The sequence below is a fragment of the Podarcis filfolensis genome (genome assembly GCF_964270895.1).
Source record: "Podarcis filfolensis genome assembly, chromosome: 6".
NCBI classification, from domain to species: Eukaryota; Metazoa; Chordata; class Lepidosauria; order Squamata; family Lacertidae; genus Podarcis; species Podarcis filfolensis.
The window spans coordinates 71875473-71978492 of NC_139609.1; the positions used below are offsets into that span (position 1 = coordinate 71875473).

Below are 103020 nucleotides of genomic sequence, written 5' to 3' on the forward strand. Positions count from 1 at the left end.
CTGGGTACTCTTTATTTTCATTGCTGCAGAAATCAATTTTGGGAGGGGGCATCTCACCAGAATAGGGCCTTTGTCCCTTTAAGTCTGCAGCTCTACAGCCCTGTGACACACCATGATGTCTGGTTGTGATGGGGAAACTACACCTCAAAGCTCTGAAAGGGCTGGAAGACCCGATCCGTTTAAAATGTGGACATCACCTCTTACTAGTCTCACAAGCTGTAGGTGAAATTATTCCCACCATCTATGCTTCATTGTCAGTGAATCATGATTTACATGGTAATTGAACTTTTGCAAAGAAAGAGAGACTTCTGAAAACACCTGTATTCCAAACAGCGGCTTCAAAGGGTAGATGAGTTTGGAGCCTCTTCTTCCTTCTTTCCCCATGTCCTTAAGAATTCAAACTGTTTCATCTCTCCAAAGGAACGTTAGAAAGTCCATTTTTCTAAGTAAAAATGGGATTAGGTCACTTATTTACCTTTTCCTCCAATGCCACTTTCTGTTCCCACCTCTGCAACATGCCCAAGAGGTTCTGACACTTTAACACAGAGATGGGGAACCAGTGTTGTTGGACTGTAGCTCTCATAATCCCTGAACACTGGCTATGTTGGCTAGAGTTGATGGAAGTTTGAGTCTTACAACATCTGGAGGGCCACAGTTTCCCCATCCCTGCCTAAAACCAACACACTTAGAAAAAATTATATTGACTTCAATGGGATATTCTTGCAGGTGTTCTCGGGGAAGGGGGGCAGTCCCAGTGTTAGATTCCTTCTAGAGATGTTGCCCTCCTATGGGGGTCAAAAATTATGGCAGTGTTTCACTCTGAGCAAAGGGGCCTGGCTTCTTACTTCGCGCCCCATTAAAATTAGCATTGTATCTTTAACTACAACCTTAAACATGCTACAGTAAGTTGCGTGATACCGTCCTCTGGTGATACCGTATAACTGGGTGACTTTATTATGTGAGCACTTGCACCTTTCGATTGTTTCTGCTGGTTTGGTGCCTTAGCAGTGCACACAAAGAAATGCAGACAGCGGTTAACAGGAAAAAGAAGTATTGTACTGGCACAATTTTGCAGGTCTTCCCACCATTTTTCAATTATACTTGAGCACTTGGCCTTCGAAAAGGCTCCCAGGGTAGTGGCATTCCTTTCACAATGAGTGTAAAATGATGATGATGATGATGATGATGATGATGATGATGATGATGATAAATACTTTAACAGCTCACAAGTTGTTGCCCTTTAATGATACTCCAAATCAGCTGCTTGAAGCAGCCGCCTCACTCTGCCTAATGGCAGTGTCAGCCCTAACAACAAGTACTTATCCCATAATATTATTGCTTCCACTCTGAAGACTATTGCGAGCTCAGCCTGAGCTCAAAATATGCCCTGTGTAGTTTATGTTGACCAGATTCGTGACACCATCCATGCCCCAGGCTTAGTTTTAAAAAATGCTAGAACAGGTTTTTAATGTTTTTAATAAGCTGACAAGTGGAGCACTAGAGTTTCATCATGTTCCTGTGATGCTAAAGGCAAACGGGGCTATTGCATCATGTCCTGCCAGTGAGCTTCCCTGAGGGATTTTCCTGGCTAACATCAGAGACAGATCGGTGGGTTAGAAGGACTCTTGGTTTGATCCAGCAAGACAGTTCTTACAATGCAGGAGAAGGGAAAAAAAGGCATTATGAGGCAACAATGCTACCTAGAAAAATAAATAGCTTTGCTGAAGGGTGAAGAAACAGCTGGATGACATCACCTGTCACCCTTTCAAAACTTGATCAGTTTCATAACAAAAACCATTCAACCATGTTTTCTCCTTCGGATGCTGGCCATGATCCAACATCACTTCAAAGCCAAGGGGGTAATCTCTCAAAGGTGCAGAAATGTAACCAATTTCTTAAGCTCGTATAACAGTGGGAAGGAGAAAAGGTGCAATGGTTGAGTGTGCGATAGCTGAATTCAGAAAACAGAAATTCAAGCTATTTTCTCTCTCTCAGATCACCTGGATCTAGTTCCCATCTGTGAAACAGGAGCCTCATAGCCATGTTCTGAGAATAAAACAGGATCTAGAGTTCTTATGGTAAACACAAAAACCTCCTAACTGCAGAGCGAATTCCAATGATAAAATGTTAACCTGCTCTTTGTCTACATCCTATAAACACTGTAATTTAAAACACCTGTATAATGTCTGCATTGTTTTTGCTGTCACTAGCAGTTCAGGAAAGCCATCTTAACATTCTCATCCTGGCAAGTCAGTGATCAGTCCCAAGAACGGTGTTCAAAAATACCAACTACATAGTGCTCTCCTGTGTTAAGCCGAAGGAAAGGTGCTTAAAATAGTAACTTCTGTGTGTGTTTGTGTATGTGGGTGTCCATTCACATTTGTAAATATGTTACAACAATGAGAGGATGCAAGCATTTTTTTTAAAACTTCAACCATTTAAAAGTTGTGACTAGCTGTAATGCTCCTGAATGAATGGCTGGGAGAGTGTTGCAATGGCATTGTTTATGGGATAGGCCAGGGGCAGCCAATGTAGTGCTCTCCAGATGTTGCAGGGTTGCAACTCCCATGATTCCTGTCCATTGGCCATACTGACTCCAGTTCATGGGAGTGGTGGGCCAAAACATCTGGAAAGCACTGTGTTGTCTTGGCTACCCCCTGGGATCAGTTGAGTTCTAACTTCTTTTTTATTTGTATAAGGAAAATTTACAGCATGGACTCAGGGACAAAACAAACAATGTTGTTACCTTAAAAACACATGTTTTAGAGCTGTTTGATTTGGATGGGTATTTTGTCGTTGTATGTATGAGTCTGTTGATACAAATTTGCATGTCCTAAAGAAATTTACGAACTTGATAGAACTGCTGTTTTGTTTTTCTTAAAAAAGAAAGAAAGATATACCTTAGCATAATTTGTGAATCATACTCTGCAACTAGCTGCTGCCTTTTGGTCAAGGAAAAAGGACTCGGTTGCCACTGACTTGGCTGTGTAACAGAATTAAAGGCAGTCTTTGGGATGTGACCGTTTTTAACAATGGCACAGCCGTATTGCGGTACTCCTGCACGGCACGGTGTGGATGACAAGTTGGGAAAGCGAGAGTGGCCATTTGTAACTCACTTCCTCTTTTAGACCTGTTCTCTTGTAAATACTGTTACATACGTACAATTATATAATATAAATATATTTAAGCAATATTTTTTGTCGAAGTCCCCAAGTGTTTTGAGGGGCACTGAGGAGGCAAAGTGAGCCAAGGCCTGTGCTCTGGAGAAAACCATAGCCAAGCCTATCACTGAGCTACAAACCATGAGGGAGCTCTTGCCCACCACTGGAAGTCAATGGGAATGAGGTAGAATTTCACTGGCAGAGAATACTCTGGGATATTTGCAATAAATGGCATAGGAAAGGGACACCTCAACATTCATTTGATTTGTTTAGTAATAATGTAATTAGCCAGTTGCACTTAAAAGCAAAAAGAAAAGCAAGGAAGGCTAAAGCGCTCGATGGCAATCATACATCATGACAGAGATTTATTTTCCCAGTCACATTTAAATGAGTTTTGTTTTTGTGTACTGCTAGCAGCTGTAGACCCTTCCTGACTAAGGCAGTAAAGAAGAAACTGAAGTCAGATGCCTAAACATACTAACTAGAAAATAAGTCTCATTTAACTGAGAGAAACTTGTTTCTGTTTGGAATGGATGGTCAAGGCCATCTCAAACATTAAAGGGGGGAAAATAGGTCTCCACAGTGTTTCATTGATGTCTTTGCTGTACGATTTCAGAGACATGAGTAAGCCCCAATTTAAATAATAGGAAGAAAAGTTTAGTTTGATAGGCCAAACTACATATAATGGAAACCTCAGTTCTATTGACACAGTAAGCGGCCATCTTTACTGTGAGGAAACACAGTAGGATAACTAAATTTAAATATGTGGTTTTGTTATATCCATACATCTTAATTTCAAAATAAACAATTGGTGATACCTTTTAATAATCCAACGGAGTTCAAAGTTCCTACCTCAGAAAACCTTTTCTGTATTGATTTGTTTGATGCAGAACACGTGAGTGTTGCAGAAGATTCTGGAACACATTCTAGGGCCCACAATGGATGCCAGAGAAGCCTGTTGGGCCAGTCAACCTATGCAAACTAAGAGTAAATTCTAGACTATATCCAATAATCCCCACCTGTAGTTATACATTGCAGAGAAAGTTTGGTAACCTTGTCACAGAGCTCATAAGAAGCCTTCTGAAAAGAACAATCTTTATTTGACCATAATGTCACATAAACCATGACAACTGCTCTGTATGGTCATTTGTTTCATCCCCCACCCCTTTAGAAACAAAATCATGTTAATTTGCAGCCAGATGCACTAAATGGAAAAATGTAGTTTCCCCTTTCACTCTTATTTTCTGGCAGTTCCTAAATTCTTACAGAAGGGTGAATCTTACGTACTGCGGGCAGCCAGCCAATATCCAATTGCTGATTTCAGCACTGATTTGTAGGACACAAAAAAGCTAGAGCAGGTGGCTAGGGATACCATTCTTTTGATTACTTAAAGCTTAATACCCATTCATTTCAGGACAGATCCAAGAGAAGTGGATTGTGCTCATTTCAGCTCATGCATAGCTCAGGAGCAAATTGATAGAATACAAAGTAAAGCCAGAGCAATAAAACACACACACAGCCCTTTCCCATTTGCTGGAATCATTGGCTGGTTTTTGCTAGTGACATGATGCATGCTTCCATCTTGTTTTTCAGTCCTCTTTCCTTTGTTTTTAAGAGAAGGTGATTTATTTTATTTTATTTTAGTTCTTTACATTATCCAGGCCTCCATTTTGAACTGAAGTTATCCTCAAAATTGGTCATGGTCATTTTATATATATATATAAAATTATTATCCACATAATTTTCCATATCGCCCCTTTTACTATTTAAAGTGACATCTCACTGAAACTAAGAAATAAATCTTAATGTAAATAATAGACTAGAGATGGGAAATGTGGCGCGTTGGACATTGTTGGACAACAACACCCATCATCCCTAGCAACTGGTCATGCTGATTGCAGGATGATGGGAATCAGAGTTCAAAAATATCTGGTTCCTTATCCATGTAACAGTCTAAGGTGGATTGCACATGGCAAATCTCCAGCTACTAATTTTTGCAGGGAAATCTTACACACCTGATTGAAACGGTTATGCTAGAGGAATGTGCACAGAGTGTCCATAGTGTTGACATTACAGCACCTTTTGTGATATGTGATTATCATCACAATTGCTGTACCATGTGTAAACATGTAGCTGCATGTAACATGCTTTTGGATAAAGCATTCAGAGATTCACAACCACCACTGCCATTAAAAACAACAGCCCTAGCCCAGCTCCCTCATAACTTTGTGTCCTGTATGGTGAGGACAGGAAACCTATGGCCTCCGAGATGCTGTTGGACTCCAACTCTCATTATTTCTATTCATTGGCCATGCTCTCTGAGGGTGGTGGGAGTTGGGAACCCAACAGTTGCAGAGCCACAAGTTTCCTATCCTTGCTGTATGGACGTCCACATCAAAACACATTTTCATACTTCCTCTCTAATCTGGAACTAACAGCACACACTTCTGACACTGCATATGTCTTTGACAGTGTTGGGGATGCACACTTCCATCCTGAAGTGCAAGGAAACAAACTTGCTTAGTGATATACTGCATTTCTGATGCCAGTTGGAATGGATGTTTCAGATTCATGAATGTTAACAGGGGTAGAGGGGATGACTAACTTGGAGGCAAGGCCAAAGAAAGGTGGGGAAGGTACCCAGAGGACTCAAAAAGGGTATTCTAGTCTAGGCCCTTTTCCTGAATTTACTAGGGAAATGTTAAGGCAGAGATGAGAGGCACTACTTTCCACATTTGGATTGTGGCTCCAAGTCTCCCAACTGCATTTTAACTCTTTCCTCAGTTGTTCTTCCTTATGATGAAAATATAGTTTATTCACCTAACAACCACATTCCTAGTCTTTTTCTATTATAGCCTAATTTGACCTGTCAAGTAGCATTTGAGTGGTACAATATTTCCTTATAATCAGCCCTGCTTTCTACTCGTATTGCTTCACTTCTGCATTATACATCTTCACACTGTATTTCTTATAGATTTGTGCATCTGTCTTTCATACGCCCCTCGCCCACTTTCCCATGATTTGGCTTCACTATTCTCTAAGGAACATATACATCAAAGAAATGACACAAATTGATTCAGGCCACCATAGTTAATGTCCTACTACACAAAGATGGCTGCAGATTAAATGCTACAAATATATGTATGGTGGTTTTAAAATTGCAGGCTTTTTTTTAAAGCATACTAAGGGCTTGATTTGATAAATACTGTATTTTACCAAGCTAAGGGCCTTTGGGCAAGTTGCAGTTTTGTTCCTTTGTTCTCAGCATAAGTAATTTTCAGGATGAGAGTCACAAACATGAAATACAACACAACACAACAATACAATACAATACACGGCCAACCTTTCAACATGAGGCCATCTATATCTTTAGCAAGTACATAGGTGGGGATTTCAACAAGCGCAGGTTTTTAGACCCCTTCAGCACTGTGACATGACAATAAACTATACCTGCTGGAATTCCACTTCTACACAACCATGGAACATACATAAACCCAGATGCTGAAAGGTTAGGCCTCCTCCATTTGTACCCATGTTTTAATCATGCTTCCAGACAAAAGCACACTGTGAAACCAGGAAACTCCTGCATAAGTCTCAGAAGAACATTGTGATTTTGGTTACAAAAACGAGTCATTTGACTGCTTAAAAAAAACCACAAAATGTAGAAAGCAGCCACCACTGATTTCCGCAACCTGTCAATGGAGCTAGGGACATTTCTGCAGCATAGAACCATAAAGAATATGGATCCAGCCACCTTTCCCATGGAAAATCTTTGCTACATTCTCAAATTCTCACATTCTTACACCAAGCCAGGCCGTTGGGTCCACCTTGCTCAGTATAGTTTACACTGACGGCTCTCTGGGATTTCAGGTGGGGGTCTCTCCCAGCCCTATCAGGAGCTGCTGGGGAGTAACAGAGGGTCTTCTGTGTGCAAAGCAGAGGCTGTACCACTGAGCTACAGCCCTTTCCCTACCACCAGCTTTTTGTCAAAATCATATTAGGGTAGCTACCTTTTGTTTCTTTTCTGAAGGCTTTTCGAACCAAAAAGTGCTGTTTTGGTTTTAGTCTTAAAAATCCATTAAAATGTATTAAAATGTATTAAAGCATTTATTTTATTTTAGACACACAAACACACTTACCCCCTTCTCTGCTGTTATAATGCCACTTCCAAAGGTGGGAGGGGGAACCTTTGCATTTCGAATGCACATGCTAGAGAGGCAAATTCATTTCTGGTTATTCTCTCTGTTTTGTTCTGCTGACGGGGAAGTGGGGACATGGTTTTTAAGCAATGATCCTTATTGTATGCCTTACAATAAAGGGGTTGACTAGATGGAAGTCTGCCCACCAACCTTTTCCGCATCACTTATACGATAGAACAAATACCTTGTTTAAACAAAATGTGTCCTTATGTGTTTGTTACCTGCTGAAGAAGTATATGGAAGGAGGAAGCCCATTGCTTGTAGGGTACTGTTCAGGCATTTGCAAGGAGTTGACAGAGCAAAGGACACAACTGCCTCAAAGTGTTCTGTGGTGTGCCTGTGTGTATGTAATATGGTTTTGATTGTTAGACTGTAATGGTGTCCTCTTTTTGGGGGGTAGGGGTGGGACAAGAAATAAAAAATATATTTAAACCATAACCAATGTGTTTACTGGACTTCTTAAAATACATGAGACAGTGATATAAGGCTTCTAATTAGTCAAATGCCCCACTTAAGAAAATTTGTTTAATAAAGCCTCCATTCTATCAGTGCTTATAGCAAACTCTCAAGATATCTGATACCCTGCATGAATGAGACATTATGTGGTTTTATAAATGGGATAAACTTGAGGAAACACTTTGAAACAAGCCAATTTAGTCCTAGTGGCTACAGCTGGAATAAACCAGCTGACATTTCTCTTGTTTGTTTGGCAATTGGGCCATTTGGCAATTGAGACTCAGGATGAGAAAGCAGATACATACTGGTTAATTTGCGCAGAATTTCACATGCCAACCAAATAAGAGATCAAAATGAAACGAACCTTTCTGAATGGGTGGGCTACGGATCTAAAAATAATGGAACCTGAGCTAAAGCTTTGTCTGCACATTTACATGGCCACGTCCTTGCACACCATTCTACTTCCACATTGCCTCCATGCCCCTTCCATTTGCATATGGGCCTCTGTTGCTTTGCTATCTTTTCCCATGTGTTGTGAGCTGCCTTGCCACAGAACAAAGAGTACTTTACCATGTGCCAAGCATGAAAATATTCATGAACGTTCCTTGATAGTAGCAGATATATGCTAAGATTTCACTTTTTCCTTTTTAAAGACACTTCTATTCACAGTTTTAAGAATGCTTTGGGTGGGGAAGAGAGACTTTTTAACTAGCAATGATCACTGCTCATTGCAGATGCTCACAACGACCGCACACCTGAGTAGTACACATTTACATTTCAAAAATGCTAGTTCTACTTCAGGGAATTTATTTCAGTTACCCCTAGGAATTGCTTGAAGCACTACAAAATCCAGCAAAATGGCATTTGACCCAACTGGGACAAGAGACAGGCAAAATTTATGTGACCGTGATAATCTACAATTCTGTTTCCAACTCTTGCAGAAGATATTATTTGTATAGAGTAAAGGAGTAAAGCATAACACGTCTACTGTGAGAGTTTAATTTTGTTACATGCATGAGGATAGGAAGATCAGTGAGAGGAGCAGAGGCACATAGTCCTAAAGTGTACTTTTAAGGCATGGTGAGCTAATGCGATGCCCTCTAGACTTTGTTGCACTACAACTCCCATCATTTCTGACTACTGACAATGGTGGCTGAGAATGATGGGTATTGTAGTCCAACAACATGTGGAGAGTTCCACATTGGTTACCACTGCTTTAAATGTTCCCAGAAAGAAAGGATTCCTGAGAAGCAGCCTCCACTCTCAAAACACAGGATATAGCTCAGCTAGTGTTCCAACATTCAACAACCAACAGAAAACGGTCACGTATACAGTATTACTCCGAAGACCACTGGTCTTGCTAGCTAGGGATGATGGGAGCTGTAGTCCAAAAACAACTGGAGACCCAAGTTTGGGAAACATTGCTCTAGAACTACATCCTTGGTTCCACACATCACAAACCTGGTTGGAAGTGAATCAAGTAAAGGAAGGAGTAACAAAGACAGTGAAGTGAAGGATGAGAGATTTGAATAGATCTGCCCTATGATACCAAGGAGTTCGGCTGCTTCATATTTTTTAAAAACATGGCTTAACAAGTTATTGAGGTTGCAGATCTAGAAAGCACTTCTCTTACTGATGTTGTCCCTGAACTCCCCAATAACCCACACCCAATGTAAAAGGATGCTGGTGTTAAATAACATACAATACAAATTATAGATCGATGACATTTATTTAGAGCACTAGGTAATCCACATTTCACAAACTCTCTCATTTTTTTCCACTGGTCCTTTTCTACAACAAATACATCAAGCCTACTATATAATAAAACTATTTACATTTCCAAGATTGGGCCATATATAACCCTTTTAACTGCTATTCACATACAGTACTTGACCAACAGCACAATACATCATTTTTATATCTAAAAAAACATGACAACCCTGTACTCTAGTTTCTCCTATGAAAAGTGAAAACGTAGATAAAAATTTACAATTATCTCCTCAGATTCTTTACAACACGCTAAATCTAGTGTGCTATGTATAGACTTTATAAAACCAGAGAATTTAACAAATAACCTGATTCCCCCAACTCATCATTTAGTCTTCAGAAAAAAAGGAACTTTGCATTTACTGGGAACAGGATCATAGTAAAATTAATTACTGTACAGAATTTTAGAGTTTTTGTTTAGTTTTTGTTTTTTGTTTTGTTTTTATATATAGTGAGAAATCACAGCTCAGAACTGCTATCGGTAAAAAAATTCACACATTTACAAGCCTTGCATATCCACTCAGTACTTCATTTGGATTTTCTTCTTTTTGACTGCATAACACTTGCATTTGTTTCTGTTGGGGGATGAAAGCAGTTTGGAAGATTATTAATTAAACAAATAAAAAATAAACTAGAGGGAGAAGGGGATCATGCTGTATTAACCATACTAATATTTTCTGTTTTAAGGTTTGTCCAGTCAGTCTACTAAGTTCTCAGAAAATGGTCTTACACCTTGCCTCACAGGTGGACCGGCCCTGTCTGGAGGGCAACAGGTTGGGGAACACCTGATGCAACAGCACAGTTTGCTTTCATATATACTGATGTCTACAGACAAGCATGAACAGTATAAGTAAATTCATTCATCTGCAAAACCAATTTTGCAGAGAGAGGCAAGGTTCTGTCTTCTGCCTTTCATATTTTAGAATTAAAATATCTTCTAATCCTTAAATATTCTATCTATTTAAGATTTGCAAAGTGACTTTTCAAGCTATTTGCTGTGTTAATAGGCACTGCATATAATATTTTAGAAGACCTTCAGAATGGAGAAGGTAAAAAACCAATAAAACTGGATGCAATAAAATTGTTTCCTTTTCATTCCTAGTTCTATAATTTTGACACCTCATTAAATTAACTCTAAGCCAAAGGGAACATACTGGGTGAAAACAACTGAGCATCTTACCTTTTGCAGTGCTGGATGCCGATGCTGGTCTGGAGGACCTCTTGCGCTGCCCATTCTCTACAGTCTCCTGCACTGCTGAAGATTCCTCCGTCCTTGAATTTCTTCTGCTCGGAGTTTTAGCCTTTTCGCAGCTCTCCTTCGGCTCATTTCTGATAAAAGTGATACAAGAGCTGTGTATTAACATACAATTCATGCTACAAGAAAAACAGGAAGATAGCCTTGCAACATCAGCACTAAGGTTTCTTGCTTTGTATGCTTCGAGAAATATTAGTAGGTGACAATACAAGGAACCAAGAACGGAGCTACTTTTATAAATAAAAACATAGGTCCGGTCATTTGAACATATGGAACACAGTGCTAGGACTGGTGTCCAGAAACTACATTCCTCTTTAAAATGAAGGGATGTCAAGTATCATTATTTGGAAGCAAAATACCCTTGCCACAGAAAAGCCACAGAAAAGCCAGGCAAGATGCATTTTGGTCTTTTGAGAAAAGAACCAAAGGGGGAACGTTCAGCCCTTAGTCCTAGATGGTTTGGTCCAGTCTAGGGGAAGACTGTATAGTTCAGTACATTTGACTGAAAGGTATAATTGTGAGTGTTAGGCTATTTAACAGAATGGGTTCTATCTAGCTAAATTTTACTCGTAGACCTACTGAAATTAATGAACCTAAAAAAGGAATGCTTATTAACTTGAATGGATCTGCTCTGCGTAGGACTAACGTTGGATACAATTAGCACACCCTGGGAAGATGCATTCATAGGAGCCCTAACCTATGTCACTAACTGAAATAAATGCAGGATGCTAAATTAGGTTCACATGCAAGTCTTTGCAGGAATCAGCCACCAGTTTGCGCTTTTCCTCTGTGTTAGGCAGATTTCTACAAGGCCAAGGAGAGAGAAATTACATAACACTTTAAAGTTATGTAATACACATTTCTACATAAACCAAGAACAGAAATTACTTCTCTTTTACTATCATTCCATAGTGAATTACTTACGTAACCAGGCCAGAAATAATTGCAGAATTTGCTTCCAGTTCTGAAACAGATAAATGGAGGGGTTACTCTACTGCTGAAGCATATAGAAAAGAAAAGAAAATGGGTATCATTAAGAAATCTAACTGCTACTCTGAGAATAAGTGATAGGTATAATACTAGCAATATTTCATCATGACAAATCTAAGTAGATATTAGTAGCCTCATCATGTATCACATAAGTCTTGATCTAAGGAAATGGAGGTCATTTCAGACTTTAATGGGCCTGATATGCACAATTCACCAGATCATCTTTGCAACACTTCTGCCCCTACCAACTCCCATTCCCTGTCTAAGTAAGTGCTATAAACTAAGCAGAGATCAGATGAAGTGCAACCCTGTCAACTTTTAATCAGTAAGCCTGCAACTTATGCAGGGGTTACGTTCCAGGGATCATACCTAAAGCCAAAATCATGTATAGTATAGTCAAAACCCATTGGGTTCCAGGGGAGGTGGGACTGCCAAAGTCATTTTTCCTGAAACCCCACCCCCTTCCTGATTTTTTTAATTTTTATTTTTGCCCCGCACTTAAAGCTGAATGTGCACTAGTTAAATGTGTGTTAAGCTGACGGTTCACTAGAATACATTTACCTACTTTTAAAGAAAGCATGCTTTCAACTTGTAATGTTTTATCACTGTTACATTTAGCTTTGAATTTTGAGTATAACTGCAATGTCCATATTGCTAGATGCTGCCAGTTTTATTATGGAGCTTGATCACTTGAGATGAGATCAGATAGTGTTCCCCAGATCATCCTCTGAAAAACAGAATGCCTATCGCTCCTCACCCCAAACAGCAGACATAACCAACTTAATTCAGGTTTTTCTTTACCTTGTGATAAACTGCTTCTAATCTCATCCCTATAACTCCTAAATTTATTGCTCATTTTAAAATAATTTGTGCATAAACAATCCAAAACTAATACAGCTGCAAACTATTGCAGTACACTCCCTTTGCTCTGACCAGTGTCAAAACAGTTTGCTCTGACCAGTGTCAAAACAGTGTCCATGTGATATATTATTTTTGAACTCTTCCGTGTAATACTGTGACTACATACAGTATTTCTTTCAATATAAATTAAAACTCCATCTTGCAGGTAACATAAAATACAGGGAAGAGTTTTATGCACATATATATTTCCCTATAAACATATATGCTATTTAGTCTAAGGGAAAACATACCTGTTCTTTGAACACTACTTTCTGGTGTTGCAATTGGAGTCTGGGATAAAGAGGCTGAAACAAGATAGATAAGAAGCTACCAATGCACTTTTCAGTCTTAAGAAATACAAACAAGGAATACAAATATCCGTAAAATACAGACTGCTCTGTATCACACTGCAAGATATGAATGTCCCCAAAGTGGAAAACCCTATGCTAAGCAGAAAACTAAAGGTATATCATTGATAGCCCCAAGTTATGCCGTAAGTCAAGGAGACAAAAGTATCTGAAAACAATGAAACAAAATCCCCCCCCCAAAGCATTTAAGGCCTTCTTAGTATCTTGTTTAAGCAATGGGGGGGGGGGAACTATTGTATAAACATGGATGCTATGGAATGCCAATTCTATGTAGTGATTTCACTTTGATCCATTATTATAGTGTTTGGTTTATTTACAAAATTTAGTATAAAAGCAGACATTTCCAATATCCCCAGTATCTATGGAACATTTGGATTAGCTTTCTTCATACGTTACTTTGTTCATCAGAGGTATGTATTTTCAAATACTCATCACATTATTTTACTTGTTACAGAGGACAAATGAACCTGAGACAAGTGGGAAACCAGAGGAGTCAGAGGCATTATATAAAGATCTTTCCACTATGCTGCAGAAGCAATAAATTTGGAAGGCTCTCAGATTACACTCTAGAACAGAATTCATCATTTGAATAGTGTTGTTCAATACGTTATTCAAATGCTATTGCACTGCTATCATTACTAACGCTCAATCTTTGATCAGAGGGATTTGCAATACTTTGACTAAAATGCTTTTTAAAGCAATGTTTAAATATTGTATTGTTACATTAACTTGAGAAACAAAGCTTATTGTAAGAGATTCCTTCTTCCAGTTGTTCCAGTTCTACTGTTCTAGGCCTCAACACACACACACATGCCCCCACACAACTCCCTCCTCGTCACCATGACCCATCCTTAATTCATATTTGCAGAAGCATAACATCATATGTATTTCAGATGAACTGGATTCTTGGCGACAGAGTGAATGGAATAACAGCTCAATATGTTTATGAGTACATACCCTTATTCTGTGGCGATTCATGATGGTCTTCTGTTTTCTCATCTTCTGGTCCAATCCCAACCTGCTCCGCAGGTAAACTGCAGGTGTTACCATTAGTGCTTGGAATTGTGGTTAGGATGTCAGAGATCACTGGAGTGGTTACAACTGAAAGAACATTAGTGGAAGGGGTGCTACCTGGTAAGCTTAGAGATACAGAGGCAGAAACAGCGGCAGTAGTACTAGCACTTAAATGGCCAGTTCCGGAAGTGCTTTGTTTCAAAAGAGTGGGACCCGGAGAGGCCACCATATTGTCTTTTAGTTCTACTGGTAACTGTTCCATTTCCAGACTGTTGATGATTGAAATGTCTTGTCCTTGACCTTCCACTTCTCCTTCCACACCGTATTGATCATCCCCTTTGTCAACTGAGTCTGTGACTTTCTTGCATGCTTTGGTCAGCAAAAACTGACCAATTCTGTCCAGCTTCCCTTTTCCCTTTGTAGATGAAACTGGACTTCGTCTGTTGACGGAAGATCCAGGGCTCTGATCACCAGATGGGGAGACCACAGCTCCAGGCTGTGAGGTTGTTTCAGCATTTGAGTCAGATGTTGACGTCTGAGAACTTAACTCCTCTGGGTTGAAATCTTTGACTTGCTGAATGGAAGGATGTGGAGAAGTGCTTGAAGGAGCCATTAATGAGGGAGAAGGAAGCTGAATAGGAGATGGCAATGAATTAATAACCACTGGCCGACTTGTTGGTATACTTGAGATTGGAGTATTAGAAGACGAGCAAGGAGGAGCAGGCCCTGATGAGAATTTTATATTCTGGGACAAATGCAAAGGGCCAACAACTGCAACAGACTGTGGTATTAAATTAGAATTAGAAGTCATTGGGGTTGCAGGAATTGTACTTGGCTGGGATCCTTTCATAACCTGAATTATTGAGGATGAATTTATAAAAACTGGCGTAATGAACTGAGGCCGAGCATTGGACTGAACTGTGGTTTGTCCTTCAGAAGCAATAACTTTATTGCCAACACTAGGCATGGTGACGACAGCAGGCATTAATGTAGACTGTAGATGAGAGGGCAATGATGCAGGCGTGTTAGATGATGATGTAATAGGGTTGGAAGTTACAAATACTGTTATCTGATTGGGTGGGAGTGATGTAGAAATAGAAGCAGAGCTAACAGGCCTCTGTATTACTGGAGAAATATTCTGGGAAACACTTGAATTTATGTCACCCAGCTCTTGTTGCACTTGAGTTGAACAGGCTTCAGTATTTGCAGGTAAACTTAGGGAACAGACAGAGTCTTTACTAGAAGGAGGATCCTGTTGGGGAGGAGGAATGGCAGCAATCTTTTTGAATTCATCTGCATAAGTCACTGGTGGAGGCACTTCAAGGCTAGGGAGACCAGGAGGTTTAATGGTAACATTAGGAGCCCCAGAATTGTCAAGAAGTTGACTTAAGGATGTTGGTGCCTCCCGCATAGCTGGAGAGATAAGATTCTTGTTTTCTTCCAGACTGGGAAGCTTGTTGGATTCTATAGGAGGGACCTCCCTCTTCTGTTGCTCTTCATGGACCAGTATTTTAATTTCTTGGCTGGGAACGCCTTTCAGCTCAATGTTGCGCTGATCTTTGTTCACTGGGGCAACCTGCATATTCTGGCACACACTCTCTTGGGGGGCGCTAAAGCCATCTTTATTATCCTCAGGAATACCACTCATGACTGATACAGGGATTGCAGGATTCTGGGCAGCTATCATACCATTATTCTGAAAACTTCCAGGCGTAGGCATTTGCAAAGAGGCTGGACCGACCATCATACTTCTTTGTAAATCTATGTTTTGCATGAGCCCTGGATTCTGCTGAGAAGTCAAACCTAACTTGGTTGCTTTTGAGTTCTGCCTCCCAGGGCTTGGTGTTGTTTTCCTACTGGATCCAGGACTGGACCTTCTGCTGTTACTTGGACTGGCTCGCTTTGCCCCACAAGCATTGGTTTGCTTTCCTGAATTAATAGCCATGGAGTCCAACTTATGTGCTTGTGGTGAAACAAAACTTGATTGGCTATTCATTGCAAGATTTGAGGGTGCTTGCCCAATAGCCTTCAAAGTGGTTGGATTAAGACCCTGCTGATCAAATCCTCTATTAAGATGGGGCCTGGGAGGCAAAGGAATATTAATCTGAGGAGGAAAAAGGCCTGCAATAGAAGCATTGAGCCTCTCTGGAGACAAACTTATTTCTGATGGCTCTGTGCTTGGTGGACGGTTATTGGGAGTCTGTGGATAGTATGGTCTCGGACTTGCCCTGTTTGGAGTTTTGGGTCTCGATGTTTGTGATGTGGTAGGAACATTCTGAAAATGATGCGGGTGAGGGCCAGTAAGAGAATTAGACTGCTGCTGAGGGCTTGTACCTTGGGGAGCTGACATTGGAGAAGGTCCAGGTTTTGGCCCTGCCATCATTAACTGGTTTTGTGAAACTACTAAGTGGGGTGCTATATTATTTTGAGGCCCAGATGCTAAAGGGACTTCAGGCCCATTTCCTTCTGAAACAGAGGGCACTGATGAAACTTCTCCCAGTGGAGAGCTGGTTGGATTCTGTGCATTATCTGGGTAAACCATCTTTCGTGCACTGTTCACAAGAGGCTGGTTGTTTGGCATTGGGATCCTTTGCTTGTCAGGAGATTGAGGCACTGAACCAGGACCTTGAAGATTAACCATCACCGACATGTTGCCCCCCTGCTGCATTGACATTCTTTGTGAGTCTACATTCAGAGGGCCTCTAGGTTGATGGACACCTTGGGAAACAGGAAGCCTGACAGATTTAGGGTCTTGCTGCATCATGAGCATCATCATCATCTGTTGCTGCTGAGACTGTGTCTGTTGAGGTGTGGGTGGCTGCTGCTGCTGCTGCTGCTGCTGCTGCTGTCCATGCTGCAAAAGCTGAGGAGGTATTTGCTGAAGAGCTCTTTGTTCCATTGGCTGGGCTGGGTAGCCTATAGAGATAAATAGAAACATTCTTTTATCAAAAATCTGCAAGATGTCACTAAAACTGGCCTCTTTTGTATTGTCTAGTTATGGCAAATATGGAATGCAAGTTGTGATACTGGATAACAATGTAATGTTTGTTTTGTTGAAAAAAAAACAATAAAATAAGTTTGAAGTGGGTGAAGGTATGCTACATGGACCCGATTAACTAACATGTGATGCAGTCCCTGTCAGTGTACCTACAAGTAGTAGGAATACCAAATTTAGGTTCAGTCTTAATAAGCAATGAGTGAAGCACAGTAAATGATAATATTGTATATAAAGAGTACATTAAAAATAATGAAAACATGTTCATCACCTGGTGGCCTGTTTGTGAAGTCCGAAAGCTTATGTCCAGTGTTATCCAAATTTATACCTTGCTCTCCTGGTAATGGTGGCTGATCTGACTCTTCAAGGCCTGCCGGGCGTGGTTCTGAAGCACTAAAGACAGAAATGTGTATGACTAATGCAGTTTGAGTTCTTTTTTAAAGAAAAGAAAGCAAGCTGAAATTCATTACATTATACAATGGGGGAAGTATAGCACATTCATGGCATTTCTCTTATATCATACTTTTGATATTATAGCCAGCTGTGTGTAACCAGGGGCAGACTTTGGCTGAATATTTATTTGGTGCCTTCCCCACTCTTTCCTTCCATTCTGTGCATGTTCTCAAGCGCACTACACATAGTGGGAACTCAAGTGCCGCCTCGCCTCAGTGCCCTGTGTAGAGGAGTCACCTGCAGCGCCCTAAATATGTTGCTGGTGTAACATACAACCACCTCTGGACACAAGTAGTATTAACAGCCAAGGTCACTGCTTATTTTGTTCATTAGTTTAAGGCAGAGTTATTTTTCAGCCCTAGATCTCAAAATACTTATATCAGGTAAGAAGCAAAAAGGACTCTTTATCTACCTTGTTGCAACCTTTGCTCAGGATTCCCCTCAAGCCTCAACTGTGTCTCCCATTTTTAGGCCAAAGCACAAAAAATGTAATGCAGAATATGGCAAAAGCCTGCTCAAGTTTATTCAGAAGCAACTTCCAACATGTTCAATGGTGCTTACGCCCTGGTAAATGTGTTTAGGATTGCAGCCATAGTCGCTCAGGTGAAGCAGGGAGGCTGATATCACTTCAAATTAGAATTACTGAAAGCTGGTTATCTTTAAGAACCTTCCATCATGAGACAAATGACAATGATAAAAATATTTGGTTATCAAATATGACTGAAACAGACTCTGGGCTAGAATCACCAAGTTTAGTCAGTCTTGAATCAGAAAATGGTCCATCTCGGCTAATATTGCCTATGAAGCCAGCAGCTGTCCAGTTTCAGGCAGAAATGTTTGGTGTTTTCCAGTTCTGCAACCCATGAGCATTTAAGATAGCTTTAAGCAATCCTTGGGTCCCTAGATGATGTTGGGACTACCATTCTGATCGTCTCTGCCCCTTGGCAACACTGACTGGATTTGACAGGCATTTAGTTAAACATATGGGGACTCAAGGTTAGAGAAAGCTGCTTTTAAGAGATGTCAGATAAAGATAATAGACCTGGCACCTTGAAAAAACACAAGCTCTATCCACTGAGCTGTGGATCTTCCCTTTGAAGGCCATTCTTCACATATGAAGCTGTTATTTTTAGATTTGGGAGTGAAGTAACAATACACACAACAGAATCACTGTAAGCCAGCCATCTCCTGCCTTGTACGCTACAGCAATACAGTTTCCGACCCAGTGTGATATGGCCTGCATAGGACATGATTAGTTTTTCCCAATTAGACTTTAAAAGCCAGTGAGACAGAACCACTGATATAGCCTTTGATCCAGGGGAAGGGTGAGGCCTGAGAATTCCCTACCTCTCACCACCAAATTTCCTGTTCACTCTAATCACTGCCTATTTCTCTGCAATAGCTGCTGTTGAGCCCTGCCTCTCCGCAAACTGATCACAAGCCCTTTGATGTGGCAACAGGGATGTTGACTTGCATGTCAATGTTACACGTTACAAGCTTTCTGTAAATTTCACTTTTAGCGCGTCTATTAAGAGAGCTAGCTCATGTATCCCCAACTTTCTACATCCTTTGTAGCTCTGCTTTAGAACTAGGAAATTGGATAAAGAAGTTACCCAGGGAAGTTACAATTGAGAAGTCTTATCTCTATGGACAACTTCCCTCCTCATTTCATGCAAAATACAAAAAAGGTGGGGGGGAAACCAGGAAATTTGTTATAGCAAGAAAAATGCTGAGCATTTCTAGGGTAAACACAATTACTGAGAGTGGCATATATTCTATGTCTTTTATACTCCTGCAACCTTGGAAATCAGTGGTAGAGATTAGCACTGAAATCCCTACTTGATACTAGCCCCAAAATTCCACATAAATGACTACCCCAAGGCATGTGGAGGGACCAAGAGGAAGTGGTTTCAAAAGGAAAACCAGCTGAACCCCACTGAGAATGAACAGAGTTATCAGACACTCTGTGACATACAAACACAATTGCACAGAAATCTGCCCCATTTCCATATCCACCACGGATTCTTCCAGAGTGCCACTATTTTCAATCACATACTGACTAGGAAATTTAGGTTGCACAATTAAAATGGATATGTTGTTCTTGCACAACAAACCTGCTTTCTCACCCCCAAAACTGAACTTTTTGCAATAAGGAAAGTGATGGGGAAATGCACTGGGAATTGCGCGATAAGATTTGCTTGACATAACAGTATCTAACCTCCCTACCTGGGCTGGCCCAGGATGTTTTGCTCCTTGAGGCAAAACTGAATATGCCACCTGGCTCTTCCTCCTCCTCTGCCACCCCCTACGCTGAATGCAGTGGGGGAGTAAAAGGAGGCTGGAGAGGAATAGGTGGTGGCACACTGCAGTGGCACGCTCCTTGGAGGTCAGAACTGCTGCCTGAGGCAACTGCTTCACCTCATCTCATGGGTGGGTCGACCCTGCTCCCTGCAAACAAATCAGAATGAATGCTCAGTAGACAATTCTGAAACATGGGATAATCCAGGGCTAGAAAATGCAGTGACCACTAGATGTTGTGGGCTAAAACACCTATCAGCCTTAGCCAATTGTTGCAGTCCAAAATGAGTACCATGTAGGCTATCCATGCATTAATAAATGTAACAGAAATGTACTGCCAGTTCTACATGAATTTATTGGATATAGTATCCAATAAAGTTTGAAAAGTTTAAACCTGAACAAAATAAAGTATTTGTCTCAAAGGAAGGTTCCAGGAGACTAACCATATTAGTCTGCTGTAGCAGAGATTATAAACAGCCTCACTACACCAAAAGAGAGGCTCTTATATTGCATCACCACAATATTTTATAAGCTATTGGGAGCAAGTGTTTCTTCATCAAGCCTCTGATGAAGTAATACTCTTGCTTGCGAAAACTCCTGCTGCAATCTATTAGTTTTTTAGAATGCTTATTCACATATCATTCCCAGAAGCAAACAAAGCACAATACAAACATGAGATGTTTTAAGGTGTTGTTAGATTTAAAAGCAAGCAATGGGTGCCAATCTCTCAGCACAAGAGACTTGCACTTGTGCAACAGGACTTTTTTGCTCTCCTGCCTCTCGCACTTGGCACCACGCTCCCCCAATATTTATTTGAGGATTGAGAGACCTTCCAGAACACATGGTAATGCAGAGCCATGGGGAAGCAGACATGCTGTCATGTGAGTAATGTTAGATGTCACCCAATGGATATTTTGTTTTGTCTTCCCCAAATTCCCTGCCCTAACATTAACTGCAGTGCTCACCTGTCCAAATTCCACATGGATGTCAAGCATGTGCCCTCTGAAAACTGAGTCTCAGTACTCTTTGCAACTTTGCATCACACTGGGGCTGGCATTCACTCACGTTTATGCAGAGTTTGACATTAATACACCTAATTTAGTCATGGTTTAGTTTCAATGAGTCAACTCTGAATGAAAAAAAATATTTGAGTATCACCCCATATCTTTAAGGCTACTGTGCTGGACAATGTTCCTTGCTTTTTCACATTTAATCTGCCCTAATCCTTATGGGTTGTGTCTAACAATGCTCAAGAAATTTTTTTGCTCACACAATGGGACTTCTCCTTCCTTTCCCCACATGCACATCCTAAATCTGCTCCACAGGGTCCCCTAACCCATTGAATCAGATTTTGAGGGTGTACAAGGGGCTGCAGGAAAGCAAGGGGAAGTTCTGCTGAACACACGGAAGTCTGTTTCATGAATGGCTAGAACCCTATACCTTTAATGAACTCTAGGTTTTTTACCCATGGATTTCTATACTCTGTCAGAGTCCTAAAATCACACACTTGCAAAATTCCAGTTAAGTGTTTTCAACTTATTTGTGGTTAAAACTGGACATCAAACCTGCTCTACTGTTCTATCTCTTACCATCTCCATTCATTGTTTTACTCAGTAAATGCATTCTCCTTTCATTATTAGTGGGCTATACATCGAACATTTTTGGTCATGGCTTAGGATTTGCTTAAAAAACGAAAGAAGACATGCCTAATCAGTACATAGCCATGTGATCTTACTGAAACTTAACCTTGCTGGGTTTGAGGTTGCTTTAAAAAAAAAAGTGGCAGAAAGTCCTTTGATTCTATGGATTGCCAAAAGGACAGGGATAGAAAAGGTCTAGAAGACAGGGTATGTCCATAATTTTCTCTTCCGAAGTCAGGAGGGAGGAAGAGTTAGCAAAAAGTTAGTGCCTCCATAAAACTCTTCGGCTAACATTTTTTTTGCTGAAGAAATCCTAAGCAGGCTGAAAAGGGAGAAGGGTGCAGAATTAGAAGTGGGTGTGCTGTATTTGCTAGTAAAATTAGTTTCTTCACATGCACACCATCCTATATCAACTGTCATCATACACTGAAACATACTGGTTGAGATATTCTCTCTCTTACTCTTTCACTTTCCTCTAGTGATATTTTTTCACTTCTGCCATACTCACCAAACAGAAAGTTGGCCAGCGGGGTGGGGATAGGGCACTTTCACTTTACATTTACCTATGTATATATCTGCACCATGTTTCCCGTAGTAGAAATCGCAGCCAGGTTTCTGACCAAATGGAAAAGTTTTGTTCTGGTAGTTTTCCTCCACAATCTAAAACACACTATTGACTTCTTAGGAAACATTAAACAAATAAAATCAAAAAAGGGATCATATGCTTCAAAATAGGTTTTTTAACTTTAAAACTAATTTAATCTCAATTCTGTGTATGGTAAGAACTCCAGTGAATGTGCTATCTTCTGTTCAGGTAAATTTAAGTGTGGAAAGTATTAGGAACTGGAAATTGTCAACAGCTTTATACAAATGCTCTGGCTTTCACCTGTATCCACACAATCTTTTTTTTCTGCCACCACCAAAATCATTGCCAATGAATTCCAGAGGTTTTTTTGGGGGGAGGGGATCAAATTAAATTCAGAACAAAGTGTGAAAATTTAACTTTATTCAAGTTTATGACCTCTTCTTTCGTTGCTCAGATCTTGTTGGGGTCACTCTCCGATTCTCTGTTGTCTCCCTCTCAGCCATTGTTCCCAGAAGCAGTAGAACCAATTCTGGACTGAAACCCATTAGGAGAGTAGGTGTAAGCTGCATGGCTGGAAGTAGAGGCTGTGTGTGCCTATATAAATGTGTGGTAATAGAATGTGGAGCAACTTGCTTGCTTATTTTTTTCAGTAATGTTTTACTTCACTTCAAGTGTGAGTGTTATATTTATTTATTTTATAGTATTTCATCTGAAGCAGGTACAGTGGTGGTGGGAGAAATTTCTTTCCCCAAACAGCTATATTTTTTTGCCACTAATAGCCACTGTGCTACCCTCTCCAATCCAGAATACATGAAGGCTCCTTTTAGGGGAAGAACAGGATATATATTTAATAAACAAACAAACATGCTTATCTTAAAAACTCGGAAAAGAGACCTCTGACTGTTTTCTCATTCTGATTATGCTTATGTTGAAAGGGCAGCATACAACCTCTGAGATAATTGTTCAAATGTTGTCAAACTTGCTTATTTCAGGGAAACATTTGTGCATCTACAAAAGCAAACCTATCCAATAAGCTTTAGCAAGCAATGTCATCTACTGTTGCCATTACCAGTTTGCAGAGAGAGGCACAAAGCACTGCAGCTGTTAACACCCACAAATATATGTTCTAATGCTCTCATGATATATCAAAAATTCCAGTGTACCAGTGAAATAAGAAAGCAGAATCAGGAGACCCAGAATGTTAACAATCAGTTATAAGGGGATGGGTTTCTTGGTTTAATGCATATTAATCAATAAATGAACTGCACAGAAGTCTCAACTGAAAGGAGAAATCACTCTGGAAGTTTCTTACTCCATCAACTGTACTTCTTTACCTCTAACATCATATCTCTGATGCCTGCCACAGATTATTGCTCTTTATCAAGTTATTTTAATAATCTCAATTACTTGTACCAGATTTTCCTTTTGTCTCAGAATCTACAAACTGCTAATCAATTCCCTCCAGATAACTGTTTTGCTATGTTCTGCTTCAAACAAGTTTCCTAAAGGAGTGAAAAAGCTTGATAAGCTACTTTTGTATTTCCACCCAGAGAGAAAGAACTTACACGACTGTTACATATATGCTATGCTAATTTCATTAGCACAGCGTATTAGCAATTAGCAACAGGATATTAAAACTACACAATTTTCATATTGTTTACTATAAGCTTGATCCAGTGCTTTCACATTGGCACTCACCTACGCTAGACTGCTACATGAAATAGGAGTCCTATGCATACCTTTCATATCTTTAGTGACTAAAAAACCTGCTTTTGCAGCTCATCTGTGACTGGGGTTTTTCTTGAGTGCAGTGATACCCATAAAATACTGAGATTGGCCTGTGGACTGAAGGTTCCTCACCCCTGCCTTAAGTATATTCTTCTGCTGTGCTCCTATTCAGTCAAGGAACATGAGCTGCAAGTTTGCATTCTGTGATTAAGCAGAAGGGACTGGTAGGGGATATGGGAAAAGCATACAGAGGTCTCTGAGTGATATCTTAACACAGCTATGTAAGAAGTGCAACTTATATTGTTCTTGTGATGTCATTCTTGAGAAAGCAATGATTCCTTCCAGTGCTATAAGGTTTAGAAAGGCCTACTACTATCTAAACCATACTATACAATACAATACAAGCCACTAAGTTTAACACATCACTGACTTTAGACTCTCTTTTCAAAAGCTACAGAGAATAAATGTCAGGAACGTCATTAGTTGCATAAGGAAACTTTACAAAATCAAGCTCTTTGCACAACAAAGACAGCTCTCCCCTCCATGTTCTTCAGCTTATTCCCTTTCTTGACCCCCAACTAAACACAACCTACACTAGAGGCTAACTTGAAAAATATTTGTAATCTATTTGGAAGTTTAAGTTGTACTGACATCACATAGCTGGGGACCCGTCTTGGTCAAGTACCTAATTTCTCATTGTTTGCCCCACAGTTTGCACAGTAAGAGCAATAATACTAGTGTATCTTACAAGTGCTCCAAGGTTTAGCAATACACAAAGCACTTCAAACACTGGAAGTTGCTGAGTGTTAGGGTGTTTTTGAAGGAGTCTGAAGGCGACAGAAGTTTGTAAAAGCCACAGTCAACTTAAAAGTCAGACAGCAGACAACAGTGTTATAATCACATGAACAGCTGTATTCATTGCCTGTATTGCAACAGACTAAGCTAGCCTACCCCAAACAAGTCCCTTTCGACTGTTTTGGCTTACAGACTATGCCGGCTTGGACTAATGGCAGCTGTAGTCCAAAACAGTTGTAGAGTACAAAGTTGGGGAAGGCTTGACTGTTTGACTATGGTCAAAATCTCAGAGGTCCATGTGGCCTTGTGGACTTAAAAGATACATTTAAAGATTGATGCTGTGCATTTCTCTGCCACCCATGAAAAAGCCATGTGACCATCACCCATTTATAAAAACAGGCAACCTTTGCTTCCCCCCCCCAAGTCATAACAACAACAGAATTCAGAAAATAGTATCTTTTCTTATAATTGTGTCTTTTCCTATTAATGTGTTATAATGAAAAGCCATACACTGCAATCTATTATTATATTCTGAAAATCTAAATGTACGTTCTCAATTTTTAATGACTGATACTTTCTATCACAACATTTTTCATTACATGTAATAAGGTAGAAAAGTGAACTATGGAACTGTGGCCTACTAAACACTGCACGCAGGAAATCATGTGACTAGGGCATCCACAGATACAGACATAAACTTGATCCCCACTTTCTCCTGCTCCTTTTAGGAGGAAAAATGCTGTTGAAATTAGGAAATTTGTGAAAATCCTGACTCACAAATTCACTCCTTTGTGCAGAGGCAGGTAGCACAATCCTGAGACCCACTTAAATGCCCTATGGCCTACTGTAAGTAGAATATTTCTGGGACAGCTACCATACAATTCAACACATTGTATGGAATGAGCATTTTGTTGTAGGAATTACTCTAATACTGGAATACTGTCTCCACTGAACAAATCCACTCATGAACATGTTAGTGTTATGTAACCAATTGTGAAAATGAGGTTTTATTATTTGTGTTACAGTCTAGACACTTTGTTTTTATATAGTTCTACCTATTGTAGTAACAGGACAACAGTCATTTGTCCCATCAATGATCCAGCAAGTGTCATCAAGTGGTAGGCAAGGCTCAAGGCCTCCTTCCCATTAGAACTGTGGCTTTCATGTGGCCTGGTCTTCTGGCAATTTTTTCCCAGGTCAAATAGACAAGGAAATAGTATATTTATCTATTTATCAATGCAAGCATATTTTCTGGCCTGCAAAAATGGTGTGAAACACCATGGTAAGTGACAGGGAAAGGAGAGCTGGTATGTGCACTTAAGGAGTGGGAGCAAAGTTAAGAGAGAGTACTAGCTGGCTGTGCTCCAATTGTGTCTGGGGCATTTTGGCAGCAATGTCCATAGGCACAGCCCCATACAAAAAACTCCTCTTCCTATAGCCAGCCCTGATTTCTCATCATTCTGTAGACAGCACTGAAAGCCTCAGCAGTGACTATGTAGTAGCATGTCTGAAAGTGCTCTTCAATCATTTATTGTGCCTATAATTCAACTAAAAACCTGTCGCTGAGATTTCTTTCTGGTGCTGCTTTTCTGAGTTACTTCTACATCAGTCCTATTTTTTTAAAAAAGAGTTTTCACCTGAAGAGTGACAATACTTGGGGTTCTAACTTAACAACTAACACAAACACAGAATGAATTGTTGGTAAAGTTACTTCTTTAATTATCTTCTCTTTATTTCTGCATGTGATGGAGGTGTAAATTGCAAATCTGGCATTGCTTTGTGAATTAAAAATATTTACTTAAAAGAACTGCTAGCAAATGCAAACCTTATGTTCAACTGAAATAGAAACAAACTTGGTTCGGTTGTGTAGGAAACAAAAATGTTAAACCTACTTAATTTGTTCTACTTGCTGATTATTTTTCTTCTTCCTTGGAGGTTTCTTCTTCTTGGGTTTATTGGCATTTTGATTGTTCGGTTTGCTGTTCACACCAAAATGTCCTGCAGATATATCACTTTGCAGCAAGTTTACCAACAAAGGGCTTGTTATTGTGACATCCTTGTTGACAGGAAAACCTGGGTTTTGTCCACAGGAAATCTGATTCCCATTTTGAGGTCCACTAAAAGGAGTACTAAAAGGCATTCCATGCCCAGCAAAATGGCTCCCTGGTGTATTGTTGTTTCCCTGCATCCCTTGCAAGTGGGGAGGCACCATGTTTCCTTGTTGCATAGAAACATCAGGTAGCATTTGTGTCAAGTTCACATCACTGTTTGTAGTAGTGGTGGTATCACCCAGTTGCTGAGACATGTGAGGGTTAGTTCCTGTGGGTCTCAGAACTTGTCCTTGAATCCCCATAACCTGAGAAGGATTGCTGTTTACAGGGCCTTGCTGGGCCATCATCTGTCCTGTGAATTGCACCATGTTTCCCTGCATATTGGGGGTTGGTCCTCTCATTATTTGAGCTGGCCCCGTCATAACATTGGACTGGCTTTGAGCACCGAACGACTGCTTATTTCCTTGCATCTGATTGGTCATCATCTGCTCCATCATTGAATTTTGCTGCAGCAACACCTGGCCTTGCGGTCCCATCATCTGATTATGTGCAGCCATCATCTGTTGGCCTTGCTGGGGAATCATCTGCTTGGGTGGTGTCATCCTTTGTTGTGATGGACCAAGATTTTGGTTCTGAGATGCTACCATCATCTGGCCCTGTGGCATGAGCTGAGCTCGAGAAAGTATCATCTGGTTTTGAGGATTTAGAGATCCCTGAGGCTGAATGTTCACCATCTGTCCTTGGGAGGACACTATTTGTTGGTGCATCCCCATTAGCTGAGATTGTGGTCCTTGTGGAGGCTGTCCCTGCATGTTGCCCATATTAACTTGTGGAACTCCACTGGTACCTGTCTGCTGGTTGCTCATATTTCCATGAAGACCCATTAAGTTGGTCTGCATCATATTTGATGGGCCATGTTGAACTTGCATCTGATTCTGAGGAGGACCATTTCCTTGACCACCTTAAAAATTTTAATAGTTCAGGTTAGACAATTGTAAACTGAATTGGTATAAGAGCATGTAAATTAATAAACTAGTCCAGAAAATTTTCTCTGTGTTTAACATTTACAATACTGTACTATCAAAATTCCAATATTTGAAACATGGTCTGAAAGTATTTGTGAATGTTGGAAATCCTAAGAATTATTCTCTAACAGCATTTCTGCCAATCATACATGATCAGAACATGCAAAAGAAAGAGGTAACAGATCAGTGGTGGACTAGAACAGGGGGGCAAAGCAAATAGAAGTTAACAGCATAATATATTATTCAGCAGAGTCATATTTAGAATCTTTTACTGAAAGGCAAATAGGGTTTTATAATGTTTCCAGGCCATTGTCTATGAACAAAATATTTTTTCCAAAAGGGTGAAAGGCTCTAATTGGTCTTCCCAGTGTTTCTCTCTCTAAACCTAAGGCCTCTATTGCACCTACTTTACCTAAGACAGCTGTTTACTGTCTCCACAACAGCAAACAGAAGAAGGCAATTTTTCAGAATGGCACTAAATTCATTGCACTATCCTTTCAGATAAACTTAACTTTTGATGTTGACAGTTCTGTGTCATTTAACACAGCAGTCACGTTTCTACACATACAAAAATTACTACTATTGAAAATACAACATCATTTGCCAAGTAATGTGGATTGTCTCTAATGATGGCTTTGTGCTTGCACAAGGTAAGGCACCAGATTTTCACCAATCCCTCCTATGTTCCCCACTACCACGTCCCCAAAAGATTCCCTTGAAGGTTAGGGGCCACTCAAGATTGGATATGGCATAAAGTGCTATAATTAGTATGGGGGATTGGCAAAAACTGAGTGTGGCATCTTGTACTAGGGGAAGCAGTTCAGCTACTCCTAAACCACCACTGGATACAACACTGTATTGTCATTTAGAGTGAGCTTCCATAAATGAGAAAAGCAGACCAATAATCTATTAAAATTCAGCTACCAGACCTGTGTGCTGCACACTCTGACTTGTTTGCAATTGGGGTGTTCCACTATTTGCAGGTGTCCCTGGTGCTGTAGAAGGCACCTGACTTTGCATGAAGTTCTGATTTGCCTGTCCTGCAGGAAAGCCAGGTGGGAGACGCTTGGGCATTCCTGGACAGAAAAATAACTTTGTTTATTAATTGCATTGTATATTAACATTGATTAATATATTCTTATCATGATACAGTTAAGAGGATAATAAAGCAGGAAAAATGGGGGGGGGGGCTATGTTCCACCCTCCATCCCCAGTAGCCTTAATAAGTGAGCAGCAGCCAGAAGAAATGGAGTGGGGCGGTCTTGTCTTTTGACTCTATGTATGCAAAGGTTTTTTTTGGATAAGGGTGTTAATAGTTACTACTATTACAGTGGAACCTCGACTTGCGGATGTAATCCGTCCCGGAGGCACATCTGCAACTCGAAGCGTTTGTATCCAGAAGCGTGCAATTTAGCGCTTCTGCGCATGCGTGAGTGGCGAAACTTGGAAGTAACCATTCCGGTACTTCCGGGTTGCCACGGGACGCAACTTGAAAAGACATAACCTGAAGCGGACGCAACATGAGGTATGACTGTATTAGCTTTAGAGATTCTATGGAATATTATTTAGTCTGCTAGTAAACTTTGTGCTAATTTAATTTGATAAATTTTAATAAATTAACTGTTGAAATGCAATAGGAATATTGTAATTTTAGTTATATATTGTAATTATTGTATTATTGCATTCGGACTGATTTTCGGCAAACCACTCTAAGCACAAATCTGTGAAAATTGTGATGTATAAAGAAACTGTCTATGGACTCAATGACTATGTCAAGTCATGAGAGGCTTGTTTGCCCAACCTAGGGAAAAAAAAGATTAGAAATGCTAATAATGTTTTTCACTATCAGAGAAAGAATAACCCTGTCTGAACAATCGTATCACTGCTTAATAACAAGCTTTTTAACTACACGTGCACCCTAAGGCATGAGCAAGAAAATAAACCAGGAAGACTTCAACAGACTATTTTTCAATTTTGTCCAAATTGGGAAATTATGGTTAACAACTTTAGAACAAGCTAGGATATAGTGTCAAAATTAAGCCCAGGGCTAAATATCCTGGCTTGTTCATTTGAAACAGAAAACTAGTTAACAAAAAAAAAGTCCTGGTTTGTTTGCTCTCAGTATGAAGGGAGGAGTAAAGTGGCTGCATACACAGCCAAAATGCTACATCTCAGCTTATTAACCCAGAAATGATAATCAAACTCTTCTACTGATTAATTATTATTAATTATTAACTGAGGATACATGAGCAATAGATTTACATTACAGGGAAAGTTCCCATTTATAAAATTATTTCAGCAACTGTACAATTGGCTTTATAATGTTGCGGTATCTCCTCCCTTGGAAGATTTCAAGCAAAACATGGCCTGTTAGGAAAGCAATAGAGATTTACAGTATTTTGTCTCAAAGCACTTGTTTGGGCAAGGTGATATTTCTTCCAATTCTTATGCTTTTATAGTAATAGCAAGGCAGCATACAAAACATATAAACATGTGCAACCTGTCCAGGAAAAACAATGACAAACATTATTCAGCAGTTCAATTCTTTAATATATCAACAGGAAATTCACGTGGTGTTGCATATTAATTCAGTGTTCATAGGTAACTTATTAATTTGCTATAAAGTCTAGGAACAAATATTTTACAATAAAATGATTACTTACCTCCTAGCCCGGGATGTAAGCCCTGTGGACCCTGGTTTTGCTGTTGCATTACCATGAAGTTTGGAGGTACATTCCCCTGCTGTACCATAGGATTACGGCTAGGAGAATTAATAGGCTGTTGGAACCCCTGGGGGAGAGTATTATTCTGGGGAGGCCTTGGTCCCATCTGCTGCTGTGCTTGGTTAACTGTTGGGGAAGATGCAGGAGATCCTTGCTGAAAAGAGGAGGGAGAGGAGGCAGGAGATTTGTTGGTCAGGTGGGGTTGTTGTAGTGGTGTAGGGACCCGTGAAGGCCCTCCCTGAAGATTCTTCATCTGAGGAGCAGTAAATTGGCCAGAGTTGTTCATCTGAGGAAAGTTTGTGTGTGCCTGAGAAGCTTGTTGGCTTCCAAAAGGGTATGGGGGTGGAGGATGGGAGGGTGTTTGTACCGTTGCCAAAGATGGTCTGACTTGGAGTTGCTGCTGCATTTGTCCAGGCAAAGGGCCCTTTTTCCAGCCCTGGTTAACTGTCAATGTGCCCATTGTGCCTTGCGACGGAGGAGGCTGAACTATTCCAGAAGGCACCTGGTTCCAACCAGGAGAAACTGGAACCTGAGTTGGGGTTGTGAACGAAGGACGAATACCCTGTTGTGGTTGCTGGTGCTGTTGAGGAGGGCGTGGCTGCAATTGCTGCTGTGGTTGCATCTGTTGAAAGTTGGCTGGGTTTATTTGCCTATTAACAGAAACTGGCTGTACTGAATGGAGCTGAGGCACTACAGATCCAGATGGATGATTTTGCTGTTGGATAGCTAGCCCTGACAAAAGTGGATCCACTGAATCTATAAAAAGAAATGGAGAAGAAAAAGAAATATCGTCTGTAGTTAGTCTAGTAATATTCAGAGAAACAAGCGTTCTCTTTCTGTCCCTCACAAGCAAGCGCGCACACACATGCGCACACACACAGCTCAGGATATTTCTCAATAATTTTTTACCACACTTCACATATTTTTGTGAAAATTGTTTTGCGAGAGATGGGGACTAGGCAACGACAACATGAAATCCGCAATAATATTTGAATATTTTAAAAGTGCAGCTCATTCCATGCAAAGAACTAGTTAAGAGCTTGGGTAAATACTTTAGAATGCGTTTCCAGATTAATAAGCAGAAGCCAGGGGAAATAAAACACAAATTCACATTTCTCCAGATATATTTATCAAAGTAAGATCTAAGCTGGTTACCTGACTGAGATGTTGGACAAGGTGTTCTAGGTTGCAACTCTGTGTTAGCTGCACTCGTCATCATAGATGATGATACATTCCCACTTTGCTGCATCATCACAGTTGCAGGATTGTTTATTCTTATTAACCCTAGAAACATAACCATATTTTTCATTGTGCAAAGATGCAAATTGTCAAACTGCAAAGTACAGCATTGCACAGAATGCGAAAAGCTTCAAATCCTGCACTGAAATTTTGAAGTTGTTTGTGTGTGGTATATTTATTTATTCGATTTTTGAATATATATACCAGAAAGCAAAAATTCTAACAAAACTGTTGTCTCTGTGGCAAAAGCCACTCCAATGTGGATCAATAAAGGAGAATGAATTGCTAAAGGAAACCATATTGTAGATATCTCGTGTGTTGTAGGGGCCAGAGGCTTGGAACAGAAGCTGGGAGACCAGTGTTCTAATCCCTATGCTGCCATGTAGCTCGATAGGTAACCTTGGTCCAATCACTATCTCAAAGGGTTGTTGCGAGAATAATATGGGGGTGGGGGAACAATGTATGCCACACTGAACTCCTTGGAAGGGCGTGATAGAAATGTAATGATAAAAAAATAAAATATAAATGCTAGATCATACAAATAGGAACACATTACAAATAAGAGTATCAAATACATATGTTAAGATATATATGGCCTTCATTGTTCTCTAAAAAGGGAGTATGGCCAACCTTGTTCCAGAACACCAATAAGCAATTTAAGAACCAAACCAAAAACAGCAACAAATCCACGGTTACTGACCCTTTGTCTTCTTCCATTTCTCTTCATGGCTTGTTAAGTTATATCATAAAAAATTCTCCTAACAAGTGTTTCTTTGTCTATATTATCTGCTTTGTCTTCCTGACTCTACTTTTAATTTTTCCATTGAATTTTACATATTATTTAGCTTTCTTTTTGTGTTTGTCATTATCACTATTATCAGAGGCAAAACAAAACCAATTTATTTACTTTTTTAACTGAGTCCAATGGGTTTGCACATTGTGCAAACAGATTTCTTCTCAAGCAATGGGACATTCTCTTTCCCTATTTAAAAACATTCCTGTTTTTAAATAAAAATCAGGACCCTCAAGAAAGACACTTACACAGGCTTCTAAACACTGATTACAAAACTTCCTCATTACAAGTTAAATTATGTATTATCTCTGAATGGTTATAAGAACAGCAACTATCCTTGAAGGGAACTTTGGAAAATCTGCCATGCAGAATCTTAGAGCAGGCTTCCTCAACCTTGGCCTTCCAAATGTTTTTGGCCTACAACTCTCATGATCTCTAACTAGCAGGACCAGTGGTCAGGGATGATGGGAATTGTAGTCTCAAAACATCTGGAGGGCCAAGGTTGAGGAAGCCTGTCTTAAAGGATAAAACATTAAAACAGGCTTAAAAAACCATTCTTCTATACTTAGTTATAGTAAGAAAATTTGCACATGGCAATAAATTGTTAGCAGCCTATAAATGTTCCAAACCCCCCCCCCAAACATGCCACAAACATGAAAAATCAGGAAGTGAAAAGTCTTTGGAGTTGTATGAAAGAACAGTTGCATATTTCACAAAGTAACGTATTTAAAAAGCTGAACTTGCCTTGGTTTCCTGGTATGGGAAAGCCTGTCTCCATTCGTACTGAGTTGTTTTGTCCAATAGGCCCATTAATCCTCACATCTTGGCCTCTGTTTTGAGCCAATGACAAATTGATGGCACCTTCACCTGAAAGCAATCAAGTCAGAGCATAAATATTGCTTCAATGTGGCAGGGCTGGAAACTACAAAGTAGCATTTAAAAAGGGCTGTTGAAAAGTGGTATTCAGATCAACAAAATGCATTTAAAACAAACAAGAGCTTGCACACTTCTTGGCTTTCCTTAAAAAGTCACTTGAAAGCTTAATATTGAGAGTTCATCTGCCACCCTCGGCTCCTTTGGGAAGAAGTGTTGGATAAAAATTTAATAAATTAAAAACAAACAAATAAGGTTGTTTCTTCTAGTTGCTCCAATCCAGCAATTTTTGTGGGTGTAGATGCTATGATATGTATGTTGAGTTTTCCTATTCATTTTAAATGGAGAAAACAATGCATGCATGTATTTCTTCTGTGCAAGGATTTTCTTTCCTTGCAGCCAAGAATAAGAGAGCTAGAAAGCAGAAATATTCTTATATTACCAAAGCAAAGCAGCTGTTATTCAAGTACAGCTTCATCTTATCATTCTTATCAATGAAGCAGTGGGAAAATATGCAAAATGTAAGCAATAATAATTTGGATCTGCCAGCAGACTGGCATTTTCAAGCGCATGTGAAAATGAGAAGCAGTATGTAAAAAGTTATAGGCTGCCATCATTTAATACCATTTATCAGACGAATTCTGGTTATTATATAGCAGGTTTTACCCACTCTCTCTAGCAGCCACAGATGACATGGAGCAGGGGCACGGAAGCTGGCTATTTGATGGCCAGAATTCACGAGGCATGTGCTGCTAAAGCAAACAGCTGGGAGAAGGGTACACACATGAAGGGTACACATACAAAAGTGTAACATGTATTCTATCCCTGAGGCAGAATATCAGGATGCCAGTGAGGTATACTATTATTTAGTACTCAAAAAGCTAATGGAATTATTTATTTTTCAAACACTGTGTTTCTTAAGTATACTATACAGTTCAGGAACAACTGCAAAAGTATTTTCAGCTACCTTCAATTTGAACTGAGAGGATTCCCAAGTCTCTAAGTTGTTGGTTGTTGTTCTGAGCCAGCAATCGTAGTCGCTCAGCTGCTTCACGAGGAATATTGAAAGTAACACGTACACTGTTCCAGGGTTCCACCTTCTTCAGTTTTAACTTTTCAGATTCTTGTTAAAAGGAGAAAAAAGAAGACAAACTTGTTGAACTACTACAGAGAATGTACATGGTTACTCAAGTACAATAACTGATATCAATATGTAATAGTAACTCTGAGCTACTTCACACAAGACATTTCAACCAGCAATTCAAATGTACACTGTACACTTCAGGAAGAAGAGTGGGATATATATTTTTTCGCTAAAAATAACTAGTAAAAAGTCTGCAATATTCTAGAGCAATTTAACTTTAAATAAATGAATTGCAATTTTACATGTCTAAATCTAATATTTAAAAGTTAATTAAGAAATCTTTCACTAAAAAAATACAAAAGAGTGAAATACCCAGGTGTAAAAGGCCAGGAACATTGTTCAAAATGATGTCCAATTTCTGTTTGAAGTCATCATCATCAAGATTGCCTTTAAAAGCTACAAAGATTGTGGAATCTTCACAAGGGCTCTCATGTTTGATGTTATCTTCCTCCAGTCCAGAGTCAAGATCCACATCCAGGTCTTCCATGGTTGAAGAATACGATGAAGTGTGGTTATCTTTTAATTTAGGTATATCACCCCAAACCATGACTATGTAATTTGCTGAAGGAAGCTAATCAGGTATTAAGACAAACCTATAAAAGAAAATACGTTTAAAATATATTATTTATATATGTAAAATATATTGTTTATAAATACATGCACAATTTTACATCTATACAAGCACAGCTTATTGTTAATACTATTTCTATTTTGTTCTTATCTTGTTTAGATCTCAAAACGTATTATGTTCATAAGCTGCTTACATACAAACTGAGGCTGAAACGAACCCCCCACCCCCTAAAATAAGAATAATCAAAATCACCACCTCAAAACTCTCCCACAGGAGTCTGTGAGAGAGTCCCAATGACTTTCTCAAAACCCATTTCATCACTCTGCCCCCCAAGGAAAGGAAATTATTTAGCATTTTTTAATGGTGGTGGGAAAGCATACTGTGGGGGGAACTGACACAGGATTTGTCTTCTTATGAAACCACAAGGGTTCTTTTAGCAAAGTCACTCCCCATTTTTCTTTTAGAAAATAATTATGGAATGCATGATAAAGTGATCTATTTATCCAGTTAGAGTGTAGTTTTGGTCTAGTACCTGGAAGACCAGGGTTCAATCACCACTCAGTCATAAAGTTCACTGGGTGATCTTGGGCCACTCACTGCCTCTCAGCCCACCCTACGTCACAGGGCTGTTGTGGGGATTAAAAGAGGAAGGAGAGAATCATGTATGCTACCTTGAGGTCCTTGGAGATTAAGGTAAAATGAAAATGCAATAACTAACAAATGAACTAAATATATATATAAATAAATGAAGTGTATTTGGCATTTATATACTGCTTGATTGTAAAAACAAAAACAAACAACTCCTCTGAGTGGTTTACAAAAATATGAAGTAAAACATTAAAAAATATCCATTAAAAACAGTTACAACTGAGTATATAAAATCTTTCAACGGTTTAATTAAAATCAAACTTCCTAAAAAAAAGAAAGATAAAATACACATAACTTCTACATGTAAGGATAGGCTTGTCTAAACAGAAATGTTTTAAATAGGCACCAAAAAGAGTACAGCAAAGGTGCTTGCCTAATGTCAATAGGCAGGGAGTTCCACAGCTCTGACACAGCTTTAGCCAGTAGTCACTGGCACATCGTCTGGCGCTCCTACAGCTGCTGTGAATCACTGCTCCCCAGCAATGGGGCTGCCAAATGCAATTGCTGTGAAACCTCTACCTTCACCACAATAAAAACTACTATACAGCTATACAATACTGAGCAACTACAGTACAATTATTATACAATAATACAACTATTAGGGAAAGCAGTGACATGAACATCTACTGGATGGTACCCATGACATCGTTGACATACATACCAAAGCTTTTCTACTTTCTTCAGACGCTGTGCATTTACTAATATAGTACTAAAGGAACAGGTTTTCCTCCCCAGAGAAGGCACCTATCTAGAAAGGCCTTAGCAGATATAAAGTAAATCCAAAAAACCTAATGTTTTCATTTATCATGTATTAATATATATTGCTAATAAAAAAATAGCTTACCTGGAGATCCTGTATCAGAAGCTGCATGACAATTTAAGCTGACCCAGAAAAATTGAGCCATAGGGGCATTCAGGTTGCTGGTCTGCTTTTGCAGACAGTGGGAGTCCAATCCTCTGAAAACTTCAGCTGTGACAAATCTGCAGATGTATCCAGTTAAAATTAATTAAGGGGTGGGGTTTTTTTTTGCTCTGAACCAAATCAAGCATGGACATCATTATATTAGTTCCTAAGTGTTTCACCAAAAGTCAACATAATCCTTCAAATATTTTTTATCAACGATAAAAAGTAAAACCATCTTTTTTAAAAAAGGATATCCATTCATTGATTTAGTTGGATACATCCCTATATCTGGTAGGTAGAGTGTAAAATGCGAGGAGTGACTTTTAAAAAGTTCTTCATTTACACAGGAAAGTCTCCATTAAATTTGCGTATATGGTAGAGGCATTTTTCCGTTTAGCGATTAACCATAGGGCTAACATACTTACATCTGTATTGTTTAATGTTAACTTAGTTGTTAAGAAACATAGTAACAAATAATTTTAGAATGTTAAAAAATCAAATAAATAAATGTTTGTTTGTTTGATCTGCGCTGAGGAAGTCAGCATGTCATGTTTTATTTCCCTAATCCAGGGAGAGTTTGCAGAGGCAGAAGTTTACAGAAGGGGTTCTAGAAATCTATTAAATAAATAAATAAAGCTAACCAAAATCATTTTCTGATAATAAAGTAGTCTCTCCACCCATACCGAGATAAGACTTGGCAAATTATATATGAAATTGGTATACAAGTATTTATGCAGCATAGGAATTTTAAATATCTGAGGCCACTCCCACATACTGAACACACAACATTAAGGTTGAGTTTTTCCTCCTTTATGCTGATGACTTTATAGCTCACTTAGAACATGAGCCTATGCATGACTATTCACAAGTTAGTTCCACTGAGTTCAACAGGGCATATATGCTTAATGTTTCTTTATTAAATATTATAATTATTTTATAAGGTTTTATCCTATACAAACATACATGGCAGTAGGTTACATTTAGCTAAATGAGACTTATTTGCAAATTAATATGACTGGATCAGGCTACATATCTATTAAATTCTGAACATTTGACAATCTGCAACTGGCATTTGATAATTTCTGAAATACTAAAACCATTTCATTAGTGAATAATTTTATTTGTACATAGGTTATCTGCATTATTCTCAGCTATATCTGCATAGCAAAAGCTCACACTACAGACATCAATGGCTTGCTAACATTCTAATACTTGTTTTTCTAAGAGGTTGGATACCTGTTAGTCATAACTCCACAATTATCTTAAGTTGAATGACGATCACGTTATCCACAAAATCATACAACATGGTGCTGATCTGGATTAGATTCTGGGTGAGGTCCTGTTGCCCTTCCTAGATAACAATAAACCTAAAATAATTTTTTCAAGAAGAGGGGAAGAATAATTAACTCTCCACAAGCCTCTATTTCTTAAAAAAAGAAAAGAAAATACATTAGCAAACTATATCTCCTTTCAGCTGTTTGTTGTATGCTATCACACTCTAGCTACTGGTAAACAAACAAGAGAATTGTGGAAAGCATTGAATTTAGACCTGTGAAACTTTGATTTGAATCCATGGGGGTGGATTCATGCCTGCTTGCACAATGGGGCTTTCCCCCCTCTCCTCTCTGTCACATGCCCCTCAAGCTTGGCTAGAGCGGGTGAGCCCCCAGAACAGTGCACAGGGGAGAAGAGGGGGGATTGTTCCATCTGGCAATGCTTGCACAGACAAGATGTTTGCAAAACCTAGGGTTCACATATCTGGAATATTGCAATGTCCGGGCGGAAATTGGTAGAGTTGTTTTTTTCCGATTTTCCTCAGAAATAGCTCAACAACTTTGCCCTCCCAAAAAAGCTCAACAACCTTTTTGAATCCCACCCTATGTTCATGTGCTATCTACTCATTAAACTCCAATATATATAATTTGTTTAAAGAAAGTAAAACCATTTTAGTTTTAGAGTAGAGGAGCAAGATTTCCCTATCCATAATTTCCACACTACAGATTCTCTTCTAGTGGCTTTCCCTATAGTTTCTAAAAAGTACTTGCCTAAAACACACCTGTCAGCTTGGCATATAGCTATAGGAATTTTCAAACAAACCCTCTCACATGTTCAAGAAGTAACAAGGGTATGACTGTAAGCTTTACCACAACTAATATGCTCACTAGCCATACCAACCAGCAGACCCTAGACTTTCTCCATACTAAAGAGAATGTCACTGAATTTGTGATGGGGTACTTCAATACCTCTTATAATAAAATTTCCAACTCCAACAGCTAGACCAACAGGGTCACCAAAACTATGGAACATAAAGTAAGGCATAAAGAAAAGTACATATGATTAGCAATACATGAAACCAAAAGAAACCCTTTTTACTTACCAAGATGAACTTTCAGAGGTTCTTCATTATATGTTGTTTAAAATGGCATTCATTAATCTCAACCTAACAAGCATTTTAGATGATCGTGTCAGCACACTTTGAGTTTAACCCTAAGAAGAAAAACACACACATGTATAATGTTGCTTATGAAAGTAATTTGCACAGTCAGACTACTTGATCAATCTAACCCTCAGACAGGCAGCAGCTCTCCAAGTCCTGCTATCTGAGATGAAAGAGGCCGAATCTGGAATATTAAGCATGCAATGCATCCTATGTATTGCTGAGCTATGGCATCTATCCTTTACAAGCTATTTGTCCAGAAACTGAGTAAAATGTCCCAATTACACGTGAAGTGTAATCTAATATATTTGCCCTTTTTTGGATCCATATAAGGCCAGACGAACACACAAGCAGCTTGACATACCGTATTTTTCCCTCTATAACATGCAGATTTTTTCTCCTAAAAAGTAAGGGGAAATGTCTGTGCGTGTTATTGAGTGAATGTGTGGTCCCTGGAGCTGAATGTCCCAAGTACAGGGCAAAAATCAGGCAAAAATCATATCGCGCCGTCATGGAGGAGAGGAGGCTGCTGCTTTCCTGCATTCTGCCTCAGGGTCTTACTGCCCACCCTCTTCTGTTTCGTTACTGCGTTTGCTCAAACGGAGCAAAGAGCAGGCAAATCCCCTCCCCTCCAGGCAAGCAGAGGGGAAAGCAGAGCGTCCTTCCCTCTAATTCCTCTCCATGCTCCGGTGCTGCTGCTCGCAGGCAGCGGAAAACATGCAGGAGAGAGGGGGGGGGCTGGCTTGGGGGGGCTTTTGCCTTCCTTCCCCCCCCTTTAAACCCCTCTCTTGCATTCTTAGCCAGCTGCTTCTCCGCACACCCCTCTCGTGCTCCTTGTCCCTTCTATGTTTTTCCTTCCCTCCCCACTTAAAACGTGGTTACAAAGCATGGATCCACATGGATCCTCAGGATCTTTGCATTGGGTCACCCCAAATTCACCATCAGATCACATAGCAATGATCTGATGCAAAAACAGGACTGCAATGGTGCAAAAACGTGGTTACAAAGCACGGATCCACATGGATCCTCAGGATCTTTGCATTGGGTCACCCCAGATTCACCATCAGATCACATAGCATGTCCATGGCTACAGCCTGCACCAAAAAAATCACGCACCCACTGTTGCCTGGGGCTGCAATGGTACAAAAATGTGGTTACAAAGCATGGATCCACATGAATCCTCAGGATCTTTGCATTGGGTCACCCCAGATTCACCATCAGATCACATAGCATGTCCATGGCTACAGCCTGCACCAAAAAAATCACGCACCCACTGTTGCCTGGGGCTGCAATGGTGCAAAAACGTGGTTACAAAGCACAGATCGACATGGATTCTCAGGATTTTTGCATTGGGCTACCCCAAACTCACCGTCAAATCACATGTCTGTGACCACAGCATGAAGCACAAAAATGATACATCCACTGTTTCATTCAGATTTTTTTTTCTTGTTTTCCTCCTCTAAAAACTATGTGCGTGTTATGGTCAGGTGCGTGTTATCAAGCGAAAAATACGGTAATTTTATATAAGGTCATTAGTGCCATAAGCATATCAGACTATAATACTTCTGCCAAATACAAAAATAAAATAAAAGGGGTGCCCAAGTTTTCCCATAGGTGTACAGTTCAATCCAAATGGTCCACAACAGATGTCTAACTACCCCTTATCCAAGAAACATTATTCTCCTCCTCTTCGATTTATTATCAGGAAAGCCCAGTTCAGCTTACCAACTTTCCTTTATTAGAAAGGCCTGACAAACATATAGAACTTCTTGCATTCCGTGCCTTTGTATTAAAGTGGTGGTGTGGTCAGACTGGCATTGTGCCCAGCTCAAAGCCACTACAGATGGACTTGGGCCACTGACAGAACCATTGGGTCTGGTCCTATGAGATCCTAAGCTGAAATACATAGCACCTCATAGGTTCAGGCAACCTCCACCATTTATTTTGACAGTGTCAATCTGCTAAGGGGGTCCAATATGATTTCATTTCAAAAGAACTCCAAGCTAACATAAACAGTCTCTCTCTCTCTCTCTCACACACACACACACACACACACAAAACCTATTAGGGTACTTTGGACCTCTGTGACAGAGAATGACCTCTAACCATTCTGTCTCTTTATGAATTCCCAACTATGCCCTAAGACTCTTTCTTCCATGATAGTAAAACAATCCAATATGTCCCATACATGTTAAGTTGGCAACTACAAACAGGAAACAAACAGAGCAGCTTTCTCCTACTATCACTCCCTAACTCTAACGGGCATTCAGAGACAGTATATATCTGGTCCTCCAGATATTGCTGAACTTCAACTCCCATCAGCCTTAGAAAACATGGCCAATTACCAGGGGTGGTGTGAGTTTCATTCAGCAACATACGGAGAGTCAAATGTTCCTGGCACCTGGCATGTAGCCATCAAGACATAAGGAACACAAATGATGTAACTCTAAGCAACATGCATAGAATTTCTAGACAGACTCCCTTCCAAATGCTTACCAGATCTAGATCTGCTTAGCTTCCACAAAACTGCTACAACCTGTGCCTTCACACCAAGGGCTGGGACCAACATAGAATGCTTTCATGCTTATAGTTAACTAGAAGTGGCAGATCCTTAAAAACCTGTCTATATAGCTGTGTTACCTGCCAAAACAGATAGATGTAGGTGAGAATACTGTCTTGAGATTCAGCTCAAATACAGTAATGTTATAACTGCATCTGATTTATTTATTTTTACTTTTCTGCTTTGTAAATATGAAACATTGTTTCATTAGACTGAGAAAACAGTAATGGGCATTGAAACTGTAACACTATTCTTGTCAGTGTTAGAAACTCAGATATACAGTCACAGGAAAAGAAAGCACACCCTCTTTGAATTCTGTGGTTTTACATATCAAGACATAATAATAATAATCTATTCCTTACCAGGTCTTAAAATTGGGCAAATTCAACCTCAAATGAACAACAGCACATGACATCACCCTCATAACTCAAAAATGGGAGGAGATAAAAAAATAAAATGTTGGATTTAAACTTAGTTTTGATTGTTCAATAAGTGCACAAAATTTTAAGAAAATTGGATGACACGAAGTAAAAAAAATCATTAAAAATTTGATCACTTGATATGGAATGACCCAGTAATATAACTGAGGCACCCAGCACTGTTAGTCAGGACTGCTTGATCACACTTCTCCAGTGGTGCAACAGTAAAACTGCTAGCACATTTTCAAAGCTCAGCAGGGTTAAGGATGATTTCAAATTGGATGTCGGATGGCGTGTACTAAATGACTCTCAGAGTCCCATCCAACTCTCTAATTCTATGATTCTATGTGTCTATGTATGGGGGTTGCATTTTAAATAATTAAAAAGGTTTAAAGTAATTTTTAATTAATTAAACTAATAGCCAAAATCTAATGCATGTTGACTTTAACATGTGAATCCCTGCTAAGTCTGAAAATAGTTGTTTTGCCCAATTTTTTGGAGTACATTAATGTATGTACATTAATGTATGTACATTAATGAAGGGACGCAGGTGGCGCTGTGGGTTAAACCACAGAGCCTAGGACTTGCTGATCAGAAGGGTCGGCGGTTCAAATCCCTGTGACGGGGTGAGCTCCCGTTGCTCTGTCCCAGCTCCTGCCCACCTAGCAGTTCGAAAGCACATCAAAGTACAAGTCGATAAATAGGTTCTGCTCCGGCGGGAAGGTAAACGGCGTTTCCGTGTGCTGCTCTGGTTCGCCAGAAGCGGCTTAGTCATGCTGGCCACATGACCTGGAAGCTGTACACCGGCTCCCTTGGCCAATAAAGCGAGATGAGCGCCACAACCCCAGAGTCTGTCATGACTGGACCTAATGGTCAGGGGTCCCTTTACCCTTTACCTTTAATGTATATTAAGTGTTGATATTCAGTGATGTTTGTCTCAAGTTTTGACATGCACAATGTTTGTCTACCATTGTTGACACTTGCTAAATCTTAGACATCCATTGTAACACATGTCACAGTGCCAGACAAGTACATTAAACTTCAGGCTAATTTACTTAACTAGATGCTCATTTTAAGGATACAACAAATAAAAATATTCATGATTTGTTCAGGAGGAGACTTTAAAAGTATCCAGGTCACAAACCATTTACAGTGCTGGATTAAACCCTGTGGAGGCCCCTAGGCACTCAAAATCGGGGGAGGGGGGGTCACACATTATCTCCAATACGTTTCTGTAATTTTCTCTCAAGATCAAATCAATTTTATTTTGATCCATTGTCATGGGGCCCCTAAAAGGAAAGGCCCATAGTCTGGTGCCTACTCTGCCCATTTGGTAATCCTGCACTGACCACGTAGGGCACAGGTGGACAACCTACATCATAGGGGAAATTTGACCAGACACATAGAAAGTAAGAAAAGGAAAGAAAGAAAACTGATAACAGGTAAGTGTGCAGAACATGAGAATGTGGGGGTTGGGAACTGAACAGCCTTAGCTCTAAGGACCAGAACTTGGTGTAGCAAAAGACAAGAAGTCAGTGCATGTCACATTTGTTTTTAGAGACCACAAAGCAAGTCTGGAGCAATAGTAGCAAGATGGAACTGCTGTAATATAAGATGTGGGTGAACAAATGTTTGGTCGAAGATGCAAAAAGTGAAAGGGACAGATCCTTTAGCTATGCAAAGCAGCAACCAGGATTTGGCAAAGACTGCAAAAGGTTAGAGAAAATAAAAAAGACGATAAGTAATCCCACTATGTGTCTAAAATTTCTTTGTTCTAGGATAACAGTAGGGAATTATTGCAAACTGCTTCAGACAGGTTTTTCTACACAAATTAGTACTGTACACAAAAATCCAAGCACTCAACAGGTAGACTGAAACATGCTACACCAACTTTTTCTAAACATGCAAGTGTGGCCAATTACAGCTACACTATATGTATGGAGACGTGGAATCACCCCCAAATGAGCAGTATGAACATTAATGCTTTCCCTATAGGAAAACTTTAATATCTGAAGTGGCCCTACCAGGACCACTTTAGATGTTGTATTAAAGAATGCAAACTAGATCTGTGAGTGACCTATACAGGTGGCACATATTTTACAAGCAAGTTCTCCTTCAGACTCAAGAGAGAAGGAAGAACAGAAGATAGAAAGTTGGTTGCAAAAAGTGATTTGGAATTTCCAACAGACCACAGAGACAACATAAGGAGCGGCATCAATCACTTTTAAAGCCATCTTTTCGCCAGTTGGCTTTTTGTTCTCCTATTAGTATTATTGTTAGTTTATTCCTTGACTAAATTTTACCTTGTTTTGGTATACGGTTTTGTCATACTGTAAACTGCCTCAGGTGAGACCACCACAAAGGTGGGCTATACATTGAAGAAGGTCTTTTCTTTGATATATAAAGTCCTAAATGGTATTGATCCAACATACATGAAAGATCAACTTGTCCCAAACAGACCAAACTAAGAGGTGTTTTCACTGTGGGAGGCCTTGTTAGCATTTCTGTTGCCCTAGAAGACTCAAGGCATGGCAGCACATGGAAGAGACTTCTTTCTAGTGGCCTCCAAGGTCTGGAACTCCCTCTCCCAATGTGTGTCTGGCACCTATTTTGCACACTTTTCAGCACCATGCCAAGGAGCACCTTTTTACCTGAACTTTTGGGGATGGCTGAATCTGTTTTCCTTTTTGTAACTGTTACTCTACTTTTTTTTACTGTGAATTGGTGTTTTATGCTTTTTTGTTTAGATCTTATCATATTTTTTGTTGTAGCCCAGTCCACAATGGGACACATTGTGAAGAATATGTAACATATATGGACAAATTACACAGTGTAATAAATAATATTTGCAAAAAGATGTGTGCATCTGCCAAGCCAAAACAAGGATCCTAGCAGTTTTACTCTTTCTCAGTTCAGCTGCTTGCATAATATGTCATAAGAGTCTCACCTTTTGAACTTTAAAAAACCTCTCATATACAGCAGCAGAGATACAGAATAGCAACAAGGGCATTTAAAATAAATTTATTTGGTATATTTGTATACCACCCTTTAGGCAAACATCTCCCATGATGGTTTACAACAAAATGTTTACAATATAGAAGAGTTACACCCATCATAACAGAACCAGAAAGAAGTCAGGAGTTGGATTAATTCACAGAAATGAAAAAACATTCTGTTGCAAAAATTTAAAACTTAACATATTAGGGAATGTATGAGTGGTGGAATATTTCACAACAAATAAATGGAAAACAGAGACCAGGCTGAGGGAGAAGCACCAACAAAAAGTACTCTGATGCCCAGTCAATTGGTGTACTATGAAAAAAGCACAATGAACAGTACAACACCACACATGACTACTCAGAAGTAAATCCCATGAAATTCAGTGAGTCTTATACCATGTGTGTATAGATTGCAGCCCAATACTTTTTTCGATTAGATTATGAAAAACAAAAACTTGCTCATTAAGAAGATAACTGCTAGATAAAGTACCATATTTTATGTAGAAGACCAAAGGCTGCAATTCACAGTGATTTGTTATTCCAAAATATTTTGCTGTGTAATAAGTTACAATTCTTTTGTTTAAGAGCTAAGGCTACAACTCAGAAAGATAATTGTGTTGGTACATTCTTTTAGCATTTGTAGCCACACAGTTGCATTTCTCCAAGTTCCTACCCACTCACAATTATTTACCAGTGAACGGTAATTTTCAACAATCTCCAGAAGTTTATAGATTCAGCATATTTAAATACTGTATTAAATATTACGCTCTACATTACATACCTGTTACATTTTATCCAATATTGTTTAACATAAATTTGTATTTCCCATTCACTGTTTGACTACAGTTGATGTTATTTTAACTTTGTACACTGCTATGAAATTTTATGTGAACAGTAGCATACACACACACACACACATATATATACTGAAGCACTGTAATACTAAAATATATTCCAACAAAGTCGATCCCTTGTCTGTAAATAATACTACTTTCCACATCATCTTCAATTCACTGGAAACTCCACTTAGAAAGGTTCTTTCAGTTCCCGCTCAAACCCATATATTTTGCGTCTTAACCCACAAAATACATCCAAGTACTTATGTGGGGGAATTGTTTTGTTTTGTTGTAACTATTTATTTGTGTTTTTATCTTGTATTTTTATCTTGTGAACTGCCCTGAGATCTTCAGATTAAGGGCGGTATATAAATATAATAAATAATAATAATGAGCCTCTGCATTAATTAGAGAGAATGAGGGACCCAGTGCCAATAAAACAATTGCTCATATTAAACCAGTTATTTTGCTCAAGTTGTTATTAGGGGTTGTATTTGCACCTATAAGGTAATTTCTTTAGACAAAGAGAAGGCATATCAAATTTAAATGCAAACAAAGTCCAAAGCTAGAATTCTCTTTCCTGTGTTAAATTTGGCAGCCATTTAAGTTACACTTTGCCACCTGCAAAACAACCCTCAAGAGTTAAGACTACAGGAACAAGGGCTGAACAAGCAGAATAATTAGCCAAACTTTAAACCGCCAAAGAATCTCAAACACCCAACAGTCCCAAGCAATTTGCAGAAGTTACCACTATTCACAGGTTACATCATTTGTTATTTCAGTGACATTTCCAGCCAGTAGTGATATGACTGAATTTTCTTGCATTTTAAATGGTAATGTGAGCGCCCTATGACCAAAATAAATGCTTACAATATGCATCACTGATAGTTTTTGATCATTTGTTTTCAAACAAATATATAAACCCAAAGGAGTAAAATGTGCCATTCAAAATATTCTATAAAGAAGGAACCAATAAGCTTTAAAATCAAAAGTGCTGATGTTCTTAGGGTTCTGGGTCCCTTAACTTAGGCCACAGGGTCACCCTCGGACAATGTTCTTTCCCGGGGTTATTCTAGGATAACTTTGCTGTGTGAACAGCCTCTAAGACCAAGTCGTTAAGTGCTACCAATTCCCATACTTAACAGTATACGACATACTCTCCAGTTTTTAAGATTTCAAAAGGTTTCTTGGGATAAGGACCCCTTACTTGGAACATCAGGTAAGAGCCATCATCAAACAGGATACTAAAACTTCCATGGATACACCACATGTTATTTCATATCCATCCTATCATATACGCAGAGCTTATGTGACACCAGCAGGACCATTTGAGATTAGTAATTTTTGTCTACATATCATGTCAAAAAAGTATTGTGGTTCTAATGAGATTTGTTAGCCCCAAAGGGCAGCCCACCTACACACAATGAGCCCATCCATATCAACTTTTTCCATTATCCCGATCAATCCAAGTTATAAACCAGCAGCACAACTCTTTGTCTATCTGATAATTCTGAAATAGACGTCTGTGAATAATTTAGTGAAAAAGTCAGGCTACAGATAAATTATTCAGCCTGGGCTCCTCAGGGCTTTAAGAGAAGCATAAAGCCCGACTACACATACCACTCCGGGCATCTTGAAAAGAGACGAATCCCACCTCAAAGAGCCTGGCACATTTGACAAGCGATTTAAAAACAAAACAATTGCTGGAAATGTAGTTTGGAGGCCCAGTCCTTCTGGACTCAGGGGCGAACCCCTGCTGCCAACTCCACGTGTGCACTACCAATGACCAAGGGAAACCAAACGATGCAAGGGTTTTGTACCAAAAAAACAGGACTGCCTAAGAGATTGGGCGCTGCGAGGCAAAGGGGCGGCCATTGTGTTTTGTCCTGGAGGTCCCCCCACCTTGTGTCTAAACCTGGGCCATTCTCTCGTAGTTAAAGGGCATCTAGTAAGCCGGGGTGGGTGGGTTGCGGGTTGAGAGACTAGGCCCGAGTACGAGGACAACCCCCCCCCCCAACACACACACACTTTCCTCCTCCCAAGTCCGGGCTCAGCCAATACGCTGCTTTTCCTGAAGCACATCCTCCCCCTGTTCCCAAAGACCTGGCACCGTCCGTCACTCGCCCTCGGTAGTGCCAGGCCTCCCCGGTCGCCACGCACGGCCCTTGGGTGGCCCCCGCCCCGCCCCCCCGCTTTCGTCCCGGGCGACCCTGACCAGGCCCGTCCCTCTCAACGGCTGTCACCAGAGCCCCTCCCACAGCCGGGCCCTGCTCCCCTCGCGCCTGCTGGGGCTGCCGGGCAACTGCTCCTCCGCTCGGCCCTCCCGCCCCCCCCCCATACGCAACCCCCCCCGCCGGGAACCCACCCGCTCGGCCCCGCCTCGCACGCACACACCACACGGAATCCGGTCGCGCGCGTTCACCTGGTGGCGCTGCTGCTCCCGCTTAACGCGCCCGCTCCCGGCCCCCGAAAGAAAGCAGCGGCTTCGGGCAACAACGCCGCCACGCTCCTTCCGCCGCCGCCGGTTGCCCTGGCGGGAAAGGAGAAGCGGGCGGGGTGGTGGGGGGCGGAGGCTGAGGGTGGGGAGAGGTCAGCGCGAGTCCGAACCTCCAGGACACCGACCCTCGAGCCCGGCCGCGGCTCCGCCTCCTCCTCTCCTCCTCAGGGAGGCCACGTGACGGCCCGGCTGCGCGCGCGTCGCCTTGGACCGGGAACGCGCCTCCGGTTTGGGCGGCGGCGGCGGGAGCGCGCTGTTCTATTTTTTCCCCCCTCCCGCCTTCTCCTTTCCCTCACCGAGGGAGATGGAGGGGGGGGGGTTCGCGCGCGGCCGTAGTATCTTCTCTCGAGCGGCTCGGTTAACTTTACAAATCTCGGCGGCTCGGAAAAACAGCACAGAAATGGACTTGTTTCTCCTGTCGCGCGCTCTTAAAGCCAACTTCCTTGCTTGCCGCCTCAGAGAGCTAGGAAGCCTCCGTGTAAAAAACGAGGTTCCTCAAAAAGAAAGATACTGAGGAGAGCTTTATCCATCTCCGCTTGCCTCAGTTATGCTACAGTCGTGATTCTCTTCAGGGGATCCATGGCTCAGTCCCCTCGGAGCTGTTGTCTTTCAGGATCCCCCACCCTTGGTTCATCCAATGTAACCCACATTAATCCTAGAGGAAAATTTTGTCACAGGCTATTAAACCGCTTTCTCTGTCTGGCAGTAGTCCAATACATACTTAACATGTGTTGCTGTTGTGTATGCAGCACTATCATGCATACCCTCCAATATTTCTCCCATGACAATAGGGATGTCTTATTCCATTATTATTATTATTATTATTATTATTATTATTATTATTATTATTACTACTACTACTACTACTACTACTACTACTATGGTTGGCTTCCAATATATATAGAAAACATAATAAAACATTTAACATTTAAAAACTTCCCTATACAGGGCTGCCTTCAGATGTTTTCTAAAGGTATGATTACCTACTTATCTCCTTGGCTTGGGGCTCAAGTCCATACTTTCCAACATTTCTCCAATGAAAATAGGGACGTTCTAAGGAAAAGCAGGACATTCCAGGATCAGAAACCAGGGTGGCTTCTGTAAATCTGGGACCGTCCCTGGAAAACAGGGACACTTAGAGGGTCTGCATCATGGGCTCCATGCGTTGTTTATGGGCATCAAGCATTATAGCGTAACAACAATTTTGCCCTGTCATAAGGCGTTTGCTGTTTATATAGTTGCTTGAAATAGAGGAGGCAACAGAAAAGTAGAGGAAGTGGGTGCAAATGGGGAGAACATGTGCAATCAGTACTTGGGAGTAAGCCCCGGTTGAACTCTGCAGAAATCACACCAGCAAACATGCATAAACATGCACAAGGCGAGACAGGCTCCTCTTTTCTGATTCTTCCATAAAATCCCCATCTCAGCAGCCTTTTCCATTCTCATAATCATAGCATGAGGAAACATGAGCCTCTATACAACAGTTCCTGTATAAGCCATCATTTGCTTCCTTCCAACTGGCCGCTATTGGAACCAGTATCCAGGGCTACACCGACCTTGGCTGATCCAGTCATGAGCCAGTGTGGTGTACTGGTTAAAGTGCTGGACTAGGACCTGGTCTCTGCTCAGGCATGAAACCCGCTAGGTGACTTCAGTCCAGTCTTTCAGCCTAACCTACCTCACAGGGTTGTTGTGAGGGTAAAATGTAATTATATAATATGTAATATGGGCTACTGTAATAGAGGGTCAGAGCCGAAAGGGTCCCACTCCCAGTATCTAGTTCCCAGTGTAGATAATCTACCGGGGGACTGAAGCCATTTCTAGTTCCAGCCAAGTTGTGGATTTTAAATCAAATGTGAGCCACCTAGTCCACAGCCATACTACCCTGAACACACCCGATCTCATCTGAACTGTGAGCCACCAGGTAGATTTTTCGGATCAAAAAACAGGCTATGAATATACAAAATAAATATTTAAACAATGGTTCAGACCTTGACATGCATAGGCCTCAACCTGCTTGTTTCTACGCTACATAATATCCTTAGGTGGGTGGTAGGTGGTGATTTTGGAAAACTCTGAAATAAAAAAGGGAATCAGTCTTGATATTGACTCTGCTCTTGGTGGTGATAAGCAGGCCTCATTACCTCACATGCTAAAGTGCTGACTACAACCCAAGTGATTTACTAGTATTAGCCTTGCTCCTGTTCTTATGTGCCAAATGACTGGGACTGGAGTGGCAAAGCTGCAAAACTTGATGACAGAATCAGAACTATAGTATCTTGAATGGTGCAGTTCAAGACCTGCCCTCATGTTCAGCACCTACAGCGTAGAAATAAGGTACAGTGGTACCTCGGGTTAAGTACTTAATTCATTCTGGAGGTGTGTTCTTAACCTGAAGCACCACTTTAGCTAATGGGGCCTCCTGCTGCCGCTGCGCAGCCGCTGTACGATTTCTGTTCTCATCCTGAAGCAAAATTCTTAACCCGAGGTAATATTTATGGGTTAGCAGAGTCTGTAACCTGAAGTGTATGTAACCTGAAGCGTATGTACCCCAAGGTACCACTGTATTTGGAATGTATTCTGTTGCATCCCATTACAGAGATGACCTGTTTTCAATCTTTTCAGACCCAGAATGCACTTTCAACCCAAACATGCATTTGGGGACCTATCTCTTAATCTTTTACCATATATTTGCATGGTGGTAGTGCTCCTGTTGTGACCCACTTTGGATCAGGCCATGACCCACTAGTGGGTCCCGACCCACTGGCTGAACACCAATTTCCTAGATCCACAAGCACAAGGATTCCCGCTTGTGCAATGGATCTTACTCTTACTCTCCTTTCCCCACATGCCCCACGCACCCTCCCCCAATCAAGTCCAAATGGTTGAGGGAACCCTTAGAACATATTTAGTCATCACACACACATAACGCCAATGAATTTTAGTAGCTTAATCATGTGAGCAATGGGTTTCAAAACTATAGCTGTAGGAAGAGAAAAGCTAAAGAGGATGCAATACCTTTGAGCATATAATACAAAAAGAAAAGTGTTTTTATTTCTGCCTTTTTGTTATTGGTGGGAAAATGCATGAACATATTTCTTGTCTGTACAACCAAGGTCACAGTTGTGATAACAATGCATTTTGTGTTACTTGTTTCAAAATAAAAATGATGCTATACAGTAAACATGTCAACTTTACAATTTGTATTCATGAACTCTGTTTTTCAAAGTATACATTGTGTTTTTTTAAAAATCCCTCTTCTTGCAATTTACCTTCTGGTAAAATTAAACTTTACGCATTTTTGTTCCCAGCAGCAAAGTAAGTTTAGGTGGTGCTTCAGACATTTTGCTCAGTGCCTAGAAGATAGGTGGGGGAGTATTTTGCTCTTTACAGTCCACATGTTGATCAATCTAACACTTCACACTACAATTTGCTTAGAAGATAAGACACTAAAACAATATGCAGTCAGTCACAGATTAGAAAAGGAGAGGCCAGTTCTTTAGTTCCCTCCTGCAGTAGGTGATCTAGAAAGGGATCCCTATTGCTGGAACAGAGCTACAGTAGAGTGACTGCACACAACTGAGGACCAGTGTCTGAAAGGATAACATTCACTATTTTATATCTTATATGTGATATCACATCCTTCCCTCCACTGATTAACTTAAATAACTGCCATATCCCAGTGCTATAGTATACACACCATAATGAATTCAGTTTTGAATCCTTGTTTCACCCTTAAGCAGGCACTGAGCAGATCATTAAATACTCCCTCTTCACTTGGGAAAATTGTAGTCTTCTAGATGTTACTGAACTTACAACTCCCATCATTCCTGTCCATTGGCCAACTTAGCTGAGACTGATGAAAGGTGGAGCAGAACATCTGGATGGCCACTTGTTTTGTACCCTTGTTCTAACCACTCCAATTTACAGTGTAGTCCTATGCATGCCTACTCAGAAATAAGCCCCCATTAAATTCAGCGCCCCTTACTGCCAGGTAAATGTATATAAGGAACAAGCATTGACCAAAAATTCAGAAGAACCCCAATCTGATACTTAAGAAAACTGTCCAGTTAGATCCAAAGCACTTTGGAGGTGGCCTGATTCAGTTTGGCTGATTCAGTTTGGAAAGAGTCAGCTTAAGACAAGCCCTGAATCTGTCCAAAGTATTCCACTTCGGTTCAAGATATAGGATTCATCTAAATCATCTGCACACCCCTAGCTTGTATAGGGTTGCAGCTCTGTGAGCTCACCTTGACTTGGGGTCACCAACCCACAGGTGCACAAGTACCAAGTGAGGCCTTCCTCAGCACCCACAGCTTTCTCCCCCCCCCCCCACACACCATCACCTTTCTCTTGTAGGAAAAGAAGGCTGTCTTCTTTTTTTTTTTTTTTTTTTTATAATATATTTATTAAAGTTTTCAAATAAAGCATATATTAGATAAGCACTTATCATTGTCCATTTAACATCTCTCAATTGTAACATGGGACTCCCCCACACCTCCCGCATACACTTACATCATTATTAAATTAGTTTCAAACAAATTATCATTTAATTCATCTTAATTAATAATCTTAATTTGGTTTGACATATAATTCAACCTTAAATCTAATTTAATGGTAGACAATTGTCTGCACTGGCATCCAATTCAGCACTCAGCCAAATTACAATATTTTTGTAAATAAATCTTAAATTTCCTCCAGTCTTCTTCCATCCTTTCTTCTCCCTGGTCTCGAATTCTGCCGGTCATCTCGGCTAATTGCATATAGTCCATCAGTTGCATCTGCCATTCTTCCACAGTGGGTAGCTCCTGAGTTTTCCAGTTCTTGGCAATTAATATTCTTGCTGCTGTTGTTGCGTACAAAAAGAATGTTCTGTCCTCTTTTAACACACTCTGGCCGACAATACCCAGGAGAAAGGCCTCTGATTTCTTAGTGAAGGTGTATTTAAACACCTTTTTTAATTCATTATATATCTTCTCCCAAAAGGCCTTCACTCTAGGGCAGGTCCACCAGAGGTGAAAAAATGTTCCTTCATTTTCCTTACATTTCCAACATTTGCTATCAGACGAATGGTATATTTTAGCCAGTTTAACAGGGGTCATGTACCATCTATACATCATTTTCATCACATTTTCCTTCAACGCATTACATGCAGTGAAGTTCAGCCCAGAGGTCCACAACCTTTCCCAATCTTCAAACATAATATTATACCCAATATCCTGCGCCCATTTTATCATTGTTGATTTTACCATTTCGTCATGTGTGTTCCATTTCAGCAGCAAGTTATACATTCTTGAAAGTACCTTAGTCTTAGGTTCTAACAGTTCAGTTTCTAACTTTGACTTTTCCACTTGGAATCCTAGCTTTTTGTCATTTTTAAACACTTCTTTAATCTGAGCATAGTGTAACCAGTCTCGCACTTTGTCTCTCATCTTTTCTAAACTCTGCAATTTCCAGTTGTCACCATCCTTTTCTATTATCTCCCAATATTTTGGCCAGTTGGCCTCCATATTGGCTCTTTTCCGAGCCTTAGCCTCCAGGGGTGACAGCCACCTCGGAGTTTTATTCTCCAGTAAGTCTTTATATTTTGTCCAGACATTAAAGACTGATTTTCTGACAATATGGTTCTTGAAGGCCTTATTTATCTTAGCTTTATCATACCATAAATATGCATGCCATCCAAACGCATTATTAAAACCTTCCAAATCCAAGACATCCGTATCTTCAAGAAGTAACCAATCTTTTAACCAGCAGAAAGCTGCAGCTTCATAATACAACTTTAAATCTGGCAGGGCAAAGCCCCCTCTTTCTTTCGCATCTGTTAATATTTTAAATTTGATTCTGGGCTTTTTGCCCTGCCAGACAAATTTAGAAATATCTTTCTGCCACTTCCGGAAGCACTCTGTCTTGTCTACAATCTGCAATGTCTGAAACAAAAATAACATTTTTGGCAATACATTCATCTTGATGGCAGCTATTCGGCCTAACAAAGAAAGTTTTAGTCTTGACCAACTATCCAAGTCTCTCTTAATCTCTGACCAACCTTTTTCATAATTATCTTTAAATAAACTCAGATTTTTTGCTGTTATGTTTACCCCTAGGTATTTAACTTTTTTAACCACATTTAGTTCTGTCTCTTTCTGAAGCTGTTCCAACTCAATATCTGTCACGTTTTTCCCCAAAACTTTAGTTTTTTGCTTGTTTAACTTAAATCCTGCCACTCGACCAAAGTTTTGAATCAGTTGTAGTACTCTTTTCAAACTAGACTCCGGCTCCTGTAATGTCAGAACTAGGTCATCTGCAAAAGCTTTAAGTTTATATTGTTTCGCTCCGACCTGAATCCCTTCCACCAACCGGTCCCCCCTAATCATATTCAGGAGCACTTCCAGAACCGAAATAAACAGTAATGGGGAAATCGGGCAGCCTTGTCGTGTACCTTTTTCAATTTTAAACTCTTCTGTAACCACATTGTTAACTATCAGTTTAGCCTTTTGTTCTGAATATATTGCCTCAATCCCGTTCTCAAACCCCCGTCCCACTCCCATTTCTTTTAAATTCCCCTTCATAAATTTCCAAGAAATGTTGTCAAAGGCTTTCTCCGCGTCTATAAAAATTAAAACTGCTTTAGTGTTTATGTTTGTTTGTAAAAGTTCCAATATGTCTATGATGTTCCTTGTGTTAGTAAACATATGTCTGCCCGGGAGAAAGCCTGCCTGGTCTTTATGGATTATCTCACTTAAAACTTTCTTAAATCTTCGTGCCAAAACATCTGCAAATATTTTGTAATCCACATTTAAAAGGGAGATGGGACGGTAATTCTTGAGTTGTGTCTTTTCAGTTTCTGACTTTGGAATCAATGTGATAAATGCTTCTTTCCACGATTCAGGCGCCTTCTTCCCCTCCATTATTTCATTACTGACCTCCAACAAAGGTTGTATCAAATAATCCTTCAATGTCTTGTAGTAGTTAGAGGTCAGTCCATCTGGCCCTGGTGATTTGCCCTGTTTCAGACTCAGGATGGCCTGTTCAATCTCTTGTCGTGTTATTTTGCCATTTAAAATTGTTCTATTTTCTTCTGACAGCTTTGCTAATCCATTTCTCTCCAAAAATTGTGTAATCTCTATTTCATCTTGTGGCCCTTGAGTATATAACTTTTTAAAATACCTCTGGAAGCACTTTCTAATCTCTCCCGGGTTCTGAATGTTCCTTCCTTCAACCTCTAAGTTTGTTACTGTATTTAATCTTTGTCTCCTTTTCAACTGCCAAGCTAGCAGTTTCCCACATTTATTTGCCGATTCAAAAGTTTTTTGTTTCATTGTTTTAATCTTCCATTCTATTTCCTGATTTATCAGCTTGGAATATTGCGCCTGATAAAGTTTAATTTCTCTCAGAATCGGTTGGGACTTCGGGTTAGATCTTAACTTCTTCTCCAACTCTTTGATACTTTCCAGAATTTTATCTTTCTTTTCATTTTGCAGTCTTTTCTTTAAGGAATTCTGTTGAATCAAGAACCCTCTCATCACAGCTTTACTTGCATCCCAGATAGTTCTTTTTTCCACCGTAGTGTTCAAATTAATCTCAAAATAGTCCTTTAAGGTTTTTTGGGCCTTCTTTACAATTCTTTGATCTCTAAACAGGCCATCATTCATCTTCCATCTAAAGGAGCCGATTGGGATCAATGTCATATCCATTCTCAAGGCGTTATGGTCGGAGCATGTTTTGGGGCAGATTTCCACCTTCCTCACCTTAGGTGCCAGACTTCTAGTTATCCATATTTGGTCGATTCGTGTCCAAGTCAGTTGAGCTTCAGAAAAGAATGTTCCTTCTCTTCCCAGGGGGTTTCTAACTCTCCAGATGTCAACCCAGTCCATATTGTCAGTCATTTCAAAAAAGGTCTTAGGTAGTCTTCCCTCTTTAGTAATGTTCTGGTTCTGTGACTTATCCATATTTGTTGATACGACCCCGTTCATGTCCCCCATCATGATGACGTTGTTGTAATCCAGATAATCCAGCATGATCTCGTGCAACTTCTTATAAAAATCCGATTTTCCTTCATTTGGAGCATAAATTCCTAATATCAAAATTTTTTCTCCTTGATACTGTACTTCTATTGCGAGGATTCTTCCACTTTCATCTTTAAAAAGAAATTTTGGTAAAAGGCTCTCTTTTGCATAGATCACTACACCTCTCTTTTTAACTGTATCCGATGATATAAATTCTTGACCAAGCCTTTTATTTATTAACACCTTTCTATGGAGCCTAATCACATGTGTTTCTTGTAAGCATATAATGTCCAATTGTTCCTTTTTTAGAATATGAAAAATTTTAGACCTTTTTTCGGGACTGTTACAGCCATTTATGTTCCAACTCAAAAGCTGCAGAGACATCCTGGATAGATCTGGTTATTCTTTCTGGGGTGGTACCTTGTTCTCCGGTCCTTGAGGATCCGAGGGGGCGGGCTCCCCTGGAAGTTCTGGCGCTGGCAATCCAAGTCCTTTGTGGAGGTCTTCTCCGTGTGCTCCCAAAAACTTGTCTCTATCTTCCACCGTTTTGATTTTGATCTTTCTCCCTCTGTAGGTAAAGGATAATCCTTGTGGAAACTCCCACCTGAAGATAATTGCGTTGCTTCTCAACAGTCTTGCCAATTCCGTGTAGTTAGATCTAAGGTCCAGCAACTGCTTAGGAATGTCCTTGTAGATTTCAATTCTCTTGCCCAAAATGTCTAGTGACTTTTCGTAGTGCAGGCCCAAAATCTTGTCCCTTTCCTCCTTTGATCTCAGTGTTATCAAACAATCTCTGGGCTTCTCTGTCCTTCTGACTCTGCCAAGCCTGAAAGCAGATACAATTTTAAAGTCTTTTTCCTCTAACTTCCAAAACTTGGCAAATTCCTTAGTTAGAAATTCAATAAAATTATCTTCTTCCACCTCTGGTATTGACCGTATCCTCAAGTTGGTCTCCCTGTTTCGCAGTTCTGTCATCAAAAAGTAAATCTGATGTTCTCCAACTTGTTTGCTGAGTGGTCTTACTTCTTTCTCAAGTTCTTCCAATCTTTGACTAGTATCTTCAGCCAGTTTACGATTTTCACCTACAGCCTCCTTTAATTCTCCAATAGACTGGGCATTCTGTGCAACTTGTCCAGTCAGCTTATTCAAGCTTTCTGTGTTCTGTTCAATTTTAGCTGTATGCAAATCAGCCTTCTTGTCCAGAGCCTCCAGTTTCTCCAAAATTTTCTCCAAGACAGAGCTACTTGTCCCTGAAGCCATATCTCCCAGGTGCAGCTCCTCTGTCTCACCCTCCCCTGCCTGTATTAGGGAGGCCGCCTCTATGTCTGGAGGCAAAGTGGAAGGCAAGGCCGGCACAGAAGATCTACGCTGTGAGGCTGCAGATAAAGTTAGAGTTGTTTGTTTAGTCCTTCCTCTTCTCCTTGCGCCACTCATTCCAAAGTTATCTGTAATCCAAGGTCAATCCAAGTTGTTCCCATGAGAAAGCAGAGTCCCAGATGCAATAGTCAAACAGAGGCCGGGAAAGGGAAAGTAAAACAAAGTCACTGCTGTAAGTCCAAAATCCTCTAGAGGGAGCTTAATACGTCTTCAGGGAAAAGATCAAATCCAAGTTAAACTTATAAATTTAAATCCATGTCTATCGCCTCCACAATGTATTATTTTTAGCAGAGTAAAACTTAAAGCAGAACAGTGTTTCTTACAGTGCCTTGACTGCAACAGTTTCAAAGTATCCAGTTCCAACTCAGAATGTTTCAAAATCTGAATTCAATGTATCCAAAGTTGCAGACTGGTGCTCATCCAGGCAGCTCCAGCACCAGAGATTCTTATTTATTTTATAATCCACTGGTGCCACAGAAGAAGGATATCAGTGCACCCCGAATATAACCAGCAAAAGTCAATAGCTCAAAGTCTTTCACTCAGAAAACTGCTTTAACAGGGTGCCAGCATTTAGTTAACGCATAACTTTTTGTCTCCACTCCTCCTGCTCTTTGCTTAAAGTTCAGTATAGCGGGAGATGGGCTTCCTGCTTATCCTCACTCCGTTTTCAGCCAAATTTCAACTTTTTTAAAAAAGTTTTAAAAGTTTCATAAAGTTCTCAAAAAGTTTCAGAAAGTTGACAAAAGTTTCAGAAAGTTTTCAATGTCCAAATTTACTCACGGGTTGTAGTTTCCAAAGTTCAGAAAAGTTGCAGGAAGAAAGGACAGCGCTGACCGGCAACAGCAATGCGGCTTCACTTCGCTGTTTGCGCAACGACCCACAGCGCCGCTACCCCCTCCGCGATCCGGAGCCCCTTACGGGGTCCCTTCAACGTTTTGGGGGCTGCTTCTGGCGCCCGCCGGGTCCCGAGACCACAGGCTTCTGCCACCTGTGGTTTTCCTGAGTGGGTCTCCGCTTCGCCGTAGCGGACGACCCGTTTACAGCGGAGCTCCCTTCTCCTTACTCGGAGAAGGCAGCCATTACCGGTCGCGCCGCCTCCGGAAGTCAAGAAGGCTGTCTTCAAACCTAATTTGGATGCAGGGGTGATGACAGCATTTGGAGGTGCCACAGCTACAAGAGAAGGCTCCTTTCAAGTCTAATTCAATGAAGGAAAGTGATTGTCACAGCTGGGAAGGGGAGAGTTAACACGGGGAACCATGTTTGGCCAGAAAGCTGGATCAGATTGGCCCAAACCTCCATGGGCCACATTTGACAGGTGGGCAGAGATACCAATCTGATGTCATAGGATGTCAGGTAGATCCAAGCCCAGCAGAAAGCAGCTCAGCTTGCATTTGGTACCAAATTTAGTGCCGAATGCAAACTGTGCTTGCAAACAATTGAAATGCATTCTAAGGCTATGATTGCTCCTTTGCAAGCACAGCTCATCCCACTTTCTGAACCTTTATAGTGGTATGGTAAACCTCTGTGTGAGTGTAAGTGTGTGTGTCAGAATGTACATGTGCACTGTGTGCTGTATGTTGCCTCCTCAAAGCAAAAATATGGATATATCCCTTCAGTTCATCTTATTTTCCCTCGCTGCAGAAATCCACACAAGTGTTAACACTTATATGTGGAAATAGCTCTAAGGGATCCATTGTAAAACTTCTGACTAATAATCTTCTGTGGCTTTGTATTCATGGACAAGTTTCTAATTTTTCTCTTCTTAGCCCCCTAAAATCCACTTCTGTTCCCATGAGGAAGAACAAATATGCCAGTTGCTCATTCCAGTTTAATAAGAGATTTAACAAAATGTCTTGTCATTAGGACAGGCAAGTGTATGTGGAGGAAGGATCCCTATATCAGGGATCTCTAAAAATCTGTACAAAATCAGTTTCTGTGTACTCTATGCACTAAGATGCACTGAACCTTGCTCTCCTGATATTGGAGGCTTGGCCCTCAGTTTTGCCCTCACCAGACAGCTGTTCCCAAATGGAGCCCTACCCTTTCCCTGAAGAAAAGTGAACAACACTCAGGGACAGTAGCAGGGTGAAGACTCCATTATCTATGTCCAAGACTGAGTCTCACTTTGTACAGCCCCACTGCTTCATCTGAATCACTCTATCCTAGCACCTGAAGAGGACCCCAAAATGGCAGACCTGCCCGGACTTCCGGGTTGGCGCCATTGTTTAATGGCGGATTCCCTCCGAGCTCCGGAGGGAATCGGCTCCGTAGCGTCTGGGTCTGGCCGCTGCGGCGAAGCGGGGACCCTTAAAATCACAGGCGCGGTTGCCTGTGAACACAGAGACTCGGCGGGCACCATTTGCGCCCCCCCAATCCGCGACGGAGCCTTTTTAAAGGCTTCGGAACGGAGGCAGGGTAAGGCGTGGTGCTGAGAGTACTCCCTCGTCTACGGAGTGAAGCCGCAAGCCATTGACAGAGAGCGCCAACTTCTTCTAAGAGTGATTGGATCCTAAAACATCAACCCGTGAGTAATACGGAGATTGGAACTTTAAAAAATTTCTTATCTTGGATTTGGAACGAGCGGGAAGGGGCTAAAAAGGAAGTCCACCCCCCCCTCTTTGTAAACAACTTAAAGCAAAGGACTGGGCAGCTAAGGTCGAGAGAATCTGTTTCTTGCTTTTTTTTAACTAAAGATCCTGACCTCACGGTTTGGACATTATAAGAGGATATTCTGGAGGATAAAAAGAATTTTGGGAGCTGAAACTACACCCCCCCCAGACCCGGGAACGTCCGATGAGAAAGCCTGTTGCATGGAAGATTTTGACAGCTGTCAAGTGAGCTGCTAGTCAGCTAGTTGTCAGCTGGAAAAAGAGAACATTGTTTCTGCTGTTTTTGCTGGTTTATTCGGGATAACTTGTTGAAAATAAGGTTGATACAAAATAACTGGACTTTTGGTTTTTTGAGCTGAAAGGAAGATCAAGGAATTAAATCCCCCTAGAGGGGTAACAAGGATACTACATTACAAAAATGGCTGGAGTGTCTAAATTCCAAGCAGAATTGGACAGAGCACTGGTTCTCTTGGGAAACTTACAAGATGAGTACGATGCTTTGTCTACAGAGGTAGCGCTATTACACTGGACAGTAAACAACAGCTTGGAGTCTGATAAGGATTTGAAACAGGAAGCCTATTCAACTGAACAAATAAATGAAACCGAAAGCGTAGACACGATGGAGCAATATGTTCTTTTTGAAGAAAACGAAGGAGGAGATGGAGGTTTGCAGGAGTCAAAGGAGAGCTACAATATGAGGCCTGACATGATGACAAAAAAGGACAATAAAAACTGGATGCGGAAAGCCTGGTTTGATTGGGAATTTGGAAAATGGAGAGATCCTCTTTTGAGGAGATCTGAAGACCTGAGGATTATAAATTTGTTGAAGGTGGAAGCTGGAGCTGTGGGGACATTTGGATTTGAAAGAAATTTGAAACAAGAGTTGGAATACCCCATAGGCTTTGCTTTTGCTTTTAAGTATGGAGGACTGGCTAGAAGCAACACCGATTCTGTTGGGCCAGAGCCCCTCCGAGACCTGGGGCTTAACATCAAGGTCTATCAAAGAGACCGGCAGAAAGGAACTGAGAGAGACATAAGGGCCTCGGACCTGAGATCTCCAGGCTAAATAAATAATATAAAGACTGATGGATATTGGTTGGGGACTGGAACCGGGAGAAGGGTGGGTGGAGGTTGGGAATCCAAAGGGTACATAAGGATAATTTGCATTGCTTTGTTTGTTTTATATTTTGTTAGTGGTAAGGAAATTGGGTAAACCGTGGAAGGGAAATTTTGGTCGACCTTAGGAAAAAGGTTCAAGAGTAAATTAATGAGGTATAAGTATTGATGTGTAACTTTAATAAGGTGAAATTGGTTTTTTTCTTCTTTTTTTTTTAACTAAGTGAGAATAAGGCTGTTAAAAAATAAATGGAGGAAATGGAAAAAAGAAGTAAAGTAAAATAACAGTATGTTAGAATAAATGTTTAAGTTAAGGTGAAGAAATAAGTTAAGGACTTGCTGAATTGACAATTTAAATTGGAATACAAGAAGGGGAGGTGTGAGGAGGTCTGAGAAATAAGGTTGAGGAAAATAAGTATCAGAAACTGTATGTGTTTTTTCTATTTTTTTTTGTTTAGTTTCGAATATTTTGTTTATTTTTTTTGTTTTTGTTTGTTGTGTGTTTTCTGAAAATACCAATAAATATTTAATTAAAAAAAAAAACAAAATGGCAGACCTGCCCTTCCCGCCAGGGAAGAAGGGGTGAGGAAAGATCTACATCAGGAACAAGGGGAGACTGACATTGGGATCTGCTGCCGCTATGAATCCTGCAGCCTCAGGCAGTCGCCTCATTTTGCCTCATTCACGGACTGGCCCTGGACTTTGATACATAAGGCAAACTGTAAGCATATGTTGGTACATGCAGCTAGTGGTGTAGCGTAGGGGTGCCACAGGGGCTGTTGCCCCATGCACAAAATTCTTAGGGTGCAAAATTTCTGCTCCTCACTCGCCTGAGGCCCTGAAGCCGCTGAATTTCAGTGCCCGCATGGTGTTTAAGGTGGTGTGGAAGGAATCCCCTCATTTTATTATTTCCTCTTCTTGCACCCTCTTGTGGAGGCAGGTCACCGCTTCTCCCCAACCCCTCCTCTCCCCACACCCTCCAGCCACCCCTCTGCACTATGGCTAGAAAAGGCCGCATGTGCTTTTGCCGGAGAAGCATCACAACTCTTGAACTTCACGTGGGGTATGCGTTTATGTGTTCTGGGTTTTTTTCCCTCTTTCTGAGGAGGGGACACAATACTTGCCTTGCCCCGGAAGCTGGCAACCCACACTACACCACTGCTTGCAGCTTGGTTGATGTTGTCATACAAACATTCAAAAATCTCACGTAGGCCATTTAGTGACTTACAACAGAACAACTGAATGAGCCCTTAACTAGTGAATGATTGTAAACCACATTGAGGTCATGAAAGGACAGTTAACATTCAAGCATAAAGCATGAGCAGTGATGGCTTCTGCAGTGTGTTTGTTCATTTATACCTCCAACATTAGGAGGGGCCATTCTTCATATTAAGTTGGTTTTCTGTCATGTAAATGTGCACATGAACAAGACAGTATTCATTCAATTCCAGTTCATGGAATATAAGAGCTGGAGCACCAGCACAGCTATTAGCAGATATACATACAGAATATGTACAGTAGCCATAGGTACAATAATATGATGGGGGAAAGCAATAAAAGTTATGCACTGATTTAATGTGAAATCAGTATGGGGAGATATTTTTGTGGGTGTGCATTTAATACGTCAAGTGCTGTGAAATTACATTTTGTTAGGCAGGGAAGTTGTTCAAAAGCTTAATGGAAGGATTCCGTACGCTGATATAATTTTTATTTATTAATGGAGCCAGAAGCAAGTTTTTTCTGTGATTTATATGGTGTAGAACTGTGAATTTGCTTTCACATTCAGAAGAGGCCTTCATGCAATCAGTGAATACATGGCGGTGGGTGGGATCATTTATTCCGTTCACTCCACCAATGTGCAAATTTTTTAGTTGAAGCTGTGCCTGCAGCTGTATACACATTGGCTCTGTCAGCACACTCAGGGATCCAGGTTCCCATATCAGGCAGATAGAACTTACACTAATGCAGTCCCCGACATGTTGGGCTCCCTGTGCATACCTTCCACTGAACATGTGGAAGCTGAGGGCAGAATGCGCTACTGTGGCATGCGCCCTGCCTCCATGCATTCACTGGCTGTCTATTTCACATCAAGAGAGTTGTTCTGATGTACCCACTATCATCTCTACACAGAAAACTGAAATATTTTTACATATCTCAAAGTGCTCCCGATGTGGAGTCATCTTGATTGATTTCTGACATAATAAACTGAGTGTGTCAGCACCCGTGTCTAGAAATAATCTGGAACACTTGCCCATGTCTGTTTGTATATTTGCCTCTAGTTTTAATAAGCAGCAGTTGTTCTTCTGCTTCACAAATCAGCCTAAGACAGACTGATTTGGAGGATGTGTAAAAGTAACTTTGGGTACATCCTCCTTGACACCAACGGAATCACTTGGGTAGGAGACTTTCAGTGTTATGCATAAACTACATTTCTATTGATGGTGTACCTTTTTATTGCCTAGAACTTTGTTTTTGTCCTGGATTCTATCGCATTTCAGTGAAACACTTTCTTTGTATCTCTTTAGCACTTTGTAGGCAATGTTGCTGGCAATTCAGATGAACAGGGTAAACTTTGCAAGAGCTGAGCAGCTGGGTCATATCTGTTTACAAAAAACCTCCACTTCGAATTTATGAAGGGAAGTGAGATAAACTTGGCAAGAAGTCAGCTACAAGTCGATTAAGATTAGAACTTACAATATTTTTCCTGCCCCATTAGTATTTACAGCCAAGCCTCAAAATGCATTAATATAAACTGTCTTAATATTTTTGTTCTTAGTTTACATTTGAGAACGACAATGGGGTGGGGAGAGAATAATATGCAATGTCTTGATCTAGTTTTATTATCTGTATTTTCAGCATAGATTAAGAAAGAAACGAGTACACTGGGCCAAGGAAGAGACAGTGAATATGAATGCATATGAGCCTAAATATTCTGCTTGTGGGGGGCGGGTCTTCTCACCTCCATGTTTTGCCAATTGTTTTTCAAAGCTAATGATTTGAAAATTACAGTTAACATAACATTTAGGTGAGAAAGGATGGCCTTTTTGTTTATTTTGGTTATGCTGGGCCTTGCTTTATGATTGGATTGCCGTGGTTTTGCCCAAGAAATGCAACAATAAGCTGAAATGGAACTGCAGCACTATGGAAAGCCAAGATTTCAGTTAAATTATTCAGTAGAAGATTACACTGAATCTGCCTGAGTTCTTTCTGCATTAAAATTTGCAATGTTATTACGCTGGTAGGGCTACTTTGGACAGTAGCACGAGAAAACTGAAGCTCAGCTTTCCCCCCAGTAAAGATGTACATAGCATTATAATCCAGATCCAAAGTTGAACTACATAAATGTATTGTGTCAAAACACAACAGGGGAACCTGCAACTTGTTGAAATAACTGGCAAGATACCATAGCACTGATGCCACCAAGAGGACACCATTGGGGCAGAGAGGCAAAATCAGAATTATAAAATCTTTCATTAATATGTGCAGAGGAGCCAAGATCCAATTAGAACATGTATGCTGGTACAAATCATTTGACTCACGGGGAACATCTGAGAATGCCCGGGGCTAACTTAACCCATTGTTCTTATTCTCTATTTATCTACTTGAGAAGGAACCATTCAGAGTTGACTAGTACAGTATCAGAAATAAATGCACTGGACACAGAAATATCTTTGCCTCATCTTCTCAGGTGAATACAAAGGTACCATTTCAAGAGCACTCAAACCAGTATGTGTGGCCCTAGCACACAGTGAAGCTGAAACATCCATGACAAATATACATATTGGGAGGTGAAATGCTGGATCAGCCACTGTTTAACCTTTTTTAAATGAGTCAGGCAGCCTATCCACTTTTTTTAAAAAAGCAGCCTGTACACACACACACACACACACACACACACACACACACACACACTTATATCTCTCTGTGTTTATCCTTGCCTTACAAGGGGGAGAGGGGGACAGAAAACATTATTTTAAACTGCAGAACTGTTCGAGAGATTGGAGGAGACAGAACTAATGATGTCACGTATATTAGCCAATAGGCACCCGCCCCAGATAAGATTTTTCTCATTCATTCCATTCAGACTCAAACCTGTGAAACTGCGATTCTTTCTTTGCTTTTTTAGAGAACTTGTCTCAAAACAGAAGTATGTGTATTTACAGAGGAAGGAACCTGCCATCACTGCTCTCAGAACAGCACATTTGTACACAACCAGTGGTTTGCTTCCTGAATGTTCCCAGTGCTTAGTTTAGAAATATCTCTCTGTGCATTAAATGGCTGGAATCAACCATTGACAGGGTGCTGCTGAAATTAAACCTATTCCCTGTGCTCATATTATAATAATGCCTGAGATTCTTTTAACTCAAGTTCATAAGAACAAAACAAAACAACAAAAAAACTAAGGTCTGTATTGTGCCTTTGTCAGCCTTCATTGCTGCATTGGTTTTAGCATAGAAGTGCAGAGGGGTCTATTCAGCAATGGAGAAACCAATAACAAACACTGTTTGTTCCGCCTCAGGGGGAATGATAAAGGGATTGTTTGGAAACATGCACAATGTGTTTTGGAAAAAGCCTTATTTCATGAACAAACCCATCTGGGAGTTGCTATAATATTGTGGCTCCTGCTGCATCCTCACTTCTTGGGTCTTTCACACCAATTATGAAATTGTTGGTTCTTCTGGCTCCGTGAACGAGAGAAAGGACCTCGATTTTGCTCACCGGCTGACCCCTGCTTGTAAAGTACTTGATATCTTCTTCAGGAAACTCACCTGGTGGAGAATTTTAGAAAAGATTAGTTTTATTGAAAGGGTTGGCAGCAGTCCCCATCAAGGTGCTGACTGATGTGCCAACTGGTACACAATGAAGGCAGATCCCTGGATCCACCCTTTCCCCCCTTATGCAGAGGAATCATGTGCAGTCTTGTGTATGTAGAACACCTGTGTCACCATGTTCACGTTTCCTAACTGTAGGATCAGGGCACAAGTGCTTTAAAGGAGTTGTAGGGCTTGGTGTATTAATAAGGGAAGAGAAAAGTTGCTTAGGTACCTAAGCTAAATAATAGGAAAATGGCACAATAAATATGCATTTGACTCCCTTGACCATACAGTTAGGGGTGGTCAAACACCAGCCCATGATTCTGATCTGGCCTGTCAAGTTTTTGCAGGGGGAGGGGGCAGTCACAGCCCTATTTACCAGTTGCAACAGCACTGACTAATGAAGTGCATTTTCTTTTCCACCTCCATTCAGCACCCAAGTGCCATGATGGGGAGGAAAATACCTTCCCTTATTCCTCTGTTGATTGTACCTGCCTTTCTGCTGTTGGAGAGCAGATCAAAGTGCTTTACAAACATGAAAGAGAGCTTGGATCTCCCCCAAATTTCTTGAGTCAATGCTCAGGAAAACATGGTAGCAGACTGAAGAGCTCTTTCCCGTTTCTGGGGGAAAGGCCATAGCTCAGCGGCAAAGCCTTTGCTTTGCTTGCAGAGGGTCTGAGGCTCAATCCCTGGAATATCCAAGTAGGGCTGGGAGAGTCTTTTGCCTGAAATCCTGGAGAGCCGCTACCAGTCAGTTCCAAGTTAGCTGGACCAATGGCCTGACTTTGCATAAGACAGATTCCTAGGTTCGTTCTGCCCACACTGCAGAAGAGGAAAAGTGGCTAATATTGCAGGTAACATAAGCAAAAGTGCAGAAGCATTGCTTCCACTTCACCAAAGTACCAGCATACAGTTTCCTTTTCAGCTTCTGCAATGTAGTCAGATACAAAAAGACTCTCCCATCTTACGACAGCCATACGATGAGGTTCAACAAACCATGTCAAGATGAGGAAAAATTACAGAGTAATCTTAGATGTCTCAGGGGGAAACCCTCACCCTGTTTCACTTGTGTCTGAAATCACAGAAGTGAAATAATAAAAGTCCAGACTTCAAAGATCAGTGATCCATACTTACTGTCAACTTCCAGGATATTAGACTGAAGTTGAGGATGAAGCCGGCCTAGCGAAAGACTCTCACTCAGGTTCTTGTTGTAGGTCAAAACGTTTACTAAAACCTGTTAAAAGATCAGATGAAGCAGATGCTAAGGTTTTTGATGAATTGTTCTTGATGGAATCTTGAGTCTTGTTCAGATACTCAAAGTGAAGATGCAGGAGCATGGCTGACACACCTGCCTTCCACCTGTTTGTGGGTATGTCTGCATAGTGGCTTATGCTTCTGGACCTCTACCTATGTACGCATCAGTTATGTGATCTGTACACTAGAAGAAATAGGGTGTATGGATCACAGTATTGGTGTCTGCATCAAATCATCATTCAATAACCTAAGAAGAGCCTGCTGGATCAGACCAATGACCCATCTTGTCCAGCATCCTGTTTTCACAGGGGCCAACCATTCTGCAAACCTGTCCTCCAATGTCTGGGATTCAGCTATCCTGAAGGGATGGCACTATAGTCATGATCACACACTCCACTTATGCATCCATTATGAACTTATTCCCTCTCCCCAAAAAAGATTAGTACTTCTATGCAGTCAAAGCCCTTAAGATCAGTGCTATTTTTCTAGAGAAGGAGGTGCCAGAATTCACCACAAACACCTCCCTTGTTCTCTTATAATGGCAATGGCACCCATCTGAGAGGTGCCAGAACTGAGTTCCAGCAAATTCCAGCTGGAAAAAAAGCCCTGCTTAAGACTAATATGGTGGTCACATGCTGACACTGAGTGACAGTATTAAGTAGCACAGTTCGAACAACTTTTCACACTTCAAAGCCAATTTACGAGTTCAGTAAAAGCTGGGCCCAAATGAACTGTAGTGCCATCCCAAGGCATTTTACGGTCAGAAGCAGAATCAAGATGGCGCCTATACCACACGCAAACACACAGGTCAATGTTTTTTAAAAGTGTTTTTGCATCAACTCAGACATTTGTTCTTGCCTTCATCTATCCCCTCCCCTGCCCCACCTGCCCCTGGCAGGGCTAGTCCTGGAGAACCAGTTCTTTCTCTTGGTAAGAAAGGATATTATATTGCAAGCATCCATCAGTGCTCAGAAGACTGACCTGTGTTATGCTGCTCAAAGCTTTGTCACCACCATTGGCTCCCAAACAAAGGTAAGTCCCACACATCCCTTCTGATGGCCGGACAACAGTGGGTAGCAAGAAAGACAGCGGCCTTTTCCCAGGCTGAATAAAGTTCCTCTGCAGGAAAAATAATTTTGCAAAGCACTGTTAAATATATCAGTAGGAGCCTTTCCCCCTCAAGCTTCTGTTTCCTTGAATCTCTGAGGTAATAAATACCATTACCCAATTACCAGACAGGTTCAAATCAGCTGAATGTCAGAAGCCTTTTTCAAAGAGCTGGGCAAGATAGCACTTTGAAACGGTATTTGGAAGACATCTTCAGAAACCTCTGTCAAAATGCTATTTTGCAAAGCACTTTGAAAAGCCTTCTGAGTCAGCTGGCTGTTGGATCTTCAGAAGCCCCTTTCAAAGAGCTATTTTGCACAGCTAAGAGGTTTTTACTTGCAGTTCACCATGGTTTCATTTGAGCCATATATGATGTCAGGTGTACAGCAAGTGGGAGTGGTCAGGAGCCAAATGGGGAAGCGAAGCAGCCCTAAATAGACTAATGGGCCAGAGTTTCCCTACTCCAGCAACAGGGTATCTTTCATAGCACACATCCAGATAATATCACATCACATTTATCTAACAACATTCACTGCAGGAAATCCAAGGCTCTTTATGGAAAAATATTTATAGTAGACACACATTGGAAAGTAAAGCAGCTCTGAAAACAGGTTAAGAGCTAAAATTGCCAGCCCAGCTGTAAAACCACACATATCGTGGCAAATAAAGGACTCCTAGATCTTAATTATCTGATGGATACATGCACTTCATCAATCATTGGTGCCATGCTCACATACACTTACTATTCATTTCACTATTCATGTCAGACAAATTCATATTTTATTACCAAGCCAGAAGATGAATGGCCCTCTGTTTCATTCATCCAAGAAAAATCCAGCATCTGACTGTTTAGAAGGATTCCAGAAGAAGTCATTATTCCACTTCCAAACGGCCGGTTCAAGGAACTGGAAAGGGACACACACAAAAGTTTTTGAGAATCCAAATCCACAAAGTGATTCACCTGCTGCCCCAGTGCTTATGGTTCTCAGGCTCCTTGATCTTCCCAGTTCCCTGATACACACCTTAGGCAATAAAGAGAGTCCTGCTGGATCAGACCAGAGCTCAGACTAGTCTGGCATCCTTTTTTTTCACCAGATGCCTATGGAAAATCCAGCAGTAGGGTATGAGGGCAGTAGTTCTCTCCTGCTGTTGCTTCCCAGTAACTGATATTTGATGTCATATTGCCAATGGAAATTCATCCATCATGACTATGAGCCGTTGACAAACTGATCATCCATCATTTTGTCTTATCCTCCTTTAAAGCCATCTATGGCTGCATTCACACTGCAGTTTATTCAATTTTCCCAACGCTTTCCTAGCTACTAATTTTCACATCATATCCAAATTTCACATGACATAAAAACCACTTTCTGAAATATAGTGGAATATAGTGCTAGTTTTGTGCACCATGTTATTTGCTTTTTAGAACAGAGCTCTCACTCCCAGGTGCCGAATATTGCTAAAATCCACCTGATTATAAAGCATTTGTTTAAAAAATCTTACTCCCTATTTCTAAGGGAATGTCCACAGAAGCATTTCATTCCAAACAGGGAAGCTTAGCTCAATTATTTGTGCCAAAAGAGAAATGTGCAAGATCTAAATGTGGATGTGCAAGATCTAAAAAACAAGTGGAGAAGGAGACAAAATGGTCGCCAACCCTTGAAAAACTATTGAAAAATAATCATGGAACAGACTGTGGACAAATGCACCATACAAATCCATATTGGCAACAACCAGGGAAAGAGCCCTTAAAATGTGCATGGCTGGAACTTAGCACCTAGACGCCTAGCGTATATAAACTGAACATTTATCCCATGTATTGGAAAGGATGTACTACTACAGGGACATATCAGAACATGTAGTGGGGGTGTCCAAAAATAGAAAATTTATGGGGGGGGAAGTATTTACAAAAATATCTTGGATTACAAGGCAGACAGTCCTCATGACCCCAGGACTGGCTCTACTTAACCTGTATAGTCACAATATATTGCAAACTAGAAATGAAATAGTCATAACACATCTATTAACCGCTACAAGATCAACTATTGCGAGGGCATGGAAATCATTAAAATCATTAACTAAGGACCAATGGTATAATGCAATTTGGCAAACAGCATTATTGGAAAAACTGACACAAAAAATTAAAGGTAGCAGGAGGCCAAAAGAAACAAGATAATTTTATGCAGTCTAGTGTGATTTTATTGATTACACAAATAATGAGGCATGTGGTAGAACAGTACCCATAGTTTGCAGCATAGTCTGATGTGCATCAAGTATATATTTTGTTTTATTTCCCCCCCTCCCCTCACTCCCCCTTCCTGTAAATTATAATTGTTGTTGATACAAAATACATTTTACGTATGGTCACCAATCTAAGCAATACATCATTTCATATCTGTAATAACCGTAATAGTTTTGGTATATACACTTTGACACAATTTGTTAATATGTTCAGAAACATTTATCTGAGTGTTTGTATTATTTTTCATTTTATGTAATTCTTGCATGTCACATGCTGTGATGTCAATAAAGATATATCTCAATGCAAGCATGTTAAACTGTTTAAAGATGAAAATGAATAAAAACTATGTTGCCCGCCCCAAATGCTTTACCTTACAACTGCAACAATGTAGTCATCAGGTCCCATGACAAGGACCTGACTTGCAGAGGGTCCACTTTCCATGGAGAAATGTGGAATGCCATGATCAGAGGGGAACGACTGAGAGTCAATCTGTTGACGCAGGAAATTTGCCTTGGATTTACTGCATTGACAAGAGGGAGGGGGGAAGAATTTATGTTTTTTTAATCATACTGTGATGGGGGAGGGGGGGATTAGAACTAGGGAAAGGAGGTATAAAATGTCCATCCCAAAAATTTATTTAACAACAAACCAATGAAACAGAAGAAGTATGTTTTATTCTGTTGTGCTTTTTGAATTTTAAATGATGTGTTTTGTCCCACCCGCGTCCTTCACAACTGGTGATGCTGTCCAGAGCTAATGGAAACTGTAGTCCAAAACATCTGGCGAGTACCAGTCTGGGAATGGATAGTATATAGCAACAACAACCTTATTCTCCCAAATATGGAAGAGGTAGGTAGGCATCAGAAGTGTCAAAGGGACCCCAAAATTTTGCAGAAGTACAAAAAAACTTTTTTGGGGGAGCAATAACCCCAGGGGGTGTGAAACGCCCCCAAAAAATCATGTCAGCAGTCAGTGGGCTCAGAATACTGGCTGGCAGTTAAGAAGAAAAACAGGGTGGGTGGGATGGAGCAACCTGGAAGATGACATGGCTGACTGGCTGGAATCAGGAACAAGGACCCTCCGTATGGCAACATCTTGTGGCAATCCTCTCTTAGGATGCAGAATTCCTTAGCTTCATCCCCCAGTCAATGACATCATATCACCTGAGTGCTAGTTTTCTGCATCTGTGAAGCTTCTGTTGCCAGGCAACATCAGCTCTCTTAAAGTTTGGCCACCCACAGCAGGTCAGACGGTCTCGGCCTACTCCCCATTGCCCAGAGGACAGAATGACCCAGAAGAAGTCGGCTGCCTCTAAACTAAATGACACAGAATATGTCAACATAAAAAATGATTGTTCATTGTGAATCTAGACTTACCTCATCATGTCTTCTACGCTGTGAGAAATGGACACATCGTAGAAAGGGTCCCCCAAGCTGCTAGCTAGTGCCAAGACGACTTTTAGTGTCTACATTGAATGGAAAGGAAGACAAAAGGAGTCACGTTATGAAGCAGCCCACCTATTCCATCTCCATTGAAAGAATGGTGAGAGGTGTGTGCTCTCGTGGCAAGATAGAGCCACTTCCTTTCTGTCTAAATTTATCACTCCGTTCTCTCTATTATATAGTAATGAGTGAGGCTAGATGAGACATTAGCTACACATTTGCATCCCATGACTGGGATTCTTCCATTCCAGATCATATCCAGCATGGCTTCTGTTAGTTTTGAAAAGAAAGGGGAGTTGTAGTCCCCAAACATCTGGAGGGCCGAGTTTGCCTATGCCTGGTGTATAGTGAAAAACATGGAAAGCAATGGGCCAAATGTCCATGAAATGCAAGAAGTCCCATCTGTGACAGTTCTATGTAAAGCTTAAATATAGCACCTGTTCACAACAGCAGTAATAGTTTACAGTTTTGCTATCCTAATTTGATGCCTGTTGTATGTAGTAGAAGAAACCACTGTCTCAAATAAGGACTGCACCAACAGAATCAAACTTACTGCTAAATTGTAGTTCCGCAGTTTTCAAGTTCCTTTGTTGAAAAATTGTCTGTCACTAGTTTCTAAAGTCTGCAATTCCTTGGTCAGATTTGGTTCCCTTTATTCTTTTAAAAAATATGGTTGCTGAGCTGCATGTAATACTTATCTATATCCACTTTATATAAAAACTAGTGCCCCTTTGAAAAGGTGTCACATTCAGAGGCCACTGAACCTGATCACTGTTGTCTGTAATAATGTTATATGCTACTGGCCAAATTTCCCATGATATGCAAGATGCATGGTTAAAAGATACACCACAAGGAGGTGCTTTCAGCTAATACACGTCAACTATTTGCTATGTTTGCCTTGAGGAAGACAGATACCAAAAAAATAGCAAACAGCTAGTTCATATTCTTTTCTCTTCCAAAAATCTTGTTGTTTGAATGAGTTGACTGAAGACTATAATGTCTTCATGCAAAGACCACTAGTTTAATTATTTTCTTTTAACAACAGTGCATTAGAATGCAGTAAGCTTCTGGTATTTTTATGTTACTAAATCCATTCATGCAAATGTACAAAGCCACATTCACACCATACATTTAAAACACTGTGACATCACTTGAAACAGCCACGGCTTTTCCCAAAGAATTCTGGCATTTGTAGTTTGCTAAGGGTGCTGGTTGGATAGTGTTCTTGAAGCTACCAGCATGAGTTTGACCAAACTGCGGGAGGCAGTGGAAGACAGGAGTGCCTGGCGTGCTCTGGTCCATGGGGTCACAAAGAGTCGGACATGACTAAACGAGTAAACGACAACAACAACAAGGGTGCTGACAGTTGTTAGGAGAGGTGTATTCTTCCCTGCCTCAAACTACAATCATCAAAGTTTCCTGTGAAGAAGGATTGATTGTTAAACCACTCTGTGGATTGTGAGGGGAATAAGGGTCTCCTAAAAACTCTCTGCACCCTTAACAAATTACAGCTCCCATTTACAGCTGTATATAGTGATATGATACAGATTTAAATGTATGGTGTGAATGTGGCCTAAGGTGGTGATGACCACATTAAGTGCTGAGCATTGTTTTTACTACGGGACGCAGGTGGCGCTGTGGGTTAAACCACTCAGCCTAGGACTTGCCGATCAGATGGTCAATGGTTTGAATCCCTGCGACGGGGTGAGCTCCCATTGCTCGGTCCCAGCTCCTGCCAACCTAGCAGTTCAAAAGCACGTCAAAGTGCAAGTAGATAAATAGGTACCACTCCGGCGGGAAGGTAAACGGCGTTTCCATGCACTGCTCTGGTTTGCCAGAAATGGCTTAGTCATGCTGGCCACATGACCTGGAAGCTGTACGCCAGCTTCCTCAGCCAATAAAGCAAGATGAGCGCCGCAACCCCAGAGTCGTTTGCGACTGGACCTAATGGTCAGGGGTCCCTTTACCTTTTTTGTTTTTACTAGAGATGTTTCCATGGCAGGCTCACTAGAAGAAATTTTAACCAGCAAGTACAAAATAAGGCTTTTAGGACATAACAGATAAAATAAATTGGATTTCAGTTCCAATGAGCATTAACTCAAAACCCATGATGATAGAAATTTTGCGTTGCATCCAATGCTAGTCCTCTTCAGAGATGATCCATCGAAATAAATTACCATGACTCGCTTAAGAGTATTAATTTCAGTGGGTCTACTTTGAGTAAACCTTCGGAGGATTCAACCCTTTGTCACTACATAATAGCCCATTCAAGTAACTGTGTTGGTTAATGCTGAATTACAACCATTTACAGTTTCTTTTCCTATATGATTATCCCAAAAGTTCTCAGAGAAGCCACAAGACCGCATCACACCATTGCCAGAAACAAAATATTCTGTTAAATGAGTCATACCTCTGTTATCCAGTGGAGAATATTTTCTCTGGCTACCTGACTGGTGATATTGAAACCCTCAAGGATGTTCAGAGCTGTGATCAGGGCAGGACCTACGTGTGGAGGTGATGGACTGAGAACAAGGTGGCCTGTTATAGTAGAGGAAGAAGAAAGGTACGTATTTCCACCTTTTGTCCAGAATCCATTGAAATGACAGTTCTATGAAGCCAAAGGGCACTTCATGTGCAACATCTACACGTCTACTCAGAAATAAGCCTCACTGGCTTCCGTAAGATTGCAACTTTGGACTTCATTTTCCCAGATTGCAGTGTGACAGCATCTGATGTGTGGGAAACTGTTTTGAAACAAGCGTTTGAGAAGCTGCTTGTGCAGTGGACCGGGATTGGGGCATAGCTCTCAACTTTCCCCTTTTCTTGTGAGGAATCCTATTCAGAATAAGGGAATTTCGCTTAAAAAAAGGAAAAGGTTGACAGCTATGGATTGGGGCTTCAGATGAAACACTGTCTGGATCTGCAACATGACCTGCTTCATTCAAAAGCAGGACACACAGGTTAAAAAAACTGTCTGGGTTGCAGCCCTAAAATAAACACAATGATAAAGGAATCCATAATGGCCAGGGATGGTGGAAGCTGGATTCCAGAAACGTCCAGAGAGCGTACCATCTTGGCTAGCTCTGTGCTAGAGACTTTCATGCTATTCTATTCCTGTGGGATGTAGAAAAGCCAGATTGAATATACAAGGGTATGAGGAAGGGGAAAGTGAGATATTTGTGTGAGTTAGCCTAAAACCATGGATTACTTATTTACAATTCATGGTGTTTCACAGGTCTTCATTTCTGCCAGAAAGTTGGGCAGAAGAAAAATTAGTTATAAAACAAAAACACCCCAATCTATGCCTGATGTTTAGAAGGCCTGACTTAGCACCACAATTAGTATTTGCATTACAGCAGCACAGGTGAATTCAAGCCTTGTTTCCTTTTGTGAGGGTTTCATTAGCTACTGTTTTTGGAGGACTATGGGCAGCGGGGGCAGGGGGGTATATAATTTGATTAAACTTGGGGGAATCAGAGATTGGGCATGTGGGTTTCATTAGGGCCTCCTCCTTTTACCCTGTATTCCAAGCATGATACTAATTAGCAATAAAGTGCAGAAAAATGTATCCGCTTCCTAAACCTATTTTTTATAAACTTAAAATTGGGGGGACACTGGGAATCAATCACATGGCATAAAAGATGCCAACCTAGGTGTCATAGATGCACCATTTTACCTTGATATACTGTGTGGACTGGATTTTCCACCAAGACAGTGTAATTACTGAAGTCTTCTTCAGACAAGGTGCCTCCAAAGCTAAGGACCTAGGCAGAAAAGGATCACATCAATGTATTTTCATGCATTATGCTAGCAATATTTGAAATAGACATTTAAGCATTGTTCAGCTGCCTAAAGAATTGCAGCTATTGATGGTTCCCGGTTTTGGGAGGGTCATGGGGCTAGATACCCTCTGTCTCCCCTCTCTGAGAGAGCCAACCTTTCCACCAATTTCACTGCCAAAGTCACAAATTCGCTTGCCTTTTCCCTCTGACCCCAACCTGCACAACCAGAGGGAACGCAAAGCAAGTGGAAGAAGATACTCTCTCTTCTTGTTACTGCTTGCATGCCTGAAGAAGGCAGGACCATGGGCAGCAACAGGGCAAGGAGGAGAAACAGAATGGACTGTGAAGCTCCAGAAGTCATCAGTGGGCTTCTGTAGAGAAAGTGGGTCTCAGAAGATTCCCAACAATGCTGACTCCTGGTCCTGGCCCCGATTTTTATTCTAGATCAGTGGTTTTCAAAGTCTCTATTTTCAATGAACTCTTTCCACACCAACCTATTTGTTGAAGAACACTGACTTTGCAGATGATTCTGGGGTCTAATCTATGGTCTATGTGTGGGATAATCAGTCTCATATAACCAACATGCTTTATTTGATTATAATTAATGCATGAAGGGGTTAAGACCATAGAGTAAGCTGTCCTGCCAGGCTTAGCTATGGAACTCATCCCCACCTAACAGCCTATATTTCCATGCTTTACTTTGCTGCATATTTTGAGATTTTAAATCTCTGCTGGGGCTTTCTCACCAAAGAGTACTTGCCCAAACCTGCAACTAGGCATCCAGGGAATTCTCATTTTTATTACCCCAAGTATTCTATTCTTTGACCAAAACAAAAATCAACAGTGCACACACTAGTTAGCCCTGCATGTTGGACCTTAGAATACAACCAGCATTCCCCACTGCAAGGGAAGATAAGCTGTGACTGTTTTGCCCTAGGAAATTTGGATGTCACCATTACTAATCTGTAATCCTCATGAAGCTTACAAGGAATCCAGAACACAGTTTGAAGCCCACCATATTCAATTCATTTAAACTTGAATAAGAATCAAATCTTCTTGCATTTCCTTACTTACATCAGACTCTCTAGGACACATTCTGTGGACTACCATGAATATGCTTCATTTTCAGGATAGTTAAAACATTGTAAATATCAATGTGTTTGGCTTTTAAAATCCACAATGATACTTGAATCCTGTGTTGTTTGGTACCATCCCTGCATTTTGCTTTTGTGTCTGCAAAGCTAATAGCTTGGGGGCTGGGGATTTAGAGCTGAAAAATTCTGCATGGGGTAAAGGCTAAATATTCTGTTGCCCCTAACCAGAACAAAATCAGAATCTCTGCACAATCGTATCCATTTCAGCCTTTTGCTTCAATAATGCTATGGGATCAAGCGTTCCCACACTATTTACCCTAGTGCGGTGCCACCTGCATGTCTTTGACTCGAATGCCCACCACTTGGTTTCAATGCCAGGTTTTTTATGACACATTGCCTCATCTCAGTTCCTTGTGTTCTCGTAAGCTTTTGATCCCTAGCGTTTCTTTATTCTATGGCAGCCATTTTATACATTTCGAAAAGGACAGAGGTAGTAAAGTGAGGATTAGTGCAGATTAGTTAAATGTAGATATCTGAATCTCTCTCTCTTGCAATGTCCCTTCGCCTTCCCAGGAAACAAAGAAGAGAGAGGGGAGGGGGAGATTTCCCCTGGGATTTGGCAACCTTCCAAAAAGCCGCTCTCTATGTTTAGTGCTGCTTAGAGTTTTCAGAAGTGCTGGTTAAAAAACCTTATGAGGGGGGTGGGTGGGTGAGAGAGAGAGAGAGAGAGAGAGAGAGAGAGAGAGATGCAATGCACTTTTTTCCGTTGTGATTATTAAAAAAACAGGCTGAGGGGACCTGAAAAGTTGAAATCATGTTGCATCATCTAAATGCAGTATTTATGCCTTTGGTATTCATAAGTAGGACCTGCACTGTGAAGTACTCCTGTTCAGTGTCCTGTTACAGGATACTCCATTCCATCGCCCCTCCTCCCCATTTTCTTTATAACCCCAGTCCAAGTCAGCCAGCCTTCCATGCCTACTGAATATGTTCAGATCTCGTTAAGTAGTTTTGGGATTCACCTTTTTAGGTATCCCTCCCTGTCCACATCCTTTGCAAGGGCACTTCAGGAACACAAGGTATATTGCCTCATACCAAACGATACCTTTGGTCCACCTCACTCTCTTTTCTTTCAATCTTTATAACCAACTAGTATCTACTGATGTTTTTAATTATGTTTTGTGGATATTCATGGACTGAAAGCAGCATGTTGAGGATGAGCGTGAACAATTCTGGACTTAGAAAAAGTATACAGTGGTACCTCGGGTTAAGAACTTAATTAGTTTCGGAGGTCCGTCCTTAACCTGAGGTACCACTTTAGCTAATGGGGCCTCCCACTGCCGCCGCACAATTTCTGTTCTCATCCTGAAGCAACATTCTTAACCCGAGGTACTATTTCTGGGTTAGCAGAGTCTGTAACCTGAAGCGTCTGTAACCTGAAGTGTGTGTAACCCAAGGTACCACTGTATTTCTGTACTACAAATGGGTTAGTGTGTCACTGAGACTAAGCTGGCAGCCAGTGCCACCTCTTGTAAGTAAATAGGCAGGCAGGCAGGCAGAGGCTGGCTGAGATTAGTGGGACAGCACCCTATTCACCCGAATGGTCCAGCCTCCACTACTTTCTAGGATGTTCTACAAATCAATCTGGTATCAATGCCTCTCTGGCATCAAATGCACATAACAATCCACACAGAGAAAAGAATCGGGTTGACTCACCTCTGAAATAATCTCTTGTGTTACATTTCCGCTGTAGAAAGCTGAGACCCCTGCTGACCCAAGCAAGTCAAGAAGAGCAGCCAGGTCTGGTCTTCTCACAAACATGCCAGGCAACAAGGGCTGGCCATCTGGAAGGAAGGTCTCTCTGAATTTTTCTGAGTAGTTTTGCTCTTCCTTCATTTCTTTTATAGCCATTGCTACGACAATGAGAGAGACAACAGAAGGGTGTGTGGCGATTACTGCAAAAGATGCTCAGATCAACTTTTTAGGGGGGAAGTTCTAGGAAGACTGCCCACACAGAAAGGATCTACAGCCTGCATATGTTGAACATACCCATGATTAAGGTCTTCAGCAAATAAGGCCCTTCTTCAGAGGTAAAGACCTTGTTGGTGGTGGTGCCTCATTTGCTGAACGGCTTCTGCACATCTACCCACTAATCACCTACTTAGCCAGCATTTATGTGCCAGGTGTTAAGACTGTTCTTTCCGCCAGGTCTTGACTGATGATTGACCAGCTGAACTACTGTACTTTTCTGTCTATAAGACTCCCCCTATTTTGGGGACTCAAATTTAAGAAAATGGGGGGAGATGGCACAGAATTGTTGAGCTTTTTTAGGGGCGACTACCCAGGGTTGTTGAGCTTTGGCGGGGGGTTGCCAAAAATCGCTCACTAACACTCATTGCAAAATCCGACTCCCGTCTGTCCCATTGCCCACCCAACTGCTGGAGCGTCAGTCAATAAACAGCAGCCATTGACACAGCAACAAATAACACACACAATGCACAATAGCTGCTGACAGCTACAGCAGCAACCAATCAAACATCTATCCTATGCACTACCCATGTATAAGACGACCCCCACTTTTCCCATGATTTTTACAGGAAAAAACATAGTCTTTTACATGGAAAAGTGCTGTATGTTGCTCTATTCTGCCTTCTGTTTAGCTGCATTTTGTGTGGTGGCAGTGTTTAGGATTCATCATTTTGCTTTATGATGATATTTCTTTAAATGAGAAATGAACAGGCTGAAAAGAGTTTAAACATATATATTTGTGTACATGCATGAGTGAAAGAGAATGGAAATATGTGCGTGAGAGTGACAGATTTTAAGTATATGAGGGTCTCTGCTGTATCCTATATTGCAGGCTACTATGGTATGATTCATAAATACATTTAGAAATAAGGGCTTTTCCCTGGTCCCAGATGACTGTAAGCAAACATTCCCCATCAGATTTTGCTACCATTGGATCAGGAAAGCAAATCATGGATGAGGTGGAAGATGCTACCCAGACATTTTTGAGAACTGGACTGGCACAAGCAAATCATGTCTTCAGCCATTTTGTTTCTTAAAGCCCCCATGTAAAAGCTCCTGAAAACTACTTCAGTGAGGTGGAGCTTTATGGGGAGAAATGTAATGCTAGAACTTTCCTGTAGCATCCTTTCAGTCCAGTTGTGTGACATGACTCCACACTAGTGGTTGCCAAGGATGCTTCCAGACTGGCTATTTTGGGGTTGGATTCAATCACACACTGGCATCACATGGCACCCTAAATTGCACATCTGGAAAGCTGAGGTCACTACACAAGGAACCAGGGAGGGAAAGAATTGAGAACAAGATTCTTTGGGGCACTTCCACACAGTTGCTATCTTCAGGTGGGATTCAATCACATCCTGGCAAATTCTCAGGTTGCACAATTATGGTTGACTGTGAGGTGTTGGGCAACAATCCTGCTTCCACAAAAAAATCAGCCTTTTGCAATGAGGAAAAGAACACTGGAAAGTGTGGAATGACACTTGCTTGGACACAATATTGTCTAGCCTTCCCACAGTCGGAATGAATACGCTTTCAACAGCCAAAGTCATCAAATCTCCCAGCAAACAAATCAAGATTAATGTTCATTAAACAGATAACCTGGAAACACCCTAAGAAAAGATGGCATAGAAAAATGTGGAAGGAGGAACACCTAGTGCATTCAAGTTCTGAACATTCATATATTTCAATGGCACTTTAAAAAAAGAAAAAGAGGGGGGAAAGTATGCAGGTTTGGGTCTGTAGTCTCAGCCTGCAAAGTCTGAGGAATTTTGCATTTTCTAAAATCAACTCATGTGAGACAAAGTGTACATACAACCTCGCTTTGCACCTTTTGTTCCAGAAATGCACTCACCTAAATCATGTGTGACATTGAATCCATCCTGGGCCACATCTGCAGCAAGGCCCAACAACTGTCTCCATGGCAGTCTGGCAAACACAGAAACATGCATGACATGGCAGCTGGCAGATAGCTACATAACAGTTACAGATTGCTGCATGTGTTGCAGGTGAGCTGTCTTTGAAAACGGAATAAATTGCCGTGTGAATGTAGCCCTTGAGTTCCTTACAGGAAAGGCAGGATATAAATGTAACAATAAATAGCACACCTTTATTACATGCATGCATCAGTCCTCCAACTGGAGCTGAACAATAGAATGCCTGAGCAGAGAAAATGTTCATACCTCCCATAAGACTGATGTGCTTCATGAAGTCCTTTGATCATGCCTGGAACACCAACCAGAAGACCTGGCTGGATAAAAGGAGGAACAAAGGGAAGCGTAAAAAGAAAACCAAAAATGCCAATTGCACTATTGAAGCCGAATCTCTCTTAAATAAATAACATTAAAATAAATAAATATCCAGATGGAAAGCAAGAAGAGCAATGTATTGAGGAGATGAAAGTTTTTTAACAGTTGCAAGCCCTAATGGGCTCTGGAAGAGGAAAGTGGGGTGGAAGATACCAGAACAGGTAAGTTAAGGGAGAAGAAACTGAGACAGTTACCAACCAACTACCCCCCTCATGCTCTCTCGCACCTTTGTTTCCCAAGCCTTCCTAAGGCTCTCTTCTTGGATGCTGAAAGGGGCCGTCTCTCGGAAATCAATCACCCGGCTCTCATTCTTCCTGATGTCATGGACCAGCATTACTCCTCCGCTGCAACAACAGAGTAATACCAGTGAAACACACATTGAAAATTGCTTCAGCAACTATGGAATGACTTCTTCCTAGGCTGTGTTCCAGTACAAACCATTGCTACAGCATCTTAAAGTAAGCACAATTTTAAGCCTCGGCCCAGTATACCTGCAGGAGCGTCTGCACCCCCATCGTTCAGCCCAGACACTGAAGTCCAGCTCTGAGAGCCTTCTGGAGGTTCCCTAATTGTGAGAAGTGAAGCTACAGGGAGCCAGGCAGAGGGCCTTCTTGGTAGTGGTGCACCCCATCAGATGTCAAAGAGTTAAACAACTACATGACTTTCTGGAGACATCTGAAGACAGCCCTATATCAGGAAGTTTTTAATATCTGATGTTTTCTTGTATTTTTTGCATTCTGTTGGAAGCTGCCCACAGTGGCTGGAGCAACCCAGTCAGTTGGGCAGGGTACAAACAAACAACTGTCCCATCATTACACTAAGCAGCTGCACTGTGTCCAGCTAAATAGTTCTGCTAGTGTAAAGCCTTTAAGCAGTGCAATGGAACTTCCCCACTGCAAAGCAAGCATCTTTTAAAGCAGTTTTCATTAAAATTGGGGAAGAGACGGGGGGTGGGGTGGAGAGAGATCTGGGTCCCAGCACAAAAGATCTGGGGTTCAGTCCCCTGGCTACCCTCTAGCAACACCCCTCTTAATCTGTTTGTTAATCCTTTGTAATGGGTATTAGTGACAAAAAAAATCAAGGTTTTTACACAGGTAAGTGGTGAGGAAGCCAACAATTAGGTGTGGGGAAACTTTGATCAATATTTTTAAAAAGAACCATGGAGAGGCTGTTTTGAATGCAACTGCACAAGTCACATTAGGCAGTTTTGCAGAGAGAGGTACAAAAAGATTGTCTTTTATGCTTGTGCGAAACAATTCAGATATCTTGTTTGCTGAGACCTGTTGGTATAAGCCTGGCAAAGGATAGAATCATTGGGTTGTAGCCAACAAGTTTTACTCAGTAAACCCATTTAAATTAATAGACCTAAGTTAGTCATGTTCATTAATTTCAGTGGGTCTACTCTGAGTAGGACTAGCCGCGAATGCAACCCATTCATTCAACCACAACATGATATAGAAAGAAGCATTGCTGCTTTTTTAGAGGTTCTGTACCTTTAATAGGTGCAGGACAATGTTATCAGCTTTCCCAGTCTCTTCCTACTGAGAAAGCCCTTCCTCTCTGTGCAGCTGGTGGTGTAAATCAGTGCCTTGGCCTTAGGGGCTTTGTGTTCATCAACAAGTCCATCACAAAACCAGGTGTGATGCCAGCATAGAATTGTAACCAAAGAACTTTGCCCTTCTGAACCATCCAGTTCCCTTCCTCCAGCAGTACATATTTGTGTCGTCACTAGTTGTATAACCAAGGCATAAATCAATGATGCGGACATCCATCTCCACACCCAGTCACCAAAACAAAATGCTAACTTTGTGCCTGGGCGTTGTCAACTCAAGTAGACAACTATTTGTTGTGTGCTCATTGCAGCCTGCTTTGCATCAACTGTAGACCTGGGAAGTGACTTATCCCTGTCATTAATTTTAAAAGCTGTTTCTTGATACTGGACCCTGAAATAAGGACCTTTTGAAATCTTTGGGCCACCTGGAATCAGATGAAACAAGTGTTTCTGCGAATAGGAAGTGCACTTCCCTTGTTGAGGAATCACCAGAGTTGGCCTGTATACTATAGCCAGAGGGCAGCAATTACAGTTCAGAGACTCTCATTTCCAGACCATCAACAAGAGCCAAATTTCAACACCTGTTCTTCCATACCTTCCTATAGGGGACTCCTTTGCAAGCTGTCTTGGGGGGGTGGTCTCTTGAACGAAAAGTGGCATGGAATTAAAATAGAAAATCTATGCTTCACTGCTGAATCGGAATGAATGGCAAATGGGACTGTGGATGAGCTTAGTCTTTAAGACCCTCTTCCTTGCAACTGCTTTAATAGACTAACCCTGTTACCCCTCTGAATGTTGTTATACAGGTCAAGCTTTCATCAGAGTACTGTAACTGGGAAACATGCCTAAATAGCACTTCTCTACTTAAACTGTTGGTGTTCACCTGATACTTTAATCCCTATTTAAAACAGAGCAACTCTATGCATTAAATCAGCCAGTACTTAACCTTCAACTAGCCTTACCATTGTGATAATTTTGGTTGCTGTTCTTTTTTGTTTTTGTTTTTTGTCTTACTCCTGAACATATGTTTTGATTAAGCAGCTTGGGTGGCAAACTAGGGTTTCCAGTTTCAACAAAGGTTTTCTCAAATCCCATCTGATGGGCTGTTATTGAGTGTCTCTGTTTATGTAATATGCTCAAGAACTTCCTGGTGTTCTGGCTATCAAAACACTTGAAATCTCTCTTGCATAAAACCTCTTTAAAACAAACATTCTGATGGCTGAAAGGAGGCCACAGCTATGGGCAGAGGGCCAGGTGTTGAGGAGGTAAAGGTTGATGAAATTTGCAGTTGAATCTGGCCTCTGGAGTGCAGATGGCTTAAATAAATGGCAGGGATGAGCAAACTGTATCATGTTCCAGACAGACACATGCTTGTCTTTTGGAGGAAGATGCATGGCAGTCCTTCTATGGCGCTATACCCAACTGACCTCCAAAGCCACCTTCAGATTCACTGAAATCTGTCTCTGATCTGCACAGCTTAGAATACCAGGAAGTACCAATAAAAACCCGACAGTGGAGATTATTTAATGTATTATCATCCCAGGCCATTTTCCCAGGTGACCCTATCCTAAACTCAACATATGTAGGAAGCCTCTGCCCTACGATCTGTTAGAACAATGGGTTGATCCACACGCCCTTTTTACAAAGGCGTACATAATATCGGCCTCACTGACGGAAGCAAAGAATAGGTTGCCTCCTTTCAGTATAGAGCAGGATTGACTAATCTTTTCCAGCCAAGCAGCCACATTCCCTTCTGGGCAACCTTCTAGGAGCCACATGTAAATGATAAGAAGAATCAAAGGCAAAACTGAGCAGAGCAACAGGTGTGCACTTTACCTTTGTACAGTAAAGTAGTTTATGTACAAATTCAGACATTCCTCTCTATCCTTCATCCAGGCAAGCAAAGGCACTGTCAGCATTCAAGGAACCATTCAAGCCAGGCAAAGACACTCAAGGAAGGTGCAGAGCAGGGGAGGGTATGTGGTGCGGCAAGATTCCTGAGGGCCAGATAGAGTGACTTGGGGGCCACATTTGGTCCTCAGATCTGAGGTTTCCCACCAGTGGCATAGAGTGGCCAGAGGTCACTCCCAGCACTCATTTTCTTCTGCAGTAGAAAGCAAATAGTGATAGGAACTGGCAGCTGCCATTGCCTTTCACCGGCCATTGGAAGAAGGAATCATGCTCCCTTTTCCCAGAGGACAATATAAACAACTGTGGGCACGATGTCACACATTTCCTCATTTAAGACGGCGATGTGTGAACCAGCTCTTGAAGCTTGCATTAATTATCATTCATTAGAACAGTTTATATGGCACAGTATCATTAGCGTACAGTTATTGGTTCAGTAGGGCACATTTACACAACTTTTTTCCTCCACAATCCAAAGAAAAAGAGCCAGTCAAAACTTGCGAAAGGTTTCATCCAACTTTCAGGCTGCCAGATGAGCCTGGATTTGCCACATGCAAATCTTAAAACCAGCATGGACTTCCTCACCACCACATCAGACAGATATCACCGTGGAGCATTTGCAAAGGTCGCTTCCCCAACAGTCGTAGGAGTTTGCCCAGCAATGACAACAGAACTCTCTTTTCTGATGAGGGCCAGGAGGCTTCCCAGGGTGACACAACAGGATGACAAATGATAAGCAAAGGAGATTGTGGCGAACACCTACCCACCAATGCCGGCCGTGTGAGGGTTGATGATTCCTGAGCATAAGGCTGAGGTGATGGCTGCATCCACGGAGGAGCCTTGCTTGTTCAGTACCTCGATCCCCAGTGCTGTGCAGCGAGCAGCATCAGTGACTACGGCACCTTGATGGAATATCTGTGGGAAGTCACATTATGAGACAAAAGCTTCATGTGCTGGGGACTAGGTAGGTCCAGAAAGGTCCAGCCTCCATTATGTATTTATGTTAAAGAAAGGATGGGGCCCTCCAGACGTAGCTGGACACCAATTCCCATCAACCCAAGCCAACATGGCCAATGATCAGAAATGATGGCCGTTGTGGTCCTACAACAGTTGGAGGGCAGTGCTTTTTTTTCTTTCTAAAAAATGTTTAGGGGTACTCTCATTTTCCTACTCATATTGAAATACTGCCCCTCAATGAGGCCAAACTTAGATTCACAAAATGTTTAGGGGCATGCATCCCCCCAGAAAAAAAGCACTGCTGGAGGGCCACGGGTTTTTGTACCTGCTTTAATGCCCAAAGACAGCAACTTACTTAGGACTTTAGATTGTTTTCACAGGTAATGCTGTTGACTGCTTTTGTCATGAATCATTACTGAGGAATCATTCAGATGGAGGCTGTATGTAGCAGATGGGTCATTCAGGTCATATCATAAACAAGTCACTGGCAACATTTTTTTTGGGGGGGGAGGGGAAGCTTGTCAGTTTTTCCACAAGAAAAGTAAATCCAGATTAAATGGAGAGAGAAAATTGGGAATGGCATTCTGATGCAGCACAGATCCCACAATAACCACCTGTCTGGAAGAACCCCGAATATTAACTGAGATACAGGAAGCGAAAGAGGTTCTCTTTTGAATTGGATGCATGTTTTGAGCCACGAGGCTTCAGTGAGGAAAGAGAGCCAGTGTGGTGCAATGGATGTTAGACTATGATCAAAGAAACCAATCGTATAGTGAAGAGACCATAGCTCAGTGATAGAACACATTAGTTGAATGCAGAAGGTCCAGATTCAGTCCCTAGCGTCTCCAGAAGAAAGGATCAGGTGGTAAAGAACACGAAAGATCTCCACCAGGGACCTTGGAGACTTCCTGCCAGTCACTGGCCTAGATGGACAAATTGTCTGACCTGGTATAACGCAACTTCCTCTGGTACTAGTTCAGCTCCCTGTTTATCCATGAAGCTCTCTAGCTATTCTTGGGTCAGTCATAAAGATGGGATAAAAATATAGGTGAAAACATTTCAGCTCTAGTACAAAAGCATTAGATGTTGCCTCTGCAGGAGTAGGAACAATAGTGTTGCAGTGGGACCCATCCATCTTGCGTAGAATGTGCCCGGTTACATTTAGGGCTTATCCATACTTGCCTTTCCTCTATGCTTTCCAGGCACGGTCCACACTTTAAAGCTCTGTGTCCGGGTGCCTTTTTTTTTTCTTGCCCCATGAAAACGCACTCTTTATAGCTGAATTGGAGGAAACGGCAATCCGTGAAATAGCTGTTTGTCGTGCTTCAGCTTTAAAGGGTGGGTTTTCATGGGGAAAGCTCTGGGATGGGGAGAACACTTGTACACAGAGCTTTAAAACACAGACCTGTGCCTAGAAAGAGCATGGCAAAAGGTAAGTGTGGATAAGCCCTTACATGCTTAGAGCAGCGCATGACAGAGAGGAACCCGCACTGGGAAAGTGAGGTTCCAATGTGCGGCTCACCCTTTGACAAATGGTGCATTCAAAGTGCTTCATGTTCATGGTGAGTTCGCAACACTGAACACTGCTGGTAACTATAGTAACTATTACATTCACTATTATAAGCAAGTAGTTATGCAATTTGTAGTTGATCTCGAACTGGCACAGTAAGAGAAGTGTGGCAGTTCCCAACACAGCACTTTGAATCCCACTGCTACATGCAAGAATACATCATGATTAACTGTAGCAAACAAAATTAGAAGCTACCATTATTCATGAAAGGCAGGTTCTTCCTACTTCAATGCAAGCTTCCCTATCAAGAGAAAAACAGTCAAATGCCTCTTCTTACCTGTGGGTCTCCAAAGTAGATCTGCATGATTAAGGCCACCGTGACTCCTGTAGCAAATGTTAGGCAGGCGGTGATGATCACAGTCAAACCGTCCTGGCGACAGCTGCAGTCCCCGGAGAATGGGTCCTTGCTGGTCTCCCGGAGGGGCGAGATGTCCTGGCTGCCCATTTCCGATGAAGATGAAGGCAGGCGCTGAAGGCGAGCTGATTTTAAGAAGGAATCTGGATCTTCATTCACAAAGGAGAGAAAAGCGACAAACACAGGAGTGAGATGCTGAAAAACACTAACTCAGAATCAAAATCATACACAAAGACACTCACGGAATACCTGTTCCTGCTCCAATGGTATTGTTTTTCTGCTCAGCCTGAGCATTCAGAAAGTTTTCTGGCTCTGGTTCCACTATTATGGGATCACGTTACACATACTTCCCTTTAACTCTTGGAAGTTTAATGGCAGTATTAAATTATGAAGTGGGCCACTCTACACCTTGGAGACGACCAGTTTACCCATGCAGCTTTGACTCATGGTCATTACTTCCACCCCACTACTTAGAGGGTCTACTTAGCATCAGGAAACATAGTAGTAGCTGTAGTAGCTGCAGCGATGCCGTTTCCCATTTCATTAAGGAGACAGGGTATTCTCCACAAAATTTAAAATACTGGTCTTTAATATTTACAAGATTAAACTGCGAGGAAGCACTTTGTATTAAGAACAAAGGTACCTCATAATAACTATAGCTATGTTATCAATGCAGGGGGTGTATTCACAGCAGTTTGGAGTGGGTTTGATGCAACCCATGTGTGTATGTTTTTTACATCATCCGCATAACACCATCTTTATCCAAATGGCAAACCAAACTCCCCACCCCAACCACATTTAATCCAATTTTTTCAAATTTGTGAATAATCCAGTAAGGGGGAAAATCTAACATAATGCTATGGGTTAGCAGGAAAACAGGGATCCCGCAGATCTCTGGGTGCCAGATTTCTAGCCTTGGGTGCTGGGCTGAGCTTATTTTTCTTCCAGACAGGGGCAGAGGCAGATGTTGGCTCTGCTGTTAAGGCATCTGCAAGACCAAAAACCCTACAGGTAACCAAGGGGGTGGTTGCCACATAACTTGGGTGTGGTGTCACACAGGAAAATTACCACCTTTTAAAACTAGGCTTGGAAGAAGGGAAGGAGTTGCTTGGCAACAGGTTTTCTGGGAAGGAGAAGCAGGAAATAAGTCCATGTGGGGCCTAAAGGTCAGAACCATCTTGGCAGGCTGGCTGAAGGCAGGCTGGGACAAAGACAGAGAAGTCTTGGAATCTGATGCTACGCTGCTGTGTGGAAAAAGCCTTCCTTGAGATGCGATGCTCTGAACTCTCTCCAAAGTAGACCCAGGTGTCAATGTGTGTACAATAAACCATATTTCTTAGAAAACACACAAACAACAGTCTCTGCTGCGCCTTGACTCCCAGCAGAATCGCCAACCCTAGGTGAGCACCTGGAACCCCCTGTAATCTTGCTACCACTTGGAGAGATTGGGGCTTGCATGCAACCTTGGTAACAATAAAATTATGTGTGGATACACTGAAGTACATTATGTAGGTGGGTTGGGGTTTTTGTTTTTTAAAACATGCATGGCAATGTTTCACTGGGTGCTGTCTATTGCCACACACCATTACTTCCGTTTGCTGATCTCCTGAGCACATAATGGCCATTGTGCTTCCATCAGCCCAAAGGAAAGAATGCAGCATGCCTATTTACACTGGCTATTGCTAAAAAACAAACCCTTCTCCCCAAAAGGCAGCTCTTCCCACCTTGCCTTGGCTGCGTGTGCTTGTGTGTGAAACATAATGTTTCTATTCTTCTCTAAGCCACACCACAGATTTCTGTGTTGGGTGGAGTGGGGAGTTCTGGAGATCAAAGGCACCTATGTCTACACCTGCCTTAGAAATACACAGAGGTTTTTATGGCAGGCTTTGATGTTATTGCTCAAAGCTCTTCCCTCCAGAGGGAGTGGCAGAAGGAACTGCAAATCAGCTCGCGAGATGGGTAATGGCAAAGATGTGAAGCCATGGAAGAAGCAGTCCTTCCATCGATCCACAGAGTGCTCCAGTCCCTGTCCATTCAAGACATTGTCCAGGTCTGAGGTTCTTGCCTTCAGAGAGGAGGAGGCAGAAGGAGCTACAGATCAGCACTGGATAGCTCAGTTGGTTAGAGTCTAGTGCTGATAAAGCCAAGGTTGCAGGTTCAGTCCCTGTCTGGGACAGCTGTATATTCCTGCATTGCAGAGGGCTGGACTAGATTGTCGTCAAGGTCCCATCCAACTCTATGATTCTATAGATACAAAGACAGCAACAACCACAAAAGCATCCCATTTGGTGATCAGCATAGTATTTTGGTCCTTGTCAGTTGATGGTTCCCTCTGACCTTTTCAGTAAAGAAAGTGACAGGAAAATTGCACAGGCTTCTGTCAGATGGACTTGTGAGTTGGATCCTGTCCTTTGTTTCATGTCCCATTTATAATCACATAAAGTCCATAATACAGGGAGATTATTTTGGAAGGTCCTTTTTGGGGGGTCAGACAGCACAGACAAAATGGCAGGCTCATGCTCGTAACCAAATGATAACATTATTATTATCATTATTAAAACATTTAATGAAATGCTTTCCCACTGAGGTATAGATGCTCTTTATCACAGCCTGCAGAAACTCATCATGTGTTTCTTACATGGCTATGGGCTAGCCCACACTTCCTCTTCTCCCACTGCTTTCCCCCAGGAAAACTGTTGATAGAAATTTGTTCCAATTCAGCAGTAAACAGTGGGTTTTCCCAGGGAAAGTGGTGGGACAAATGAAAATCCTCTCAGACCCCCCCCCATGCTTTCTAGGCACAGGACAAGTGGAAGCGTGGACACGCCCTAAGAAAACACAAAGATTGTTGACAACCATGTGGAATGGAGAACCAAAGCCCATTTTGGTGGACTGGAAATTTCCTTATCCTACATAGTTACCTAGCAGCAAAGAGTATAGAAAGTTTGGCATGTGTTAGGAAGACATCTGTGCTTCACAGAACGTGAATTTGTGGGCATGCAATGTGTCTGTTCACTTGCTTCCATGCTCTCAGTTTGGCTCTTTTTCAGAAGCATGGGAAATGCCATTCTCCCATGGGAGAAGCCAAATGCCATTTATTCCCAGTTAATCCCAGTTAATATTCCCAGTTATTCCCAGTTAATCCCATGTTAACACCACTGAAGTGATTTGGGGCTAAAGAAGACAGACTAACGTCTTCTAACTCTTAGCTTGAACCTTGTAAGTCCTGACACTGTATCTTCATGCAAAATAAGGCAAACTTAGGCAACTTGCTGCCTCAGGATATTATGCTACTCCCCATTTACACCGAGATTATGTGCTGAGGTGCCGGGTGTATCAGCGGAACACACATAAGCCCACTCCACCCCATTCTGCCCCTGTCTTGCCCATTTGCAGTGCTGAAAATGGTGCCCTTGTCAGCAGTTGTGTGTGCCAGTCACATACACGTGGGGAGGTGCCAGTACTGCTTTTGGGCATAAAGGACCCCAAAGTGATGATCAGCAAATTAATACAAAACAACTAAATAATAAAAGTACAATAAGTAATTCAAAACAATATAAAACTACAAAGCACCCACCAGTCACATTGGATATTCATGCTCTCGCCACAGACACAACTTGCCAGCATTGCACCTCTCACTTGGAAGCCAAGTTAACTCCTATCCTCCTGTCAGCTGCTCCAAACTTTCACCAAGGAGCAAGCACACTCAATTACCTGTGAGGAGCACCTTCCCCTTTGTCATGCTCCAAAAGAAAGACTCAAAGGGATTATCTCCCCCTTGGTGTCTCCCCCTTCAGGACCACCCTACCAGGGCTGACTACTGGCAGTGACCCATCATCAATGGCAGCCGCAATATAAATAGGCTCTCTGCTCCCCACCGCCAACAAACCAGCTGTGGCTGTGGCAAAGTTCTTGTTCTCATGGGCTGGGCTAGATGGCCAGGCCTTCTGGCTCCTCCAATATGCTATTTTCCAGATACAGGGGGAAAGACGGCCACATCTTAGCCAGCAGCAGTCTTGCAACTTTTACCTGCCTCCACCTGCTGTGATTGCCCTAGCTTAGATGGCTTTTACAAAGGGCTTAGGCAAAAGCTTCTGTGGAATTGATATATCAATAACTATTTGCAACGGCAGCTAAAATGGAAGCTGTGTATTCAGAGGCAGTAGAAATTCCTACATAAGGAAGCTGGCTGCGTTCACTGCATCATCCAAACTGGTTATGCAGTCTCCTTTTTGCTGTGTACAAATTATATATTGACTGCACAATTGGAGCACAGTCTTTCCCTCAAAGAATTCTGGGCACTATAGTTTAGCCTTCACAGAGTGACAATTCCCAATAAGGTACCCCTGCCAGTATGGGCCAGTCGTGTCCGATTCTAGGGTTGCGTGCTCATCTCACTCTAGAGGCCGTGAGCCGGCGCCGTCCGAAGACACTTCCAGGTCACGTGGCCAGGGTGACGAAGCTGCTCTGGCGAGCCAGCACCAGTGCAGCACACAGAAATGCCGTTTACCTTCCCGCTATAAAGCGGTCCCTATTTATCTACTTGCACTTAAGAGTACTTTCGAACTGCTAGGTGGGCAGGAGCTGGGACCGAACGACAGGAGCTTACCCCGCCGCGGGGATTCGAACCGCCGACCATACGATCGGCAAGTCATAGGCACTGAGGTTTTATCCACAGCACCACCCGCGTCCCTCTATTCCCAATAGTCCTTAATAAAGACAATTCCCAATAGTCCTTAAGTGCCAAGAATTCTTTGAGGGAACGTGCTTCAAATGTGCTTTAAAGGTATAGTGTGTCTTACGTTATCCATGTGGACATGGATCCATGAGGGATAGAGACCACAAAGCATGTGGATTGGAGTAATCAAAGGTGAATTGTAGGAGTGCACATGATCCATTAAAACTCCCAAGATTCCTGCATTGCAAGGGGTTGGACTAAATGACCCTTGGGTCCCTTCCAACTCTTTGTTGTTGTTGTCGTTTAGTCGTGTCTGACTCTTCGTGACCCCATGGACCAGAGCATGCCAGGCACTTCTGTCTTCCCCTGCCTCCCGCAGTTTGGTCAAACTCATGCTTTGAGAACACTGTCCAACCATCTCGTCCTCTGTCGTCCCCTTCTCCTTGTGCCCTCCATCTTTCCCAACATCAGGGTCTTTTCCAGGGAGTCTTCTCTTCTCATGAGGTGGCCAAAGTATTGGAGCCTCAGCTTCACGATCTGTCCTTCCAGTGAGCACTCAGGGCTGATTTCCTTCAGAATGGATAGGTTTGATCTTCTTGCAGTCCATGGGACTCTCAAGAGTCTCCTCCAGCACCATAATTCAAAAGCATCAATTCTTCAGCGATCAGCCTTCTTTATGGTCCAGCTCTCACTTCCAAACATCACTACTGGGAAAACCATAGCTTTAACTATACGGACCTTTGTCGGCAAGGTGATGTCTCTGCTCTTGCTTCTATTATTCTACTTGCCCAGACACAGTCATGCAGTCAATTCCATCCCTGCACCCGCTTCCTTTTCTTTTAAAGCCTCCCAAACATGAGTTGAGGTACATAAAAGGTCATCTTTAAACAGATTTTTGATATTTTTTTAATCCAGTAATGTAAATTTACCCAACACTTGGCTGCACCAGAGCCAGTGATGCCTTGTTTTATAGAATGCATTGGTGTTACACAATAGGGGGCAGGAAGAAAGTGAAATTAATGCTGCATGCAAATGTATTTCAATGTAACAGTGATATACTTTTACTCTGTTTTCTTGACAGCCCCTGCTTGACGCCACAACTATCATCACTACAAAGAATGCAAACTGCCCAAAGTTGAGCACTTTTACATTCCTGGACATGGTTTACTCTCTCCTACTGAAATCGGGGGGGGGGGGGGGGCTAAAACTGCTTTGCTTTGGCAGGATCATTCTACTGTGGATCATATTACAGAAATAAAATTGCACATTAAAACAGCTCCACACTGTAATGGAAACAGGCAATGGTGTTAAATATGTCACAAACAACGATGCTCTCATTTCAAGCAATAGTTTGATGCTTGAATATGGGTTTATCTACAATAAATTTATATACATACAATGTGTACACACACAATTTCTTTTGAGCCTTAAATCATCAAATGCTGTTTGTGTGCCACAATTTACCGTTGAGAAATCAAGTAAGCTGTGTCCTAAAGGTATGTCTGTAAATTAAGTGTATACCTGAAGGAGTGTCTCCACCCCCATCGTTCAGCCCGGACACTGAGGTCCAGTGCCGAGGGCCTTCTGGCAGTTCCCTCATTGCGAGAAGTGAAGTTACAGGGAACCAGACAGAGGGCCTTCTCAGTAGTGGCGCCCACCTTGTGGAACACCCTCCCATCAGATGTCAAGGAAATAAGCAGCTGTCCTATTTTTAAAAGACATCTGAAGGCAGCCCTGTTTAGGGAAGTTTTTAATATTTAATGCTGTATTGTTTTTAACACTCGATTGGGAGCCGCCCAGAGTGGCTGGGGAAACTCAGCCAGATGGGTGGGGTATAAATAATAAATTATTATTATTGCTTATGAATGGGCATAACCAAATTGTGACTTTTATTCATGCTGTGAAGAGGTACAGTATCTACCAGCCTGGCATGCTGTAGCAGTTGGTGTGATGGGATGGCACTTCTCACCTGACCTCTGGTTAGTTGTACTGCTGCTACTTACTAGGAGATAGAGGGGGAGTTAGCGGCAAGGTCAGCATGGTGCAAACGTACTGGCAGAAGTACCAGATTGACTGTGTTTGATGCATTTGCCCCAATCTAACCTCACTGCTGCCTTGACTTCCTCCCCTGTAAGCAGCAACATAACCAAACACAGGTCAGGTGAGTAGCAGCAGTCCACCACACTGCTCACTACTGCTAAGAAGTAGTCATTTTTTCTGAGGCTTCAATCCTACACACACTTACCTGGGAGTAAGTGCCACTGAACTCAATGGAACTTATCGTGATGTGAATCACAGGATTACACTATTAATATGTTACATTGTTTGGTTCATGGCATCCACTGCTGCCAGCCTGAAAAAGTATTCCTAAAGCTCCTATGTGCTTGGGGTGGGTGGGCAGGGCTTAACATCCAAGCCAGTAATATATATTCTATTTCCCTAAATTTCCTCTTTGTATGTAAAACTTATCGCTCCAGTTGAGGGGTGTGAACAAGCTGCTCCTGCCAAACAGGTCGTCAGAGTACTGTCATCTGACAGTGCTGAGCAGGTGTTCCTCTCCCTGCCCACTGAGTCAGGGAGAAGAGTGCCATCTCATCCCTCCAATCAGGATAATACAGGAAACTCTGTCCCACCCCTTGCGATGACCACCAGTGCAGGCAAGTAATGGGATCAACCCTGTTTCCTCCCAAATCAGCCCATACTTATTTGCTTCTTTCAAAATCACTATCAACAAGAGACATTATGGCATAAGTGAAACACACCCAACTTTAACCTATCTCTGCTAAATAAAGATTTGTGTTTCCCTTCTGTTAAAAAGGGGGTGGTATTCAACTACTACTGAGAGCAGACCCACTAAAATTAATGGACCTAAGTTAGGAATGGCCATTAATTTGAATGGGTCTACTCTGAGTTGGTTGAACACACCCCAAATATTCTACTTAATAAAACGATACGGTAACTCAGACTCAAACTAATCTTTCTATGTATCCTTGGGGAAAACCACTTCCAACTGCATTTCATTTATAACAGAAGATAACATTTACTGCTTACATCTCCTCCTTCTCAATATAAAACAAATGACTGAGAATGTGTTTTGATGTCCCACTGCATGGCAATCAATTGTTAGTGATACAAAATAGTATCACCATGCTACTGATGTAGCAGAATATGTAGAAGTTATATTGTACACTGCAACTTTATGGCCAATACTTACAACTTTGTTGACATACACATGTATGTATATGTGTGTGTGTGTGTGCGCGCGCGCACATATATAACATTAATATATAAATGTTGCTGAATTACAATGCCTATAACCCCTGCCCTCTGCCCACACTTTCTGGAGCTAATAGGATTTGTAGTTCAGCAATATCTGGAGAACCAAAACAAACATAAACTGTGATAAAAGGTATATCTGGTGCTTCCTGCTTGGAGGCTACCATTGGCAGGGAAGTTCAGTGTCTGGGAGCATATTTAAACATGCATAAGGGAGACAAAAAATGAGGACTAGATCCTAACAGAGAAACAAAATATAGATCAACACAAATGCAACTTTGTCTATGAATTACAATGATTACTGAGATAAATTATGTTGAGGAACTTTGAACATTTGAAATGGACAATATGAGGGAAAAAAAGTATTATAATGAATAACTAATGTAGTGAAATGCAAAGGTTTTATAGGCATAGATCATTTTATTAATATTTATGCAGAGGGACAGAAATAGCCCAAATATTTATTTAAAACTTTTTTTTGCAGTTGTTGTAGTTTCATGCCAGCTACTAGTTTTGAGAGCTTGGAAGAACCCATCATGTAAAAGTGTCATGCTGGGCACAGAGGTTTGTAAAGATACTGGCAACAGATACCAGTTAGGAGAGTCAGTAGTTTTATGCACTGACAAACAATGAAACAAAATTCAAATGAGGAAACACTCAGGATTCTAACCAATGGATACATATGCATCTGAAAAGAGAATCAATAAACGATTGACATATAATCATGGGGGTGCCAAACTGAAATGTTTATTTAGATTTTGCAAATTTCAGAAGCTTGGAGTGAGCAGACCAAATGGAAATGAAAAATATGAAAACACAAGAGTGGTGGTGAGTCAGGATGGGACAATGAAATAAAAGTGAAGCACTTCTTTTACATATCGGTTTCAGTGTCCTGAATCTTCCAAGAGATCCTTCATATGCTACGAAGGAGGGGGAAAACCTGCTGCTTCCCTCCCCCCTTTGCTTCTATTTTAAAGTGGAGATCAATAATTTTGTCTAGTAATGCAAGACCTGTAAACTCCAGAAGAGTATTAGGCTCCCAAGTCTCATTCAAGGAAAGATTTGTGTGTTTCACTTTCCACATTACTGTAGAGGTAGAGAAAGAAAAGCGCATGGTTCATGCTTTTGCTTTTACTACTTCATTGTTACACATGAAGCAACTCATAGCGAAAGGGAGTGGAGAAAACATCAAAACACTTAACTGAACTACTGGGGATCTGTATCAGAACCAATGAGTTCTGTTGACTTACCTCAGCATGTTTTAGATGGCATGTCTCTATAGATTCATATCAACATATTGGCTTTTTCATTCATTTTTAACCTGCTGAATTAGTGATTTGAATCCTCTAACATGTGTCCCAACTGAGGATTTCTCACAAAGTGATGAGTCCGTAAGTTCATTGCAGGAGGATGTACCAAATTACAAATCTGATACCTGTTAGGTCATTCAAAAATCTGGTTACAAAAAATATGCCAAGTATGGATCTTTCTTGCTTTCCTCTTGTGAGTTATCACCAGTATCTGAGATTCACAGCAGTTATCTCTGTAACATGGAGGTTCTATTTGGCTATTCTGACCTATCCACCATAAGTCTGTTTAAACCTTTTTAGAAAGCAATATAAGCTGATGGCAGTAAACTGCAAACATAACTGCACACTGAATGAAGGAGTACTTCCTCTTGTCAATCCTAAAGCTTCTGCCAATCAGTTTCAATGGGTGGCTCAGAGAGCTCCAATTATCAGACGAGGGCAGCAACCAGAAACTCTACTTTGCACATTGTTCCTGTACAATCGCATTGCAAGAACTAGTGGAATCCGCATTTAAGTTGGATAGGTCTTGGCTACCTCTGCCAAATTTCACCTGGCTTTTGCAGTGCAGATCTGATACAAAAATAGTAAAAGTCTCCAAGGGCAGTCTTAATGCTTGCCAATAGCTGGTGAGAGAACAGAAAACTCTGCCCTTGCTATGTTTTCCAATATCTTCACAGAGATAAAGGGAAGGACCTCTGTCCCCCATCCCTCCCCATTTTTCAGGCATTACAGAACAAAAGGATGCCACATAAAGTCTCAGCATTATGTAGGATGGGAGTGACTAGGCTCGGTAATTAACTTGGCAGTACTGTGAAAATCAACATTTTGGGGGAAGCTCATCCAGTCACCCCCACCAAAAGGGGCGGAGGTAAAACCATGAGATGCTGATTTGGAGCTTTCAGAGGAGGTGGGAGAGTTGGGAAGATAATGAGGATGGAGGAGGCTGCTTTAGCACAAAAGGGTATTCTGTAGAGCAGCAAACACAGGGTGGGTTGCAAGATCTGGAGGGGTGGGGGACTGGAAAGCCACTCACTTTCTTGCCCCGATAGGGGAAAGTAGCAGAGCAGAAAAGGAGAGGAAATGAAATGGGAGATGGGGATGAGAAAGGTGGAGAGCGGCAAAGACAGGAGGAAGGGAAATGGCAGGGATGTGCAAGGAATTGGTACCCAGGCGGGAGAGCGATGCTCACGCAGCACCATCCTCCGCTATGGGTGGGTGGGGAGAGGAGGCTGAGGAGTCAAATATGGCTGCAGAGAAGTGGGGTCCCGATCCCGGGGCCGGGACGTTCAGAGGAGGCGAGGGATGGCTGCTGCGCCATCCAAATGCTGGTGCCAAATGCTTCTGGGGAAGGGGAGGAGGAAGGGATGGCGCAGGAGGGGGGCGAGATGCGGGAAGATGCTTGCTTAGGACTTGTGGACGAAGGCTGGAGGCAGCGGAGGTGGATGGGAGGATGGAGCATGGAGTCATGGTCGGATGGAGGGTGCAGGGAGCAGGCAGGCAGGCGGCTCCCGCTCTCACCCGTGTCCTGCTCGGCCAGGAACGCGTCTTCCTCCTTCCTGGAGCGCAGGCAGCTCTCGGGGGCGCCGCCGCCGGGCTCCTCCTCGGGCAAGCGGGGAAAGCTGGTGATGCTCATGTAGTCGACGGGCGAGTAGGCGCCCAGGCTGCTCTGCTGGCTCGCCTCCTTCTCGGAGGCACCGGCCGCAGACGACGCTGCGGACGCGGAGGCTGCTGATGCCGCCGCCGTCGCCATCCTGCCTGCCTGCTTGCCTGCGCCTCCCGGGCCGGGCAGCCGCCGCCTCCGAGCCAATGACCCCGCTCCGGAAGTGGCGGAAGGGAAGCCGAGAGGGAGGAGGAGGGCTGGGCTGGGCTGGGCTTGGAGCACAGGGACCGCCCACCTGAGCCAGGGGGACCGTGGGGCTGGTGGCTGGTTATCTCTTTTCTATGCCGTTTAATAGATTGAAGACTATGTCTAAATGATGTACAGGAAACAGAAGCAACAACAGGCAAAATAATAATAATAATAATAATAATAATAATAATAATAATAATAATAATAATAATAATAATAATAATTTTTATTTATACCTTCCCCAGCCAAGGCCGGGCACAGGGCGGCTAACAAGCAATAATAAAAACAAGTTAAATGAATACAACTTAAAAACGAGATTAAAATACAACATTATAATATTGAAACATTAAAATATTAAAATGCAGCCTCATCACAGGAAGAGAAAGGAAAAAGAAAGTTAAGCCAAACTTAAGCCAAATATTGCAAAAATGCACAGTTATACACAGTATAAAAATGAGGCATTAATACAAAATCATATATCTATAATCTAATCTAATCTATATCTGTCTATCTGTCTACATACACACACACACCAGCCTTGCATAGAATGGGCCCCTTCCCAAGAAAAGTGGGGGGAAACAAGTTTTGGCGAGCACAGGTGTGGCAAAGACCATAATTACAGGTGCAGGGATGCTGATGGTTAAGAAAGATTTGTATGCCACTCAGCCATTAAATTATTCTCGAATATACAGCTTTTTTTTTTTTAAGGACAAGTAGAGCATACAGGGACGTGGGTGGCACTAGGGATGCAGGTGGTGCCGTGGTCTAAACCACTGAGCCTGTTGGGCTTGCCGATCAGAAGGTTGGCAGTTCGAATCCCCGTTGCTTGGTCCCAGCTCCTACCCACCTAGCAGTTTGAAAGCACGTCAAGTGCAAGTAGATAAATAGGTACCGCTCTGGCCGGGAAGGTAAACAGTGTTTCCGCTGCTCTGGTTTTTCCAGAAGAGGCTTAGTCATGCTGGCCACATGACCCGGAAAAACTGTCTGCGGACAAATGTTGGCTCCCTCGGCCAGTAAAGCAAGATGAGCGCTGCAACCCCAGAGTCGTCTGTGACTGGACTTAACTCTCAGGGGTCCTTTACCTTTACATTTTTAGAGCATACAGAAGATGATCATCTGTAAAACACAGATTAAAATTAGTAAAACGTTTAAAACAGACATAGATAACTAAATTATATTTGCATTATTTAATAACTTGTTAAGCCCACCTGTCATCAACAAGCAGACCCAAGGTGGGGGTAAAATAAAAGTAAGATAAAAAACATACAGTTCCATCAAATCATATGAGAGAAATCCTTTTATTTTATTTTGATAAATGTATTTGGATAGGAGTGCTTCAAAATGAGGGGTTTCATCCATGCTATATAAATTACATATGCTGTGACTGCAGAGCCGGCCCTACCAGCAGGCAGAGTGAGACCACCATATCAGGCCACAGGTACTGGGTGTCTGTGAGGGGGGGATGGTGGCAACATATTAGAGGACAGAGCTGCATATACCATACAGCTTGCCCTGTGCCCATCCTCAGGGATACCACTTGCTGAAAACCACAGGTGGGGAGAGTTGTGTTCATGTCCTACTCACAAGCTTCCCACTGGCACCTTATTGGCCACTGTGAGAGCAGGATGCCTCACAAGCTGGGCCATTGGCCAGATCAATCAGGCTCTTATTATGCTCTTATGTTCTTATTAGCACTGTAATTGTGCATGCCCCATCCATCACTCATGACACAATATTGTATCCCCATGGAGCAGATGGACTGAAATGTTTCAAGGCAAGCTTTTTAAGTATACTGTAATGGGTTGCCTACACAAGTAGCAGAATTGTTGCTGGATTGTAGCATTTTGAACTGCAGAGGGGGGCGAGGAACTATCACATATCTGAGTGCTTCCCTGTTTGGGGGGGCAGGAAGGGATTCTTTTGTGTGTGCTTGCACACACACATGTGCACACACCACTAACATATCAGAGAAATGGGCAGGGTATTGCCTTTCTTCCTCTCATCTAGATTTCCATGCACCTGAGGGGGGGGAGTTCTTGATGTTTGTGGTTGACTCTTCAATTAAGATTGGATGTGTGCTCCAACAATGGAGAGGAAGAATGCACAGTTTTAAAAGAACTAAATTTTAATGGTTCACCCAGTTGCCACAGTGGTAAGGGACAGTCTTACCACTTTGGTTTTTTAAAGGGTTACTTGACTGCTCCTGCTTGAGTCCTCCATCTAGTCAAAACAGTTCTTTAACTTTGTTGATCAATTAATTAACTATAGAACAAAAAAAACTGCATGTCCCCACTGGTTCCCCCTAATACTAAACAAGTAGACAATGAAACAGTTCTGAGATATTAATCATATTATTACAAACATAGAGGGGTTGGTGTGTTATAAGAAAAATAATTTGGATCCTGGGCTTCTGTGACAGAAACTTTAGAGCATTTTCAAATGTAGGCACTTAAAATGCATTTGATATTTTGTAAAGTGAGCAGTGTTCTGGGTTTGTTTGTTTATTTCTATTTCCTAGCTTGCCCTATCTCAGAGGCAGGATGCAACAGATTTAAAATATGCATCTTAGCTGCCCAGTTAAAACCAGCTAATGCGATGTTGAAAGGTAAAATTCCACACCAACTTAACGCCAGGCCTTAACTGCTTGCCCAATTAAAGGTTTTCCTTTTTTTTAAAATGGCAACAACAAATGCCCCTAAATTTATTCTATAAGTTCCCCCAACTCTCTGGAGCACATCTGGGGAGAGTGTGAGGTACACATAGGGGGAGGAGAGTGGGGGAAAACTTGTTGCACTAGCAAGAATCCTTGTGCTAAGTTAGTGCAGGCATAGGCAAACTCCAGCCCTCCAGATGTTTGGGACTACAATTCCCATCATCCCAAGCTAACAGGACTAGTGGTCAGGGATGATGGGAATTGTAGTCCCAAACATCTGGAGGGTCAGAGTTTGCCTATGCCTGAGTGAGTGGAATACTGCCTCAAGTGCTTCCCACAGTACCCCACTAGCCCAATGTCACAGGAGTGCACTGGGTGTGAGGCCATGAAACACAGGAGAAATGTCCATCAACATTTTTAAGGGGAAGAGTTTCACTATATATGTAAATACTCCACCCTTCAATGACCGAGTTCTCAATCTGTGACATGATTATGAGTTACTGTAGATGCACCCTGTAGAATATAACGCACCAGCTGTGGTGAATGAGGCAGAATAAGCCTATTGCAAATAATAATAATTAACTGAGCCAGCAACGTATGTGTGTGTGCTGAGGTTGCGTAACTGCAAATTCTGTGAGGTCACATCTATGTCAAGTTGACCTAGGAGTTCCTTGTTAGTCATAACTTTGTCTTGCAACTACGATCTTCTAATGGGGAAAAAATGTTAGTATCTCCTTTTTTAACATTTACAGTACACATACCTTTGAAATGAGGATTAGATGCATCAGAACTGGGGGGGACGGGGACCAAAGGGTCAGGAGCCTAGGTCAAGTGGGATCAAGGAGAAAGAAAAATGCCCTCGAAGCCACCCAGAAATGCCAGCTGCTGTTTCCATACTCAGTACAGATGGTCAATTTGTGGTTGCTTCTACATGACCTCATTATTGAGCATTCTCCCTGATTTGTTTGTGCAAGGTTTGTTAGATAACATTGGCTATTTATTGAGCATGCACTCTGATTAATTTGCAGGGAGGTTATTCAACATTGCATCAAGCAATTGTTATTCCACTTTGTCCCAGCCATTTTCCCATCTCTTTCGTTATTGCACAAAGTCCACTTTTGTCAAGGGTAGGAGAGAAGGCTTGCTGTGCAAGAGCACCAAATCAACTTTTAATTGGGCTACCTGAATCGGGCTTTATTTGATTGAATCCCACCTGGAAATACAGTAGTAACATCCCAGAAGGACCCTTTAATGCAACAGGGTGATTTCTGTTTTGATTTATGATGGTACTGTACAGTACTGGTGTAATAGTGAAGGCAGGTGGGAGCCTTGTAGTGAGGTTAGACTTACAAAAGACAAAATCCTGTTTACTCCTTTAAGGTTACGGAGGGGTAGATAGTGCATGGACATGGGC

General features: G+C 41.6%; 2 protein-coding genes across 13 annotated transcripts; both read right to left on the reverse strand.

The window, feature by feature from the left end:
* Window positions 1–9526: 9526 nt before the first annotated feature.
* Window positions 9527–48526, reverse strand: NCOA6 (nuclear receptor coactivator 6). Of its 12 annotated transcripts, none has more exons than XM_083618276.1 (19): window positions 47482–48062; window positions 44296–44504; window positions 41510–41653; window positions 38954–39063; window positions 37813–37943; window positions 36517–36653; window positions 34766–35046; window positions 34277–34432; window positions 33181–33303; window positions 31560–31688; window positions 30345–31160; window positions 28611–28757; window positions 26498–27617; window positions 17377–17498; window positions 14054–17026; window positions 12980–13033; window positions 11763–11802; window positions 10764–10912; window positions 9527–10158 (listed from the first exon to the last, which is right to left on the reverse strand). In XM_083618276.1, exons 7-19 carry the CDS (start codon window positions 34998–35000, stop codon window positions 10112–10114), a joined length of 6111 nt encoding a protein of 2036 aa, XP_083474402.1. In that variant the 5' UTR covers window positions 35001–35046; window positions 36517–36653; window positions 37813–37943; window positions 38954–39063; window positions 41510–41653; window positions 44296–44504; window positions 47482–48062; the 3' UTR covers window positions 9527–10111. The 12 variants fall into 12 exon arrangements, with proteins under 12 accessions (XP_083474402.1, XP_083474404.1, XP_083474406.1 ...); XM_083618278.1 differs by having other exon boundaries at window positions 47856–48061; XM_083618280.1 differs by lacking the exons at window positions 44296–44504; window positions 47482–48062 and adding an exon at window positions 48250–48494.
* A 15720-nt stretch (window positions 48527–64246) lies between these two features.
* GGT7 (gamma-glutamyltransferase 7) lies at window positions 64247–98919 on the reverse strand. The gene is made up of 15 exons (XM_083618661.1): window positions 98623–98919; window positions 87763–87989; window positions 85722–85873; window positions 81725–81842; window positions 81373–81440; window positions 81045–81118; window positions 78881–79077; window positions 75965–76052; window positions 74699–74826; window positions 72223–72311; window positions 71217–71366; window positions 69392–69509; window positions 68479–68616; window positions 67378–67477; window positions 64247–66198 (listed from the first exon to the last, which is right to left on the reverse strand). The coding sequence occupies exons 1-15, from the start codon at window positions 98852–98854 to the stop codon at window positions 66035–66037; spliced, it is 2043 nt and encodes a 680-aa protein (XP_083474787.1). The 5' UTR covers window positions 98855–98919; the 3' UTR covers window positions 64247–66034.
* Between the last annotated feature and the right edge of the window lie 4101 nt (window positions 98920–103020).

What these genes read in the sequence shown, in the direction of transcription:
- NCOA6 (XM_083618272.1), bottom strand. Translation starts at nt 35,000, where the DNA reads ATGGTTTGGGGTGATATACCTAAATTAAAAGATAACCACACTTCATCG. An exon ending in CCTCTCAGTTCAAATTGAAG is followed by an intron (nt 33,304 to 34,276) that starts GTAGCTGAAAAT and finishes GATTGCTTTCAG; the next exon opens with GTGAAGGTGCCATCAATTTG. An exon ending in AAGTAGTGTTCAAAGAACAG is followed by an intron (nt 11,803 to 12,979) that starts GTATGTTTTCCC and finishes TATCTGTTTCAG; the next exon opens with AACTGGAAGCAAATTCTGCA.
- GGT7 (XM_083618661.1), bottom strand. Translation starts at nt 98,854, where the DNA reads ATGGCGACGGCGGCGGCATCAGCAGCCTCCGCGTCCGCAGCGTCGTCT. An exon ending in CAATGTCACACATGATTTAG is followed by an intron (nt 79,078 to 81,044) that starts GTGAGTGCATTT and finishes TCATTGTCGTAG; the next exon opens with CAATGGCTATAAAAGAAATG. An exon ending in CTTTGAGCAGCATAACACAG is followed by an intron (nt 67,478 to 68,478) that starts GTCAGTCTTCTG and finishes ATCTTTTAACAG; the next exon opens with GTTTTAGTAAACGTTTTGAC.